Source organism: Diabrotica virgifera, chromosome 4 (assembly GCF_917563875.1).
Source record: "Diabrotica virgifera virgifera chromosome 4, PGI_DIABVI_V3a".
Classification (NCBI taxonomy): Eukaryota; Metazoa; Arthropoda; class Insecta; order Coleoptera; family Chrysomelidae; genus Diabrotica; species Diabrotica virgifera.
In genome coordinates, this window is record NC_065446.1 from 33,685,081 (window position 1) to 33,792,183 (window position 107,103).

The window sequence follows — 107,103 nt, forward strand, 5'->3', positions numbered from 1 at the left end:
ACTACTTGAAAATGTCATAATTAATTTAAAGAGATGGCTTTTGAATGTTCTTGGATAACTGTTATTTTTATAATTGCAAATTATTAATTCAGTTAATAAATGTGATAATTTTTTCACTAACTATGTTTTCAGTGATTGTAATAATTTATTTGTACAACAAAAACTAATAATCAATCGAGAAAAGAGGAAAAGTGTTGAAGTGATTTTTTAATAATATGTTGTTATTTTGGAACGCTTACAATTTTGAACATCTCTAACAACAAAATACTTGGATCACAGGATATATCAATCTGATGTATTCTCTGCTTGGATCTTCCACAAATAATACACAATAAATAACTTTTTATTAAGTTCACGTCTTAAATCAATTATTTATCAAATACACTATATATCAATAATATTTAATCAATTTCTCAAAATATTCCCGATGCAATGTCAAATATTTAAAATTGTCACTGATTGTCAGTGTCTGACTGACAATATATGCTGACAATATTATATTCGGTTGAGTGCGTTGTAAGACAAAGACAGATTTGGAAAATATTACCACGGCATTGTGTTCATTTTTTTCAAATCCTGAAAAAACCAATAAATATTTTTGAAAAATTTAAACGCAGAATGAAAGACTAAATTATTACCGAGGGCCGAAAGTCCCTTAGAATAAATAAAAAGTTTATTTTGAATGAGATATTTGAAATTAAAAATCACACTAAATTTTCTCTTAGTTTTTTCACCCCTGTAACTTATTAAAATAAACATTATAGAAGTTCTCAGGGACTTTCGGCCCTCGCTAATAACGTAATCTTTCATTCTGCGTTTAAATTTTTTTAAAATACTTATTAGTTTTCTCAGGATTTGAAAAAAATTAATCCCCATTTGAATAGCATTGCAGCCGAAAATACGTACCGATCCTCTTAATTAAATTAATCGATTAAGATTTGGTAATTTTTTAAAGACTCTTAAAAAAATATTGTTCCTAACTCTTGCAGAAAGTCTCTTTTCCGCACTCGACTGCTTGCCGAACTCCCGCTTCGCGTCGTTCTGCTAACTGCAGTCGCGTGCGGAAAAGAATGACTTTCTGCACTTGTTAGGAAATTAACTATTTTGTGAATTTGTTTAAAAAAATTGTTTAAACAATTTTTTGACCACGGTACCCCCGGCACCCTGTGGATATGCTATAAGGAGCTCTTTTTGAGTAAGTTTGTGCAAAAAATCGAATCGGAATAATTTCGCTAGCGGGGGCGACGATACACCACGGTCTATATTTACTCTTGCATTAGAGGATGTGTTCAAGAAGTTAAATTGGGCCTTGTTATGCAAAAAGCAACCAACCCACATTTTTGAGGAAAACAAGATAATGTCAAATATCGATTTAAAAATGTGTATTCTACATTGTGTAAAAAGCAACCAAGCCATTCTAAATATTAAACCATGAAAAATACTACTCCAAATTATTTCTGTTTAATAATAGTTCACTTAAGATTTCGCATAAGACAACCAACCCTCTTGGATTGTTTGTGTGTATCACTGGACTGAACATATTATTACCAGAGAACAATAACCACATTGTGGTTATTGTTCTCTGTTATTACATTGCACTGTCGAAAAGTACCAGCCAAGTGGGTTGATTTGTTATGCCGATTACGGTTCCTGGAATGTTGCATCTTTTTGTTTTTACGTGTAGGTACTGACCAATATTAGTTCGTGCTTAAATATTAAAATATTTGTTGTGTTATATCTATTACATTATGAAGAAATCTTTGAATCGTTTAAATCAAGAACTGTTAAAATAATTAAAGCGGCTGGCGAAATTGCAGAAAATGGTAAGTTTTAGGATTAAGGCTATGTTTATCTTACTTTTTAAATATTATGGTTTGTTGTTTTGACTGATTATCGCATATTTTTTATTTGTATTGATATTATGTTTAATACAGTAGACTCGCGATTATCCGAGTCTCGATTATCCGAGCCCCTCAGTTAACCGAGGCAAAAGTCATAACTGGTGAGTTACCACTTTCAACTTTTGCACAACATCGCCGCCTCAAAAAGAGGAATGAAGCTTACGCAAAAATCAATCAAACACTTTTTAAAACAGTAGCAATGATAAGGTAAATGTTTTTATCTTTTATAGATAGTACTGTATTAGTTTTGTCATTAAAATATCCACAGTTATGGTTATTTACGTGTTTTTCTATCAATATAACCAATCTCAGTGTTAACCGAGTTTTTCCGTATCCGAGGTAGTCACGGTCCCAGTTACCTCGGATAATCGCGAGTCTACTGTAGTAGAAATTCTGCTGTATGGTATTACTGAGTTGACTGAAACTATTCGGTTTTATTCATGGATTTTGTGGGTTGGTTGGATTTTGCAGATTGCATTTTATTAGATATATTTCCAACAGCAAAAAGAAACCAACCCTCAATATGGCTATTTTTTTTGTAAAAATTTATTAGGATAATTTTGATACTACTATGATAAAATTGCTCTAAAATTAAACTATTGATTAGTGAAGTTATCGTTTAAAAAAATACGACGGAAAATTAAATATTTAGAAAAACATAAAAAGTTAATTTTCTCTTAATTTACAAATTGAGGGTTGGTTGCTTTTTGTTTAACATGGCCCAATTGGGAACAACGAAGAATTAAAATCGATGTACCTACTACAACTGATCTACCACAAATGAATTTAAATAAAACAAAAGTAATGACAAATCTAAATATCACAATCGACTTAGATGGAGGTGAAATTGAAAATGTTGAAGAGTAAATATAGGTCACACGATCAAAATAGGCAAACAGAATCAAATGGCAGAGATCCGAATGACTTGGACAGCAGTAGGAAGACTCAGGGATGTGTTGAAAAACAAAAAGGTACCAATAAATCTAAAGAAAAGTGTATTCAACAGTTGTTGTATTCTACCAGTTATGACTTACGGAATGGAGACCGTTACACTTACAGAGTCTGCCAGTAGATTAAGAACAACACAAAGAGTCATCGAACGAGCTATATTGGGAATATATCTGAGAGAACATATACGAAACGAGGACGTACAAAGCAGGACGAAGGTGGAAGATGTAATTGGAAGAATTGCGCAAATGAAATGGAACTGACGGGACACGTGGCACGGCAAAACAACGAAAGGTGGACCAAAAAAACCTTGTACATTGGAGACCACGCGAACACAGTCGTTGTGGAAGACCACAAAAACGATGGCTAGACAAGATCAAAGCCAAAGTGGTGAGAAACTGGCACCAAGTTACAAAAAACAGAGAAGAGTGGAGAGCTCATGGGGAGGCCTTTGTCCAGGAGTGAATCCAAACAGGCTAAAGAAGAAGAGAAGAAGAAGAATAATTTTAAAAATATGACGGTGTACTGGGAACTATTAGTAGGTATGGGATTTTAACATAAGTAAAGTCAACATAAGCAACAAATAGATCGACGAATTTTTTAAAGCCCAACCCAGCAGCATTATGACGTATACTAAATCGTATTTGAACTCAATAATATCGATGTGCAAATCGTATAAACTGTCACCTTCAAATCAAACAAATAAATAACACTAATTCATCATTATTAGTTAATAACATTGTAACGATATGCCTTCAGCCTGGTATTAAGTAGTGATGTAAAATTTCCGGGAAGATTCGAATGCCGGAAAGTTTCCGGAAACTTTCCGGGAATATTGGAAACTTTCGGAATCTTATGGAAATATTGTATTTTTATTTAAATCCTTATAATAAATTATACAAATCAGTAGTTAGCTTTATTTATTGTTGTGGTATTCTGGCTACAGAAAAATCTGTTAAAAATTAAACGTCCAAAAATACTTACTTAAAATTTAATTAACTTAATTAGAATAAATACTCTGAATACTTGTTATTAGTCATTATAATTAAAACTAAAAAAAATATTTTATTTAAAAAAATTTAAATAAAAAAAAAACAAAAATTGATTACATAGGAACTTCAGGTAATGTGTGTATTCCTACATAGTATTAAAGCAGGAAATTTTTTCTTAGCTAATAATAACAAAAGAAAATACAAAATTCTTAGGAATTATAATTATAAAAAATATAAATAAGTAAGGCTCTATTCTTGCGAACTAGAATTTCACACAAGCAGGACTCTGTATCATGAAGAGAATATGATGAAGAGTCTCTCTCTGTCTTGATTAATCTTTCATTTTCTGATATGGATTTGAAGCCTTGCCTTGGTTCCAACAGATGAGTTCTAGAAGGACTCTCATCACATACCATTTTCCCATGTTTATGATCATTTAGGAGTTTTTCATTATGAGCTATATACATTGACTTCCTGCTCTATGTATAGCTCGTCTATTTCTCCTTTTATTATTTATGAAAGAGTATGTGCTAAAACTACGCTCTGTTTCAGCGGAGGAAGCTGGTAATCCCAGTATTGTAATTGCCAAATCTTTTAAAAAAGTTTTGATGCACATTCCTTGTCAACAGCTTATACAATCTACTGATCGTGCTGAAAGCCAAATAAAATTCATTGATCATAGGTCTGTTTTTGCACAGAACTTTGTTAGTTCTGTAAAAAAATTTCTTTTTTGTCAATAAACTTTAGATGATTGATTATTTTCTTGTCTATACACTGCATAGCTAATATATGCTCTTCAGCAGTGAGGCTTGGTCCTGTTAAAGAAGGATCAAGTAAGTTTGCAGCATAGTGCACAGGCTTCACTGCCATTTTTTCTTTTTTCTAATTTAGATAAGCATTCGTTTTCCCCAGACTTACTGATTGGAAGTAATGGAATATTCTCGGTAAAAATATTTTCTTTATCCTTAAATGCCTAATATTTTACACATATTGCCTTCCAATAAAGTAATCAATTTTACAATTATTATTGGTGTTAGTACAACTGCCACTTTTTACAACTTTATCCAAAGTATTTCATCATTAAGACGGTTTTGTTAAACATTCCGTGAACATTTTTAATTTTCTCCCTCTAATTATGACCATAAGCATTTGTAAAGCACTTTTAGACGCAATAAGGCTATTTATCAAATTAAGGATTGAACCCTACCTAGTTTTTACAGGAAGTTTTAATGATATAACCTTATTGTAGCTTTGAATCTGGATTTTATTAAATCGGGCAAAAGATAATATGGGAACTAGTTACATTTTTATTATAAAAAGGATGAAGCTTATATTTCAATTTTCAATTACATTTAAAAATTAAAATCAACAAACCATTCAAGCACAAAAAGAAACTAAAACAATTGGCAGTGGTGTAAGTCGTGTGAATTAAATAGAGCTACTTCCACGTAAATTCACGTCACTTCTCTGACTCGTATGTCCAAAAGGCTCTTGGATTTTTTTTAAAGTTCTCTGAAATATTATGGAAATATTATGGAAAGTTCTCGGAAATATTCTCGAAAGTTCTCGGAAATATTCTCGAGAATTTTTCATTGAAAGTTTCCGGGAATATTCGCGGTCAGAGGAATATTTCCATTTTTTATAGGCGAATATTCTCGGAAACTTTCTCATGTTCGCGAATATTAGCTTGGAAATATTCTCGACTCACATCACTAGTATTAAGCATATCAATAGCAGAGAACCGCACGCGCCTCGGCATCAACGCAATCCCACTCATTTCCACTTCTACTCCGAGGCATCCAAGTAGGGTAGCCGAGAGTGTATTTAAGGGTAGAACCGAAGAGGAACAATCAGTCTTGAGGCGATCAAGCTTTAGAATATCTGGCTAACCAGTGTAGTGAACAGGTACGCCAATCTGGGGTGTGGAACTTTGTAGTGAAGAGATGCGCCGTTCGTAATTGAACAGGATCCGATTCGGAGTTGTATGGGTGTCTGTATAGTTATTGATATTTTGGTTGTGGGAGTATTTGTGCTTACACAGGAGTGAAGTGTAAGGAGGTGCGAGTCTGTGCATAATTGCTGCTTGTATTACAATAAGTGCATTTCTTTGATAGTAATAGATACAATTTTATTTTTCTTTTGCAGACTTCCACCAATGGAGCTTTCTCCGGAACGGGGCGAAGATAGAATGATATTTTATTTTTATTATTTCCTGTATATAAATATCCTCAATAACATTTATTTTATTTTAACCTGTGTTTTACTAAGTCTGTTGTCCTGAAAGAATTAACCCGTCACAACATTAAGTTAAATCAGACAATATATCGTCGCCTGAATACTATAACTTGATAACTCGAAATAATTAGTAGTTCTGAGATAAACGGGTTTAAAGATTTTAAAGATATTTGTGCTGCTACCATGATGTTGGTAAATAGAAATTCACTCTGCAGCTTTAAAATACTGTTCCTTAACTTTTTATCTACTGATCTATTTAGGAATACGGTGCAAATTTGTTTTCCAATATGGAAAATAACATGAAGAATTAAAGTTATCAACTTTTAGCACTACCACAATGTTAACATTTGGTAATGTCCCATGGCGTGCCAAGTGAACTTTTTAACAAAACTAATATTTTAAGCATTATTTTGGTGAAAATTAGCCCCCTGCCATGGGGGTTGCCAGATCTGCTGACAATTCTCGAATTTTTGCATTAACATGAACCGAATAAACAGATAGCAATTACGTGGTAAGCTCAATGGTTTCAGAAAAATACGTGCTTCAACTAGATAACTAAAGTTAGTTAATTGTAGCATTCAGTGTATGTCGTATTCACGATTAGTTCGATTAAACAATAGCTTGATAACTTTTCTTTTCAAGTTTTAGCACTGAATATTAGGAGCATTTGAGCTTTATCAACTTTCGTCAATCATAAATAAATACTTAACCCGTTTGGAGCGAGTTATCAAGGTTTTACACAATATGGAGGCCAATAAAATACATCTCGTGAACTAGTTTATCATAAAAATGTCAATTTTGGACTTATTAGGTTATAGTACTAAGGCGACGATATATTGTTGTGGTTTGCTCAAATGTATGTTTATAATATTTTTTAAACTTCTCTCTCTACTTGGACTTATATATTTTTCAAACTAATTAAACAAACTAAAATATGATCTCTCAGGGCCCTTTTACTAATTAGCACAAAACGTGACTTTAAAGTATTTTTTACTAGTTGCCTTTGAGGAAAGGGATAGAAAATAGGAAAATAAATTTACAGCAAAATTATGAAATTATTAAGCAAATGTTCTATTTTAAAACCAATCAAATATTAAAAGTAAAAAGATTAAATAAACATATACCATATACAATGATCAGAATAATAAAAAATTTCAAACATCCATCAAATCATACATCCAAAATAATTATTAATAAAATTTAATTAAAATCATATCCAAATCAAAGATTTCTTAATTTTAGTGATTCATGATAAATTATAATTTATTTTAATTCTCAATAAAAAAAACCAACAAAACGAATAACTCTAATTTAAATAGGTGGTCGTGATTGATAGCCTCTGTTTACTAAAATGACGAAATGAACCTTTTGTCCCCAAAATTAATGACTTCTCCTAATTTTTCTTTGATTGTATCTTGTTCACCTTGCTCGTACTTTTCAGTTTCTCCAAATACTCCTGCTAACTCCTCTACTCCAAATCTCAACTACATGAACAAGCCCCTTCTCTTCAGACACAAGGATATCTCAACTAATCGACTTGGTCCATTTTAAAACTATTCATCTGTTTGTTACTTACAGCATGTCAGTTATTTCTTCTGTCTGCTACCACAGTTGGAACTTTTTCCACAAACAGAAATACTACTTTTCATAACATATACTTTTTTTCAAAACTTGGCTAATTAGGAACGTCGTCTCCCCAGAAACTGTAGTGTTCTCGCCCGGTATTCAATTCACAATGCCCTTTTCTCTCTGGCAAAACTTCATTCCAAATCATTAAATCTCCCTCCTATTTTTTATTGAACCAATCAGGACGTATCTCCATCCAAACAAATTTTAGTATCTTCTCAAAAAAAACCAACTTTCTACTATCCAATAATCCGTAAGTCATTCTTAAGGCTGTATGACACTATGCATTTTCTTGTATCATTTCTAATATCGTTTCTGATATCGTTTCTTGTATACATTTTCTTGTATCATTTCTTGTACGTACATTTGTGCCCTGTATGACACTATGCAAGTTCTTGTATCGAAAATTGTATGAAATTCGGCACGTGATTGGTCGATATTTTGTTTGTCACCCTGTGTCACGTTATGGTAGTACTGCATCTACATCTACAGCTGATTTTAAGGATTTTATAAAATTTATAAACTTTTAATTAACATTTTAATGTTAGAATTTTACGTTGACTGTTTGAGGTTGATTATTTGTGTTTTTATTTTGTTTTGTGCCCCCTCTGTGGGGCAGTGGTAAGAGCGCCTACCTTTGAAACGAAAGGTCGGGAGTTCGAATCCTACCAGGGGCAGAAATTTTTCATTTATTATAAATTAATAAATGGAAAATAGTTTCTGTCCTTGTGGGATCGGTACTCACCGGAGGGACCGCAGACGTTCGGAAAAAATTAGCGTCTCTTTGCAAAGACAATGACGTCGACTTTGCAAAGTAACAAGACACTCAACACACACACACTACACATTACTCCCCTGACTTAGTGATATAAGTTATACAATTACGTGGCTAAAGGTTCTAGTTCTAAACCAAAGCCAGAATCAGAGAGAAAAAAAAAATTTGTTTTGATATTTGTGCTAAAATATTTGCATTAGAATTATCTTCAGTTTGATCCAAATTAGGAGCTATTGTATTTTGTAAAAAATTATGCACCATGAAACCTAAATTTATAGTTTGAACTTTACTAGGAGCTAAATATATGGTTATTAGTAGAACAGTAGTCCATACCAAACGGTATATTAAGTATCAATATAAGATTTATAAATAATACCTACAAAAACACAAATAAATTCATTAATACATGATCCCATTTTCATTTCAGCCTCCATTATGAGTAAGTAATTATGACATTTTAGATGTTTTACCAGCAGGTTTTACGTTTTTGCTCTTTGCGCAGAAATTGGCGCAGTTCTTGTACAAGAATCTGTGTCTGACTCAAATTCTTGTATCGTTTCTGATATCGTTTCTTGTATCTGTGTATGACACTATGCATTTTTTTGACATATTAGAAATGATACAAGAAAATGTATAGTGTCATACAGCCTTTAGTAAACAAATAAACATTTTCAATTTCTACGGAAAAAAAGATAATTACTTATTTCCCATAGTCCTGTCGCCAGGGGGGGTACAACGGCCTCCTTAATTCAGATGGACTTACCCAAGTTTTTTTTATATATTTTGACCCGCAGAATACGAATTTTTTGGGTAACAGTTGATCCGGATGTCGATAAGATTGTTATAGACAAAGAACTTGAGGAATTACATAACAGCGATTTTTCGCAAAACAAAACATCTTCTTGTATTTTTTGGGTCATTTTAAGCAAAAAATATTCCTACAAGTTTTTTCGTAGAATGCATAATTTTCGAGATAACCGCGGTTGAACTTTCAAAAAATCGAAAAATTGTAATTTTTGAACCCGAATAACTTTGATTAAAAAATAAAGTAGCAATTCTGCTTACCGCATTTGAAAGTGTAAGTCAAATTATATCGGTTTTGATTATTTTCATTGCTAGAAATTTATCATTTTATTGTTAAACAAAGCTACAAACACCTAGTATGTGAGTGATGTTTTCAATGATTTCTCATTTAAAATCGAACGAGTAGGTAGAGTAGCTACGAGTGCAAGCGAGGCAATTTCTAGGTAGCATACGTTAAAACGCATGTATTAGGCACGGGAAACACTATGTGTTTATAGATTAGTTTAACAATAAAAAAATTAATTTTTAGCAATGAAAATAATCAAAACCGATATAATTTGACTTAAACTTTCAAATGCGGTAAGCAAAATTGCTACTTTATTTTTTAATCAAAAGTTATTTGGGTTCAAAAATTGCAATTTTTCGATTTTTTGAAAGTTCAACCGCGGTTATCTCGAAAACTATGCATTCTACGAAAAAACTTGTAGAAATATTTGTTGCTTAAAATGACCCAAAAAATACAAAAAGATGTTTTGTTTTGCGAGAAATCGCTGTTATGTAATTCCTCAAGTTCTTTGTCTATAACAATCTTATCGACATCCGGATCAACTGTTACCCAAAAAATTCGTATTCTACGGGTCAAAATATATAAAAAAAACTTGGGTAAGTCCATCTGAATTAAGGAGGCCGTTGTACCCCCCCTGGCGACAGGACTACCATGACCATTCACTAAACCTACCCTTTTGTATAATACTTTTCATTGTTTCGTGGTAAACCTTACAATAGAAAGTTCAACGTCAAATGTTTACAAAATGTCTATCTAACTAAAAGTAGAAAAACCAATATATTGTTTTCTTATTTTCTGGGAATCTCTTTAATTGAATGAGATTCACTAATTCCTAAAAACACTTTCTACATATAATGCTTAATAGTATAATATACAGGGTGTTGCGATTTCTGTTGGTCGGTGATTTGATTTTTGTCTTAATATTTTCTATTTTATTTATAAAAAAATAAGGAACCTTATTAATATTTATTATTTTATTTTAAAATTTATATACTAAAAGTCAAACATATCAAAATCCAATTCCTCCTCCATTCCTTCCTCCCACATTTCTTCTTCCATTTCTTGTTCTTCATCTTCTTTTTCTTCAGTTTCCACTTTAGTTTCTTCTTCCACAACTTCTGCTTCCATTTCAATTTCTTCCATAAAGACTTGCTCTTCTTCTGTAAGCGATTCAGCATAATCATCGGGAAAGAATAATTGGCATTCTTTAGCGCCTTCTTGAGGATTCGGTGAAATATAGCTTGGGCCAATTTGAGCGAAAGCTAATACACATTCGCTTTTCTTTTTAGATACTTGGATAATCAACTTTTCTTGGCTAGAATGAAGAAAATGGTTTTTCTTTAATAGAATTTATAATTATACGTTAATTTTCTAGAATTGTATTTTTAGAACAACAATGATTTAAAGCATTTGAAATAAAGAATTCAAATATCCTTTAACCAAGACACAAAAAAATAGGAAAAAGATCACTGTAACGATACTGAACAACAGGATCACTGTAGCGATAAAACTACATAAAATTTAGTATAAATGAAATACTCATATCGGGGAGTGAACAAAAAATATTTACAAACTGGGACCAAAGAAAGGGTTGGCTCACTATTATAAAAGGTGACAAAGTACTTTATAAAAAATACAGAAACAGTTCCGTTTGAAGTTTACTATACTGTATAAAAAAAATTGGGAATTATATAGAGCATATTTTAGGTGAGTATATCATAGACCTTGGGCTCACGCTTAAAAAAATCATGATTTTCTGATGATATGATGATGATTAAATGTAATGCTTCCGACAACTGGAGTTAACTGTGAATATTTTTATCAACCAGTCTTGCAAAAATCAGCTGTGAGGGTACAAATTTTGATGACTCCATAAGTGCGCTAACCATCACAAAAAGTCATAAAATTTATACCCTCACAGCTGATTTTTACAGATTTTTGAAATTAACTGGTAATATATCGTCCGACAGGAATGATATATACATACCTACCATTAAACAAATAATGGAAAAAGCACACGAACATCAACATCAAATAGAAATATTATTTTTAGAAAGTCAAAGTTTCCAACTTCATAGAAATATTAAAAATATTGAAAATATTTAAAATATTCCTAAAAGATATTTAATTGAGAACTTATTGAATAACTTATTGGATAACATTTTTATTTTATTATTTATAGACTTTGAATAACCCCATGACTCAATAAAGAGAAAGGAAATAATGAAAGCCTTAAAATATAAAGGAGTAACTAAAAAACTAAGAAACCTAATAATAATGTCAAAATACAAATAAGTTAGTATTCTCACAAAAAAGGAGAAACAGAAGAATTAGAAATAAATAAAGGGGTGAGGCAAGGTGACTCACACCGTCAGCAACACTGCAGTAGATTTTGAGTAGGAAAGATCCACAAGGGAAACCTAAGAGCATCAGGTTACCAATTAATCGCTTATGCAGATGATATAGCGATAGTAACAAAAACAAGAAAAATTATGAAAAATTTATTAATGGAGATTGAAGAAGGGGAAAGAAGATGGGACTAAAAAATTAACGAAAAGAAAACAAAACTAACGTTACTTGGAAAAGCAGAACAAAACAGAGATAAGGATAGGAAATATAAAATTCGAAGAAGTACAAAACTTAAATAACTGTGCGTTATGATAAACAACAAAGGGGAAAGAAAACCGGAAATCGAAGAAAGAATCACTGCGACAAACCAGATATACCAAACAAATAGAAAACTACCAATTAGTAAAGTATTAACCAAACAAACAAAAATACATATTTAAAAAACAATAATAAGACCAATAACAATATATGCACCAGAAACGATGACTATAACCATAAAAGAAGAAGAGAAATTAAGGATAAATGAACGAAAGATAATGAGAACAATACTGGGTCCAGTGCGAATAGAAGAACAAGAGTAAAGAAGGATAACGAATAAAGAAATTTTACAAGAATTAAATGGAGAAGATGTAAAGAAAATAAAAGTAAAAAGAATCAAATGGCTGGCTCGTACTTATACGGAGACAAGGACCAGAATCAGTATCAACAGCTATGATATTATGGCAACCCGCGGAAAAAAGGATACGTGGTCGACCCAGATCAAAATGGTTAACTGAAGTTGAGGAGGACCTAAGCAGGGCAGGAATTACAAAATTGAAAGAGATGACAATAGACCGGAATAAATGGAGATGTATTAGTGAACAAATACAATGATAATGAGGCTGCTCCACCAACGTAAAATGATAACATTAAAATACATTAATGATGGCCAAAGAAAGCTTTAAATTACATAGCACAAGAAAGAAGAAGAAGGGGAAAGCCTTCAATTGCCTGGGAAGAAAATGTATGGCACATCATGAGAGATAGAGCCATCAAAGAAGACGAATGGATGGACAGAAAAAGATGGCGGTCGAAATACGAGAAGCGGCAGAGGCTGTAGGAACCTCGCTTATAGATATATAGAAAATACAAATTAACCAGAAATAGAAGGAGAAAAATCCTAATTTACTGCAATTATTAGTGTCTTACAATGTTCTTTTGTCTCTGTACGCTGGTTTTTCCAATCTTTGAACGCTTTTAGCAATCAATTCCGTGTCATGAGGATCTTCGTTTGAGAAAAAACCATAATGCATAATTTGGTCTGGCCACTGACTCATTACGTGGAGGGCGTCACGAATTTTTCTGGTATCGAATACAAGGGCCAAATGTTCGGGTTCAGGTTCCGGATCAGGAATTTCGTACGCTGAAGCCAGTTTAGGGAAAAACAACCTTCGAAAAAGATTTAAAATAATTTAATTAATGTTAAAGAATTACTACATTAAAATAAATAAATAAATAATATTAAGTGTCAATAAATCTGACACCGTGCACTGTTGAAAGAATTCCATAATTCCAGCGATGGCGTTATCTTAATATTTAACTATCCTTAACCCTCGTAAGGCGGTGGGGGTGCAGCTGCACCCCAGACCTCCTTTTTCTCAACTATATTTTTTAATAAATTTTTTTGATTTTTGTCCATTTTTTTATTCGCATTAAATTAAATTCTAAACGCACTCCACCCATTACAGCATTTAAAACTCTTTGCGGTTACGTGTTTTTTTTTGGAAAAATGACTGTAAGGCAGTGGTGTCATGGCAAAATTAGCAGTGTGGGAACGCAGTGCCGGAACGCACTGCTAATTTTTGTTTACAAAACCTAAATTCTCTATTATTTTTTTTTTCTTTTCTTAACCAGTGCGGGAACGGCGTTCCCACGCGTTCCCACACCATGACACCACTGCTGTAAGGTGCAAATGATGAAAATTTCATCCTGAATTAGACATTTCTGCTGTTCCACCTGGAACTAACAGAGCTATGGGACAATGTCGGTGTTATTTATGTCATAAAAAAAGACCGAAAATCCCGGCATAACTGTATTGTGTGTAAAAGTTTGTGTTGCTCTTGCTCACACTAAGAAAAATTTCATGTGTTTGTCTTGCAGAGATAATATTGTTTTTAAGAAGAAATGAGTACTTTCTTTGTAAAATTATGTTTCATAATATGAAAAACAAGTCCTAATATTATCTTTCAAATCAATTTCCCCAACGTTCAGATTGTAGCTTTCTGCAATCTTGAAAAAATATACACTTTCTTTAAATAAACTTTTTTATACCATGCCTAGATTTTGTGTCACATTGGAACTACTAAAATCTATTATCTATAACAAGAAATCGAACTTATTAGCCAGGGAGGTAGTGTCAAATTTGACCGGAGCATTTTAGCATGGCTGCTTTCTTTTTATTTAGTTAGGTATTCCAAAGCTTCTAAAGTGTCAGCTGGCCCAAAACCGGGGATTTTAGACAAGAAAAGGTAAAATATGAGACTTGATGGAAAAACGCTACAACTTATGTCAAATATTTATCTCCGTGACTCACAACTCTTAATAGCCTTGCTGACTTCTCTCCTAGCTTTCACTCAGGCAATCCGGGTTCAAATCCTGGCGTTGAATTTTTTTTGTTTTTAAAATTGACATTTTATTTTGAAAAATAATTATTTTTATAATAAGGGCGTTATTCAGCGGAATACTGGGTTTACTGTGTTTTGATTGATTTGCAAACTTTCGATAGCTATTTTCTATTGGATATATTGCGTTTGGAATTAATTGGCTGTAACCACTGGATATATTTCATGACAAAGCTATTTAGTATTAATTTAACTCAAACTCTAAAAAACAGGATTTATTACGTTTTGATTGATCGCTCCTCATACAGACAAATATCCATTTCTATTATAGAGAACAGGGAAATATTTAGATTGCTATCATAAAATGGGGGTTGATAATAGAAAAGTGAAAAATTAGGATTGTATGTATCTTTTGGTTCTACATCATATTACATTAAGAAAAAACAGTTTGTCCAAAAAATAAAAAAATGTCGGGAGGGGGTGGGGAAGGCAACCCCCTTTTTCACTTAGATTGGTCGTACTAACTCAGGAAGCTTCAGGGGTTCATTTACAACAACTTTGCTTATTAAGGTCAATCATAATATTAATGATCAAATGCATAGTTCTATTTCATAAGTTCTATGCATAATTATATAAGACATACATATTTTTTTATATTGTCTCGTATAAATAATACAAACGTGGTATTATAAAAATAATTATTTTTCAAAATAAAATGTCAATCTTAAAAACAAAAAAAATTTCAACTCCAGGATTTGAACCCGGATTGTCTGAGTGAAAGCTAGGAGGGAAGTCAGCAAGGCTATTAAGAGTTGTAAGTCACGTAGATAAATATTTGACATAAGTTGTAGCGTTTTTCCATCAAGCTTCATATTGTACCTTTTCTTGTCTAAAATCCCCGGTTTTGGGCCAGCTGACACATCATTTGTTAATAAGCTTTGGAATACCTAACTAAATAAAAAGAAAGCCGCCATGCTAAAATGCTCCGGTCAAATTTGACACTACCTCCCTGGCTATAACTGACCGAGTTATCAACATAGAGAAATAGGTGTTTTGAAGCGATTTCCTTGGGGCATTTTTATAATTAACTATTTTGATTGGGAAATAAGCCACAATTAAATTAAAAAAATAATTTTATTAAGGTTTCGACGCCCAAATCGGATGTCGTCAAAATATAAAATATTACTCAATATTGCGTATTTTGTATAATAGTAGTAATTTTATATTTTGTATTTTTTATAAGTAATATTTTGTATTTTGACAACGACATCCGATTTGGGCGACGAAACGTTAATATAATTATTTTTTAAATTTAATTGTGGCTTATTTTCCAGTTAAAATAGTTAATAGAGAAATAGTCCCCGTCATAACAATGTATTATATATTGTCACAATATTGTGCCTTCGTCTTTGATAATGTCACGAACTGCCGACACACTGTTGCCAAAGGTTCGCAGAACTTTCGAAAAATGGTGCGGCTATTAACTCTCGAGTTAATATTGATGACGCCTTAATGTAGTCTCTTAAAAACCTAAGTCAAAGCTCTATGTATGAATATACGGCAAAAGTACTGGTAAGATGCAGGAACTAAACTAAATGAATTCTCTCCTCATGTGAAGATCATCTTGAATAATCCATTAAATAGAAGCGTAATCATTAACAGATTGAGAATTGGACATGCTGCAATAACTCATAAATTGTTTATCAAAAAATATCATTTGCCAACCTGCAAAAACTGTTCTCTCCCATTGACGGTGAAGCATATTCTGACTGATTGCCAGTACTACGAAGAAAGAAGAAGAAAACATGTAATATCAGATGGCATCAAAACTACCCTGACTACAAACACCAAACTTACATACTAGATGTTTTAAAAGACTTATATTTATTATGGACCGACCGCGTCAGAAATGAAGAAGTTTTAAGGCGCCTGAATAGAGAACGTGAACTCACAGAAATTGTCAAGAAACGTAAAACATCTTATCTTGGACACATATTATTAGACACGACAGGTACCACTTCCTTCAACTTATTATAGAAAGGAAACTAGAAGGCAGACGTGGTCCGGGTAGACGACAAATGGCCTAGTTGGCCATCAAAGAATAGACAGGATTAAGTTTTAAAGTTTAATATGAAAAGACCAAAATAGAGAAGACTTTGCAGAAGTCATCGCAAACATTCGCTAAGAAGACGGCAACTAAAGAAGAAGAGAAAAAGAATATTTACATACGTTTATTTCCTATAAACAACTATAGTTCTTAAGATTGAAATCAATCGAGAAATTAAAAAAAAGGCTATGTAGACTATAGACTATAACCAATAGATCTTGTATGAAGACATCAAAAGAACAACGGGAGAAATAAATTTAAACGAACAAGAGGGCAATTATAGTAAGTATATATTATTGGGGGGCAGATATTGGATTTTTTCCTGAATACATTTCCTGGGGCAGATATTGGATCTGATCATCAACCACTTGTAGCAGCCAGATATTAAACTAAGGTTAAAACGAATTCAGCGACAAAAACCAAAAACCAATGTACTTAACTTTGACGATATAAACATAAAACATAACATTAAAAAATAATTTAACAATAGAATAAAAAACATCGGAGAACAACTAGAAGATCCAGAAGAACTATGGAGTGTATTTAAAAACCAAGTTAACGAAATCTTCACAAACAATGATCATAGAAAAAACTTAATCAACAAAAATAAATGGATGACGGACGACATCTTGAAATTGTCGACGTCGACTGATAAAATCTAATGAAACAGATGTGATATCTAAACACGACTTATTTAATGTGCCCAAAAAACTAAAAGAAATAAGTAATACCTATATTTAAAAAACGAGTTCCCCTGTACTTGTTGACTATAATAACAAAATTATTGTAAATGAGCACGAAATAAGAAAAGAATGGCAGCTGTATATATCAGAGTTGTTTAAAGATGACAGGAATAATATTGCCGAATTCTACCAAAACTGTACTGACGGCCCAGAAATTATGAAATGCGAGGTAGAACACGCTATAAATAATGCTAAAATTAGAAAAGCTTGTGGTCCAGATGATACACCAACTGAGTTGCTGAAACTAATAGATAATAATAACATAAACGTAGTATTAAGACTTTTTAATTCAATATATAACACTGGAATGATTCCCACAGATTGGCTCAAATCCATCTTTGTCGCAATACCTAAAAAACACAATGCGAGAAAATGCTCAGAATATCGATTAATTAGCCACACTCTTAAAATTTTCCTACGAATACTTCACAACAGAATTAGACGCAAATGCGAAGATCTCGAAGATACCCAATTTGGTTTTAGAAATGCAATGGGAACCAGGGAGGCACTTTTTGCGCTTAACATCCTATTACAAAAATGACGTGACCAAAGAAAATATGTATTTGCATGTTTCGTGGACTTCAAAAGGCATTCGATAAAGTACAGCATGTAAAATTAATGCAAATACTGAAAAACATCGGAATAGATGACCAGGATATTCGTGTCATTAAAAATTTGTAGTGGAATCAAACTGCTATCGTAAAAATTGCAGATAACTACACCGATGAAATCTCCATACAACGAGGAGTCAGACAACCCTAACAACACAAAACATTCCAGGAATGTACTATCAAAGTTCTATTAATGTTTGAATGTACTGGACATTCAAGGAACATTAAGTGAATATCTGATTAAGTTATTCGTGGAATGTTACCACAAGACATTCTATGAACATACTACCAATGTCCTATATTTTAAGAGAGGCCATTTACTATTCAATTTGCATTCATTTTCAAATTTGCTGCGCGTTTATATGTATTTAGGCAATCCAAACCACGTGACTTCTGGTTCTGGTTGGCATGGCATACAGGTTACAGAGGTTATGTTTGTAATATCATTTCATTTCATCATTTCACTGTTTATCGTCATATTTTGGATTCATTTGGATTTCGTTTGCTGTATTTTGTGTTTGTGAACTTTATAAACTTTACCACACTGCAAAGTGATTATTTAAGGAAATTATTTCTCTGATATTTATCAATATTGATGAATTTTGCAAGCAATAACATTATTTATTTTATTGTTTTAGATATTTATTGAAGCTGAAAATAATTGGGGATTTAGATCCATATACAATTCAGTCAGAATTGGATTTTACCATAAAGTGCATTCCACCAAATTACTATTATAGATATTATAGATGAAAGCATACAAAAGCCTTCAGGAACATAAATATTTTACAGCTGGATTTGTTTTTAAAGTTAGAGTAAAGTTGGAAGTCACAAGCAACAACTTCGTAAGTACCTACAAGAATATTGAGGAAATCCAGCTCCTGGATACTACTGGGCAAACTAGAAGATTGAAGAGGACAAAGCCTTTTGAACTAGTTTGAGTGATAGTGAAAAGCAGAGCATAATGCTTGTGTGCATGTGTATGTTAGAATAGTGCGGTTAGAAAAGCAGAGCATATTGCTTGTGTGCCTGTTAGATTAGATAAGAGACGCTATGGGTAAGCTCTTCATTTTAAGAAACAGTAGTAATTTAGGTTAAATTAAAATTTCTCATTGGTCAGAGTTATGACCAGATTGTAATTCTAATGAAAAATTCAATACAATGAATCGTCATCGTAGTGATGATTACGGAAAAAAATATATGACAAGATTTTGTGCAATAAAAATGTTTATATTTATCAAGGATGTATTATTTGGTATGGCTACATATACAGTCGGAAAAATGAAAGAATACTCATGAATGAATATAAAACACGCTGTATTTTCCTGTCACCGTGTCACAAAGAAAATTGTCCAGTGCAAGTAACAATAATTATTACATGTACTTGTACTGGCACCAGTTTTTTGTGTGACACGGTGACAGGAAAATACAGCGTGTTTTATATGTTCGTTCATGGGTATTCTTTCATTTTTCCTACTGTACTTCTGGTATATCGTCGGTGATGTGACAATACCTCCTATCTGCTTTTTCATGAATTTTGTAGGAGATGAAAAACTTGTTTGGGCCATCTCGTGTTTTCATATATTTTTTGATTTGTTTTGTAGTAAATTCAACTATCTATTTACTACAAAACAAGTCAAAACTTACGTATGAAAACAGGAGGTGACTGTAAAAAATGTTTTTCGTCTCCTGCAAAACTCATGAAAAAACATATAGGGGGTATGTCACATCACTGACGATATATTTCAGAGAATGTCTAAAAAATTTACTTTGAATGTCCTAAGAAGATTCATGGAATGTTTCAACAAGACATTCAGTCTAAACAATATACTGTGAATGTTCAAAGAACATTCGTAGACATTCATGGAATGTTCCAACAAGATATTCAAGGAATGTTTAAAATGCTGACACAGCACTTTCCTGGGACTTTCCAGGGACGTTCGTGTGCTTTTGGGAACATTCCAGGAATGTTTTCAATGTCCTGTGTGTACCTTCTAGGAACATTCCTGGAATGTTTTGTGTTATTAGGGAAGGGTGCATTTTGTCGTCAACATTGTTCAATATTTACTCGGACCAGCTATTCAAAAGGGCACTTGAGAGACAGTCATATGGAATAAAAAATCAACGGCGAACTACTTAATGTGATTAGATATGCATACGATACAGTAATTCTGTCAGATAATATTGAAGGTCTCCAAATTCTGCTTGATCGAATTCACGAGGTAGGAGAGGAAATGGGCATTAAAATAAACTCAAACAAAACCAAATTTTTAGTGTTTAGTCGTGATTGACATCCCGATGCAAAGCTTCAATTAAACGGAGTCCAAGTTGAGAAAGTTCACAAAATGACATATTTGGGAAATGTGATAACGGACCAACTAGACCCAGACATAGAAGTAAAACGTAGAATAGCAATGACGAAAACTACTTTTATGAAAATGAAGTCATTTCTTTGCAATAATCATCTCAGTTTAGAACTAAGACAAAGAATGGTTAAGTGCTATGTTTGGTCCGTACTTTTGTATAGTGCAGAAGTGTGGACGCTAAAAGTATCGATCATGAACAAAATTGAAGTATTGGAAATGTGGATACATAGACGAATGCTGAAGATACCTTGGACAACAAGAAAAACTAATGAAGAAGTACTAATGAGGGTCAACAAATATAGAGAACTACTAAAGACTGTTAAACATCGAAAAATGTCTTATCTGGGAGATATAGTGAGGGGAAGTCGATATAAAATACTACAACTGATCCTTAAAGGCAAAATCGAAGGCCGTAGAGGTGTAGGAAGAAAACTAGTTGCTTGGTTAAAAATACATTCGAGAACGGACTCAGATACCAAATGCTGGACAATTATTCCATATTGCAGAAGACCGAGAAGCCTTCGCAATGGTGATCGCCAACGTCGGAAAATTCTGATATGACACGTGAAGAAGAAGAATATATTATTGAAAATGTAACCTTAAAATTGTGGCTTTGACGCATGCTACAGATGGGGCCCATATACCAGTCAGTGTAATATGTTCACCACTTTCTTCATCTACGGCTTCACTAAGCATTTTTCTATATGGACAGTCCTCAGAACCAGGAGGTTTCATTGTTGGCCCGTAAACCTAAAGATATTTGTTTTTACAGTAATAATTAAATTGTTAAAATAATTTGAAATACGGGAGATAATTAAAAAGGCATGACAATGATTAGAGCTAGGAACATATGCCCTAAAATATGCATGCAAATATGCACAAAAAACCGTTGAAATGTGCACTAAAATGTGCTTTTATGCATTTTGCATATTAATAAAAAACGCAGTAATCCTTGTTTTGAAGGTATTTAATTATTTATTTTGTGCCAATGGCCCTAGCACTCGAGGCTCGAAATAAAAAAATATTTATTTTTTGTCAAAGTTACAAAAAATATTTATTGAAATTTCAATTACCTACATCATTATATTTATTTATTCTTTATATTTATCACCATCATTCTTTATGATATTATTATTACAACTAAAATTATACATTATTAAACGTTTTCCTAAATTTTCTACTGAAAAACTGAGCCGTCTATCTGATAATAATTGTTTATACACAGAAAAACTTCTTTCTACTTCACATAAAGTTAAAGAAGCAAACTTAAAATATTGTATAATTGTGGGTTCTACCTATACCTATAACATTAAATTATCTTCATATTTCCCCCTCGTAATAATATTATTTATTTAAATTATTTCTTGATATCCCTAATTTTTCTTTAACACCGCACCGTGCAGATTTTTTGATAGACTTAAATGGTTTCCCCAAGATATTTAATTTTTTCATTTAATGAATTGATAATTTCAATACTTTGGTTTAATAAAATGTTTCGCTTTTCTAATTTAGTAATAATTGGTTCAGCAAATATTTACAAAATTGGTTTGGATATGTATCAAATTACTTTTTAATAACGGTTTTTTGAAAACATCCACACATTTTTTATAGCACCTGAGTTATCTACATCGAAACTAAAAATGACGTCTCTATTTCCCTCAAAATTATCGGTTATGAAATTTACAAAACTTAACCATGTTCCCTATCTAGTTATCACAGGCTCAGGGGGTAAAGACACATTTGGTAAACGATCTTTATACACCTCTACTCGCAGAAGGGCTTAAAAATATTTTTTTATATTTGATACAAGGGTATTGATCATTGGAAATTCTGTCCTTTCAGTTTTTGCTACGCTTTAAAGTGTGTGCTAAACAAGTAGCAAATTTGAAAAAAATATTTTTAAATGTTGTCTATCTTTGTTCATTTGGCGCAGCATCACTTAATAGTACAGTGGAACCTCGACAACTCGGATTAATCGGGACCGCGGCCGATCCGGGTTATCAAAAATCCGGGTTAGCCGGAGAATATGGTAAAAATTAATAAAATACGGTATACTTACAGATAAACTCCGTCAGAATTGAAATAACATGAAATATATATAATTATGCACAGTACCTACACATCTAAATTACCAAAAACACGCAAAAACAAACGTAAGCAAACGGAAGCGAACAATATACAAGACTGTACTACACACAATACAGTCACAATCGATGTGGTGTTATTTAAGAACAGTGAAAACTAAAGACCATTGTTTGAAAAAGAATTTTGTCAACAAAGTCTTTTTAAACAATGCTGTTTGAAATATATAAAGGAATACTACAGACAGGTGTCTGTTGTGTCTGCCGGCACGGCGTGTGCCATGAGTCATTTTTACTATCGTATAGTTCAAATTACACAAATACACATTATCAGTAGTAATTGCACAAGAGCTCTAAAATTATTGAATTTTTCCCGAGTGACACTTTGACAGTTTTAATTTCACGAGCCGACGGCGAGTGAAATTATGTCAAAGTGTCACGAGGGTAAACATTCTATATTAATTTTAGAGTTCGAGTGCAATTTGTTGCGATTATTTCATGAATAAAACTGTTCAAAACAAAAATTTTATTGTAATTTATTTATGTAAGTACAAATTAGTACAATTAAACACAAGTTTTTTATAAATATTTGACGATTGAAAGTCATCACTTTTATAATTTTTAAAACATTAATTGTCATTAACGTCACTGAATGTATTTTTTCGTAGCAACGAAGGGCATCTGACGTAATATACTTAACGACGGGCAATTATCAAAAATTATCAATTTAATTCAGATTTCTGTAGCTTTCTATTGGTCAGAATCTCCTATGAATGAGATAATCTCTCAAATATTATATTACATACATTTTTATTGCTGAAATGTTTATCTGATAATGAACTATGTATTTTGATAGGAAATAAGCCACAATTAAATTGAAAAATAATTAAATGTCAAAATACAAAATACTGAAAATCAAAATGTTTTTCTGATGAAAATCGGTCCGGGTTAGCAGGACTTCCGGGTTATCGGGAGCCGACTTATCGGGGTTCCACTGTAATAAAATTTTTTCACTAACAAAATGTGACTGCATGTTTGAGACGAGTCCCATTCTTCTCTTTTATTCGTCGTATCCTTGCCGTATAAATTGTAAAAGGCAGAGATTAAAGATGTAACCAGAAAGTGGTTCCACGACAAATTTCAGATTTATTGTTTAGATCCGGGACTTCTCATTTTTCTTTAAATTTTTTTCTGTTGATATCGTTTGAGGTAAAAAAAGTCTGAAAATATGCAATTTTAATAATTGCATATGCACTTAAAAATTTATCCAAAATGTGCAAATATGCACTTAATATGCATTTTGAATATTTCCCGAGCTCTAACAATGATACATAATATCGTCAATATCTTCTTGTTTAAGTGCCGTCTCCCAATCAGAAGTTGGATAGCATCATGACTATCTTCACTCTATCTACTGCTGCTCTAAAGAGTTCTGTAGAACTGCATTTAAAACAGTCTTAAATTCTTCAACCATGACGTTCTCCTCTTTCTTATACCCATTCCTTCTTTTATCTTTAAAAAATAGTTGAAAGACTGATAAGTTTGTACACACTTGAATGAATAGAGGAAATAAAAAATGTAGTATATCAAAGTGTGTAAATAATTTATTTCTTTAGCTGAGCGCTTTCGACATAAACGTCATCATCGGAGCTAATGGTCAATTGTTAAAAAAGTACCGCTACAAAATTGAGGTGTTAACATTTGCATCTTGTGAAAATAAATTTTGGTTGGATATGCTATGTCCTCCGTACAACCCCAAACAGCAAAAACAGAAAAACGGCCACATTACACGTTACACAAACACAAAAAGAATTTTTTCATGGTATAGGTATCACCCATCCATTGTTGGCCTAGTAGAAACAGTAGGTCAGTCAGCTGCTTCTACTAGGCCAACAATGGATGGGTGATACCTATACCATGAAAAAATTCTTTTTGTGTTTGTGTAACGTGTAATGTGGCCGTTTTTCTGTTTTTGCTGTTTGGGGTTGTACGGAGGACATAGCATATCCAACCAAAATTTATTTTCACAAGATGCAAATGTTAACACCTCAATTTTGTAGCGGTACTTTTTTAACAATTGACCATTAGCTCCGATGATGACGTTTATGTCGAAAGCGCTCAGCTAAAGAAATAAATTATTTACACACTTTGATATACTACATTTTTTATTTCCTCTATTCTTTTATCTTTGCCTGTATTATTAGTCTTAATGTTTCATATCGCTGTCCCCTCATTACTACGTGTACCAGATATTGTAACTTTCTTATTTTTATTGTATTTATTATTTCGAATTCTTTGCTAAGTCTCGCACTACTTCCGTGTAAGTTTTCTTCTGTGTCCATGCTATTCTAAGCATCTTTCTGTAACACCATATTTCAAAGGACTGTAGCTTATTCTGTGTTCTTCCTTCAATGTCCAGCTTTCAAGTCCATATTGCGTACTGAAAACACGTACCTAGTATCGCAGAGTTCTTACTCTCAGTTCTAATCTAAGGTCTTTGTTGCAGAGAATGGTTTTAATTTTTACAAACGCATTTCTTGCAATTTCGATCCTGGCCCCTATTTCTGTTGTTTGATCATTATTGTCTGAAATCCAGGTTCCTAGGTATTTGTATTTATCAACCCTTTCTGTCGATACATTTCCGAAATGTATGCTTGTTTTCATTTGTTTCCGTTGTTTTCTTTTTGTTTTCTTTGTTGTTATTATCATGTATTTGGTGTTTCTTATATTCGTTTTTGGTCAATATTCTTCACAGAAACTGTTTGTTTTGTTTAGTAGTAATTATTGAAGCTGTTCAGCAGAGCTTGCTATATGTCTAGAAAAATAAGGTAGAATACATATAGGCCTGGATCCCGCGTACCAAAAAAAGTTTTTTAATAGCAAGCAGAAAATTTTTTAATAGCTTAACAGTGTCTAGTCGGACAAACTTTGATGTATGGGAACACTGGGACAGGTAAAGTTTTAATTGTGGAACAGGTTACAGGTTTCGAACGTGAGACTACGAAATCGTCCCATGTATTTTGTCGGACAGAACATCCAATTGATTTGTTACCCTTTTATTAAACTCTCATGCAAAAATCAGACTGCTATTTACCACCAACATAATTCCCGTCATTTAATATGTTCTAACTGTCGGACTTATTAAAATGTCCAACATATTTAGCGGACAAACATTTTTTCATATTATAAATACACTTGCGAGCAAAAAAATCGGGTCACTCGATGAATTATACACGTTAGATGTCTCGAATTTACTAAACCTGTTGTCCGATTTGAGTGATTTTTTTAGTATGTTATAGCCTTATTTTCTTTTTGTGTGAATTTGATGGCCTTGGGCGAGCCAATTAGCCAGACATTTTATTATTTTAAAAACAAACAAATTTGATTTTTCAATCAGAGGAATTTTTTCTGTATTTCTAACTCTAAATACATAACAAAATAACATTATTATCTACAATTATTATCTAAATAATACTCTGTTTTGGTTGTTCATTTTTTTTTTTGTATTTTTTGTTGTATTTTTTTGTATTGTTAATTTGTTTTTTTTATTATTTTTTTTATTTCTTTTATTGTTATTTTTTATAAATTGTTTTTTTACTACGCTAAGACGTAAACCCGATTCAACCTCGCGGAGGTTTACATCTTCTTAGTTTTTTTTCTTTTTTTTTGCTTTTTTTGCTTTTTCTGTTTTTTTTGCTTTTCTTTTTCTCTTTTTTTGTTCTTTTCTTTTTTCAACTATAATATACAATAATTACTTAAATCTACAGAGTTAAAAAAAATAACAACAAAACAAACATGTTTGTTTTGTTTTAACAAACATGCCTGCTTTGTTTTAACAAAATTTCTTAAATACAGGGTAAATTTTATTGCTACAATCTATATTTACAGTTTTTGATATGTTCGTAAATTGATTTTAATATATTAATATCTTCAGAAAATATCAAATTGTTCAGGTAGACGGGAAGTGGAATTTTTAATATATTAAGATTATCATAAAATTTGTTTATATTTACTGATTGATGTGAACATTCGAGGAGAATATGTAGTAGATCACCTTCTTTTCCACACTCACAGTTAGGTGACTCTGTGAGACCCAAACTGTACATATGAAGGGGGGTAAGAGCATGATTACATCTCAATCTATTTATAACTCTTATGAAATGGCGATTTGATGCAGAATTAAACCATCTTTTAATGAGAATTTCAGGCTGCATTTGTTTGTAATTACTACCAGTTCTCGTGTTTATAGCCTTATTATTTAAGAATATCAATGTATTAATATTGTTGCTACCCAGGTAAATGCCATTCTATATCAGGTGTAATAGTCATACCGTGTTTCTTCCTTAAAGTTCGGAAAACTCTGTGGAATATTACAGCATACATAAAATATTAAAATTAAAACTCAATTGTAGCGTTAGGCTTTCTTAATATTTTATTTTATGATTCATTTGCTTTTGTTGGATAATAAAACAGGTACTTTAACAACTAGCCATGCTAGTTGGGTTCATCCATACAGGGTTTTTCTAAATAAGTGCGACACACTTTAAGGGGTAATTCTGCATGAAAAAATAATGATCCTTTGCTTTATAAACATACGTCCGCAAATGATTCGTTTCCGAGATACGGGATGTTGATTTTTTTCTTACAAACACGATTTATTTGTTGCTCCAAAACCGGTTGGGATATGCAAATAAAATTTGGTAGATTTTAAGAGGTCGTTATTGCACATTTTTTGACATACGAATTAAAATTTTATATTCACCATTGGCTTGCATACAGGTATAAACATTTTAGATACATCCCGTATGCACGCTAATGGTGAATATAAAATTCTTAGTTGTATGTCAAAAAATGCGCAATAACTACCTCTTAAAACTTACCAAATATCATTTGCATATCTCAACCTGTTTTAGAGCAACAAATAAATCGTCAGTTTGTAAAAACAAATTCAGCATCCCGTTTCTCAGAAACGAAGCATTTGCGGACATATGTTTATAAAGCAAACCGTCATTATTTTTGAAGTTACACTCTTTAGGCACAAAGGTGAATTTCTACATTCCCTGGCGCATGCGCACACCGACAGTATGGTATTAGTCGCTACATCTTTTAAGTTATGTAGCACAAATAAGGTGTGCGTGAAAATAATATATTATTAGTGTTTTTAGTAAATATATTTATTATCATTTTTATGTCTGTGGATTTGCCTTTCTCCTAATAAGTATTATTGAAAATGTTTATTTTCAATTATTAATGTATCTGTCACCGTGATTGTAATTATGTCCGAGAAATGATCGACTGAATACAAAAGCGGTGATGGTAGCTGATCGGTAGAGCATTCGCCTAGGGATCGAGAGGTCCCCTGTTCAAATCCCGGACAAAGTCATATCCTTTCTTTGGTATTCTTTTGGCGTTATTACTAAAATTAGTGTAATGTTTAAATAAAATACAAAAAAACTGTTTAAAGTAGATAGATATATTGAATAATAACTTCTTACGTGCGTACAATGTACACACACACATTCTTTTTCATGCAGAATTACCCCTTAAAGTTTGTCGCACTTATTTAGAAACACCCTGTATTGATGAAGAACATGGCTAGTTGTTAAAGTACCTAACTTTTTATTATCGCAAATGAATAAAAAAAGAAAATGTTAAGAAAACCTAAGGCTACAATTGAGTTTTAATTTCAGTATTTTATCTATGCTATGATACTCCACAGAGTGTTCCGAACTTTAAGGAAAAAACACAGTATGATTTTTACACCCGGTATAAAATGACATTTATCTGTCTAGCAACAATATTATTACATTGATATTCTTAAATAATAAGGCTATAACATACTAAAAAAATCACTCAAATCGGACAACAGGTTTAGTAAATTCGAGATATCTAACGTGTATAATGCATCGAGTGACCCGATTTTTTTGCTCGCGAGTGTATATAGTTTGCTATTGAATAAACTTAATAACAACCTGCTAGTTTTCACAATCACAAACATGTCAGGATGACACCTTCCAAAATTAAAATCACGTCCAATAATTAAAACTTCCTCTGTTACAGTGTTCCCATACATCCATCCTTGTTCACATACAAGTTTGTCCCACTAGACAACGTTAAGCTATTAACAAATTTTCCGGTTGCTATTTAATAAACTTTTTTTGGTAAGCGTGATCCAGGCCTAATAGAAAAATAGAAAATATAGTTAAATAATCATAAAGAAGTAAAAAACTTCATTTGTACAATGGTATAAAAAGTTTATTAAAAACTATTAAAAGTTATCCAAAAGGATCTGCAAAACGTTTTCGATCTAGATCAGATCATCTTCAGTGCCTAGAACGAAGTATTTCCACGTTAGAATGAATGCAAAAGGTTAAAATTGTGACTAGTTGAAGAAAAAATGTGGTAATACTCACGTTCTGCCTAGTACATGGAACTAGCAACTTTATCAAAATGGTAACATCGAGAAATATGGTTTACATGATAATTCTATAATATTTATAGCGACACCAAGTCGATGTTAAAGGATTAATTTATGTGTTAGGAGTGCTCAAAGGGCAACATGGTTCCCTGCTCGATAAAAAATCGTGGTTCTTGCCATTTCAATGGACACAGACCAACAAAGGTGAAGGAGATGACAATCCAATTATTAGACAGAAGTGACATGACAAGACAAGCAGTCAATTTTTGGTTATGAATATAAAATAGTGTTTTTACACTTAAAAAGTAAGAATATAATGAAAAATCGAAAAAGCTACTCTCTGTTACAGAAATAATTGTTGTTACTGTTAAATTGATAAAAATATTACTCATAGTAGAGTCAGTGACGTCACTGGTGACAGTTCTGAAAGAAGACGAAAATAAAAAGTGAAAGAAAATTAATTCAATGTGAACAACTTGAAAGATCTATAAAGGTAAGGTACATAGTAATGTTTTAATGACCGTCAGCTTTACAGAAGATGAGATGAAATTACTAAACTGTGGTCTCAAATATTCCGTTCCAAAAGATTTATCTTTACATGATCTAGAGAATTTATCCATTGAGACTGATATAGTAATCCAAAATCTAATATTATCTCTTTCCCAAAGAACGTCAATTAGAAATTCCTATTACCGTTATATTAATAAATTTAAAAATAAGATTTCTACATCTTCCAATTCTTCAGCATCTATTAACTCTTCTTTTCCTCACAATATTTCTTTCAAACAAGCACAACTTCATCTGAAGACTCTTAAATCAATTAAACTCAAAATCAATAGTCACAATTTAGTCTTTTTTAAGGCTGACAAAGGTAATTGTTTAGTCATTCTAGACCGTGATTCATACAACAATAAAGTTTCATCTTTTTTAGATGACAATAACTTCACTCTCTTACCATCTGATCCTACTAAAAAATTCATAACCAAATTAAAAGATAATATTAAAAACCACTCAGATTTCTTATCTAACCATGAAGCTCCTTACAGCAAACTCCCTGGTAACCCTTTTATCCCAAGACTATATGGTTTGCCTAAGATACATAAAGTTGGAATTCCCATTCGTCCCGTCGTCAGTTTCATCAATACTCCAGTGTCTATTTTATCTAAATTCATACTTACTACCTTAAAAAACTTAATCAATTTCACTCCCCAGTTTACTGTATTAAATTCATGCCAATTAGTTCATAAACTTCAACTCATTAATCTTAATCCGGACATTACTATGCTTTCTTTTGACGTTAGCAACTTATTCACTTCAGTGCCTAAAATTGAAACTTTAAGTCTGGTAAAAACACTCTTAGTCAACAAGTCTATTCAACCCAATGTCATTTCTTCGATATTAGATATCCTTGAACTATGTCTATCTCAAGATTTCTTTCAATTTAACAACAAATTTTACAAACAACCCGATGGTCTAGCTATGGGCAGTTGCTTGTCCCCGTTCCTAGCTAATGTCTTTATGGATCATTTAGAGTCCAATCACATCATGAAAAATCCAAAAATTTTATACTGGTCCGTTATGTAGACGATTGTTTACTTCTAATTTCTGGTGATCAGACCTCAGCTCAACAATTACTTCTTAAAATTAATCAAATCCACCCTAATATCAAATTCACCATGGAACTAGAATCTTCTCAGGCCATTAATTTTCTTGATTTATCTATCACCAGACTTAATGACCAATTCAACTTTGGTATCTTTCGTAAACCGACCCAAACTGACCATGTCATTCATTTCTCTTCCAATCATCCACTACCACACAAATTAGCTGCATTTAGAAGTTTCATACATAGACTTTTTTCCATAAATGACTCTTTCAATACAGAACTCAACATCATAAAACAAATAGCTGTCATGGTTATGATCCCAATATAATAGACAAACTCATCCGTAAACGAGAATCTAGATTACTACATAACTCTGCTTATCGTCAGGCTTCCTCTTCTTCCCCAATTTATAGGTCACTACCATTTCACAACCCCACTTTATCTGAAAAGATTAAACGCATTATATCCAACTCTTCTGATAACATACATATTTCTTTTAAAGTTGGAAATACTCTTAATGATTTTTTCAAAAATACCAAAGACACAGTACACTATATGGACCGTAGTGGAGTTTACAGATTGACTTGTTCCGATTGCGATGCTTCTTATATAGGTAGGACTTATAGATCACTTTCAACCAGATCTGCCGAAGATTCCAAAAGAGATAATAAATCAGCTTTCTCCCATCACCTTAAAGTTAATAAACACCATCTTACCGTCCCTGATGGTGTCAAATTAATTCATAACATCCAGTATAAGAACTCTTTACGGTTGGATTTGTATGAGCACCTTGAGATTTCTAGAGACATGAGGACTAGCCCCAATTGCGTTAACCGCCAAACTACTTTAAATCGACCTTTTACTCCTATCCACCGACAATTATTTCCCTAACAATAATTTTGATATATTTTATAATTCCCCATTCCTTTCTTTATTTTCCTTTTCTTTTAATCATTTTCTTTACTGTGTTTCCTCTTTCCTTTCACCCCACTAGCATCTAACATTTATTATTTCCTTACTAATCACCCATTAACACTTTTTCAATATGCCCTTGGTTTCTTTCTCCTTACCCTCTTTAACTATACCTTCCTTAACACAGCCTAACTTTTTTCATTTCCAATTTTTCCTTCATATATTTTCCCAAACACAAAGTTATTGCCATCCCTAATACAGTTTACCTTCTTTCCTTTCCAACCTCCTTTATTAAAAATTTTTTACCAACCACAAAGTTATATTGCCATGCCTCGTGTCTCTGTCTTTTCGGTTCCCCTTGCACTTCTTGCTCTAGTTATTCTTTTCTTTTTCAACACTATTCATTAACTTCCTTCGACAATATTTCAATCTGTTACTCCGTTACTACCTATACAATTTCAAATTTTCAGTTTATCAATTTAGTGAATCAGTTCATCTAGAATTTTTACTTCATATCGAAAATAATCCCAACATTCAGCCTGGATTACATAACTTTCATTCAAATGTACACTTTTAAATCCGTAAATCTTTTACAGTATTTTATATTTCATACATTTCAATCTGTTTATTCCATTACCTTCTATAAATTTCAAATTATCAGTTCACTAATTCAGATAATAAATTTAAATTAAAATATTTTTTCAATTTGCAACAACGATCACAACTACAATAATAGGCAACCAACAATACTCTTTCTATTTTTACATCATTACTCTTTTACTTTTAAAGCATTACTATGTACCTTACCTTTATAGGTCTTTCAAGTTGTTTTGTTCACATTGAATTAATTTTCTTTTACTTTCATTTCAAATTAAATTAAATATTCGTCTTTTTTCACAACTGTCACCAGTGACGTAACTGACTCAACTATGAGTAATATTTTTATCAATTTAACAGTAACAACAGTTCTTTCTGTAACAGAGAGTAGCCTTTTCGATTTTTCATTATATTCCTAATTTATTATAATTTAAATTTCACTTAATACAGTTATTAATCTACATTCAGTTTAACTAATAATCTAAATTCTAAAAACACTATTTTATATTCATAACCAAAAATTGACTACCTGTCTTGTCATGTCACTTCTGTCTAATAATTGGATTGTCATCTCCTTCACCTTTGTTGGTCTGTGTCCATTGAACTGGCAAGAACCACGATTTTTTATCGAGCAGGGAACCATGTTGCCCTTTGAGCACTCCTAACACATAAATTAATCCTTTAAAATCGACTTGGAGTCGCTATAAATATTATAGAATTATCATGTAAACCATATTTCTCAAAATTTCTCTAGGCAGAACGTGAGTATTACCACATTTTTCCTTCAACTAGTCACAATTTTAACCTTTTGCATTAATTCTAACGTGGAAATACTTCGTTCTAGGCACTGAAGATGATCTGATCTAGATCGAAAACGTTTTGCAGATCCTTTTGGATGACTTTTAATAGTTTTTAATAAACTTTTTATACCATTGTACAAATGAAGTTTTTTACTTTTGTTTGATTTTTTAATTATGGTATACAGCCAGCTACTGTGTATTTTCCCATTGATTTTGTTTTAGAAAATATAGTATTTTGTAGCTTTGGATATTTTAATGCTTGCAGCTTAAGAGAGAGAAAGAGAGAAAGAGAGAGAGTGATAGAGAGAGAAAGAGAGAGAGAGAGAGAGAGAGAGGGAGAAAGAGGGCGAGAGGGAGAGAGAGAAGCAAGAAGCATAATAGTTTACATAGATTTATAAGATCTAGAAACTACGAATAAAGGAGATTTGCACACACAGAATAGATTAGTAATAGCGAAAATAATAGAAACACCAGATATCGAATTAGAGAATAATCAGTATACAAAATAAACATAAGGAAACTAAATATAAACAAAATAAGGGATATCTACCAAAATAAGAGGTAACCAATAATAAGAAGAGGTCTCGCTAGATGGGCAATGAAAAAAATTAAAGGAAGTAACATACGAATCAGCACAAGAATTCTGTGAAATCAGAAAATAATGACAAACTAAAAACACACCAGATGGTGGTCAAACCCAGTAAAAACGGCTATCGCTGATAAAAAAGAAGCATAGAAATTATGCGTGCAAACTAAGAATCCACGGGACAAAGCACTGTATGAAAGGCGTATTCGAGATTGAAACGGAATATAGAGGGCAGGTCGAATGCAGGAAAATGGCCGATATAAATGGTATAAACAAACATTTAATTGAGAAACAGAACAATACTGATTTGATTTAAAATATTTTAATGTGCTCATAATGCTAAAATTTACTAAAAATTTCTGAATAGTGACCAAATTCCATTCAAATCAACAATTTTTTGGTTTGTTTATACCACTTATAGTAGTTTAAATTTATTCCACCAGAGGTCAGATACTTTGTTTTTCATCGCGAATAGTAGAAAATAGACATCTAAGTGTTTAAGACAAAAAAGCAATATTAAAGAATATAAATATGATAACAAAAGTTATAGCCTAAAATATTAAAAAATATATTACAATTTCTAGTAGTAGACTGTCTATGTCTTCAATCTCTGCACCATGAGCAGGTTTGATCACAATTATAAGACATTGATTGTTGTAAAGATCATACAGTGAATATTCATCAAAAAGATATTCTTCTTCGTCTCCCATTTCTTGAAAATATAACATTTGTTGTAGTTTCTCTTCAGTCATATTTACCTATATAACAAGGAAAATCAAGAAGATAATTACTTAAATATTATAAATGGAAAGCAAATAGAAATACCTACAAGTAAATCGAAAACAAGCACCGCTATATTGACATTTAGTAAGACTAGAAACTCTAGAAAAATATTACTGCTGAAAACAATATTAACATTTTTAGCGAAATTTTTAACAGTGACCGGCAAAAGTGATTTTGGAAAAATGATTGACAACAGACTTTATCTTTATAATTGGTCAAATTGAAGAAAAATATCTTCTGTGTAAAAGGTATATTAGTTTGAAAACCCCAATAAATTTCTACATTAAAATACAGAACGTTTTCGCTCTAAAGAGAGCATCATCAGTGTTCTAAGCAAGCTCTACCTGCTAAGCCACCTAAAATACATGGGTTAAAACCCTTAAAATGCCGACCAAAAGTTTTACATTGGCATATTATTTATTAAACCCTAGCGATGGGTGAAATTTAAAGGGTTTACCTCAAGGCACCACAAGCATGTGGATGGTTGAGTTGATTTCTCTGTCTTCACAAAGAGAAAGCCCTTTCTCTTTAAGCCCGGTCAAATACAAAAGTAATCATAATAATCAAATCATCTTTATCTCTTAAACAGATTGGTGAAAGTCGTTGTTATATCGGAATACCTATACAGACCTACCTACTGAGAAATACGACTCTCGATATGATTACCCGTACTTAAATACAAAAGTAACAAAAATAATCATAGTAATCAAATCATTTTTATCCCTTAAACACATCGGTGAAGGCCGTTGTTATATCGGAGTAACTATACAAAATACCTACCTACTGAGAAATACGATTCTCGATATGATTACCGGTACTCAAATAAAAAAGTAACAAAAGTAATCATAGTAATCAAATAATTTTTATCCCTTAAACAGATCGGTTAAGGTCGTTGTTATATCGGAATACCTATACAAAATACCTACCTACTGAGAAATACGATTCTCGATATGATTACCGGTACTCAAATACAAAAGTAATCATAGTTATCAAAGTAACGAATACTGTAAATGATTCTATCTATCTAATCAGCCCTAAACATCCATCCTTGGATATAGGCCTCCTCTTCCTTCTTCCATGCCTCTTTATCTTGGACAATTTGTATCCAATTTGACCCAGTGTGTTTCTTCAGGTCATCCGAACATCGCATCTGTGGCCTTTCCCTTTTTCGTTTGTGGTTACACGGTCTCCAATGTATAATCATCTTAGTCCATCTTTCATCCTTCTGCCGTAGTGTGTGTTCGGCGAACTTCCATTTAAGCTTTGCTACTTGGGTAGAGACATCTTTCACTTTGGTTTTGTTACGGATCCATTCGTTTCTTTTCCTGTCTGATAGTTTAATGTTCAGCATTTGTCTTTCCATGGACCTGTCTGTCTTTGCTATTTTTCCATATTTTCTTTTGTAAACGTCCATATCTGAGAGCCATATATTAGAACAGAGTGTATACATTGATTGAATACTCTTGTTTTTAGGTATTGCGGGTATTTTCTGTTCTTTAGAATATAATACAGTTTCCCGAATGATGCCCAGGCCAATCTTATTCTTCTCTTTATTTCTTCGGTTTGATTTTCTTTATTTAATCTAGTGATTTGACCTAGATATATATACTCTTTTACTTGTTCTATTCTTGTTTGTGCCACTGTAATTATTAGTTCTTCTTGTTGATTGGTCATGGTTTTTGTTTTACTGTAATTCATCTTCAGTCCTATCTTTGTCGATTCTATATCTAGTTCTTCCATCATTATTTGTAATTCTTCACTTCTTTCCGTTATTAATACAGTATCATCAGCATATCGTAAGTAATTCAGATATTGCCCGTTTATGTTTATACCCAAGCCATCCCAGGGTAGTTGTTTGAACACAACTTCTAGCGCTTGGTTGAATAGCTTGGGCGAGATGGTATCTCCTTGTCTTACTCCTCGGTTTATTTTAATAGGCTCCGTTTGTTTCATTAGCTTAATAGTTGTTGTTGCCATATCATATAAATTTGTAATTAAGTCGGTATATCTGTAGTCTATTCTGCTGTTTTTTAGGGAATTCTATACTGCCCAGTATGCCACACTCTCAAATGCTTTTTCGAAGTCAATAAATGCCATGTATAGCGAGATATGATATTCGTTAGCTTTTTCGATTAATATATTCATCGTTAAAAGGTGGTCACTTGTACTGAAGCTTTTTCTAAATCCGGCTTGTTCTCTTGCTTGGTATCCAGGGCCCCCGCAAGGCTGATTGGCGCCCGCGTGCAGGACATATTTTAGCGTCCTTTAAATCTACTATACAGGGCGAGTGGGGAGAAACGCACCAAACTTTAAGACTGTATAATTAATATACGTAAAAATAATCAAAAATAACTCATATGTTGTTATTCGATTTTCATTTGCTTCCGAGATACGGGGTGGTAAAATTTTTCATACAAACTGATGATTTATTTATTGTTCTAAAACCGGTTGAGGTGTGCAAATGAAATTTGGTGGGTTTTAAGACATATTTGGTGCACACGTTTTGACACACAATTAAGAATTTTATATTCACCATTGGCGCGCGTACGGGTAATACTCTAAAATTTTTGAAACAAGAAAAATACTACGCCACCAAGATATTTCAAATTAAAAATTATTTTTGAATTCCCTGTTCCATTTCTGACAAAAAAATATATCTTCATGTTTGTTCATACGACGCTTCTTTTTCATGCAAAAAATAAATTATCTTAACGCTTACAAAGTACATATTATTTATATTCGAAATAAGTTTCTACACTCTACACATTCATATAGAATGAAACTTCGTCGAAAACTTTGTAAGCGTTAAGATGTTTTATTTTTTGCACGAAAACTAAGCGTCGCATGAAAAAAAAAGGAAAATAGAGTTTTTGTCACAAATTGAACGAGGAATTCAAGAAAGATTTTTAATTTGAAATATTTCAGTGGCGTACCATTTTTATCTTTAAAAAATTTCAGACTATTACCCGTACGCGCGCCAATGGGGAATATAAAATTCTTAATTGTATGTCAAAACATGCGCAATAACTATGTCTTAAAACAAACCAAATTTCATTGGCACACCTGAACCGGTTTTACGTATATTATACAGTCTTTAAAGTTTGGTGCGTTCCTCACCCTGTATAAAATTAATAAATATTTTTGAAAAATCTAAACCCAGAAAGAAAGACTATATTATTACTGAGACCGAAAGTCCCTGAAAACTTCTATAATGTTTATTATAATAAGTTGCAGTGGTGAAAATAACAGAGAACATTTAGTTTGATTTTTAATAATTGCAAATATTTAATTCAAAAGAAACTTTTTATTTATTTTAAGAGACTGTCGGCACTCGGCCATAACGTTAGCTTTGAGCAACATTTAAGTAAATAAACAATAATATTTTGTCATTTCAAAGTTTTCAAACAAATTTTATACATTTTATAAATTTTATACACAAGTCTATATAACTAGGAAGCATATTATGGGAAACTGTTTTATTATTAATTTTACGAGAAAAAGTTATTCTTCATAAAAAGTTCTGCATTGTCTAGAACTCAGAATACAACCATCAAATATCAAATTTTATGAATCTTATACGAGGTGTGTCAAAAAATATGAATTTCGGTCAAGAGCAAAGTACGTTTACTTTTCACAATATTGAAAAGTTATTATGAAAATTTGTTCAGCATTAAAAACTATGTTTCTATATGCAATTACATCCTTCTAATTGAAATATATTGTGATCTAGAAAATCACTTTACTTTTGATCGAAACTCAAGTAGTGTAAAACTGAGTATTTGTTTACATAAGGGCAATTATCATAAATTGGAGTAAAATATTCACTTTATACGAGTAAATCTGCTTGATCCAGCAAGTTGTGTTTTTGTTGGAGTAAAACTGCTAAGTTACGTTTTATGGGTGTTAATTTATGTTTCTACTCGTCAAGGGGTGTGATTTGATGTTTATTTGACTATTTTGAGTGTCGCTTTAGTTTACTACATAAAATCGATTGGATGGAATGCCAAGCGTAATTCAATCTACTTCAAAGAAAAAAATTAAGAAGGAACAACAAAATGTAATATATTTTCGACGGAGTAGGTTCAACATTTCAGGACGGGAGTAATTGTTTTTTCGGTAATAACACAATATTTGATTTTTGAGATATCTCTAGCTGTTCATGAAATAAACATGAAAATTAAAATTGTATATAAAGAATGATTATCTCATTTAAAATAAATATTTCTTATTTACCAAACCTTCGGTTTGGCGCCCCTTTGGGGTTACGCCCGCGTGCGCCGCACGCGTTGCACGCCCGGTTACGGGGGCCCTGCTGGTATCCATCTAATTTAGTTGTTAATCTCTTTGTTAATATCTTGGTTAATAGTTTGTACATCACATTTAGTAAAGTTATGGGTCTGTAATTCTTTAGATCCTTTTTATCTCCTTTCTTAAATAGTAACAATGTTACTGCTTAGTTCCAAGTGTTGGGTATTTGTTTTGTCATTAATATTTTATTCATAAGTATGTACAAAACCTCTCTAGTTGTTTTCCCACAATTTTTTAGCATTTCTACAGTTATTCCGACTTTTCCTGGCGATTTATTATTCTTCATCTCCTTGAGTGCTCTTTTTATCTCATTCTTACTGATTTCTGGTTGTAAGTCGGAATTAACATTTTTTATTTTTATTTGTAGTTGCTTAAGGATTTCTTGTGTTGGTTTCTGTTTTGTATTGTACAGGTTTTTATAATATTCTTGTGTTATCTGTATAATTTCTTCTATATTATTGGTCTCTATGCCTTCTTTGTTCTTTATACTATTAATATGTATGCTTCCAAGCTGTGGTTTTAAGCACTTCATATTTTTATTTTGTTCAATGGTTTTTTCTATTTTTTCTTCCTGTACTCTCCTTTGACTTTCCTTGATATTCCTTCTGATAGCTTTGTTTACCTCTTTGTAATTTACTGTGTTTCTCTCATCTTGTTCTCTTAATGTTTTTCTTTTGCTCATGAGGTGTTATGAGGTGAGTTTTGTTATGAGGTGAACCAACTCCGTTGTTGGTGTTATCTTCATTACCTTTGTAGTACAGCATGTTTCCCGAGTTTAATAGTATTTTTTGTTCTTCTTTTCTTCTTATCTCTGACAGACCGATGACATCCCATTGTATATGAGTTAGTTCTTCTTCTAATTCGTGAAGTTTAGTGTCTTCATTCATGGATCTGATGTTATATGTCCCTACGTTCAGTTTAGTCGAATGTTTGCCTCCCCTAGAATCCTTGAGGCAGACCGGTTTGTCGGTGTGGGACTGTGAGTTGTTATCTCTACCCACCTGGGGTATAATTCCGTTTGTTTTGTGATTCGACATGTTTTTTGAAGAGGGTTTTTTAACATATAACGCCACGCTTGTCAGGCGGGTTGGCGAGTTTTAATTCAGCCGCCCATTCTGGGTCAGACGCTGTTGTCAGCCGCTCATTCTGCCACGTCCGCCATCCATACCGTACCGAAGGTGTTCTTTTCCGCCATGGACTGCCGTTTGTGGACTTCATCCGTAACCCTGGACAAGGGACCCTAAACAGGTACTAGTTTCCCTTGTCAGGAAACACCCGGAATCTACGAAGGGCAGGGATTGATTCATTTTCCCTGACAGGACTATCCAAAGGAGTTCCTACCCGCAACCGTAAATGATTACTTTATACAAAAGTAAAGATTTTTAACGAATACTCAAAAGTAACTATAATCAACATCACTACTACGAAGCAGAGGACGCCCACCGACCAGATGGGCCCACCATCTGAAGCATGTTATCGGTATCTGGATGCAAGCCGCAAAAAAAAGAGAGACAGGGAGAAAGAGCTGAGGGAGACCTATGTCCAGCAGTGGACGCGTACGGTTTGATGACGATGTGAATATTTGAACACTTAATAGGTTAATATGTACCTTTTCAGTTTGAGTAGCAATAACGCTGGCCTCTTTAAGTAGATCATCTAAAGCGTCGTGATATCTATCTCTTCCACTTGGAAATATGAGTATGGTACCCAAGTGTGATAAATTTTCCAGTATATTATTACATTCTGCAACTTTTCTTTCATGAAATTCCTTTTCTCTTTTTGCTTCTTCTTTTTCCCTAGCGGCTCTAATGATGGCTTCCGCAGCCTCTTCTCTTCGTATTTCGATTTCGTCTAATTCGGTTATTTCCGAAACATATTCTCTACAATATTTAAAATAGATTAAATTAAACAGGTCTTTTATATTTATTTAATAATTTGAAACTGCTTACAGAAAAATAACGCATTTAAAAACTTGAAGACCTTCTTCATTAAAAAGAGAAAATGAAATAAAATAAAAGTTATTTAAACAAAATTAATCAACATAAAATATGTGTATTGGAATAGGCCTGGATCCCGCGTACCAAAAAAAGTTACATAAAAATAGCCAGCTGAAAATTTGTTAATCGCTTAATAGTGCCTAGTCGGACAGACTTTGATGTATGGTAACACTGGAACAGGGGAAGTTTAACTATGGAACCTGATTTTAATTGTGAAACTTTTTATGGTTGTGAAAACTAGCTAGTCGAGGAAATGAAGCATTTTGGCTCGCAATTTTTTCGTCCAGCATGGATTTACTTGAAATTTTCACAGAAGGTAGGGAATAGTCCAAGGATCATTTTTTATATCATGCCGCTGTACGCTAAAACCTTGGGGGTGGTTCCCACCCCATCTCGGGGGTGGGAATTTTTTATTAAATTTTAACCATGTAAATTGACGTAAAACGTAATTCTAAGAAAAAAATGGTTTTTACATTCTATTCGTAAAACTAATATTTTTTGAGTTATTTGCGGTTGAAAGTAACAGCTTTCGACGAAAAAATCCACTTTTTTAGAGAGAAAAGAGAAATAAAAGAAAAGAAGAAATTATGGAAAGAATACATACAAGACAAAACACAACAAAAATATGAAAATTATAAGAGACAAAGAACAAAAGTTAAAGAGATAGTTAAGAAAGAGAAAAAGAAAAGTTGGGAACAATTCGGAGAAAAAATGGAAGAAAACAGCACAGAAAACGTAAAATTATTTTATAGAACACTGAAAAACCTAAGAAGCAACAACGAAACTGAAACAAATAATGAACAAGGAAGGAACAATAATAAATGACGATAAAACACTAATGGAAAGATGGAGGGAACATTTCCAGCTGATACTGAATGGAAATCAAGCGAATACAATGGAGAAGGAAAGCCACATCAAGAGCGTATCCATGAGAAACACGGAAAATCCAGAAACTATAGAAAAAGAAGAACTAGAAGAAGCAATAAGAAAGATAAAGGTTGGAAAAGCACCAGGAAGCGATGAAGTAGCATCAGAAATGATGAAATATATAGGAGTAAAAGCAAAAGAAAAATTGTTATACATATACGAGAATGGACCTCGAATAACCTAATATGGAAGAGAAAAGTAATACCCAGAGAATGGACAAATGCAGTAATTATACCTATATACAAGAAAGGAAACACAAGAGACTGTAAGAACTATAGAGGTATATCATTACTATGTGTAGCAGCAAAAGTATACGAAACCATAATAGAAAAGAAAATCAGAAAATAAATAGAATATAAATTAGAGGACGTACAAAGTGGATTCAGGAAAGGACACAACACACAAGACCATATATTCACCATGCAACAAGTAGTAGAAAAAGCATTAAAGAAAAATAGAGAAATCTATCTGAGCTTTATAGACATGGAAAAAGCCTTCCACTCAGTCAAACGAAAAGATCTATGAGAAAGCCTAAAGAAGAAGGAAGTAAGTGAAGAACTGATAGAAGCAACAAAGAGTATATACATGAAAACAACAAATACAGTAAGAATGAAGAATGTTAAATATACAGTCAGAATCATTTGAAACAACTCAAGGAGTTAGACAAGGGGGAAGTCTCAGCCCAGTGCTATTCATAAATGTAATAGATGAGATAGTGAAAGAATGTAAGAAAACTTTTAAGAAATACTGCATCGGTTGGAACAGAATGCAAATGATAAACGCTGAGATGTGTATATTTGCAGACGACATAGTATTAATTGCGGAAACAGCAGAAAAACTGAAATACAACTTAGAGAAATGGAACCTAGAAGCAAGCAATACAACTTAAACGTAAACAAAGAGAAGACTCAGATAATGAAAATATCAAGGAAACACGGGACGGAACATCAAATAGAAGTAATGATAGACCAACATCAAATAATACAGACAAATTCATACAAATACTTAGGAACAGTAATCAACAACAAAGGAGACAGAGGACGATCTTAACAACAAAATGGAAAACACAGGAAAACTATTCCAAGCACTAAATAGAGGATTCCTTAATAACAAAGAAATATCAACAAAGACCAAGATGACAATATACAAAACAATATACAGACCTACGGTGACATATGGAGCAGAAAATTGGATATTAAACAAAAGACATCAGAGCAGAATACAGGCAGCAGAGATGAAATACCTCACAAGAACGATCGGAGTAAAAAGAACTGATAGAATCAGAAATGAAGAAATAAGAGAAAGACTCAAAATCAAACCGATACTCGACTCAATCAAGGAGAAAAAATTGGCATGGTTCGGACATCTAACCCGGATGGACAATAATAGACAGGTGAAAACAGTGTGGGACGCCAAACCAATAGGTAAGAATAGAAGAGGAAGACCCACTAAAGAATGGAACAGTGACATTTCGCAGATACTGCAGAGTAAGGGTAAGACTTGGCAGGAAGCAACACAGATAGCATCCAATAGGAAGGAATGGAGTTAGTTCGTTAAGAGCTAGGACAATTCAGAAGATTGTAAAATATTGTAATTTAATGAATTGTATTATAAATGGCCCAACATCGAAAGGTACAAATGGGTCTACTGATTAAGTGAAGTAAGTTAAGTTCATGGTTGTGAAAACTAGCTAGTTGAGGAAATGAAGCATTTTGGCTCGCAATTTTTTCGTCCAGTATGGATTTACTTGAAATTTTCACAGAAGGTAGGGAATAGTCCAAGGATCATTTTTTATACCGGGTGTCCACTTATATTTTCCCCCATTTTAACTGCCTATAACTTCTAAACGGCTCAAGATAGAAATATGCGGTTTTCGCTGAAATGTTTTATTTTAGTAAAAGTTTTGTCTGAATGGAATGAACTTTTTATATCGCTTTCAAATACGAAAACAAAAATGGCGGATTTTTGAAAAAAAAAATTGTTGATTTTTTTTTAATGGAACACCCAGTATATTTTTTTGTAAATTAAAAGAAAGGTCCTTCACCTATCCAGCGATATAAAGTTTTTCAAAATCGGTTTTCAAATCACTGAGTAATTAATTTTTAAAATGAGAGGTGCAACATGGATATCACATAACAGAATATTATCAATTTATGTGATTTCCACATTGCATCTCTCATTTTAAAAATTAATTGCTCAGTCATTTGACAACCGATTTTAAATTTTTTTATATCGCTGGATAGGTAAATAAACGTTTTTTCAAGTTTTTAGGTAAATGACCATTTTCTATAACGCTTTTAAATAAAAAATGGCGGATTTTTGAAAAAAAAACGTTTTTGATTTTTTTTTATTAAAACACCCAGTATACTTTTTTTAACGTGAAAAAATGATCATTTACCTATCCAGCGATATAAAAAATTTTAAAATCGGTTGTCAAATGACTGAGCAATTAATTTTTTAAATGAGAGATGCAATGTGGAAATCACATAATAGTGTAGGAAACAAAGGTTGAACCTTGCAAAATGGACACAAGTCCGGTTTTATTTTTTTTCTGGTATATCAAGGGGTGCTTATTATAAGACTAACTTTTTCTGAAAAAATTTCGCCCCGGAACCTCCCTTTTCACCCCTTTAAAGGGGGTAATTTGTGGATATTGCGGAACGTAGCCCTTCCTGTAACTTTCACAAAAAATTTCTTTTATAGAAATATGAAGAGGACTATATTTTCTACGATTTATTTCCAACACCATCTCTCTATCATCCACCGTTTAGCGGGGGTGGCGTCCTAAAGTTGACAAGTTTTTAAAAAAGATGTTTTTAAAAAAAATATATTTTTCCCTAACTGTAAAGGAAATTAAGAAGAAATCCTGCGGCAATTATTCACAAATAATTGACTGATTTTTTGGTATAGGTTTTACTTAAGGATAATTGCTCTTTTTTTAATTACAGGGTGTTACATTTTAAAAAACCTCTTTTTATACCATCTGAACCGTTTATGCTAGAGTAAAAAGACTTTCAGCGATTACCCATGTACTGGTGCTATTTACAAATTTGTACAATACACCCCCATTTTTTCCCCGGAACCACCCCAAAAAAAAGAAGAATTAATAAATAAATTGATTTTCTTGGAATCCTTCACACACAATGCCCTTTATTAATATGCTTCATACATCATTTTGTGGACATTATTATTACCCATGCATGGACACTAAAAGCAATTTCCTAGTGCAACCCCTTAAGCAAAAAAAAATAAATAAAATGGAGGGTTGAAAATTTTTTTTTCTTGTTTGCTTTTTGATCCATATGGGCATATGCTTCATCAATAGTGCTTTTCAAAAATATATATGGTTATTGCAACATCTCTGCGAAAACCACCCCTATCCTTGAAAATGTACTGCAGAAACTACCCCTATCCCTTGGCGCGCATGTTTTTACGATTTTCTCATTACCTATGTATTATTTTTAAACAAAACTTATACAAGGTTAAAGACCACTATTTACTCTAAAAATTATGTCCTATTCATTTTTTCGTATAAGCAACGGTTACGGCACAGTGGCGCCGTAAACCTCATATATGCTTTGGCGGGCTCCAGTTTTTGTTTTTTTTTTTCGTCATCTGTTCGTTTTATTGATAAAGTACTTATGCAAAATAAAACAACACAGTGTAACCTACAAATTATGACTTATGCACATTTTACATTCTTTGCTCCCCAAAGCCACAGTGGTGGCCCAAAATAAATTTTTGCATATTTTCGCCACCTACATGCATTTTATTGCATTAATGCTACCTTAACAGCACAATATTTACCCTTAGGTGGTCGCTACGCAGTGGCGGATCCAGGGAGGGGTGATGGGGGTGAACACCTCCCCCCCCTCTCAAACCAAGTCATATTATATTCAAAGATTATAAAAATATTCATTTATTTTTATAGAAATTTAACCAATTGGCACCCCCCTCTTAACGATGCTGGATCCGCTACTGTCGCTAAAGCATAAAAAGTCATTCTTATAAAAATAATATTAATATTATATAAGTATTTCTATAAAAAAAAATGAATATTTTTATAATCTTCAAATATAATATCACTTGGTTTGAGAGGGGTGGGGGTGATCGCCCCCATCACCCCTCCCTGGATCCGCCACTGCTTAGCGACCACTTAGGGGTGAATATTGTGCTATTAAGGTAGCATTAACGCAATAAAATGCGTGTAGGTGGCGAAAATATGAAAAAATTTATTTTGGGCCACCACTGTAGCTTTGGGGAGCAAAGAATGTAAAATGTGCATAGGTCATGATTTGTAGGTTAGACTGTGTTGTTTTATTTTACATAAGTACTTTATCAATAAAACAAACAGATGACAAAAAAATAAACAAAAACTGGAGCCCGTCAAAGCATATATGAGGTTTACGGCGCCACTGTGCCGTAACGGTTGCTTAAACGAAAAAAATGAATAGGACCTAATTTTTAGAGTAAATAGTGGTTTTTAACCTTGTATAAGTTTTGTTTAAAAAAAATGAATAGGTAATGAGAAAATCGTAAAAACATGCTGGATAAGGTATAGGGGTAGTATCTGCAGTATATTTTCAAGGATAGGGGTGGTTTGCGCAGGGATGTTGCAATTACCATATATATTTTTGAAAAGCACTATTGATGAAGCATATGCCCATATGGATCAAAAAGCAAAAAACAAAAAAAAAATTTTAACCCCCCATTTTATTTATTGTTTTTGGCTACAAGGGTTGCACTAGGAAATCGCGTTTAGTGTCCATGCATGGGTAATAATAACTTGCACAAAATTATATATGAAGCATATTAATGAAGGGCATTGTGTGTGAAGGATTCCAAGAAAATCACTTTATTTATTAATTCTTCTTCTTTTTTGGGTGGTTCCGGGGAAAAAATGGGGGTGCATTATACAAATTTGAAAATAACACCAGTACATGGGTAATCGCTGAAAGTCTTTTTACTCTAGCATAAACGGTTCAGATGGTATAAAAAGGGTTTTTTTAAAATGTAACACCCTGTAATTAAAAAAAAGGCAATTACCCTTAAGTGAAACCTATACGAAAAAATCAATCATATATTTGTGAATAATCTCCGTAGCATTTCTTTTTAATTTCCGTTACAGTTAGCGAAAAATATATTTTTTCTAAAAACATCTTTTTTAAAAACTTGTCAACTTTGGGGCGCCACCCTTGCTAAACGGTGGATGATAGAGAGATGCTGTCGGAAATAAATCGTAGAAAATATAGTCCTCTTCATATTTCTATAAAAGAAATTTTTTGTAAAAGGTACAGGAAGGGCTACGTTCTGCAAAAACCATAAATTACCCCCTTTAAAGGGGTGAAAAGGGGGGTTCCGGGGCGAAATTTTTTCAGAAAAAGTTAGTCTGATAATAAGCACCCCTTGATATGCCAGAAAAAAAATAAAACCGGACTTGTGTCCATTTTGCAAGGTTCAACCTCTGTTTCCTACACTAATAACATAATATCAATTTGCTTAGTCATGTTATTTAGGTATGTGATATCCACGTTGCACCTCTCATTTTAAAAATTAATTACTCAGTGAGTTGACAACCGATTTTGAAAAACTTTATATCGCTGGATAGATGAATGACCTTTCTTTCAATTTACAGAAAAATATACGGGGTATTCCTTAAAAAAAAAGTCAACAACGTTTTTTTCAAAATTCCGCCATTTTTTTTTCGTATTTGAAAGCGATATAAAAAATTTGATCCATTCAGACAAAACTTTTGCTAAAATAAAATATTTCAGCGAAAACCGCATATTTCTATCTTGAGCCGTTTAGAAGTTATAGGCAGTTAAAATGGGGTAAAATTAAGTGGACACCCGGTATTATGCCGCTGTGCGCTAAAACCTTGGGGGTGGTCCCCACCCCATCTCGGGGGTGGGAATTTTTTATTAAATTGTAACCATGTAAATCGATGTAAAACGTAATTCTAAGAAAAAAATGGTTGTTACATTCTATTCGTAAAACTAATATTTTTTGAGTTATTTGCGGTTGAAGGTTATTTTCGACGAAAAAATCCATTTTTTTAGAGAGTTTTTTGAGAGTAACTCCAAAAATATGCATTTAATCAAAAAAACTGTGGCTATCGAAATTGTGTCTTTTAGTAACTCAAACAAAATTCTGTTTCTATAATATTTTTACGACCAATACAAACCTAGATACGGCATGTTAAATGTTAGCTTTTTTCGTCAAATGTATAATTTGAAATATTCAAAGCCAAATATCGGGAAAACTTTGTATTTTTGGAGGAAAACTTAGATAATCTTTTTTCAAGGATACAATTAGATCTTTCAAAATAAAAAACAAAATGTTTCTAGCATAAAAATTGAGTGACTTATGATCAAAAAAAGGTCGGTACTTGCTTTTCTTTATGAAAAAATCAGCGAAAACAACCCTCTAACTACTCTCCTAATTAAAAGTTGGTATTTACCTTTCTGTAGTTCCTTTTATATTTGTATTATCAATACACCCAAAAAGTTTGATTTATTTAAAAGGACTAATTTTAGAAAAATTGGAGTTTAAAAAACAATTGATTTTTTGCAACTTTGTATTTTTCACCATTTTCTTCAAGATATCTCCGGAAATACTAGAGATACGAAAAAAATAATACACTATTAAATTGTAGCTTTTTCCTAACTAAAATTTCTTTGGGCATATATTTTCATTACAGTGAATAGTTAGCGAGATATAGTTGTTTAACCCTTAACTGGTCCGGTACTGTAGCAGTAGCGTAACTGGTCCGACGTCGTCTGCGAAACTACTGTTTTCAAGAAAGCCAAACAACACTCAAAAATAATTTTTTGTTAAGAATAAATATTACAAACATACCTTGATATGTTGATATAAAAGTGAACGTGTTAGATTTGGGCGTTATTTGGGTTAAGAAAGAAATATTAAAATAAAATTGAAATCCGCACAAATATCTGTGAAAAAGTACATAGTTTTGTAAAGTAAATAAAAAAAATATAAAAAACAACATGAAAAAAAATGTATTGCTAGGATAGATGTTCAAACTGCACACTAAACAAAAAACTAGGTAAAATAAAAATCGATCAAAAATGTTTGTTTCCAGCATCAGTCAAACTTTACCTATTTTATATGCAATTTTTACATAGGTAGTGGTCTTGTACATCCCAAACAAACAGGCTTTTTGCAACGCAAGCACAGGTATTTTGTCATCCTGCGATTTCTACAAGGACATAAACTGCAAATCTTGCGTTTTTCTAAAATAAGAACATCTTCTTGTTCTTCTTGAACTCCAAGTATGAACACAAAAAAGTGACACCAACGGTCCGGCGTCGTCTGAGAAACTACTCTCAACCTAACTGTTGCCATAACTTTTTAGGAACTGAGAGAAACTTGTCTCAAATACACCCACTTGTCAAGCTCCAATAGTTTAAGGATTAGATAGAACGACTTGCCTGTGGGCGGTGCCAATTTCCAATAAAAAATAATCAAAATTATTGAATCGTCTGTCAGACGACGCCGGACCAGTTAAGGGTTAAAACCTCTATTTACGAGCAAACAACCCCTTATCGAGCCCTTTAAACAGTCCCCAATGAAAAAATAAGGGCTATAGCTCTTCAAAAATCCTATAAAATCACTTTTGAAAAAACTTTTTATCGATAAAAATAAAGGAGCTATATATATAAAACGGATTTTATTTTCAAAAAATTCGAATAGTCCGCTTATAGAGCATTTTCAATGTATATAATACCACAGAACTAGTTCGTATATTGGAAGATGACTAAAAAACTATTTTTATATTTGTATTTGTACATATTTGTAAATTCGTATTTTCGTGTAAATAAATGTTTTTGTAATTCTTTAATTCTACTTTTTTTTCTGTATAGATATATTAAATTATCTATTTGTTATTAAGGGTGGCTTTTAAGGGTTGAAATATGACATTATATCCTTTAACATAAAACAATCATTATTTAACCAATTAAAACCAAATTTTACCGATATTAAAGTTTACAATGTTTGTATATAATTTTTGAAAATAAGGGGTAGTTTACACCCCTAAAAATAATCAACGCCGTTGAGGACGATATAGTTTATGAAGTACAGGGTGAGATGATCCTAATCTCAAATTTTTATGTAAATCGATGCAAGCCGAAATTATTCTTTTAAGACAAGTCAAAATTTTATGAATAGCTTAAAACAGGGGTGGTTGTAAGGGTTGTAATATTATGACATTATATCTTAAAGCATAAAACAATTATAATGTAACTAATAAGAACCAAATGATGACAATATTAAAGTTTAAAATGTTATTTTATAATTTTTTTAAATTAGGGGTAGTTTTCACCCTTAAAAAACCAAAAGCGTACAATGGCTCAATATATAAAATGAACTAGAGGGTGTAATGAGCCTAATCCCAAATTTTTGTACAAATCGAGGGCGTATACTAGTTCGCTCCGGCGCGGCGGTCAGATTTTAATACCCCACAGAAAAGGGGCATAGGTAAGTTCGCTCCGGCCATATATTTCTTAGAAAAGATAGTTGAATAATGTCTTTACTGGGTACACAATGAATAATAATGAATAGCCAGGGTCAGCTTAAATAGATAATGTTGCCTTCATAAAGCAGGTACTTTGATACATTTTATTAATAAAATTTTTAATAAATATTTCTCAAACTTTGTATTTTTCTAATACGACAATACTATCATTGTTAAAAAGAATGAGTCTTTTTAAACAATGCTACTATATAACACTACTTCTTACTTAAAAATATATTAAACTTATAACGATAAGATATAACTTACAAGATATTCAAATTGACACTTATGTAAAAATACGAAGTTCGGTGAAACCAAAAAAAGTGTACCGAAAAGTACTTCTAGAGCGCCAAAAATTTGTTGATCACAAAATAGCGGAATTAAAGCAAAATAAAATTAGTAGATTTAGTCCTGTCGCCAGGGGGGGTACAACGGCCTCGTTAATTCAGATGGACTTACTCAAGTTTTTTTTATGTATTTTGACCCGTAGAACACGAATTTTTTGGGTAACAGTTGATCCGGATGTCGATAAGATTGTTATAGACCAAGAACTTGAGGAATCAAATAACAGCGATTTTTGGCAAAACAAAACAATATTTTGTATTTTTTGGGCCATTTTAAGTAAAAAATATTTCTACAAGTTTTTTCGTAGGATGCACAGTTTTCGAGATAAACGCGGTTGAACTTTAAAAAAATCGAAAAATTGCAATTTTTGAACCCGAATAACTTTTGATTAAAAAATAAAATAGCAAGTCTGCTTACCGCATTTGAAAGTTTAAGTCAAATTATATCGGTTTTGATTATTTGCATTGGTAAAAATTTATTTTTTTATTGTTTAACAAAGCTATAAACACGTAGGGTTTCCCGTGCTTTTACATGCGTTTTAACGCATGTAACGTAGAAATAGTCTTGATTGCACTAGTACCTATTCTACCTACTCGTTCGATTTTAAATGAGAAATCATAGAAACATCACTCACGCACTAGTTGTTTGTAGCTTTGTTTAGCAATAACACAATAAATTTTTAGCAATGCAAATAATCAAAACCGACATAATTTGACTTGAACTTTCAAAGGCGCTAAGCAGAATTGCTATTTTATTTTTTAATCAAAAGTTATTCGGGTTTAAAAATTGCAGTTTTTCGATTTTTTGAAAGTTCAACCGCGTTTATCTCGAAAACTGTGCATCCTACTAAAAAACTTGTAGAAATATTTTTTGCTTAAAATGACCCAAAAAATACAAAATATTGTTTTGTTTTGCCAAAAATCGCTGTTATTTGATTCCTCAAGTTCTTGGTCTATAACAATCTTATCGACATCCGGATCAACTGTTAACCAAAAAATTCGTGTTCTACGGGTCAAAATACATAAAAAAAATTTGGGTAAGTCCATCTGAATTAACGAGGCCGTTGTACCCCCCCTGGCGACAGGACTAATTTGATTTTGCCTCGTTTTAATTTATATTTGTTTAATTTTGTAATGGTAGAGGATATCCCATACCTATTATGTTAGTTTTTACACTTGTATTGCTTTCTTATTATATCTATATTTTAGAATAAGGAATAAGCACAAAAATTATTTCATTAATTTTTAAAAACAATTCAAAATTTCTAATCTAATGTCCTAATGTCTAATTCAATCATTAACATTTTTTAAAATATAGTAATGAGCGCGCTAATAACCGGCAAAATAACGCAAAAGATGGAAATATTAAGTTGTGAGATAAATAGAAATGAAACTAGTGGAGATGGGAAATTTAGCGATAGAACCTATAAATACATTACATTTATTATTTCCCACCTTTAGACGTATCAGACGAGTTTGGCAACTACCGCTGTGACAGTGACAGTTTTAGTTGACATCCTCCTCTAATACGTCTAAAGGTGGGAAACAGTGAATCGAATGTAAATTTATAGGTTTTTATCGCTAAATTTCCCAATTCTTCAGTTCAAGGAACGTGAAATCCGGCGATAGGTACCGTGTAATTTTTAGTGTCACCACTGAATTGCATTAACATTTGAATTTACGTTCTACTTACCACCGCGAAGTTGGACTTATGCCGTTGGTTGTTTTACTTAAGGGGTGAAAGTCACCCCTTCTCGGGGGTGAAAAAACATACATTTAAAATATGGCCGGAAATAGATAAATTGACAAATTCTAAGCATCTGTTGTTCTATAGAGTTTTTTAAAGTCAATATTTTTCGAGTTATCTGCGAGTGCAAATGTTTATTTTATTATTGTTCAAAACAACATTTTTGGACGATATTTCGCAAATAACCAGAAAGTAAATATTTTATCGAAAAAAATATTCTCAGCAAAAATGTATTTTGGGTACACATTTTTCATAGGAACATATTTTTCATAAGATACCTGACCTGCAACTCTTCTTTTGCTAGGTCTGTTTTTCATTTTATTATAGGCTATATTATTTTCGCTAAGAATTTTTTTTTCGATAACTTATTTTTTCAGTTATTTGAGAAAAACCTTCGGAAAACGTGTTATTTTTTGTTGTTTAAAAATAAACATTTTTGATGTTATTCAAAAGCAAACAAGAAGTTAAACAATAATTATTGACTTCTTTAAAAAAGTACATAGAACAAAAGTTACTTAGAAGTAGTCAACTTATCCATTTCTGGACTTATTTGAAACGTATGATTTTTCGCCCTCGAGAAGGGGTGATTTATACCCTCAATTAAATGCAACCAACGGCACAAGTCCAACTTTGAAGTGGAGGATAGGTAGAACCTAAAACCAAATTTTCAACCAAATCCGTAGTAACGCCGAAAATTACACTCCAAAATAGTCATTTATTGGGCTAAATCTAAATTATCTAATTTCACTGTCTCGTTATACAGTTATGAGCGCGCTAATAACCGGCATAATAACGCAAAACGATGAAAACATATTAAGTTGTGAAATAAAAAGGCATGAAACTAGTAGAGGTTGGAAATTTAGCGGTACGAACCTGTAAATTTAGATTATATTATTTGTTTCCTACCTTTGGCCGTATCACATGAGTATGTCAACAAAAATTGTCACTGTCACAGCGGTAGTTGCCAAACGTCTAAAGATGAGAAACAATCATTATAATGTAAATTTATAGGTTTCTACCTCTAAATTTCTCATATCTACTAGTTTCATCTCTTTTATCTTACAACTTAATACGTTTTCCATCGTTTGCGTTATTTTGCCGGTTATTAGCGCGCTTATCACTGTATTTATATAAATAGGTAACCACCAATATTTTATATAATTTCTAATATAAAATACAAAAGTCACAGTACCAATTTTCCTGATATTAATTTTCCTAGAATGGAATAGATAAATACTTAATCCGCTTAACCACGGGAGCGAACTAGGTTATGGTTTTCGGAGCGAACTAGTATGCAATTAAGAGGGTTTTTTGACCATGGGAGCGAACTAGTGTGCTCCGCAAATCGATGCTGGACGAAAAAATTGCGAGGTTTTGCCATTTTTTCAGTTTCATTTCCTCGACTAAGCAGGTTTATTTAAGTTCATTCCATAGCAAACTTTATATAATATATGTTGGGTATTTTAATAAGTCCGACAGGTAGAACATGGCAAATGACAGGAATTATATTGGTGGTAAATAGCAGGCTGATTTTTGCATGAGAGTTTCATGAAAGGGTAACAAATCAATTGGAAGTTCTGACCGACAAAATACATGTGACGTTTTCGTAGTCTGACGTTCGAAACCTGTAACCTGTTCCACGATTAAAACTTCCCCTGATCCAGTGTTCCCGTACATCAAAATTTGTCTGACTAGACACCGTTAACTATTTACAAATTTTCAGCTTGCTATTAATCAACTTTTTTTGGTACGCGGGATCCAGGCGTAGTAGTTTTATATACATTTTTATTTTGTTCTTGCGGTGCTATCACTTTTCAATTGATATTATTTTCTAGAAAAAATAAACTCCTTTACACTAGGTACCTTGGTTTTTCTCCGCTAACGGCTTGCTCTTCATTTTTAAGTTCCTCTAAGATGAGACGCGTCAATTGTGGTGCATTACAACCAAAGAGTAAATTAACTTTTTTGCCTTTCTAGAAAATAGATAGATTTAATTACTCCTAAATAGAGAATGTAACGATAAAACAAAGAAATAGACTGAAAAAACAAATCACTCTAATAAGGAATATGGAAATACATAGTAAAGGAAGAAATTTAAAATTGTGAACATATATTTTGTAAATAATGTAGGAGATAATAGTATGCTAAATTTGCAGTTACTCGAGCGTTATGGGGATCTATTGCATTGTGAGAAGTAGGTCTTAAAACCACAAAAAGTTAAGTTTTCCATAAAGTGGGGGACTTTCCATTTTTTAATTTAATTTTCCATTTCCAACAATCGTTTTTTCCCATTATAGTGGCATCTATCCATAATTCGAAAAGATGTCTCGAATAAAAGTTATTTATTTTTACATAAGGAATCCAAATCTACAATAAAAATGTGGGTTCCTATTTAAGATTTTAAAGTAACTCCATATCCCACCTCCGTGGGGGGTCCTGTTTGGTGTCATTCGATAGATTTTTCAAAAATATGGAATAGGTACGTTTATTTTTCAGTTTTTCGATCTGATGTCAGTTTTTGGCTGAAGCATCTGAAGCGAAATATTCGCTTTTTTTTGTGAAACTTTGTGACTCGCCCATTTCCTTACCCGCTCATTTCGTCAGATCTTTGAAATGTATACTGTTTTGCATGTATTTAACTTATATTATCTGACGATTTCGAGTTTTTATAAGGATAGATTTTTTTGGACCCCCCTTAACGAACTCCCCTGTATTAAGATCCAATATATGGTCAGTGCCGGTTTCTCCATAAGTGCACATGTGCACGTGAACCACCAAAATTATTTCCACACCAACATTCATATATGTAATATTTATCATTCTATAAATAACATTTTAATCTAACTATACAGTAATTTAAATTCGAAATAACGGATCCAAGGAGTTTATAAGTATCTAATAGGTAACATTTAATTATTTTTATTCTATTTCAAAGGAGAAAGTTCACGGATGCGAGGCCTTAGACAGAACTCCGCGTTCACCGCTCTCACAGTGGTTCCTATCCCGATGACTTTTCATACTACAAAATACAACTCACCACCCACTCCGCTACCCGCTATAGCCCACTAGTTTAGATGGCCACAGGATCACAAGTTGGATGTGATCTTTGGTGTTTTCAACGTGCACGGCACACGTATGTTTAAATTTTGCTTTCATGAAGTTCGAATTTCGGAACTATATTAAGAATGGAAGGATTTGTGGACGTAAATGTGCGTGGAATATTTAAAATCAATTAAATTTTCTTCATTATATTTAGAAGAAAAATTAAAAATGCCGAAACCAAATTTGTTAATTAAGAATGTACCAAAGTGCAAACGTCGGGATTAAAAATGATTATTTAAAATGGAGATTTGTGTAAAAACTTACAAATTGTGTAGGTGTGAAGCACATATTTGGAGAAGAGGAAGCTTAATGAATAAAATAGAAGATACGATTTTAACTATCCTGTTGGAATTCCAGATTGGAATTCTCCAATTATGTACTTGTTACGATGCCAGTGACAACTGCAGAAACAGAACGATGTCTCTCTGCATTGAAACGTATCAAAACTTTCCTTAGAATAGCTATGGGCCAGGATCGCTTAACTGCACTCGCAATGTTTTCAATAAAAAAAAATGATTCAAGAAATTCCAAATTTTACTGAATTTGTTTGTGAATAATTTATCTAAAAAATAACAGGCGACTGACTTTCGTTACAAAACTTGCTTGTAACATTTAAACACTAAATTATAATTTTAAGTTAATAAAATACATTATTTATTGTAATTTTTAATAAGGTCCTTTGATTTTTACAATTTGAAGACACTCAAAAACCTTTACCTACGGAAATAGGGTCTCAAGGTCTTTTTATATGTTAACATTATGGGTGCACCCCCAATATTTTACATCAGGCGCCGCCACTGTATATGGTAGAGGTACAGTTACGGAGTACAAGGTTTCTCCCCATATGATAATCTGTCACGCTCGAGTAACTGAAAAAATCCCCGCTTGGGCTCCCCTATTAAAATATATAAAAATAATAGAGAAAAATAATTAGCTATTTTTGCAATACGTTTACTACTATAGCTTCTACGCCTATATGGTTTGTAGAGCTTAACGAATAAAGCTTGTTTAAATAAATAAACTTCTAGAATAATAGTGCTAAATAGTTCCCGTGGTAATGATAATTAGTGTTAATGACTTCAAAACTTACAGATACAAATAACCAAGTTGGTTCACTTCTTCCTCGAAATCGTTTTAACTCCTCAATGTTGTCACTTTTTGCCTACAACGTGAAAAATAAATAAATTAATTACTTATTTTCTCCAAAAAGTTATAATTAATAAAGAGTATCTCAACCCTTTTATTGTCATGTAGATATTCTTATACAGGATATTACTACAATATAAATAATATTCTTTAGCAGTACTGTTCTGAAGCTATTTCTTTGTGGTATTTATGTAATTTATTATTCTAAACGGGAAATAAGCCACAATTTAACTTAAAAAATGATTTTATTAACGTTTCGACTTCCAACTCGGCCGTCGTTGTTAAAATACAAAATATTATTAAATCAAACAAAAATGTTGTTGCTTATTAAAAAAAAAATTCTTCTAATAATTTAATTTAATATGACTCATTCATATCGACAATTCAGACATATTATATTATACATATTTTAAAGTAGAAGATTTTAAAATGATATTGCCAATATTTATGAGTTGCGTTCCTGCATGTAAACTTAATGTAAGACCAAATACTTACAATGTCGGGATAGTATCATGAGGTTTTTCCTGGTTTTTCCTCGTGATTTACTATGCAATCACTAACGCGAGAATTTTACTGTCACCAGTGCATGTGGTTGTCTTTTTAAAGACAAATCACATGCTATGACGGATATTTTTGAGTTAAAGTTAATTTCATGTAATCGAATTAATTATTTTTCAATACAGTCGTCCCAGGAACGCAACTCATAAACATTGGCAATTATTATTAAGAGGCTAGAGTAGCGCGTCATCAAAACAGAAAACGCGGTCCAAGATTGCGGCTTTAATTTTAAATATTTTGTCGAAATATTTGGCGCACATATTCGTAATATAGTAAAGAATGGCGGTACAGAGCCTAATTTGAGAAATATGTTAGTATGTGGAAATAACTAAATACAATATCAGAAAAACGAACTTGTACCGCCATTAACCCGGCATTGGTCGCTAGGTAGGTTGTTACGCGAGTGGTCGCGCGTGAGATTTTCTCTCACATATCCAACTTTTGCCTTTCTTTACAAAATTTTACAAAAAAGATGAGGTTTCATCAACGATAAAGCCATCTGCTTTAAAAAGACACGACGTTTTTCTGTTTTATTATTATTATCTTTATATAAAATGTGACTATTGATGCCGCCATTGAAAAATATATGGTAAGTGACCATCTACAACTAACCCGTGAAACAAAATATAGGATTTTCATATCATCGACCACATCCACGGCGCCTTTTATTACATCATAAAAGGATATTATTTTAGGTTTTAAGGGGAAAAATAAAATTAATTTTTATACACAGTTGGTGACGCCGGTGGTCGCTTGATGAGAGAATCTCTCACATGAAGCGCACTGACTCAACAATATGGTGATACTAAGTAAACTGTGTCACTATCTGAGCGGACGAGTCTATTAGATTGTCGAGGGAGGATAGTTAGGAGACTAGAAGGAACTACAGCGCGTATAATTTCCCAGAAAAAAAGTTGTGCGCAATTTTCTGAAACCGTGAGAGAAAATCTCATATAGCGACCACTGGCGGGTTAAAAACAAAAAATACCCTTTCTTTAAATAAACTTTTTTATCCCATGCCTCGATTTTGTGTCATAGTGGAACTACTAAAATTTTTTATCTCTAACAAGAAATCGAACATATTATGTATAACTAAATAACTGATTAGGTCAACATAGAGAAACAGTCATTGTCATTTTGACAAACCTGCGTCAGATTTCTAAGTGTAACTGGTGTAACTGTATCGATATCTGTTCAGTGCAGTAGTGTATTATTTTAAGAATACGTTATTGTTGATCATTGTGTTGATTTTGTGTAAAAGAACTAAGTTGTTAGACTATCTGAAAAAATAGATTATTGTTAATTATTGTTAGTTTTACTTATAGGTAAGTATATTTACGTAAAAATATTTTGAATTTTAATGCGAGTATATAAAGGCTTAGGACGCTAATCGTTCGGACGCTTACCACTTAAGATCCAAAAATTCTTCCCCTATGATATATGAGATGGCTTCAGAACTCGAATGTGTACACACGCGAAACAGTGTTGACTTCGTCGTTGTGCTTTGATTGTAAGTTTTTACCTTTTATTTGTTATTACCTATATCTCCTTTGTTTCGTTTTTTGAAATATTTACCAACCAATTTAATTTGAATTTGTGTATTATTATTGTATTGCGCTTATGGAGAATTGCGTTGTAATTAGTGTTTATTGCTTGTTTTTGATTTTATTAGTTGTCTCGTACGTTACCTGCTATGTACGTAAACATACAGTTCTATTAAAAAAAGGGTTGAAACTAGTTAGAGTGCTTTTGGCGCTCTATGAACTAAATAAAATAAGACGGCTCTTGTTGAGAAAACCAGAAATATTTTGGGAATTAAGTTTCGCAGAACTCTCAAAAAAGGGTATGATACTATCTTTCGAAGTTATATTGATGACGCGCTACTATATGCTGTTAAAGTCTTCTACTTTAAAATATATAATATAATATGTCAGATTAAATTATTAGAAGAATTTTTTTTACTAAGCAACATTTTTGTTTACATTAGTAATATTTTGTATTTTGACAACGACGTCCGAGTTAGAAGTCGAAACGTTAATAACATCATTTTTTAAGTTAAATTGTGGCTAATTTCCCATTTAGAATAATAAATTCTTTATCAGGAGCAGTTTCTTAGAGGGCTGAACTAAACAACACAATTGGTGAATACAAAAAAGACGCAATCTCAGATACGCATCTCATCATACCCAAAAATATCCAATACGAATCTAATCGAGGCAAAAGGAGAATATCTGTTTAAAAACTTTTTGACAATTGTACGAAAAATTGACTGAATAATAAAGAACTTACCGGTGAAAATGCGAAGGCTAATACACTCAACCAAACTTATATGGAATCATGTATTTGAAACCTGAAGCTTTTGAAAGCTATAGGTTTAAATATTTTAGTTGAAACGATAAGAAGAAGATTGGCCGTGCTAAAAGACTATATAGCAGGAGGAAGTTACGGGATGCCGAGTTAACCAGGTAGCATAAGAATGGTCACGTAAATTATTGGTGTTTTTAACACCAATTCTGGAATATTGGAAATTGGAAAAGTGTGCTATTTTCAAACGAAAGTAGGATGTGTAAAATCAGATTGAACACAACGGGAAAGTTGGACAAAACGGGATACCAGTCTTGTTTATTTTTATTACGGAAAAAATATTAAAGAAATTATCATATTATTATTTTTTATAGGTATAACATTTATTGAAGCACACAAAAAACATATTTTTAGCTATTTTTAATGACGGGAAAATAGTAAAAAAAATATTTATTAAAGTTCTGCACATCCCGTTTTAGCATACCACGGTTGGATAAAACGGGATAGGTTCACAATATTTAATTTTTTGCATAAAATTATCTAAAAAGTATATTTAAGTAGATATAAGACTGCAAAGCAAAATTTACCTTTGAAAAAACAATATCTTCAGTAGTCAGAAACTTAAAAATAGGCCTTTTTTATGTTTTATTGCAAAACGAGAAATAAGCCTTTTATTTAGGACTAGGTACTTATATCAGAACAAAAGTCACATAAAAATATGTTGTTCTTTTCTGCAGTATGAGAACACGCTTTATCGCTATTTAAAAAATGAATAGGGCAACAAATAAATAGGTGGATAAAACGGGACATAAAAAGTTGTATCCCAATTTATCCAACTTATAAGTGTCCCGTTTTGTCCAACTCAGACATTTTTCAAAACAAAAATGGCTCCTGCCTAAACGTGAAAGTAAAATTGGATAGACTACACATGAGAATATTCGTTATTGAGTGCTTAATTAAATGTAATAGTCACCGGAATTATATGTATAGATATGTAGGCAATATAATGTAGAAAACAACGCACTTAAAAGTACAAAGTACCAAAAAAAATAGAGCCAAACAATTCTAAACACAACAACTTTTTATCAAATAATGGCATCGAGGTAAAACGAACTAAGAATGTTAAAATGACTACTGAGAACAAGTTTTCGTCGTTGTCCGATTGATAGCAGCACTAGTTGGGTCTCTAGGCTAGGTATCCCGTTTTATCCGACTATCCCGTTTTATCCAACTCTCCCCTACTTACAGCATAGAGAGCGAGGAAGATAAGCAAGAACGGAAACTGTCAGATTTGTTCATAAATATAAAAGGGGATGGGTCATGTTCTAGGGAGAACTTATGATCGGTAAAAAAAACCTTTTATTTTCATTCAACCAACTTTACTAGCTCGCAGGTATGTTGATTTGATTCTATAACCTGTAGTTAGACACCTGAAAGATGCTATGGAAGAAAATTTCATTTAGCATTAATTAGTTTAAAATAATAAAAAATATCAGATGATTCCAAATCAGTTTGGTTGAGTGTATATGCATATTTGAAGTACATATCAATAAATTATAGGTAGTGATAGAACAGAAATTTACAAGCACAAATATTATTCTGCTTTAAGGATAATAAATAATAACACTTTTATAATGTTCTCATATTTTATAATAACTTATACATACTATTGCCAATTGTAGTAAGTCTCCACCTTGGTCTAATTTAATTTTTTTAAGATTTGCTGCCATTCCAGAACAAGGTCCACACCAATCTGAGTAAACATCTATAACTAAAATTGATAAGGTTATAAATAAAACAAAATATTGAACATGAAGAAAACGTTGTTGTTTAATATCACCATATATACACTACGTGTCAGAGAAAACGGGCACCCCACAAAATGGGTCATTATTGATGTTTCTAATTATTTCCTAAGCCTGTCGTCCGATTTAAGCGATTTATTTAATATGTTATAGCCTTACTCTTTAACAACATCGCTGTAATAATATAGTTTCTAGACAGGTAAACTGTTATTGTATACCGGGTGTACCAATCAAACTGTGATTTTTTCTCGAAGTCCACCACATCTTAAGAATATTCTAGCATTTATAAAATAGGTACTAAAATTAAAATCCAACTATGGCTTCAGTTTTTTTATCATTCTGTTTTTTGATCCATTCGCTTATACAGGGTGTCCCATACTAATTTATCCAGGCTATATCTCTTAAACGAATAGAGATTTTCGAATGGGACAAAAACTGATCTATTCCATTTGTAATACACTTTAATATGGCGTACAAGAAATCATCCCCTAAATATTATTCATCCCTTGGTTACAACTCATAACTTTAATTTTTTAATAGCAACCTGTACATTTTTTATAGTTTTGGATGTGGTCTATTGTCTATTCAACAGATTTTTTAAAAATGAAATCGGCTCGTAAGTAATCAATAATCAAGAAAATATCAGTTTATTTTTGTTAATTATGTGTCCCAGACTAATTTATCCAGGCTATATTTCTTATACGAATAGATATTTTCGAATGGGACAAAAACTAATCTATTTTATTTTTAACACATTTTAATATGGCGTAGAAAAAAACCATCTCCTAAATATTCATCCGTGACTCATAACTTTATTTTTTTTATAGCATCCTCTAACTAAGGGATGAATATTTGGAAGATGAATTTTTTACGCAATATTAAAGTGTATTAAAAATTGAATAGATCGGTTTTTGTCCCATTAGAAAATCTCTATTCGTTTAAGAAATATAGCTTGGATAATTTAGTCTGGGACATATAGTTAACAAAAATAAACTGATATTTTCTTGATTACTTACGACCGATTTATTTAAAAAAAAAACTGTTAAATAGATAATAGAAGACCACATCCAAAACTATAAAAAAATGTACAGGGTGCTATTAAAAAATTAAAGTTAGGTGTTGTAACTAAGGGAATAATATTTAGGGGATGATTTTCTCTACTCCATATTAAAGTATATTACAAATGAAATAAATCAGTTTTTGTCCCATTCGAAAATCTCTATTTGTTTAAAATATATAGCCTGGATAAATCACTCTGGGACACCCTGTATATTGGATAATAAAAAAGTTAAGAACTTTATTAACTAGCCATGTCCTTCATCAAAACAGGGTGTTATACAGTCTGTTATCAATACCGGTTGCTTTTTAAACATATGGCCGCAAATGCTTCGTTCCGAGGTACGGGATGTTGAATTTTTTTCTTACAAACTGACGATGTATTTATTTCTCTAAAACCGGTTAAGACATGCAAATGAAATTTGGTAGGTTTTAAGAGATAGTTATTGCGGTAGATTGAAATTTTATATTCTCAATTGGCGCGCACACGGAAAATAATACCTATTCCACAAGGTGTGGTGAACTTTGAGAAAAAACTCAGTATGATTGGTACACTCGGTATACAATAACACTGTCTAGCAACAATATTATTACAGAGATATTGTTAAAGAATAGTACTATAATAATATATTAAAAAAATCACTTAAATCTGACAAGAGGTTTAGGAAATCTGAGACATCAAAAATGACCCATTTTGTGGGTGGCTCGTTTTCTCTGACGCGCTGTGTATGTGTATATAGTCAATGCCTAATTTACCAATTTAAAAAACAATAGGGTTAAATCAGCATACATCATAGTACGGGGTCCGAATAGGAGGTCAAAATGTACCTACCCATCTGCTTGCTGGATGAAACATTGTTTTTATTAAATTTCATACATAGACAAATATATCTAGCATGGGTTGCCCATCAAAATCGTGTCATATCTATCCTTAAGGGGGGCGCGTGGGGGTTGAAATCAATATTTCAAGCACATTTTTTTTGAAAGTATGGTAGAAATATTTTATTTTTAAATTAAAGGCATACTAAGTACAATTCAAAGAATTTTCAAGAAAAAATTCAACGAAAAATAGTGAAAAATAAGCCAACGGTGGCAATTTTTTGAGGTGACACCTCAAAATATAATGAATTTTGCGGCGGGCATCAGAACTCATCATTGGATCATAGTAAACAAAAAATTCAAAAAGATTTTATTAACTTATGAGTTTTTCCAGGTAACGCTGTCCAGTTTTTTTAGTTTTATCGACTTTTTACTTTTTGATATCACTCAGAAATCAAAACAACGAATTTTTTTTGCAAAAAAGGTTGAAAATCAACATATTTATTATTGTTAAACAAAAAATAAGCATAAAACAAAAAATATCTCGACAGTGTTACCTCAAGGAATGTCTAAAGAAAATATGTACAAAATTCCAGGTGGGTCGGTCAAGTAGTTTTTGAGTTACAATGTATACAGCCTTTGAAAAAGACAGTTTTGAGGAAAAAGCGTTTAAAGTATTGTCAACTTTTATTTTCAATTTCTTTTTGTCTATCAAATCGTAAAATGATGCACACCGGAATATCTTTTTGAATGGGGGATAATTTACAAAAAAGATGAGAACAGCTGTTGACCGTTGTTCACTACGTTCAAGCGTGCTGGCGCGAACCTGCTGCAAAGCGAGTCGAAGGTAGGGATATTCAACAATATCTCCCTACCCCCTTCCTTCGACCCGCTTTGCAGCAAGTTAGCGCCAGCATGCTTGAGCGTAGTGAGAAACGGTCAAACGCTATTCTTATTTCCTTTTGTAAATTACTCCGCGATTCAAAACATATTCCGGTGTGCATCACTCTACGATTTGACAAACAAAAAAGAAATTGAAAATAAAAACTGCTTTTTCAAAGACTGTAGATTATAGGTTTGTTCTAGCATCAGTTTCAAACGGTTTGAAACCATCAGCGAATAGTGGACCAGCGCGAGTAGAGGGGATAGCACTGGTGACTGTATTATGTTCTCTCACTGACCAACTGTTTGCTGACGGTTTCTGACTAGTTTGACTGTTTGCTAGAACAAACTTATTGTAACTCAAAAACTACTTGACCGACCCACCTGTAATTTTATGTATATTGTCGTTAGACATTCCTTGAGGTAACGCTGTCGAGATAGTTTTTGTTTTATGCTGATTTCTTTTTTAACAATAGTAAATATGTTGATTTTCACCTTTTTTTTTTCAAAAAAAAAATCGTTGTTTTGACTTCTAAATGATATAAAAAAAGTCAAAAGTCGATAAAACTAATTAAACTTGACAACGTTACCTGGAAAAACTCATAAGTTAATAAAATCTTTTTAAATTTTTTGTTTACTATGATCCAATGATGAGTTCTGATGTCCACCGCAAAATTCATTATATTTTGAAGTGTCACCTCAAAAATTTGCCACTGTTGGTTTATTGTTCAATATTTTTCTTTGAATTTTTTTTTGAGTAATCTATGAATTGTACTGAATATGCCTATTTAATTTAAAAATAAAATAATTCTACCATACTTTAAAAAAAATGTGCTTGAAATATTAATTTCCACCCCTACGTCCCCCTTAAGGATAGCTATGACACGATTTTGATAGGCAACCCATGCTAGAAATATTTATCTATGTATGAAATTTAATAAAAACAATGTTTCATCCGGAAACAGATCGACCTATATTCGGATTTTATACTACGAAATTTGCACATACAAAATCTACAAATTAGAAAAAAGTGCACTCCTGAGAAGCGATCAGTATTTCTACTAACATATTCCTAATTTAAAAAAATACAAATTTAAAATCTTGTAAGCAATTATTATTTACATAAGCCCCCATGTTGTAGAAACGCAATTTCAATAGAATATATTGATTTACAAGATACATCCAATATCATGATTTCATAATAAACGTAACAAACCACTTTACGGCCGGTTTCACAATCTGTGGTTAACCCTAGCGGTCAACTAACCTTTACCCACAGTCTAACTGACAGTTGCTGTTTCACAACCACAGATTCAATCATGGTTAGTTGACCGTAAGTTTTGTTTTATTTTTCTTATGTTGGTAGGAAATTATGGACAATGATTACCAGAAATAACATTTTTATGGAAGAATTATCAAATCAGCTGATCAGTCAGATGAGTTTCGATTGATTTTTATTAGGATAAATTCAATAAATTGTTATATTTCTTTATGACTATTAATTTGTTGTATATATTTTTTAAGGATTTTATATTTAGTTGTGGAGTTTATTTTGCAAATTAAGGAAAAATAAATGTGTGTATATGTGTGGTTAGGATATTCAGTCAGACTTGTAGTTGATTTGCATAATCATATTTTTGATGTTGATTCTTGCTACCTTGCTTTAAAAATTCATATATTTTAACATACCTCCTATGGAATTAATAAAATTTGATACATGATGGTTGCATCTTAGATTTTGGACCATAAAAATTACTATGCAAAACTTTTTTGAAGTATCATTTTTCGTAAAATTAATATTACAAATGCTTCCCATACGTGGCCAACTAAAGTACACACACTGTATATTACATGCACATTATACATTTTAAGTTTTGTTTAAGAATAATATTTGTTTTGAGGTCTTTCGCCAATATTGTTAAAATTAAATTGTTAATATAAAAACATGTAGCAAGCAAGAGACTATAGTATGTATTAATAATTACCCCAGGAAGCAAATCATTTAAAAATCGAACAATTATTGGCCGCTGAAATGCTAAACGCATTTAAGTACATCATATAAATTCATATCTGTAATTAATAATTTACGTGTATCACTCTACATTCTGTCCTGTCAATAAAACGAAATTAGGTTAGGATAACCTCTGGTTAAGAGCTTAACCATCACTCCAAGCTCTGGTTAAAAATTCTGTCGGTTAACCACAACTTCGCCGTTGACCTGATATTGTGAAACACATATTTCGGGGTAACTTCTGGTTATCTCTTAACCACAAGTTAACTTCGACTTGTGAAACCGGCCGTTAGAAACAAGAAGTAGCACTTACCTAGTAAACCATCTTTCGCCAAAAACTTTTCCCATTCTTCGTCCGTATTCAGCTCAGCCTGAAGTTGCACTTGCTGACCCTTTTTAGCCATTTTGACAGCTTTATTTTAGTTCCGTTCAATTTTGTGCGTTGCTATGGAAAGTAAAATTATTGAAAAAACTTAGAGATGGTGTACATTGTACATGTGTGTGTGAGAGAGATCCTGGTATCAGACAAAATCTATTTGCCACAAAACATGTAAGTTCTCATAGTCGTGGATACGGCGTAAGAAAGAAAAGTTGATTAAAAGCAAGCTGAAAGTTCTTAATATCTTACCGGTGTCTAGTCGGAAAAACTTTGATGTAGGGGAACACTGGAACAGTGGAAGATTTAATTGTGGAGCATGATAAACGTGTCGTACAGACAAGTTTATGATTGTGAAAAATAGCAAGTTGTTTTTAAATTTATTCAATAGCCAACATTGCAACGTTTAATAATATATAAAATAATGTTTGTCCGACAAAAATGTTGGGCATTTTAACTAGTCCGACACATAGAACATATCACATCACAGGAATTATGTTGGTGATAAATAGCAGTCTGATTTTTGCATGAGAATTTAATGAAAGATTAAAAAAGCAATTGGAAGTTCTGTCCGACAAAATTAATGGAAAGTTTCCGTAGTCCGACGTTCTAAACATGTAAGATATGGGCAAAAATGCCGGTGATAAATTGCAAGCTATTTTTGATTTTTTTATGTACAAATTATATTTTGTAACGCAAAAAGTTATATGTCGGACAAACAGTTTGGGAAAATCGAAGGAAATAAATAAAAAATAATTTTTTCAGAATGACTTATTATTAGTCGCATATTGAAAAGCTATTTTAGTTGTATATTATTATTTATATTCAGACACTTGCATTTGTATATACAAACAATCAGTGAGGTAAGTATCAATGCATGTACATATTGCAAAAAAATTATTGTTTGGGTGGCATTTTGTTCTAGATATTCTCAAAATGATTCCTCAAAGGAATCTTCAATCAAACCTAAATAGAATTCAGCAATGGATGAAAGTCTGGCGCATCAAATCGAATGGAACTAAATCATTACATGTAACACTCACGCTACGTAGAGAAACATGCCCCCCTATATATATTGATAATTGTCTAATTCCTCAATCCGAGGACGCTAAATATCTTGGCATGCACTTGAATCGCTGTGTAACTTGGAAAAAACATATTTTTAACAAACGAAAACAGTTGACTTAAATTGAGAAATATGTTTTGGCTCATTGGACGCAATTCCAAACTATCTCTGGATAACAAAATTTTACTCTACAAGTTCATCCTCAAGCCCATATGGACTTATGGGATTCAGCTATGGGGCACTGCTAGCGTCTCCAATAGGGATGGCGGTTTTTGACAAAACACCGGTTTTCGGTTATACCGGTTTATTCTACCAACGGTTTAACCTGGCGGTTATAACCGGTCAAAAAACCGGTTATTCCATAAACCGGTGTTCGGTTTTGTTATTCATAGCCAATACCCAATAGGATACATTTACATTGCGCTTTAGTGACACTTCATACGAATCGATATCAGTCTATATCAGTATAGAAATCCGTCATCAGTGTTGTGAAATCGGTTTCAGTCAGCTGAAAATTTCCAATTAACGGGCGGGGAGCGAAAAAATTTCCCATTTTTCTCCTAATTCAGTATTTTTTCCACTTATCCGGTTTTTCACCGGTTATTACTTTAAAAAGAAAAAACCGGTTATAACCGGGACAAAAAAAAACAACCGGAAAAACCGATTATTGTCGAGGAAAAAACCGGTTTTAGGTTATAACCGGTAGGTTCCCATCCCTGGTCTCCAATACAAAAACATCTTACAGAGATTTCAAAACAAGGTGCTGCGTGCCATAGTCAATGCGCCATAGTATGTATCCAACGAAGTGATTCAACATGACATCCCCCTAGAATCCGTGAAAGAAGCCATACAACGTTTTAGTGTTAAATACTGTGACCGAGTGCTTCTTCTTCTTCTTCGTCTTCTACGGCACTATAGCCCAAATTGAGCCTTGGCCTCCTTTATTTTTTGCCTCCACCATTGCCTGTCTGTGGCTGCTCTTCTCCATACACGGACTCCTAAAAGGGCTTGTGCGTCGCTGTTTATTTTGTCTTCCCAACGCTTTCGTGGCTTCCCAACCGGTCTCTTTCCTTGCATTCTAGCATTCAGTGCTCGTTTTGGTAGCCTATCCTCTCCCATTCTTATCATATGTCCGGCCCATTGCAATCTTTGTATTCTAATGAAGTCTGACAGGGGCGTTTCCTTATAAAGTTGATAAAGCTCGTTGTTGTATCGACTTCTGAAGATTCCGTTTTCCCTCACAGGTCCTAGTATTCTCCTAAGTACTTTCCTTTCGAATGTGTCGAGTTTGTTTTTGGATGTTTCTTTCAGGACCCAGGCTTCACTGCCATAGCATGTTATTGGTCGAATTAAGGTTTTATAGATTCTCATCTTTGTATTTCGGTGGACACTTTTAGACCGAAATATATGGGAGAGGGCAAAATAAGCTCTGTTTGCCTTCGTTATTCTCTTCCGTATTTCTCCATCTTCTGATCCGTCGGCATATATTTCTACTCCCAGGTATGTAAACTTTTCAACCGTTTCAATATCATCTTCATGTATAATGTTTTCTGGGACTATATTTCTTCTCGTCTGAGTCATTATTTTTGTTTTTTTCTGTGTTAATTTCCAGACCTAGCATTTTTGTTTGTGTTTTTAACTCTGCATATATGTTTCCTGTGCTCCTGTTGATGTTCTACTCATAATATTAATATCATCAGCATAAGCGGCCAGTTGAACCGTTCGGTTGGTCAGTAGATTTCCTCGTCCAGTTTGCATTTGCCTAACCGCATACTCCAGTGCCAGGTTAAACAATGTTGGGGCCAGCCCATCTCCCTGCTTTAGTCCCTGCGAAATGTTGAAAAAGTCTGTCCGGTGGTTTTATATTCGTACACATGCCTGAGTTTCATCCATTGTGGCTTTAATGAGTCTTATTAGCTTATGTGGTATTGCCAATTCAGCCAATATATAGTATAGTTTGTTCCTTTTGACTGAGTCGTATGCCTGTTTGAAGTCTACAAACACGTTGTGAACATCAACATCGTGTTCCCATGCTTTGCTCAAGATCTGTTTGACTGTAAATATTTGATCCAGTGTCGATCTTCCCCGTCGGAAGCCCGACTGATACTCTCCAATAATATTTTCTGCTAGTGGTTGGAGCCGCTGGTTTATAATATACGTGAGGACTTTATATGCTGTAGTAGTTTTTGCACTGGAGTTTGTCTCCTTTTTTATAGATCGGGCATACTATACTTTTCTTCCAGTCGTCGGGTATTTTCTCTTCTTGCCATACGTCTTTGATGAGCGCGTGGATGTGACTTGCTAGGTGGTCGCCACCTACCTTATATAGTTCTGCTGGTATTTCGTCAACTCCCGGAGCTTTATTGTTTTCTCTGCTTTAATGGCTTCGAAAACTTCCTCTATGGTTGGAGCTTCTACTCCATTCTCTTCTACGTAGATCATACCCATTTCATCTTCCATGTCTACTTGAATTCCAAGGAGTGTCTGAAAATAATGCTTCCAGGTTTCTGTGACTTTCTGTTGGTCTCTGATTATTTGCCCACTTTCATCTTTACATATACTTGTTTGAGGTTTATACCCACTTTTTATCTTTTTTAGGTATTCGTAAGCCCCTCTAATTTCGTTGTTTTTGAAATTTTCTTCCATTTTTTCTATTTGTCCATTTTCATAGGCTCTCTTTTTATTTCTACATGTCTTGTCTGCTTTCCGTCTTGCGACTTCAAATAATGTTCGTCTTTCCCGTGTTCTTCTTGTTATGTACATTTTGTGTGCTTCATTTCTTTCCTCTATTGAGCGTCCTGCTACCGAGTGCTAGTGCATCCTTATGCGTTGGCCAGACAACTAAATGAGGACCTTGGGACCAGAAGGGGATATGCCATCAAACAATATTTTGGAGAAAACATCATTTTAAATTTATTTTCAAATCCTGAAATCCAATTTTTACATTTTTCTCGGAAGTAAGGCCCATAATCGCTTGGAAATATGTTATTAAATACACAATAAAAGTAACACAAATGTTTATTTTGAAAATATTCTTAATTTAAGAAACAATAATTGTAAACGTAATTGTAATACTCATGTAGAGTAAATATTTATTGAAATATTTCTCTTCGCGCCATTGTAAATTTCAACAAATGTGTTTATATGGTCTGTTTTTTTTACTGATTGCACAGTAAACAAACAATAAAAAAATGTTTATTTAACGGTTTTTGAGTTTTTGAACATTTTTTGAAAAAATATGAGGCTTATCCCATTTTGTATAAAAAATTATATTCTAAAAAATGAATATAAAATGCAACCAGAAAATAGTTCAGTTGTCAATATTTTTAATATCTGAAAAGTCGTCAAAATGTTCAATCTCTTCCAGTGGTTCATTATTCTCAGTATCTAGTAGAATCTGTTGGCAAGCACCAATTCTGTCTACACTGTTTTGTGCAACCGCAAGGTGCACCTAATTTTTTTGGTTCTATTTTCTTCCCTTTTGTATTTATATATTCGTAACCTAGATTTCTAAGCCTTGCGCTTAATTTTTTTTTTCTAGAAGCCGCCTTCTTTTCTAGAGTTGGCAAGACACCTCGAGAAATGTGTGGGGTATAAACCTCTTCATTTTTCTACAATAAAGTAGGTATTTTACTAAAAAGAGATAAGCCACAAAAACCTTTACAACAATCCTAATACTTTTATGTTCGAAAAATATAATGTAAGGGGAAATGCCACACATTTAATAAACTTATCGTTCCTAAGTTTATATTTTCCGAACCGTTACTACCGGATACTGTATAGTCTTTGCCATCTTCGCTTTCGTTTAAAAACGGATCTTGGTCACTGTGTTCAGAATCAAACTCAGAAAAGTCTATTTTCCGTTAACATGCAGGGTAATATTCCGCCGCCAAGTGGATTACTACTGTGGCTTGGCTCCTTCTGTTGCAATATGAAGTAATGGTGACACAACGGAACTTACTACCGCGGCGCCATCTATGAGAAAACAGCTAAAATTTTCTGTTTGGGACGTTGATATGGTCTTAAAGTGTGCGATTTCTACTTTACCTCATTTTTGACGAAATTGTGGCTTGTCCCCTTCTGGTCCCAAGGTCTTCAAATGTGCGGGACGTCTTTGAAGTGCGTAGACTAAGACCGTCCGCACATGGGGCGACGCTCGAACTACTCGACTCGATTCCAGTCACGTAGGTCTCTCCCCGCCATAAAGTTCCTTCATTGTGGCATTGAGCTCCGTACACGGAGCGTTTAGGATTGCAAATCTCCTCGTCTTGTACGGCTCTCGTCGCATACGATCCGTAGTGCACGAGAAAGTTCGAGTGAGACGCACGTTCTTAGTCATAATAGGTAGTTTATTTTATTTGTTTCCTTCGTTTTTTGTTGTTTTTTGCGCTGAATGAAATTTTACTTTTATTTAAAGATCGGTGCATGTTATGTTCGTTGATTGTAATATTCTTTTCGTAACGATATAAGAAATTTGACCTGACGCTGGTGGGATGTCCCTACCGATTTAGGGCCAATTTCTCATATCGAGTTCAACTCCAGTTTAACCTGAACTTTTAGTAAACGTCAGTTTAAAGTCAAAATCGTCTTTCTCAATTCCCGTTCAACCGATGGCAGTTTAAACTTGAACGATGCTTGAACGGTGGAATTCGGCCGTTCAAAGATTTCAGAACTCAGTTCAGATGATTTCATGGACTACGCATGCGTTGTATTAACACGAAACGCTGTCATAATATAAATATATCCTATTTTATTATATTAAGCCTAACGATAAACGATAACATTATTTGTGTTTTTATAATACTTATTTATAATTATTAAAATGACTATTTGACTATAAATACTTAAATTTAACTTTATTCAAAAACAGCATAAAAATGGTAGTTCAAAATGGCGACAGTTTTTTGCCTTTTGCCATCTATTGGCATTTCTCGAAAGCTGTAGAACGAGCACTGCCATGAACGCGCAATGAGAAATGCATTCCAAACAGAACCGGAGATCACCTGTGAACCCGGTTCAACTGAACCATAGATTAACGCAGGTATGAGAAATCGACCCTTAGTATCATAATAAATAGTTGACGTTACTAATCCCTCAATTGTCTTTGCGACGGGTGGCAATAGTTTTGGAACAGCTACTAGGGCCGTACTTTATATTATTTACAGAACTGACTCGTTACCTATCAATGCAAATAAATTATTAAAATTAAAATTTCTAGACAACGTATTAAAAATTTTGTTTACTGTAGACGAATTCGTTTAGTCATCTGAAATTAACTTGCTTGGAATCAATTACAAACGATCACGAACAATTTTTATGTCCAATGCGCTCATTACGTGAATTTTATGGAGTTAGATTATAATGTGTTTTATATAGTTTTCACTTTAAGCAAAATGGACTTCCGATAATGCAGCTTTCTATCTTTAAATAAAAAATTAAAGAATCATTAGAAAGAGCATTAGTTAAAGACAGGGCCGGACTGGCTCCTAAAAAAGGCGCCAACCTAATCTCTAAACAAAGGCGCTAGACCCCCTTCTTTACATAAAACGTTTTCAAATCCTAGCGCATGTAAAGTAAATAAGTAAATATTACTTGTGATTTTTTTTTAATTTAATTTTAATTTAAATCCATAAAGTAATTTCCTATTTTTGTTGGGAATAGTAAATTATATTAAGATACCCTAAAAATATAGCTTCAGTTTCCCAGTATCCCTTTAACTCCGTTGCATTTATTGGTGCTATCTGGAGACTCCAAACAAATTTTTGAAAAGTTTGAGTAATTTTTCAACCGCTTCTACAGAGGAATTTACTGGTTCAAAAACATTTAACAAAAATCATGATTGGTGTTCAATAGAAGTCACTTTTTAAAAATTTTCAAATTTTTAAAGCGGTATGAAACTCTATATACCGGGTGTCCACTTATATTTTCCCCCATTTTAACTGGCTATAACTTCTAAACGGCTCAAGATATAAATATGCGGTTTTCACTGAAATGTTTTATTTTAGTAAAAGTTTTCTCTGAATGGATGGAATTTTTTATATCGCTTTCAAATACGAAATAAAAAATGGCGGATTTTTGAAAAGAACTTTGTTGACTTTTTTTTAATGGAACACCCAGTATATTCTTTTGCAAATTTAAAGAAAGGTCATTCACCTATCTAGCGATATACAGTTTTTCAAAATCCGTTGTCAAATCACTGAGTAATTAATTTTTAAAATGAGAGGTGCAACGTGGATATCACATACCTAAATAACATAACTAAGGAAGTTATGTGATTTCCACATTGCATCTCTCATTTTAAAAATTAATTGCTCAGTCATTTGACAACCCATTTTAAAAAATTTTATATCGCTGGATAGATAAATGAGTTTTTTCAAGTTTTTTGGTAAATGACCATTTTTATATCGCTTTTAAATAAAAAATGGCGGATTTTTGAAAAAAAAACGTTATTGACTTTTTTTATTAAAACACCCAGTATATTTCTTTTTGTCTTGAAAAAACGGTCATTTACCTATCCAGCAATATAATTTTTTTTAAAATCGGTTGCCAAATGACTGAGCAATTAATTTTTAAAATGAGAGATGCAATGTGGAAATCACATAATATAATATCATTTTGCTCAGTTATGTTATTTAGGTATGTGATATCTACGTTGCACCCCTCATTTTAAAAATTAATTACTCAGTGATTTGACAACCGATTTTGAAAACTTTATATCGTTGGATAGGTGAATGACCTTTATTTCAATTTACAAAAAAAATATACTGGGTGTTCCATTAAAAAAAAGTCAACAAAGTTTTTTTTTAAAATCCGCCATTTTTTATTTCGCATTTGAAAGCGATATAAAAAAATTCAATCCATTCAGACAAAACTTTTACTAAAATAAAACATTTCAGTTAAAACCGCATATTTCTATCTTGAACCGTTTAGAAGTAATAGGCAGTTAAAATGGGGGAAAATATAAGTGGACACCCGGTATAATAGAAGAGTAAGCCTCGATAAAAAATCCGCAACCACACGGTGTCAGACGATCCGTGCCTGAGTGGTGAATGACCTAGGTCAGACGGCGGCAAACGGAGCCCTCGGAGAACTGACGAAACCCTTTGAAATTCAAGCCTTACCGTGGGCAAGGGCGTACTGCCTCGCCGGGCAGTATAATTCGCCCCTACTTGTGGGAACTATATGGATAAGTATTTAATCACGTTGGAGAAAATAAAACAAAACGAAGGGACAATTGAGCGAGTCACCAGTGGTGATGCAGCTGGAACAAGCTATGAAGGAGATGATAATATGGTGTTCATAAGTAGTGAAGGGGCCAAAGGGTAAGTACTCAGCGAAGAAGAAAAGAGGAAGGAGCAGACTTCGGAAAAAGGGGATATATTGAAAGAATTCCGGTCAGGGACCTAAAAAAGACGGATCACTCAGCGGAGGCAACCTTGCAAAGGAGCTGAAAGAATCATTAGTGAAACCATTGTTCGACCATACAAATGCGAAAGTCAAAATCAAGAATGACGTAAAAACCTTAAAAGAGTTACCGAAGACATGGAGGGCACTTTCAGAGAAGTCGCCCCACACAGAAGAGAAGTCGACTGTGTGTCCACACAGAAGAAGAATTCTTCCCCCAATAACTTGTGAAAGAAAGAGACAAATGATCGCAACGGTCCTGAACTCAGGGAAAATAGGCTTTGAAAAAATTAACACACTATAAAGTCGAGTTGGAAGATGATCACTTTACTCTACGGCCGCCAAACCGGGAAGAGGAAATAAACCTGCAGGCGACTTAGTAGTGGTCTTGGAACCTGGACTTTTAGGTGAGGGGGAAAGGTCCCACGACCTGATCAGGAAAAACCGAAATTGGTTGTATGTACAGGAGATACATACAGATCAGGAGAGATACCTCCAACTTAATTATATGATCACAATTACAAGGTAGAGTCAGAAAAAAGAGAACCGGGGAAATCGTCAGAATATTTTTATGGTCCCTGTAGAGAAAGGGGTGATGAAAATGGAAAGGGACAAGACACTACTGGCAATTATTTCTAAATTGAGGGAAGACATGGAGACACTGGAGACTAGAGAGGCGTCCCTAACAGTATAGAGGAGGCTACAGAGGTAGGAACCTCAGGATGCTCCTGGAAGTCGTCTGGGTATGGAACTTCACCTCGCGCTGGAGGAGTATGAACGTAGTGACGCAGAAGGTGATCGTGAAGGGAAGTGGAAAATCCTGCGCAGAGTAATCCTCAAGCTAAACTAAAGTAGTGCAGACACGAGGACGGGACCTAAACCTCGAAGTGGCATGGAAAGAACAGGCCGAGCGTCTAAAGAAGACAATCGTGGCCCGCACGGAGGGAAACGTAATAGAGAACGTCCGGGACTGTCAGGACCAGGGGGACATATTTAATATAGACAGGGATATCACAAAGGAAGAAATCCTGAGACAGGTTCGAAAGTATACCGGCAGCAGAAAATCTCACACATCAAACCTACGTTCGGAGAGAAGTAATAGTGAATCCTTTCTGGACATCTCGCTGGTTTCAACGTCACTTCTAAATACGGTCATAATTTGGACTGTTTTTGAAGAAGAATCGCTCAGTTTACATAAGTGTGTGAGTTTTGAACTAACAAGCAAAAGAAAGAAACGGGAAGATGGGGATATCGATCTAAAGAGGTTTTTAAATGAGGAGGTTTTTTAGAAGGATGCTTTCGGCTTGATTGGTCAGAGATGCGAGGATGTGGGTAACATAAACCGTGCTATTTTCGAGCTAGGTGTGTTAAATTTTGTTGTATAGTCGGCTCTGAAATTCGCTAGAAAATTTAAACCGAATATAACAAAATTCAGTTTGGCAACACTGTGTGAATACCAAGTCCTCTGATATCAACAAAACCGTAATTTAGTCCAGACAAATTAATATATTTTTTACCAACAAATATGAGATATTTTAACCAAATAGCGTTTCAAAAATGATGTGTATAATAATTTTGAATTCGGTTTCGCTAATGAAATTGGGAAATGAAATTTTTGTCCTTAAAAGTAGAAAAAAAGTTAAATTTCTCTTGCTTAATAATTTACTCTTTAATAATTTTAACTGTACTAATATGCAAGTTGATTACTAATGATTAATGGGATGTTACAATATCGGCAAGCTCTTATTTTTAAAGGCGGCGTATCGAATTTCTTAAACATTTATACCAAACATTGAAATGGCCACTTTTTGCACATTCTGACAAAGTTGCGTTTCTACTATGCCCACTGGCTTCATTGTGTAGGATTGTAGGGCGCACCAATCCTATATGTATAATGTAGTTTATGGAGCGTAGAAGACTGCACTCAGATTTTAGGCCAATAATTGTGAGATGTAACACTCTTATATTGTAATAAAAAGGGCGGATATTGATACCTACGAAAGGCACCTGAATCGTAAAATTGGTCTTCGAAGGCGCCGCGCGTCGCATCTCAGCTATTTGATTATGTATTATCTAATACCTGATACAAGGTTACAAGTTGTATTTTGTTGTACCCACTGGCTTCATTATTTAGGATTCTGGGGCACAACAATCCTATATGTATAATGTAGTTATGGAGCGCAGAAAACTACACATATCTATTATAGGCCAATTGTGGGATGTAACACTGTTTGTATCAAGTATCAGATAATCAAATGGCTTAGATTCGACGCGCAGCTCCCTCGAAGATCTTTTTTATAAGTATTTAATATAAACAGCGGAAATTGATACCTACGAAAGGCGCCCATCACGTAAAAATTATCTTCTAGGGCGCTGTGCGTCCTATCTAAGCCATTTATTACAATAGAAACAGCGGATATTAATACTTATAAAAGACGGCAGAATCTAAAAATTATCTTCAAGGGCGCTGCGCGTCGTATCTAAGTTATTTATTATAACAGAAACAGCGGAAATTGATACCTACGAAAGGCGCCCAAATCGTAGGAATGGTATTCGAGGGCGCCTATGTATTATAATAAAAACAGCGAATATTGATACATACGAAAGGCGCCCGAATCGTAAAAATGGTCTTCGAGGGCGCCGCGCGTCGTATCTGTGCTATTTGATTATCTAATACCTGATACAAGTTATATTTTGTTGTACCCACTGGCTTTATTATGTAGGCTTCTGTAGCAGTTTCTGTTTCTTCATGAAGTAAAAACAGTTTTTAGGGGAATTTTGCCGCCTAATCTTTGTGTAAAGATTAAAAAAAAATTTCAGCGTTTAATTTTTTTAATGGATAGGTACTAACGGAGGCAAAAGGCGCACCGGCCCGCGGGCCGGTGGGCCGGCGGTCCAGTCCGGGCCTGGTTAAAGATAAGATATACCTCTAATTATTATTCTATAGCTTTACACATAATTCTCGTGCTTATAGGTATTTAGGTAAAATTAAATATCATTTATTTATCCAGAAAACATACATTATGGAACATTATGAAAGGGGCAAACATATTTAAGTTTGACATTTGCACATTCAGGCAGTTATTTTCTTGCATTTAGATAGAAGGTTACATCGCGAGTATTCAAGTAAAATGTCTGAAGTCGGTGAAGCTAGTGCTAAGTGTAAAACACGTGTACATTTATCTGATGATGCCAAAGAAATTATTAGGAATGTTTATCAAACTGTGAAAGAAGATAATCCAAATCCAGAAGACGGTAAATTCCTCATCAAGACAACATCTCGACTGACAAGGATGCCATATACAACAGTGTGGAAAATTGTTACGAATAGAATTCAACCTCGTAAAAAGCGGAGTGACTTTTCTACACATAAAGCAGTAAATGAAAAAGATGCTGAGGTAATTAGAAGAGCAATTTACAATTTACGAACAATATTAAACCAATAATTATAACATTAGGTAACGATTCTAGTGAAGATGACAGCGATAGTGACATAGAGTTGTAATTTGTATTTATTTTTTTCCGTCTAAACTTCAAATTTTATTTTTCTATGTTATTTTTTATTATGTTATCTTTTTAATTCTGATTTTTGCTACCACTCTTTTAATCTTTTATTGTTATTATCATTAATTTCCTTAATTTCTTTAATTTGTTCATTACTCTTATTTCATTGTACATAATAATATACTTATAACTACATAGATATAAATACGTAATAAATATAATGATATGATATTTAAATTTATATTTATTATTCCAACCCCATTAAAATATATCTACTTGAAGACTTGACTTTTTTTTGTTAAGGGGATGGGTATGAACTTTCGGCTTTAGGCCGTTACGTTATTACCGAGGGCCGAAAGTCCCTGAAAACTTCTATAATGTTTATTTTAATTAGTTACAGGGGTGAAAAACTAAGAGAAAATTTAGTGTGATTTTTAATTTCAAATATCTCATTCAAAAGAAACTTTTAATTCATTCCAAGGGACTTTCGGCCCTCGGTAATAAAGTAATTTTTCATTCTGCGTTTAAATTTTTCAAAAATACTTACATATTAGTTTTCTCAGGATTCGAAAAAAATGATTACATTTAAAACACATTGAAAATTTTGACAGCCGTCAAAATTTTGCATTTGTTCCTTTCCCCTTAATTTTAGCGAATCCGCTCCTGGAGGGTTTGTTGTTTGTTATTATGATACTAAATCGGTAGGGACATCCCACCAGCGCCAGGCCAAATTTATTATATCTTGACGCAAAGAATACTATTATTAGCTTTGTGGAAGTATATAAATATATTGTTTGTAATGTAAAATTCTGAAAACATTGAACTTCTGTTTCTAGGTGTTTAATATAAAATTCGTTGGGGAAGTCGAAAAATACCCTCAATTGTATAATGCTTATTCTATACAAATTGTACTAAAAATGTAACAATACCGTACTTTTTACAGATCGAAATAGTCGTTTTGGTTCATATATAAAAATGCGTTCTTCCTAGTTGGAAGATGTGAGCAAACTGAATCGAAAAGTGTGCGGAGAGCAATCGCTTGTGCCGCAGGGTTCGTACAAGACGAGCAAGACGCGCGAACTTAGAGACGTGTCTTCGATCGACCCATGTGCGGCCGGCCTAAAACGGCAACTGCCGTCCGACTTGACCAACTGAATGTAGTCAAGTGTATTTAGACTGATAAAATTTTAACTGGAGTAACTCTCTACATGTCAGTATTTTTGTACCATAACAAATGCTTAATGCGCAATGGGCAGATTGTTGTACTCAATGGAGTTAATAAAAAAAAATTAATAAAAATACTAGAACATCGTAATATAAACCTACCTGTATATTTTTACAAGGCCATTTTGATAGAAAAATAGCGAAATTCTTATATAATGAGGTTGATGTCCCGATCTCCGGCCTCGATCCTTTGGTAAAATATGCGGAAGGGGAGCTTCTTGAGTTTAACTTTTTCGATGTCACCCTCCAGGAGATTGATGATATCGTTGAGGTACAGGGTTTCTCGTAAATCGTTTTTTAAAACAGAGACTTGTTTTAGCAGTTCATTCACTTTGTTAACATCCTCCTAGAAAGAAATATTTTAAAGTTTTCGAATACATAGGTAGCATATTTAAACTTGAATCATGTTATGCGTAACAAATAGTGTGCTATTTATTTTCCTAATAAAATACAGGGTATTCACGACGAGCTTACAATATCTGTAAGTATCGGAAAACACAGTATGCGGCAAAATAAACAGTACCTACTAAAATGATATTAAAATGTTTATGATTACTTATATATGAGGGCACGAGGGCTATCCAGAAATGTCTTTACATTTTGATCTGTAGCCGCTAGGCGCGGGAATAGAGCGGCCATCTTAGCATCTTGGTGTTCGTCGTTCTTCCGGTCAGTAGCAACAAGGATCTACAGTTCGAGCGAGTCTCGTAAATTGCACGACTTCGAGCCACGCTTCACGCAACCGTATTTGCGTACTTGTGTTTCGAGTTGCGTGGTCGTGCGGAGTTTAATTTACCAAATTTAAATATAATCGTTTCTACTGATTCATAATATGTATACTATAATATATTATATTAAAATTTTTAAATATTGTTAAATTTTTAACATTGTATTTTAATATGTTTTGAGTTGTGTAGTCGTGCTCTGGTCGAGTGGAGTTATAATTTACCAAATTTAAATATACCTAATCGTTTCTACTGATTCATAAAATGTATACTATAATATAATATATTAAAGTTTTTAAATATTATTAAAGTTTTTAACATTGTATTTTAATATATTTTGTTTTATTAATAATAATATTACCTAAGTATTGCACCTTGTTCAAAAAAAGTGCAAGATAAATACCGCGGTTTTTCCATATGAAAATGCAAAGCAAAATAATACAATTTGCAGAGTTTGTTCTCACTCTCTTGTGATATTCGTAAGGTTATTTTTTAATACTTACATATAAAATTTAAGTCTTTGTATAAAAACATTCAGTGACATTGATCCCAATTAATGTGACACACATTTTTCAACTTGTCAAAGTGAACACGGCTTAGCAAATATTTAAACGAAGAAATTAATAATATATTAGTTAAAATTATTTATAGATACAGTTTTATTCATGAAATAATCTTACCGATGTAAACTAGAGAGTTTAAATTTGCCGATTTGTGTTCTCCTCGTGACAATTTGACATTAGATTTAGAACTAAAAGTTTATTATGGATATTTTCTTAAATGTGACAGTTGTCAAAACTAGAAAACTGGTTGCAATTTAATAGAAACAATCTACTTAAAAAAATTCCCACTGTAATTTTGTACAGTAGAAAATAACCGATGAAATAATAATCTAATCGGACAGAATTAAACACGTGATGAAAAATCTTGCTACACATTGGACGTTAAAATCATTAAAAATTAATCGGCATTAATATCACAAGAGAGTGAGAATAAATTGACAATAATGCGACAATTTTTCGAAAATTTGTTGTCTGGAAATATACACGAGAGCCCGCAGGGCTCAAGTGGTTATTACCCAATGACAACAAGTTTTAGAAAAATGGAGCATTATTTTCTTATTTATTCTTACTGTCGTGTGATATTCGTAAGGTTATTTTTTAATAGTTACATATAAAATTCAAGTCTTTGTATAAAAACATTCCGTGACATTGATCCCAATTAATGTGACACATATTTTTCAACTTGTCAAAGTGAACAGCATAGTTTAGCAAATATTTAGATGAAGATATTAATAATATATTAGTTAAAATTATTTATAAATATGTACAGTTTTATTCATGAAATAATCTTACGTAAACGCGAGCGGTTAAATTTGCCGATTTGTGTTCTCCTCGTGACAATTTTGACATTAGATGCAGAACTAAAAGTTTATTATGGATATTTTCTTAAATGTGAAAATTGTCAATACTAGGGTTGCTAACTGGTTGCAATTAAACAGAAACAATCTATTTATAAAAATTTCCACTGTAATTTTGTACAGTAGAAAATTAGGTACCGATGTAATAATAATCTGATTGGACAGAACTAAACACATGATGAAAAATCTTACTACACGTTGGAAGTTAAAATTATTAAAAAATAATCGCTATAATTTTTATTTCTGTAGCTTCTTATAGGTCAGAATCTCCTATGAATGAAATAATCGTCACAACTACCCGGCTATGCATGGGAATGACCCAAATTCCGTGGACAAATCTCAACGAACAAGCAAGAATATTGGCAAGTTCCTCTCACCTGAAAGCTTTTCTTAATATCAGCCAACTCCTGGTGCATCTCGAAAGTTTCTTCACAGATACTCTGTATGCTTTTATCTTCGTCGCTGAGGCCGAGATTGCTCAAAATATTCGCTCTATTCGACACCTGTAGGTAATTACTATCGACAAGGGTCTCGCTTTTATTCGAACTGATGCTGGGAAGGCTGTTACCTAAAAGATACAAAGGATAATTGGCCGAAATGGAAAAGTTCTATAAATTCAAGAACGTGTCTCTTTCATTTTTATCGAACTAAAAACTAAATATTTTGGAAAGTTATATAAAAAAAAGATGTAATAATTTAATAACGATGCATGGTTTGCAATATAAATTATGTAATACTTTAATAAACTGTCTGAATTATACAGTGATGAGCGCGCTAATAACCGGCAGAATAACGCAAAAGATGGAAAACATATTAAGTTGTGAGATAAAAAGAAATGAAACTAGTGGAGGTGGGAAAGTTAGCGATAAAAACCTATAAATTTATATTAAATTTATTGTTTCCCACCTTTAAACGTATCGGACGAGTTTGGCAACTGCCACTGTGACAGTGACAGTTTTAGTTGACATACTCCTCTGATACGTCTAAAGATGGGAAACAATAAATATAATGTAAATTTTTAGGTTTTTATCTCTAAATTTCCCACCTATTTCCCAGTATTTTGATTTCTTTTTATCTCACAACTTAATTATGTTTTCCATCTTTTGCGTTATTTTGCCGGTTATTAGCGCGCTCATCACTTATATCTACAGTGCGCTGGAATAAGTGTTACACCCCGCCCCATATTAACTTATTTATTTTTAGCCGATAAGCAAAACGCTCGGACAAGTCGATTTTTAAAATAATCATAGTATAATATTATAGTATCAATGTTTTGAACTTTACCCGATCCCTCTTCAGGTGACAGTCATAACTTTGATTTTTTTGAAGTTATACTTCTTTACCGGCGATAGAGGGTGAATTTTTTATATGGTAAAACCTAGCGACCGGGCGCATCCGCATTATAACTTTGTTCTGATTGGATGTTCAAATGACATGTCAAAAATTATTCAATATGGCGGCTGTGGCACAGCTGTAGTTAGATTATTTATGGTTGTTGCGTTTTAAAATTTGTGTGAAAAGAAACAACAAACAAAAGTTGTTAATAGTTATACTGCTTTTTTAAATAGTTTTCATATACCTATATTTTTGGACTTTTGGACTATTTTGGACAAGGAAAACTCATTCTAATTTGGTAAGTAGTTTTTATTATAATCATATTGTAATTATACATTTGGATTAGGTTGAAATACATACATTTATTTTCTCAAGAATGCGGATTTTAGAGAGAAATCCCAAATTAGGTTCGATTTTTGTTTTTAAATTATGATTTTTTGGCGTAGATTTATTTATCTAGTAGGTATGTAATGCTTTGATTTACATACTTAATTTGATTACCAACAAAAGTTCTACCAATCTTCATCTAATATATTGTTTTCTTACTGTTTTTTTATATTTTTATATTTTCTTCCACAAAATTTAAACTACATAATTTAATTTTCAAAACAACTGTCAAACAGTAAAACGTTCAGTTACCGTATTTTTCCACATGATAAATAATGTGGGATTGGACGAGTGAGTCTACGCTTCGATTACGAATCAAAGTGCCACGAAATTCACGGGTTCAATTCCCGATGCAGGTTTTATTTTTTTATTTTTTTATGCATGTTATGATTGTAAGTATATTTGTTATATAATTTTTTTTTCAGAAAATGCGTATTTAAAATTTTTGCCAACAATTATTATCGTTCAGAAATCATTTTTTCTTTGTGGCATTTTTCAATGTGTTTGTGTGCGTTTTATTCTTTTATTTTTTTTTAATTTTTGGTATTGTCTTAAAAATCACATAATATGTAGTAGAAGTATAACTTCTTACGTGCGTACAAAGTACACACACATTCTTTTTTAACAGGAAAGTACATCATGTGACACCTCATTTAAAAGCTTTTGAAATACCGATTTCAACAATGTATAATATTTGCGCACAATTTTGGTCCAATGTTTTTTAAATTCATGCATTCTTTTGAATCCTGAGAAAACTAATCAATATCAATATAAATAAAACACAATTTTCAATAAAACCATTTTATTCTATTAATTATTATATTTATTTATTATTTTATTATTATTATACATTTATTGATTATTATTAAATATAATATAGCGTAAGATTAATATATACATATTGCAATAATATACAATTTAACCCAACCATTTCAACTTCCCAGACAAAAATTTCCCAGACTCTTTCAAATGAGATTTAAAAAAACTTATATCAACATAAATATTTTACTTAAAAATAAATTGGATAATGCAGTTTATCTTTTATTTTTACTACCATCAAAAAAAATTTATCATGTATTTCTTTTAACACGTTTGTATATTTGTGTAATAGGTACATTTTAACTCATTTAATACTTCTTGTATGGGTGTATCGTTTTTAAAACGTAGGGAAATCCTTGGAGATTCGTATTCATAATCGGTAATTCGATATTCATAGTCAGAACATTATTTTTGGTAATCAGAAAAAGTCATTTAACCACTTTCAATGTCAAGAGATGATGTTTGCGTCTACTTCAACCAGATCACTTCTTATGTAAATATGATTACAAATACCTTTTCAACGAAATATTATAATAAAACTTAATTGTTTTCTGGCTGATGTGAGTTTGTACTTTCAGTTTGCTTCTGTATTTACAAAATAAAATTTGAATTATGGTTTTGTTTGGAATAATTACTTGAGAATAATAATTATGATTGAGATCCAAAATAATACCTAACCTAATCCTAATCACCTTAAAAACCTAATAACCCGTTTTTACTTTAAAAAGAAAAAACCGGTTATAACCGGGACAAAAAACAACCGGTGAAACCGGTTATTGCGAAGTAAAAAAACCGGTTTTATGTTAAAACCGGTAGGTTTTTCCCATCCCTACCTGAGAGTCATTAAAGAATATTAAACATTAAACAAATCAAGAATTATTGATGAATTTAAACAAACAACATTTTTTCTTGGAATTCATTATTTTTATTTATTATCCGGTAACTATTATTATCTAAGGTAACTTATCCGGTTTTTCACCGGTTATTACATTAAAAAGAAAAAACCGGTTATAACCGTGACAAAAAAACAACCGGCAAAACCGGTTATTGCGAAGTAAAATACCGGTAGATTTTTCCCATCCCTAATTCTCTTTTGGCTCTCGGTAATAATGTAATCTTTCATTCTGCGTTAAAATTTTTCAAAAATAATTATTAGTTTTCTCAGGATTAAAAAAAATTAATGCATTTAAAAAGCATTTGACCGAAATTTTGCCCAAGTATTATACATTTTTATACTCAGTATTTTAAAAGCTTTTAAATGAAGTGTCACATGATGTACTTTCTCATTTAAAAAAATCAAAGTTATGACTATCACCTGAAGAAGGATCGCGTAAAGTTCGAAACATTGGAGCTATAATATACTATGATTATTTTAAAAATCGACATGTCCGAGTGTTTTGCTTATGTGCTAAAAATAAATGAGAATATGGGGTGGGGGAGATACCACTTATTCCAGCGCACTGTATTTTTTACCCCAGAGACGAAATAATTACTGACCGCTATTCTTCATTCTTATATTACAATCAAACTCCCAATACTAAAGTGGATGAGCAATTGACAGAGACAGTCTCCATAGATAGAGGAGTGAGGCAAGGATGCATTCTGTCCCCGGTGTTGTATATACTCTGAATATTTATTCGAGTAGGCGCTGGGAGAACTACAGGAAGGAGTATTAGTCAACGAAGTGCGTCTGAACAACATTGGATATGCCGACGACGCTGTAGTTGTTGCAGATAGTCTCGATGGATGCAACCAATGGAACCACTCGGGTGAAATAAAACAACGCATAGGAAAAGCGAGATCAACCTTCATAATGGTAAAGTCTCTTTTCAGAAGTCACGATTTACCACTTGCTATGTGTTTATAATTATAATGGATATTATGTGTTTTTAAGGCGGGCAAATCACGCTCTGATTTGTAGTACCTCTAGTGGTATGGTATGTTAAAAAGTAAATGGTTAAGTTCAATTAGTTACCAATATAAACAGCCCGGATTAACCGATAATAGTATAAAAGGCCCGGTTTCAGGTAAAATTTATTTTGGGAGGCTTTATTATGGGAGTACCGTCTAGTCAGTGTTAATTGCAAAAGAACAACTCTGTATACCTCGGTGGCTTATCGCTCCGGGTGGGTCTTAACAATGGGCCAGGTCAGATAAATTTAATAATATTTACGACCGCACTAATTGAATTCAAACCATTTACTGTTGAACAAACCATACTACTTTGTGGTACCTCTAGTCGTACTACTAGACCATTCACGCCCCAACATTTTATCTTTCTAGCCGCCAACAAAGGTCTTACCTTTCAGCCACCTGTTTTCACAGTGGTGTACAATAAAAAATGTATCGAGTAAAGTCTACGCAAAATATAATTCGGACGATTTGTGTTTTTAAAAATTGGGTACATGAGTGAGGTTTCATAATTAAGCATGCCATAAGTTTCGTTTCTCTAGCATTTGTCTAGGGCTGATATGAACTAATTAATTTTTACGACTCTTGTAATTTTTACGACTTTTTCAGATGTAGAGTAAATTTATTTGACGTTTCCACTTCTACTTCTGAAATCGTTATGAAAATGTTCCGAAGTGGAAGTCAAAACATCAAATAAATTTAATGTATAACTAATATCGTAGCTTATTCCCAATTCAAATAGTAAATTTGCATAAGATGCCAACAGATAATAGTTTTAGATTAATAAGAAACTGGTCTTATTTACAGAAAGGAAAATGATTGGTCCCAACAAAAAGTAGATAATAAAGAATTGTGTATTTTAATAAGGGTAATTTTTGTGACAGTTTATTTTCAATTAAATATTTGCAAACTAGGAATGTTTGCGTAAAGAAACTTGTAGACATCCCATTAGTATATTAAGTATGGAGAACGGTAAGGGTTTTATACCGATCGAAGACAATTGTTTGGAGGAGGAGCGGAGCGACGACTCCAATTATTGTCTGAGATCGGTTACCCTTAACGTTCGACATGCTTATAACGTTTTTTGCACGATTGATACCATTATAAATTATAAAATTAAACATTTTCGTCATATTGACTAGTTTCATTCATTTTATCAAGATAGATACTTTGGTTGTTAGGTAGTAACTAGGGTGCATAACAACAATGGAGAATTGAGTTTTTATTTAGTTGTCAATAATTTTAAGTACAATTTTGATTATTATAAATTAAAATATGAGCGAAAGTGAATTTAATGAAATTGAACGGGCTTGGAAAGAAGGGTGTTCCGCAATTATTCCCGAAAAATCCAAAATCCGTTATCAAAATACCTACCAAAGTTTTAAAAAATGGTGCGAAGGCAAGTATTTAAGAATCGAAGAAAAGACTCTATTGGCATATTTCGTTCAAAGACATATGCAGTTGAAAGCTCCTGGAAGCCTCTGGGCAGAATATTCAATGATTAAATCCACCGTTTTTCTTTATGATGGCATTGATATTTCCAAGTTTTCAACTTTGATCGCGTATTTGAAGAGAAAAAATGTTGGCTATGGGCCTAAGAAAGCGAGCATTTTTACACGGGAGCAATTTGAAAAATTTCTGATGGAAGCACCGGATGAAGAATTTCTAGTTCACAAGGTAATATAAGCTAGTTTAGGTAAAAGAAATACTCTAATGAAGATTTTTTCATAATTTGTAGGTCGCAATGATATTGGTAATATCTGGTGCCTGTAGAAGAGAAGAATTGTATAATATTACTATGAATGACATCCAACAAACCGATGGATTAATGATTGTAAAAGTACCCAATACAAAAACGAACATCCAGCGTACTTTTACAGTCGTTAATAAACTAGACGATAAAATTCCATATTTAGAAATTCTGCAAAAGTATATAAAACTTCGTCCATTACAAGTAAAATAAAATAATTTGTTCTTAAGATACGCCAAAGGAAAATGTTGTGCTCAAGTAATAGGGAAAGGGACAATCGGGGGCTGGCCTTCTCAAATTGCCAAATTCTTAAATTTGCCTAATCCCGAGAACTATACTGGCCATTCGTCCAGGAGGACATCAGCAACGCTTTTGACTAATAAAGGTGTTGATGTCCTCGGATTAAAGCGTCATGAAGGTTGGCGTTCATCGACAGTGGCAGAAAGCTATGTAGAAGATTCTCTTCAAAATAAAATAGATTTTGCCGAAAAAATATTGTGCAATACTAGTAATACTACTAATGTATGCGATTCTGCAGGAGTTTCTGTTAGAAGTGAAACCACAGCCCAAACAAGTGGGATTTCATTAAATAATTTAACAAATTGTACCATAAGTTTCAATATTAATAAATAATTCGTTAGTTTTCTTTATTCTTTCAAAAAATATTAAAATTAAGAGATTTTTTAACTCGACGGTAAGTGAATTATTTACCGTCGAGTTGGAGTACTTACCGTCGAGTTGGATTACTTACCGTCGAGTTGCTAGTAAATGTCACCTACTGACGTAAAATCTGTCACGGTAAACAGTCCAAAATGATCAATCGTGCAAAAACGTAATATACTGCGAGGCATAAGTTAGGGATATAGAAAATTTATGCTCATTTTCATAGTTGATTTTTTCGTGATTTAATTAACGGATCGCGCTAATTTTTTTTACTGTTTTAGATATTTCTTCAGTATTAACACAGTTGTGCAAAGATTTACTTAAACTTCTTTTTTGTACTTATACCGGGTGGAGGAAAAGAAATGTTTTTCTTATGTTAAGTTTGGAACACCCTGTAGGGAGAACGAGGTACGATAATGAGTATGCATTGGAATCATATTATAGTCTTATGTTTTGTGACCATTTTGTTTTTTGAATCTCCCTGATATCTTTAGAAACAAAGAAAATAGACGGTTTTGTATTTTAATATGTATTTTAACCGAAACAAAAGTTTGAGACACCCTTTAGGGAGGAAAAGGTGAAATGGTGGTTATGCATTGATACTATGTTGTTAGTTGTAGTCTCATCTTTTGTGAACCATTTATTTTTTAAATTTCTCTAATATCTTTAATAACAAAGAGACTAGACGGTTTTAAATATGTGTTTTAACTGACGACTGCGATACGTGAGGTGGTCATGTCTTATCATACCACTTAGACGAAATTATTTCCTATATATATAGTGCGAAAAAAGAAAAAGAGTGTTCAAAGAAAAAGAATATGTGTAATGTACCTCTCGATATTTAAAGAGCCTCCAGATAGACACCGAATCCGTATGACAGAGAAATTGCACCCCAAAACATAGAGCCTCCATTAAACAATCTCGTCTCTCTTATCTTGTCCTGTGCATACCGCCTACCTGATCGACAAATACCTCTTATAGGTGTCGATAAGAACTGTTTACGTTATGTGCCTTCCTGTTTTTAAAGTTTTGTTAACTGTTATGTTTTAGTGTTAATTTAGTTTTGTTTCAGTTAAAATACATGTTAAGGAGTAAACCACCTATTTTTTTTTTGTTATTTTCTTTATCTTTGGAAAGCTAAAGATATCAGGGAGATTCAAAAAACAAAATATTCACAAAACATAAGACTACAATACGATTCCAAACTATACACAGATTTGTACCTCGTTCTCCCTACAGGGTGTTTCAAACTTAACATAAGAAAAACATTAGTTTCTTCCACCCGGTATAAGTACAAAAAAGAAGTTTAATTAAATATTTGCACAACTGTGTAAATACTAAAGAAATATCTAAGATAATAAAAAAAAATTAGCGAAATCCGTTAATCCGTTCACGAAAAAATCAACTATGAAAATGAGCATACATTTTGTATATCCTTAACTTATGAATATCAGTGTAGTGGACATTTTTAATCCAACATCCAACATCGGCATTCACGCTCCAACTTTCTTAGTAATACCACTAGTGGTACGACTAGTGGTATTACTAGTGGTACAACTAACCCAACCGCCCCATTCACGGTCTGATTTTAGATCCAACGTATCACTATCTCTCTCTTGTCGTACCACTAGAGGTACTACAAATCAGATCGTGAATGGCCCGCTTAAAACTGCAAAGGTATTTTACCTGAAATATTTGCTTTCTTAAAACTTAACAGGTCCTTCTATGCATATGGTTTGTATATTAGGAACGAAACACATGTGAATTTTAAATGACCCATATTATTTCGTTTAGAAATGAAAATTAATATTTAAAATTAGCAATTAAAAAAATAGTAAAATAGTAATTGAAGCGTGTCGCTACAGCTGCAGAAGTATTGTTTACCTAAATCGCTGGTCTCAAAGACAAACTGAGGTATTTGAAAACCATTGGCAGCCTCTTCTTTTTCAGGTTCCGACTCGACAGAATCAACTATATCTTCCAATTTACAATCAACGTCTGTCAAAATTAACTCCATCATTAAAGACATCATATTATCTTCTTTTGTCGCATGATATGTAATCATTTCTTTAAACATATCTTCACTTAGACTTGTGCGTTTATCTTTTATCAAGTGATTAAAATTTGTGGTTTTAACGTTAACTTTTTTTATTAGTTTGTCCTTGGTTTCTTCTTTCATAAGAGATTTGTACCTACAAATATTTTAAGGTGTGAATATTCCTTTTCGTATATTACTTACATGTATACAATGGAGTTACAAAATGAAAATCGATTTTTTCCAATATGTCGAAAACTATTAGAGATTTTATATTGAAAGTAGACATGTGGTTTTCTTACGGCAGAAACATCGAAATATTTTGAACATTTCTGTAAAATCCACCACATATTTCTTCTTCTTCTTTTTCATAATCCTTAGTGCCCTTTAGGGCACCATTGTTATTGTCTACTGATTAGTCTTTTGAATGTCATGGCAAAATAATTCAACGAATTATCGCGTTAATTTCGTTAAAACATGAACACAATAAGATAAATTTAAAATAAATTAGTAAATAATATCTAAATGTTAGTTTTTTGCATGTATTATATTATAAAGCCATATGAGAAGGCATTCTACTTTCCCGCACCAGGGCGGGAAAATTTACTTTTTCTACAACCACTATTCACTTTTCTGCACAGTTTTATGTTTACAAAGTTGATATTTTCTCACAGTATAAAATATATGACATTAGTGTGCAGAAAAGTGACGTTTCTGTGCCGGAAAGTTCTTTTCTGCACTATAGACTACCACATTCTGAGTAACGTTATATATTCTGTTTACATATGTGGTTAAAGTGCAGAGAAATATAACCTGTAAGACAATTATTATACTTAATTATCGAATAGACATTAAATTATAGATGTTTCAACTGATTTATTTTACAATTTTATTCTTAATAAATATATTATAATTAGGACATGGTTGAATGCTCGAATAAATGAATTTTAAAGTCAAAAGGCAGATATCGAGCACTGAATTTAATTAAATCTTGCCCAAGTATACTTTCGCTCACAAGAGCATCCTCAGGGGCATTTCGTCAATAAAAAGAAGGTATCCTCGAATGTCATTTTATTAATATAAATAATTTTGGTGGCAAACTTAAATTAACATCTAACTAAACACTGAACAAGGGACAAAACAGATAAATTAAATTGCCAGTAATTTTACATTTCTGCCTCCATATTGTAAAATCTAGAACCTACTGGCAATTTAATTTATCTGTTTTGTCCCTTGTTCAGTGTTTAGTTAGATGTTAATTTAAGTTTGCCACCAAAATTATTTATATTAATAAAATGACATTCGAGGATACCTTCTTTTTATTGACGAAATGCCCCTGAGGATGCTCTTGTGAGCGAAAGTATACTTGGGCAAGATTTAATTAAATTTAGTGCTCGATATCTGCCTTTTGACTTTAAAATTTATTTTATAATTATCAATTAATCAATAAGGATTTAGCAGCCTCCGCAAGATACGTCGAATGAAGTGGGTTTGGTGTAAATCCGTGACTGCATAAATATAACGTCAAATGTGACATTATATTGTAAGAATTATTTAAAATAGTTTAAATTCAAACAAATTAAGGTAGTGCATTAATTTTTTAACTGATTTCTGTGTAATTTGTTTAGGTATAAGGAATTTAAATTTATTAGTATTAATTAAACACAGTTTAAAATTTATAATTTATTGTTTTAATAAATCTTCGATTGGAAATTGTGATTTTTAGTTTTAGCAAAATATGTGCTTGTAGAAAAAGTATAGTGTGTAACACGTACAGAACGGTAATTTCTCACACGTTTGAATTGCGGCTCTCGCTTGCGCTCGTACCGCAACTTTTCAAACTCGTGAGAAATTAGTACCTTTCTGCACTTGTTACACATTCCCGCAGTGGTGCGGGAAAATGCAACTTTCGTAAACGAAATGCGTGCGGCAAATTGGCTGTTTTAGCACGGCCGTAGAAAAAGTATTTATAATTTAAATTTTGTTAGGTACTTGTTAGATATTTTAAAACGTATTAAAAAAGAAGCCACAACTCGATAAAAACTGGCTTATCGAAAAAGTACTAACGGGCAAAAAAGTTTAAGAGCATCGTGTTTAAATAATGGTAAAATGGAAACAACACCACATAAAATGTTTATGGGGTGCAAAAATTTCACTGTTATTATTTTAAAGATGCTCCATAAGAAAGGCAGGCACATAGTATTCAATATAAAATCTCATAACAGTTTGAAATATATTGGAGAAAATCGATTTTCAATTTGTTACTTCAAAGGGCTATAACTCTTTTTATGTGTACATTTGTACTAAGGTAAGTTAGATTCATTCGAACTATTTTTGGTCTCAGTTCTAAAATTTGATCTTAAAACATTAGTACTGAAGAGTTGTAAACAATAATAATATTACACAATAATATTATGTAGATATTTGTCTGCAAATTTGAGAATTTATCAAGAATGTATAGTAAAATACATGACAGAAAATATAATTACACTTCTTGTTTTAATAAAACCTTGCTTACTCATAAAATACTATCAATAATAGCAACAAAAATCCAGCTAATAAATTGACTTTTGCTGTTCATTCCATTTATATAAAAATTATACAAAAGGCCATATCTTTTATTAAAAACTGCTGTTCAATTTTTGCTGAAATTATATTAATTATTTTTTTATATATTTATGTGCATATTATGCTTTAATTATCGTACAAGTGGTATTCATACAAACAAACCTAAAAATTTTATTATTTATTAATATTTTTTGCACTGTAATACACCTTTTAATATTGCTCACGTTGGAATGTTTGTTTGATTCTTTGTTCCAACTCGATACAAAAACAGTTCTTGAACGGCTACGAGTATGCGCAGTAAAGAAATGTTATAATTATTCGTTATTGCGCATGCGCGTAACGATTCAGGAACGGTTTTGTATCGAGTTGGAACAAACCTTAGAGGTTTTATTAATAGATTTTTAACTACAGCACCTAGAGATTGTATTCAGAATGGGTTGAAGTGCATTTTAAAGTGCATAACATGCATCCTAAAAGGCATAAACATGTCAAAATAAGTTATTAAGGACCAGATTTTGTTACTCGGGGGTTTTGGGGAAGCTGAACAATTGAACACGGATACGCAATCAGAACTTACCCCTGATGCACCTTGTGCCAAGGGTTAGGTACTCCTAAGGCACATCATCTGGAGTTTTGAGGGTTTTTGGCACTACGCAAGCAGATTACTCGGGATTACTTCATTACTTGGGATCGCTAAACACGAATACGTCATCAGAACCGACCACCGGAGCACCTGGTGCCCAGGGTTACTGATGTATTAGTGTCTACTACTGTAGAAAGTCGCAATTATTTGTACTTAACGGGGTTCTTAGATATTTTATGATAAACATCAGGCGCCATCTAGTGCCCTTTACGAAAAGGGACTTTGTCAACACAAGCAAAGAAAAATAATTCAAAAGGAAATAAAAAACGTAAAATATATACCAACCTAGAATAACTAATTACAGACAATAACATTTTAGTCTCAGGGCTACATGGATCAATAAGCTCGGCAAGTTTGTGTTTTGGAGGAAATTCTAAATCTACTTCCTCGCAAGTCGATTCCTCGTCTTCTTCTGTAGTGCATGATTCAACATCGAATATGCTTTCAATTTCTATATCTGGACTAATTTTTTCTATCGGTCTTTCCTCTTTTTTTTCAAAATTGGTATAATCTATTGATTCAAAGGTAAAGCTAAGCGGTTTCTTCAACTTTGAGATATACCTGAAAACACAATTATCTTAATTTTATATGACAAAAACACTACAAAAAATCATCGCCTTGGTTCAAGAGTTTTATGAGACGTCAAAAGATTTTACATTGTTTCTTTGAGCAGTAAGCGTGTTTACGATTGGTAGGTTGCTAACCTTGCAAATTACAATCGTAAACATATATTACCATAGACAGAGCGAAATGACGACACCATCTTTTTTATTTGGCTCGGTGCTATTTCACCCTTACGCATAGTAAAGTTGCGACAGTAGTCCTCCCTTTCCGTGCCTATAATCACACTTAATATCATCTTAGTTTTTCGATACAATGTGCTAGAAAGAGATAGCACCAAACCAGTCCACGAGATCTTGTCGTCAGAAAGCGCGGAGGGTAGACTCACTCTATGTTAATATATACCTCTATGATTACAATCCACATTTTATCAGAACTTGCGACCGGATGTGGTAACCGCAGAATAGTATGCGTCTAGACTAGAGAGAGCGTTGCCAAGCCCGGAAACAGCTCCATTTATTGCCCAAGTCGCGCGACTGACGCATAGACATAATAATGATAGACAAGGCATACTGAGCAAAACAGCGTAAAGCGTGGGCAGTCGAACGGTGGTCTATCTATCTCATTTTACCAAGCGATCCCCTGCATGTGACAGACAAATATGGCTAGACCACTCAAAGTGAATATTGACCGCTAACGTCCTTGATATTGACGTTACACCTCGATGCAGAGAGCGGCTCATACCTTACCTAGTCTATTTTTAGTATGTCTATGGACCGACGTCACGAAAATATACATTTTATATAACTGTCAGTTGTAAAAATAAGATTGAAGTTATACAGTATGTCCCTGTAAGTTGTATCCATATGGAAAACTTTTTTATTATCAATTTTACGAAAAAAATTATTCTTTATAAAAAGTTCTGCATGGTCCAAAACCCAAGATTCAAGCATCAGATATCAAATTTTATGAATTGTACGAGGTATGTCAAAAAGTTTGAATTTCACTCAAGAGCAAAGTAGCTTTATTTTTCACAATATTGAAAATTGCTATTATGAAAAGTTGTTTGGAAGTAAAAACTATATTCTTGTATGCAATTACATCCTTCTAATTGAAAAATTTTTTTTTGGAATTATGGATAACTAAACATTATTTTCAGATATTTCAATTCTGATAACTCTTTTATTATTAATTTTACGAAAAAAAGTGATTCTTAATAAAAAGTTCTGGATGGTCTAGTACCTAAAATACAACCATCTTATAACAAATTTTATCAATTTTATACGAGGTATGTCAAAAAAGATAAATTTAGATCAAAAGTAAAGTATCTTTATAGTTCAGAATATTTCAATTAGATATTGTGAAAAATAAACGTATTTTACTCTTGAGCCAAATTCATATTTTTTGAAATACCTCTTATAAAATTGATAAAATATGACATAAGATGGTTGTATGTTAGGTTTTAGACCAGAGGTTCCCAAACTATTTTTTCTCGTAGACCACTTTAAAAATTTACTGGTTTCGGTGGACCCCCCTGCTGCTACATTTTTACCATGTTCCCAAAACTCGTCCCAAATGTGAAGATCTAACGATGGAAATTGGCGTCGCGAGTGAGTTTCAACCCTAAATTCATCATCACCCAGCTCTTTGCGTCCACTGCTGGACATAGGCCTGCCTCATTTTTGTCCATTGTGATCTATTTTGAGCACTTTGCATCAAATTTCTAGACATTTTCTTGAGATCGTCAGTCCAAAAAGTAGGTGGTCTTCCTTTACTTCCTTTTGTCTAATCTCGGCCTCCACTCAAGTAATCTCTTCGTCCATCTCCCATCACTGATTCGGGCGACTTGTCCGGCCCAGTTAGATTTCAGGGTGGCAATTCGGGAAATTACATCGGTAACTCCTGTTCTTCGTCTTCGAAAATGCCAAATTCGGAGTAGTAAAAATAAAGAAAAAATAGTAGGTATATTTTCTTACGATCTATTTATTAAAATGATAATGATAACAGACTTAAAAGAATTAAAATGAAACACTAATAACGTTACGTAACTTTAAATATGCAAAACAATAATAAAAAAATACCCATAATTTTAATGGGAGGGATGTACTTGATGGATTGACAGCAAATTATCAATATTTGGCTTCAGTTTTGTAAAGATTAACCACAAATCTCCCCGTTCTGTGATGTTTAACAATATGTCTTTTCAATAATTACTACAATTTTTTTAACCATTTTTTTCATAGCGTCGATATTTTCCGAGTTAATTGTACCTACCTAATTACAGTAGCCGCCTATATTTTTGACACTGATATTATTCCACGTATTTTTTTTGTATTGTAAAACTATACAAATTCTTTTAACACTTAAAGTCCTGTGTTTTGGTTATCCGTGGGCAAATTTTCAGTAAAATCGAAAGACATGTATTTTGGGAATGGAGAAAAATGTAAAAAACGGCTAAAGTTTTCTACAATAAAATTTTATCAAAAACTTGGTTCTAATCAAAATATCTTGTTATAATATATTTTTTCTACAACCGTGTTAAAAATGCAATTTTTAGCACTCCACACGAGCGTTAAAAATGCTACTTTAAGGCACTAGTGCTTTAAATTTTTTTATGGCACTGCAGTTCGTATTGACCGTATAGGCAATTTTGATGTAATGTCAAAAAAATATAAAAATGGAATGTCAGTCAAGTTCAAGTAAAAGCTTTTGTAGATATTGTCCTGTAATATGCGTGTTAAAAAGTACATTTTTAAGGCACTCATGTGAATTGCAGAACTCGCTTCGCTCTTTCTGCAAACTTTCACATGCGTGCCTTAAACGTGTACTTTTAACACTTATATCATAAATAACTATTAATGACACTTTTAAGTCCCTACTATTAAAACATTATTTTTTCCAATTGATATTTTACGATAAAAAAATGCAAATTGGTTTAAATAAATACCAAATCACTATAAAATTTTCGTGGACCCCCACTTACAACTTGTGAACCCCCATTTTTATTTCACGCAAACGTAGACCCCCGTTGAGTCTTTCGTGGACCCCTGGGGTCCACCTGGACCACTTTGGGAATCACTGTTTTAGACCATCCAGAACTTTTTACTAAAAATAACTTTTTTTCGTAAAATTAATAATAAAAGAGTTATCTGAAATAAAATAACTGAAAATAATGTTAGTTATCCACAATCTTTCAAAATAAAATTTTTTCACTTAGAAGGATGTAATTGCATACTAGAATATAGTTTTTAATTCCAAACAACTTTTCATAATAGCAATTTTCAATATTGTGAAAAATAAAGCTACTTTAATCTTGAGTGAAATTCAAACCTTTTGACATACCTCGTATAATATTCAAAAAAATTGGTACTTGATGGTTAAATCTTAGGTTTTGGATCATGCAGAGCTTTTTATGAAGAATAACTTTTTTTCGTAAAATTAATAATAAAAAAGTTTTCCATATGGATACAACTTACAGGGACATACTGTATAAATACCATTGCAACATTTATTCAAATTTATATTTTTATTAAATATTATGTCTTTTTATTATATATTTAGAATTGGTTGTTTTGTGAAAGCCTGAAGTGCATACCTATGGATAGTGCAATAATAATTCGGAGAAAAAAGACGTTAATGCAGAATAGAAACTAAATGAATGCGAACCTAATTATTGTAAACAAAATGAAACAACAACAAAACACTGAGCATCACCCCTTCCGCATTGAAACGGAAATAAAGCCTGAAAATGGCCAATCAGCTTTTACGTAAACCTTGCCAACACTCTCTCTAGCTAGACGCACACTGCAGAGCTACTCGATCCACCATGCAATCACCCCAGGCAGTGTTCCCTGAGTCCTCTATTGTTCAACCCGATCACGAACGAAAAATGAAATAATAAAAGAAAGTAAGAACTAAACAAGGATACCAAATGAGAGAAAAACAGCTTAAAATAATCTACCGTGCAGACGATGCTATAGTAATCTCTCAAAATAAAGATGATTTTACAACGTATGCTGCACCAATTTAATGTAACCGCCAGAAAATTTAACATCTTAATTTCACCATAAAAGATAAAATGCATGGTTATAACAGCAACTCAACTAAGATATAAATTAGAGTTGGAGGGTCAGATAATAGAACAAGTTATGGAGTTTAAATATCTAGGCATCACACTATCTAGCTACGGAAAGCTCGAAATAGAAGTGGAAGATCACGTGAATCGAACACACAGCAACAGGTTGTTTGAATGAAAGAATATGAGAAATAAAAATATCGTAAAAGAAATGAAAGCAGAAATTACAAATCAGTCATCAGACCAATAATTACATATGCGGCAGAAACATGACCTGATACAGAGAGAACAAAAGAATGCTAGAAACAGCAGGAATGAAAACCCTTAATAGTATAATAGTATATAACCCTTAATAATAGACCTGGTTTACCAAAAAAAAAGTTTATTAATAGCAAGCTGAAAATTTGTTAATAGCTTAACTGTGTCTAGTCGGACAAACTTTGATGTACGGGAACAATGGAACAGGGGAAGTTTTAATTGTGGAACAGGTTACAGGTTCCGAATGTCAGGCTACCAAAATGTCCCATGTATTTTGTCGGACAGAACTTCCAATTGATTTGTTACCCTTTCATTAAACTCTCATGCAAAAATCAGATTGCTATTTACCACCAATATAATTCCTGCCATTTGACATGTTCTACGTGTCGGACTTACGACTAAAATGCCCAACATATTTGTCGGACAAATATTTTTTCATATATTACATAAAGTTTGCTATTGAATAAAATTAAAAACAACCTGCTAGTTTTCAAAATCATGAACTTGTCATGATGACACTTTCACAATTAAAACCACGTTCCAAAATTAAAACTTTCCCTGTTCCAGTGTTCCCATACATCAAAGTTTGCCCGACTAGACACCGATAAGCCATTAACAAATTTTCAGCCTGCTATTAATCAACTTTTTTGGTACGCTGGATCCAGGCCTATAAGGCACTTTGGGGCAGAGCTAGAAGTACTTTCCACGAAATCGATAGATAGAAGGACAACTTACTGGAGACACATTGAAAATAGATTATTTAACATTTTTTTTTGGCTCTTTTATGTTTAAATTTTGTGCAGTATTTTTTATATTAAAAATTTTTTCTGGATAAATTTTGAAAGTTCTATGTGGCTTTTAAATACCTGAAAACGATAACTGAAAAACATTGGTTTTTGACCCTTTTTTAATGATTTTTGCTAACTTTGCAATGATAACAATTATTTTTTCAGTTTCCGATCAATTCTCTCTTGTAGGAAATAATACATATAACAATAGCAAAAGCTTTTTGACTTCGCAACATTTTTCTAAAATGCATATTTGCCGAGAATGCAACGAAAAGGAGAAAAAAATTGAGTTAAATAAAAGCAATTAAAGCAAAAACCTAGAATCTTATATGATTTACCCAAATGAGGTTGTTTAACGTTCCGATGACCAACCTTTTTTTGTTACACGGATGACCAAGGGGGGAAAAATGACCCCAGGTCAAAAATGTCAAAAATGACAATTAACAAAAAAATAAAGTTTTTTTTTTAATTTTTATTTTTTTTTGGCATGGACTTTATGTCATTCAGCCAGTCACAACATGAGTATTAGTGTCATGTGTAGTGTGTATGTTGAGTAAGTGTCTTGTTACTTTGCAAAGTCGACGTAATTAGCGTAAAACTACTTGTAATTACACATAATAGACGCTATTTTACTAAACATCAACTTCAGAATATATTTTTTATTCGTAAAATATAGGGAATTTTTTTTATTTCAAAATATGAGGATATCTAGAATGATATTAAAGTCAATTAAAAAAATAATGAGTTAAAAATTAAAAATACTTTTGAATTTATTAAAGAAAAACATACGCTGGGGTCACAATTTCCCCCGCTGGGTCATCCGAAGGTTAAAACAGATAAAGCCTACTCTAAAAGGTAATAATGTATACGAATAAAATAATAATACACAAGTTTTGGCGTTGTATTGAGTGAAAAAAAAATATGTTCTATATTGATTTTATGTTTTATATATAGAAAACTCACCTAGTTTCTCTATTAATCTCCTCAAATCGATCGTTGCTCTCATCAACCATGATTTCGTAAAAATACCATCCAAACTCAGTGTCATTGTCTTCAACATAACTACCGTCACTTTTGTATATTCTCATACTCGGCTATTCACTAACGTAATAAGTTTCACATATCACTCCTATAATGACTTAACTAGGATTAAATTCCCGGCCTAGTGGTCAGGGTAAAAACAAGGGAGGGTCGATTCGCAGACCATTGGCTGCTCCTAAGGAAAATATAAGGGGTTAAACCGTTAAACCATATACACACAACGAAACTTATAGGTATGGAATCATCTGATATTCCTTATTATTTCGTGCTAATTTAAAAAAACGAGCACACTAAGTAAAACTTAAAGCAATTTAATAACAAATACGTAACAATTAAATAAAACAATAAAGTGTTTAATAAACAAATTGAAACTAGTTGTTTTAAAGTCAATAGAATAAAAAATTTCAATGTAAAACTAATAATGTTTAAATTGTTTTTATTTATTTTTTTTTAATTTTTTTGGTAGTCAGTGTTATTACCTCTAGTCCTATGCAAGCTTCAATTTGCGTGGGCACGCTCCTAATCAAATTTCAACATTTTGTTGTGGTAGGTATTCTTCAATAGCAGCTTATACTAGCAGTACGATGTTTTGTGGATTATCCCGGCGAGCTCTAATTTTTCTTTTAAGCATATCCCACAAATACTCTATAGGGTTCAGCTCGTGTGAGCTAGCAGTCCACTCCAAACAAGAAATCCTTCTGCTTCAATGATGTCTCTAGTCACTCTAATGGTATGTGGAGGTCCATTATCATGCATGAAAATTAAATTTTCTACTGTTGCATCTCTCCAGAGCCTAACTACAGGTTATGAACATACCTGTGAGCAGTTAAAGTTGATTGGATGAAAATTAAAGGAGTTTTTTTATGGATCACAATTCCTCTCCAGAACATTATACTTCCCCTTGTATATTTGTGAACAGATCTGACAGTTTTCCTTCTTGCTTTTTTTCGAAGTTTAAAGTACACGATTTCATGGGTCATCTGATTTTACACCAATTCTGTCTTTTTCTGAAAGTAGCACGTTTTGTCAATTCCCAATGTTCCAGTTTTGGTGGTGAAGACATCAATTTAGGCGATCAATATTTTACTGCCTGGATAACTCGGGAACTCATAACGGTCTCCTGCTGTATACTTCTTCGCGCGAACTCTTCTTCTTATCGTTTCAATTGAAAAAGTTACTGTAGCTTCCAAAAGTTGCCTTTGGAGCTGCAGATGAGAAACAGTTGGGTGTTTTCCAGCTGATTGGACAATTAAGCGATCGTGGCGAGCTGTTATTTCTTTTTGGCGACTTTTCCTTGCCTTATTTTTAAGCTTTCTAGTTACTGTTACTTAGCATTGGTTTTGGACAGAACTCTCTGTGTTACTCATAGCTCTACAGCTATGTCCTTCTGAGAACACTACTTTCTCCACGGGACCAATATCTTTCCCCGTTGTAAGTTCTATAACCCCACATGAGACACATTTTCGTTTCTGGACCCAAAAATTAGTTTATTTATTTTCGCGTAATTTGCAACTCATGCAAATAACCAATACCGTACCGAGCTGTACTATGTGATTATCTTATCAATTTGTTTATTTTCAATAAAAACCTTTATTCTTCGCAACAATTACAAGTTTTTCAAAAGAAATAAATATTACTTTGAAATACATGGTGAATGGTGATTCCATATGAGTTTGGTTGTGTGTATATGTAGTAATAATAAACGATAGGTATAGAACTGGAGGGCAGTACGTCAAGCCGATTTTTTTTTAATTTAGTGCGCGTGTAGTCCGCTAGATAACAAGAGTGGTATATGCGGTTAAAAAAATGTATACATTGTTTGAAATTTCACATATTTCCCATGTAGGGGAGGTTTACCTAAAATGGGATATTGTTGTAACACGGAATACACTGATGCAACACCTAACACCACTAGGTAAGTTTTTAAGTTTTTAACGTATTTTTTGTAAAAAATTACATCTACAGACATAAGCTTTTTGTCTTTATGGTCAAAGAGATGACGGCGTTAATTTTTTTTCCAGGTGCTAGGACATAAACGACCACTTAAAGTATAAAATTTTAAGGTTATATTCTTATACAGAAAAATTACAGATATTGTTTGTTTACATGCTGATGTGTTGATAGAATAGGACTCGACATGCGCTTCTAAAGCGGGATGTGCCTATCCAATTTTAGAGCAAAATGTTCGTTTCTTGTTTTAATTTTAATATGATTGTGGTATAGATTGTTGTTATTATTTATTTATTTCAGAATCAAGTAACTATAAGTAAATATGGCATCTTGGAAAACAACACGTCAGTCTTGGTCCGAAGAAGGAATGGCGCAAGCAATTAGATCAGTTGCAAGTGGCAAATATGGTTAGATACTTCCTCCTCCTCCTAAGTGCCTTCTCTATTGAGGTTGGTGATCAATATGGCAAATTTCTCTCTGTTCTGGGCTTGATCAATTAAGTCATTCCCTGTTGTGTGGGTCCAATATCTAATGTTTCGGAGTCAGGATTTTTTCTATCATCCTATACTCCTTTTACCTTCGATTTTGCCTTCTAATATTACCTGGAGCTGCTCAAATTTCCTATGGCGCACTATGTGTCCTAGATATGACGTCTTTATAATTTTGATTGTATTGACCAGATGATTACGTGTGTTCATTATATCCAGTACTTCTTCATTTAAAGTTCTGCTGGTCCAGCTTATTCTTAGCATTCGGCGGTACATCCACGTTTCGAATGAATTCAGTTTGTTGACATCATACTGTTTTAATGTCAAGGTCTCACAGCCATATAGTAATGGAGACCACACATAACACTTTAGTGTTCTCAATCTTATTGTGACTGATAGCTTGGGGTTACAGAGCATGTTTCGCATGTTCATGAAGCCAGACCTTGCTATTTCAATGCGTCTTCTAATTTCTTTTGAGTTGTCTAGCTGACTGTTTAGCTCTCTGCTCAGGTATATAAGGCTTTGGGAACTCTGAAGGGTGATACCATTGATTTGTATATTGGGTGTAATTTGTTCATGGTGATTCTTGTGGAATACCATGATTTTGGTTTTGGAAAGGTTAATATCCAATCCCAGTCTGTGACTTTCTTCTGATAGTATGTTCATCAATATTTTTAGTTGATCTTCTGTTTCCGCTAATACTACGGTGTCATCGGCATATCTTACATTGTTAATGATGATTCCATTGACTCTGGCACCTTCAGGGCGATCTTCAAGAGAAGCTCTGATGATATGTTCGGCATAGACATTAAATAGTAGATGGGACAGAATGCACCCTTGACGCACTCCTCGTTCTATGTTTACGTAATTGATGTTTCCGTTGTCTGTTCGAACGCATCCTGTGTGGTTCCGTATTATTTATTATAGCTATGTCGTGTCCCTCCAACCCTACTTCTTTTAGCACCTCAATCAATTTTTCGTGTCTAATGCGGTCAAAGGCTTTTCTATAATCGACAAAGCACACATACAGCTGTTTTTGAACCTCGAGATACCTTTCTGCCATTAGTGTCAATCCCATAATTGCTTCTCTGATGCCTGTACTTTTTTTAAAACCATATTGAAAACGAATCAGGCATTCTTCATACTTATTGTGAATGCGGTTATAAATTACTCGCATAAAAATCTTAGCGGCATGACTCATTAGGGATACAGTTCAATGGTTTTCACATTTCCATGCTTTTTGTTTTTTGGGAATAGCTACATATTATGTGGATGTTAGCCAGTCATGTGGTAGAGTGCCATGTTCATATATAATGTTAAAGAGGTTAATTTCAGGTTAATTTCCTGAGAGCATTATCATTTAGGTGTTTGAAATGCTCGGCTGTTGTTAGATATTCGCCGGGTGCCTTGTTGTTCTTTGCATCTTTTATTGCGCGCATAACTTCTTCGGTTCGAATATTTAGTTCTCCATTTCTATCTATTTGAGGGGGATCTTCTATTCTCTGATCACCAAACAAATCTTTAAGATATGTTGCCATATTCCTTTCTGTTTTTCAAGGTCTAATTCCATTTGGATTTTCTTGTTTGTTACAATAGATAAATTTTTGGGTTTCCATATTCCAGCGACTTATTTAACCTTTTTGTGTAGTTCTATATATTTGTGCTTCCTTTGCAGATCTTCTACCTCACTACATTTTTCTTTCACCCACTCTTCCTTATCTGCATTTATCTTTTTCTCAATTTCCCTGTTGAGTTCTTTGTATCTTGTTAAGCTTTTGTTTTTTACCGTCCGTCTTCTCTCCATAATTTGTAATATTTCATTTGCCATCCATGGTTTTCTTTGTTAACGGTTTTCTTTCTGTATATTTTGGTTTGCTGCCTCCAGGACACTATTTTTAATTGTTCCTAACATATCTTCAATGTTTTCTTTTATTGTCTTTTTTTTAGTGGGAGCTAATGTCTTAGACTCTAAATGCGTGTCTACCATGTCTTCATACATATGTTTTTGTCCTTGGTCAACACTACTCCATGCTATTCTCGGACTGGGTTTAGCCTTGTCTACTCTTTTAAGTTTTATTCTGACAGTTGCGACTTCAGGATTGTGATCTGGATTTTTATGTCACAGCTTAGGTACGTTTTTACATTTATAATACCATTATAATTTAAAAATTGGCTGGGTGGGAAATCACCTTTTCCTGAGGAGACCTGAAGCAACATCGACTGCTCGCGCTAGGGGATTCAACAGAATTTTCATGTTAAATTTTTTTATTTGCTGGAGCCCCTGCAGGAAAAATACGCGTATGCACCATCTAGAATATTTAACGTCGATGAGATGGGTTTAACAACTGTGCAGGGGCATCCATCTAAAGTGATTGCAATGAAAGGTAGGAAGCAAGTTGGAACGTTATCCTCAGCAGAAAGAGAAACACTCTGTACTGCCGTGATATGCATGAGTGCTGCAGGGAAATATATATTCCACCCATGGTCATTTTCCCACAAGTTCGTGTCAAGGAAGAATTTTCAATTGGACTACCTCCCGAATCCATAGTTGCCTGCCATCCTTCTGGTTGGATGCAGCTAAATCTTTTCGAAAAGTGGTTCGATCATTTTTTAAATCTACCAATATACTTGAGTATACCATACTCAAAACATACCTGTGATAGAGAAAGCCAGGGATCACGGTGTTACAATATTGTGCTTACCACCACATTCAAGTCATCACATGCAACCGCTTGACGTTTATTTTATGGCACCTCTATCAACATTCTATAGTCAAGATGTTGAAACATTTCTAAGGAACAATCCAGGAAGAGTCGTTCGATTTACCAAGTAAATAGATTATTTGGGAAGGCCTTTTGGCGGGAGGCAACATCCAATAATGCAATTCATGGGTTTGAGAAAACTGGTTTATTTCCCGTTAATCGCCACGTGCTTACTGACGATATGTTTATAGCTGCTGATCCCACTGATCAGCCAGAAAATGAATTAACTTCAACGGAACAGGGCACACCAGAAAGCAAACTACCATTTCCTATCAGGCACCAAACACCGCCTCCATCAAATTCAAATTCAACACAAACTGTGCCACAATTAAAATAAACATATCCTCATGAGTCAAACGATAGCTTCTCCAGTGATGATGATAATCCTCTTATTTCTTCTTCTTCTTTTTGTATAGACATGGCTCTGTATGTTTTTTCAATGTGCCTTTAGTAAGTTGTCGTTCCATTGTTTTCGTGGTCTTCCCACTGATCGTCTTCCTATTGGGGAACCGTCTCTCGCTGTCCTGACTACCCTATTTGTTGTCATTCGACTTATGTGGTCATTCCATTCTATTCTTCCGTTTCTTACCTAGTTAATAATGTTATCCACCTTGCATCTCCGTTGTATTTCTGTATTTCTAGCTCTGTCCCATAGAGTCTTACCATCGAATTTTCGAAGTGTTTTCATCTCCGCTGTTTCGAGTAATATTTTTGTCCTCTCTGTGTCGGGTCGTGTTTCTGCTGCGTATGTCATTATTGGTCTGCTGACTGTTTTGTAATTTCTGTCTTTCATTTCTTTTCCGATATTTGTATTTCTCCATATTGTGTCATTCAGGCAACCTGCAGCTCTGTTTGCTATATTCACTTGATTTTCCACTTCTGTTTCGAGCCTTCCGTAGCTAGATAGTGTGATGCCTAGGTATTTAAACTTCATCACTTGTTCTATTATCTGACCTTCCAGCTCCAATTTACATCTTTTTGGATCTGCTCTTATAACCATGCATTTTGTCTTTTTTGAGGAAATTAACATGTTAAATTTTCTGGCGGTTCACTTTGAGATATTAGGATTGTATCGTCTGTATAGCAGATTATTTTAAGTTGTTTTTCTCCCATTTGGTATTTAGAATACAACAAACCGGCATATTTATGTTTCGTGGACCTTAAGAAAGCATTTGACAGGATCATATTAAAGGACGTTATTCATTCGTTATTGTCTAGAGAGGTACCTCTAGGAATAATTAAATGATGATAATCTACTGGCCCATATTCTTCAAGATTGTGTTTCACCGGAAATGATTCATCCATATCCAAAAGCAATGTTAAGACAAAACAAAAACTGCAAACTGCCATCTTCACGAGAACATCTTACAGAGATGAATTGAATGCCAGTATAGGAGCAAAAAGACGTAAAGTGCCAACCAATAAGTTGCCATCTTTGAAAGGAAAGGGACTTTCGAAGGGAAAATCAATAAAAAAACCCCCAAACCACAGACAAGGAGTTTGACTGAAAAGAGGACTGATACTGATGAAGCAACAAATAAAACTAGAAACCAAAAAGATGTGAATGGGAAAACCAAAGACAACAATTCCAAAATAATAAACAAAACCAAAGAAAGTAACGGTGAAGAAAATCCTGTCTGCTATTATTGCGAAGTAGATTTCCTAAGCAGCAAGCCTGGAGA

General features: G+C 32.9%; 1 protein-coding gene across 2 annotated transcripts; it reads right to left on the minus strand.

Annotated features, from left to right (window-relative positions):
• Positions 1 to 10,519: 10,519 nt before the first annotated feature.
• Positions 10,520 to 79,589, minus strand: LOC126883489 (thioredoxin domain-containing protein 3 homolog). 2 transcript variants are annotated; one of them, XM_050649082.1, is made up of 10 exons: positions 79,345 to 79,589; positions 65,982 to 66,113; positions 60,763 to 60,866; positions 56,178 to 56,249; positions 53,849 to 53,958; positions 40,044 to 40,314; positions 33,919 to 34,101; positions 20,942 to 21,093; positions 13,105 to 13,344; positions 10,520 to 10,882 (listed from the first exon to the last, which is right to left on the minus strand). In XM_050649082.1, the coding sequence occupies exons 2-10, from the start codon at positions 66,070 to 66,072 to the stop codon at positions 10,561 to 10,563; spliced, it is 1,545 nt and encodes a 514-aa protein (XP_050505039.1). In that variant the 5' UTR covers positions 66,073 to 66,113; positions 79,345 to 79,589; the 3' UTR covers positions 10,520 to 10,560. The 2 variants fall into 2 exon arrangements, with proteins under 2 accessions (XP_050505039.1, XP_050505040.1); XM_050649083.1 differs by lacking the exon at positions 33,919 to 34,101.
• Positions 79,590 to 107,103: the final 27,514 nt, after the last annotated feature.

Excerpts from the sequence above, each read along its gene's own strand:
- LOC126883489 (XM_050649082.1), bottom strand. The coding sequence starts at position 66,072 with ATGGCTAAAAAGGGTCAGCAAGTGCAACTTCAGGCTGAGCTGAATACG. Across the intron at positions 40,315-53,848 it reads GTTAGCGGAGAAAAACCAAG|AGAATATGTTTCGGAAATAA; the intron begins GTACCTAGTGTA and ends TAAATATTGTAG. Across the intron at positions 13,345-20,941 it reads GTCAAAGCCACAATTTTAAG|GTTGTTTTTCCCTAAACTGG; the intron begins GTTACATTTTCA and ends TCTTTTTCGAAG.